The 144,179-nt window shown below is 31.6% G+C and overlaps 2 protein-coding genes across 3 annotated transcripts; both read left to right on the top strand.

The window, feature by feature from the left end:
- The first annotated feature begins 81,224 nt into the window (after positions 1–81,224).
- On the top strand, positions 81,225–83,228 carry LOC141445787 (uncharacterized). The gene is made up of 2 exons (XM_074111815.1): positions 81,225–83,024; positions 83,215–83,228. Exons 1-2 carry the CDS (start codon positions 81,743–81,745, stop codon positions 83,226–83,228), a joined length of 1,296 nt encoding a protein of 431 aa, XP_073967916.1. The 5' UTR covers positions 81,225–81,742.
- Positions 83,229–85,208: 1,980 nt separating this feature from the next.
- On the top strand, positions 85,209–143,408 carry LOC139988062 (uncharacterized). Of its 2 annotated transcripts, none has more exons than XM_072005002.1 (8): positions 85,209–87,211; positions 137,664–137,849; positions 138,152–138,299; positions 138,479–138,755; positions 139,045–139,288; positions 139,819–139,956; positions 140,060–140,347; positions 140,895–143,408. In XM_072005002.1, exons 1-8 carry the CDS (start codon positions 85,960–85,962, stop codon positions 141,275–141,277), a joined length of 2,916 nt encoding a protein of 971 aa, XP_071861103.1. In that variant the 5' UTR covers positions 85,209–85,959; the 3' UTR covers positions 141,278–143,408. The 2 variants fall into 2 exon arrangements, with proteins under 2 accessions (XP_071861103.1, XP_071861102.1); XM_072005001.1 differs by lacking the exon at positions 85,209–87,211 and adding an exon at positions 109,247–111,190.
- Positions 143,409–144,179: the final 771 nt, after the last annotated feature.

The raw sequence follows: 144,179 nt of genomic DNA, 5'->3' as shown, positions 1-144,179 counted from the left end.
TAATACTATATCACGTTATACGTTATTACGTAATAGTATATAGCTATATACGCTATAACGTAATACTATATAACGTTATACGTTATAACGTAATACTATATAACGTTATACGTTACGACGTAATACTATATTACGTTATACGTTATTACGTAATAGTATATAGCGATATACACTATAACGTAATACTATTTAACGCTATACGTTGTAAGGTACTAGTACATAACGTTATAAGTTATAAGGTAATGCTACATAACGTTATACGCTATAACGTAATACTATATAACGTTATACGTTATAACGTAATACTATATTACGTTATACGTTATTACGTAATAGTATATAGCGATACACGCTATAACGTAATACTACATTACGTTATACGCTATAAAGTAGTACTATATAACGTTATACGTTATAACGTAATACAATATAACGTTATACGTTATAACGTAATACCATGTAACGTTATACTATATAACGTTATACCTTATACGGTAATGCTACTTAACGTTATACGTTATAACGTAATACAATATAAAGTTATACGTTATCCGGTAATGCTACATAACATTATACGTTATAAGGTAATGCTACATAACGTTACACCCCATCACGTAATAATATATAACGTTATACGTTACGACGTAATACTATATTACGTTATACGTTATTACGTAATAGTATATAGCGATATACACTATAACGTAATACTATATAATCTTATACGTTATAACGTAATACTATATAACGTTATACGTCATAAGGTAATGCTACATAACGTTATACCCTATAACGTAGTACTATATAGCGTTATACGTTGTAACGTAATACTATATTACGTTATATGATATAAGATAAGGTTATATAACGTTATACCTTATAACGTAATACCATATATCGTTATACTATATAACGCTATACGTTATACGGTATTGTTACATAACGTTATACGTTATAAGGTAATAAAAATAACGTTATACGATATAACGTAATACTATTTAACGCTATACGTTGTAAGATAATAGTATATAGCGTTATACGTTATAACGTAATACTATATTACGTTATACGTTATAACGCAATCGTATATAGCGATATACGCTATAACGTAGTACTATATAACGTTATACGATACAACGTAATACAACTTAACGCTATACGTTGTAAGGTAATAGTATATAACGTTATACGTTATAAGGTAATGCTACATAACGTTATACGTTATAAGGTAATGCTATATTACGTTATACGTTATTACGTAATAGTATATAGCGATATACACTATAACGTAATACTATATAACGTTATACGTTATAACGTAATACTATATAACGTTATACGTTATACGGTAATGTTACATAACGTTATACGTTATAAGATAATACTAAACAACGTTATACGATATAACGTAATACTATTTAACCCTATACGTTGTAAGGTAATAGTATATAACGTTATACTTTATAACGTAATAATATATTACGTTATACGTTATAACGCAATCGTATATAGCGATATACGCTATAACGTAATACTATATAACGTTATACGTTATAACGTAATTCTATATAAAGTTATACCCTATAACGTAGTACTATATAGAGTTATACGTTATAACGTAATACTATATTACGTTATATGATATAAGATAAGGTTATATAACGTTATACCTTATAACGTAATACCATATATCGTTATACTATATAACGCTATACGTTATACGGTATTGTTACATAACGTTATACGTTATAAGGTAATACTAAATAACGTTATACGATATAACGTAATACTATTTAACGCTATACGTTGTAAGGTAATAGTATATAACGTTATACGTTATAACGTAATACTATATTAAGTTATACGTTATAACGCAATCGTATATAGCGATATACGCTATAACGTAGTACTATATAACGTTATACGATACAACGTAATACTATTTAACGCTATACGTTGTAAGGTAATAGTACATAACGTTATAAGGTATAAGGTAATGTTACATAACGTTATACGCTATAACGTAATACTATATAACGTTATACGCTATAACGTAATACTATATAACGTTATACGTTATAACGTAATACTATATTACGTTATACGTTATTACGTAATAGTATATAGCGATACACGCTATAACGTAATACTACATAACGTTATACGCTATAACGTATTACTATATAACGTTATACGTTATAACGTAATACTATATTACGTTATACGTTATTACGTAATAGTATATAGCGATACACGCTATAACGTAATACTACATTACGTTATACGCTATAACGTAGTACTATATAACGTTATACGTTATAACGTAATACAATATAAAGTTATACGTTATGAGGTAATGCTACATAACATTATACGTTATAAGGTAATGGTACATAACGTTATACCCCATATCGTAATACTGTATAACGTTATAGGTTACAACGTAATACTATATTGCGTTATACGTTATTACGTAATAGCATATAGCGATATACGTTATAACGTAATACTATTTAACGCTATACGTTGTAAGGTAATAGTATATAACGTTATACGTTATAACGTAATACTATATAACGTTATACGTTACGACGTAATACTATATTACGTTATACGTTATTACGTAATAGTATATAGCGATATACACTATAACGTAATACTATTTAACGCTATACGTTGTAAGGTACTAGTACATAACGTTATAAGTTATAAGGTAATGCTACATAACGTTATACGCTATAACGTAATACTATATAACGTTATACGTTATAACGTAATACTATATTACGTTATACGTTATTACGTAATAGTATATAGCGATACACGCTATAACGTAATACTACATTACGTTATACGCTATAACGTAGTACTATATAACGTTATACGTTATAACGTAATACAATATAACGTTATACGTTATAACGTAATACTATGCAACGTTATACGTTATAACGTAATACCATATAACGTTATACGCTGTAAGGTAATGTTACATAACGTTATACGCTATAACGTAGTACTATATAACGTTATACGTTCTAACGTAATACTATATAACGTAATACATTATAACGTAATACTATACTACGTTATACGTTAGAAGGTAATGCTACATAGCGTTATACCCTATATCGTAACACTATATAACGTTATACGTTATAACGTAATATTATATTACGTTATATGTTATAAGATAAGGATATATAAGGTTATACGTTATAGCGTAATACCATGTAACGTTATACTATATAACGTTATACGTTATACGGTAATGCTACTTAACGTTATACGTTATAACGTAATACAATATAAAGTTATACGTTATCAGGTAATGCTACATAACGTTACACCCCATCACGTAATACTATATAACGTTATACGTTACGGCGTAATACTATATTACGTTATACGTTATTACGTAATAGTATATAGCGATATACACTATAACGTAATACTATATAATCTTATACGTTATAACGTAATACTATATAACGTTATACGTCATAAGGTAATGCTATATAACGTTATACCCTATAACGTAGTACTATATAGCGTTATACGTTATAACGTAATACTATATTACGTTATATGTTATAAGATAACGTTATATAACGTTATACCTTCTAACGTAATACCATATGTCGTTACACTATATAACGTTATGCGTTAAACGGTAACGTTACATAACGTTATACGTTATAAGGTAATACTAAATAACGTTATACGATATAGCTTAATACTATTTAACGCTATACGTTGTAAGGTAATAGTATATAACGTTATACGTTATAACGTAATACTACATTACGTTATACGTTATAACGCAATCGTATATAGCGATATACGCTATTACGTAGTACTATATAACGTTATACGTTATAACGTAATTCTATATAAAGTTATACGTTATAACGTAATACTATATAACGTTATACGATATTATGGTAATGCTACATAACGTTATACCCTATAACGTAGTACTATATAGCGTTATACGTTATAACGTAATACTATATTACGTTATATGTTATAAGATAAGGTTATATAACGTTATACCTTCTAACGTAATACCATATATCGTTACACTATATAACGTTATTCGTTATACGGTAATGTTACATAACGTTATACGTTATAAGGTAATACTAAATAACGTTATACTATATAACGTAATACTATTTAACGCTATACGTTGTAAGGTAATAGTATATAACGTTATACGTTATAACGTAATACTATATTACGTTATATGTTATAAGATAATGTTATATAACGTTATACCTTCTAACGTAATACCATATATCGTTACACTATATAACGTTATTCGTTAAACGGTAATGTTACTTAACGTTATACGTTATAAGGTAATACTAAATAACGTTATACGATATAGCGTAATACTATTTAACGCTATACGTTGTAAGGTAATAGTATATAACGTTATACGTTATAACGTAATACTATATCACGTTATACGTTATTACGTAATAGTATATAGCTATATACGCTATAACGTAATACTATATAACGTTATACGTTATAACGTAATACTATATAACGTTATACGTTATAACGTAATACTATATAACGTTATACATTATAAGGTAATGCTACATAACGTTATACCCTATAACGTAATACTATATTACGTTATATGTTATAAGATAAGGATATATAACGTTATACGTTATAACGTAACACCATATAAGGTTATACTATATAACGTTATACGTTATACGATAATACTACGTAACGTTATACGTTATAAGGTAATACTATATAACGTTATACGATACAACGTAATACTATTTAACGCTATACGTTGTAAGGTAATAGTATATAACGTTATACGTTATAACGTAATACTATATAACGTTATACGTTATAACGTAATACTATATAACGTTATACATTATAAGGTAATGCTACATAACGTTATACCCTATAACGTAATACTATATTACGTTATATGTTATAAGATAAGGATATATAACGTTATACGTTATAACGTAACACCATATAAGGTTATACTATATAACGTTATACGTTATACGATAATACTACGTAAAGTTATACGTTATAAGGTAATACTATATAACGTTATACGATACAACGTAATACTACTTAACGATATACGTTGTAAGGTAATAGTATATAACGTTATACGTTATAAGGTAATGCTATATAACGTTTACTATATAACGTTATACGTTATAACGTAATTCTATATAAAGTTATACGTTATAACGTAATACTCTATAACGTTATACGATATTAAGGTAATGCTACATAACGTTATACCCTATAACGTAGTACTATATAGCGTTATACGTTAGAACGTAATACTATATTACGTTATATGTTTTAAGATAAGGTTATATAACGTTATACCTTCTAACGTAATACCATATATCGTTACACTATATAACGTTATTCGTTATACGGTAATGTTACATAACGTTATACGTTATAAGGTAATACTAAATAACGTTATACTATATAACGTAATACTATTTAACGCTATACGTTGTAAGGTAATAGTATATAACGTTATACGTTATAACGTAATACTATATTACGTTATATGTTATAAGATAACGTTATATAACGTTATACCTTCTAACGTAATACCATATATCGTTACTCTATATAACGTTATTCGTTAAACGGTAATGTTACATAACGTTATACGTTATAAGGTAATACTAAATAACGTTATACGATATAGCGTAATACTATTTAACGCTATACGTTGTAAGGTAATAGTATATAACGTTATACGTTATAACGTAATACTATATCACGTTATACGTTATTACGTAATAGTATATAGCTATATACGCTATAACGTAATACTATATAACGTTATACGTTATAACGTAATACTATATAACGTTATACATTATAAGGTAATGCTACATAACGTTATACCCTATAACGTAATACTATATTACGTTATATGTTATAAGATAAGGATATATAACGTTATACGTTATAACGTAACACCATATATGGTTATACTATATAACGTTATACGTTATACGATAATACTACGTAACGTTATACGTTATAAGGTAATACTATATAACGTTATACGATACAACGTAATACTACTTAACGCTATACGTTGTAAGGTAATAGTATATAACGTTATACGTTATAACGTAATACTATATCACGTTATACATTATAAGGTAATGCTACATAACGTTATACCCTATAACGTAATACTATATCACGTTATACGTTATTACGTAATAGTATATAGCTATATACGCTATAAGGTAATACTATATAACGTTATACGTTATAACGTAATACTATATAACGTTATACATTATAAGGTAATGCTACATAACGTTATACCCTATAACGTAATACTATATTACGTTATATGTTATAAGATAAGGATATATAACGTTATACGTTATAACGTAACACCATATAAGGTTATACTATATAACGTTATACGTTATACGATAATACTACATAACGTTATACGCTATAACGTAACACTATATAACGTTATACGTTATAACGTAATACTATATTACGTTATACGTTATTACGTAATAGTATATAGCGATACACGCTATAACGTAATACTACATTACGTTATACGCTATAACGTAGTACTATATAACGTTATACGTTATAACGTAATACAATATTACGTTATACGTTATAACGTAATACTATGCAACGTTATACGTTATAACGTAATACCATATAACGTTATACGTTGTAAGGTAATGTTACATAACGTTATACGCTATAACGTAGTACTATATAACGTTATACGTTCTAACGTAATACTATACTACGTTATTCGTTAGTAGGTAATGCTACATAGCGTTATACCCTATATCGTAACACTATATAACGTTATACGTTATAACGTAATATTATATTACGTTATATGTTATAAGATAAGGATATATAAGGTTATACGTTATAGCGTAATGCCATGTAACGTTATACTATATAACGTTATACGTTACGACGTAATACTATATTACGTTATACGTTATTACGTAATAGTATATAGCTATATACGCTATAACGTAATACTATATAACGTTATACGTTATAACGTAATACTATATAACGTTATACATTATAAGGTAATGCTACATAACGTTATACCCTATAACGTAATACTATATTACGTTATATGTTATAAGATAAGGATATATAACGTTATACGTTATAACGTAACACCATATAAGGTTATACTATATAACGTTATACGTTATACGATAATACTACGTAACGTTATACGTTATAAGGTAATACTATATAACGTTATACGATACAACGTAATACTACTTAACGCTATACGTTGTAAGGTAATAGTATATAACGTTATACGTTATAACGTAATACTATATCACGTTATACATTATAAGGTAATGCTACATAACGTTATACCCTATAACGTAATACTATATCACGTTATACGTTATTACGTAATAGTATATAGCTATATACGCTATAACGTAATACTATATAACGTTATACGTTATAACGTAATACTATATAACGTTATACATTATAAGGTAATGCTACATAACGTTATACCCTATAACGTAATACTATATTACGTTATATGTTATAAGATAAGGATATATAACGTTATACGTTATAACGTAACACCATATAAGGTTATACTATATAACGTTATACGTTATACGATAATACTACATAACGTTATACGCTATAACGTAACACTATATAACGTTATACGTTATAACGTAATACTATATTACGTTATACGTTATTACGTAATAGTATATAGCGATACACGCTATAACGTAATACTACATTACGTTATACGCTATAACGTAGTACTATATAACGTTATACGTTATAACGTAATACAATATTACGTTATACGTTATAACGTAATACTATGCAACGTTATACGTTATAACGTAATACCATATAACGTTATACGTTGTAAGGTAATGTTACATAACGTTATACGCTATACCGTAGTACTATATAACGTTATACGTTATAACGTAATACTATATAACGTTATACGTTACGACGTAATACTATATTACGTTATACGTTATTACGTAATAGTATATAGCGATATACACTATAACGTAATACTATTTAACGCTATACGTTGTAAGGTACTAGTACATAACGTTATAAGTTATAAGGTAATGCTACATAACGTTATACGCTATAACGTAATACTATATAACGTTATACGTTATAACGTAATACTATATTACGTTATACGTTATTACGTAATAGTATATAGCGATACACGCTATAACGTAATACTACATTACGTTATACGCTATAACGTAGTACTATATAACGTTATACGTTATAACGTAATACAATATAACGTAATACATTATAACGTAATACTATACTACGTTATACGTTAGAAGGTAATGCTACATAGCGTTATACCCTATATCGTAACACTATATAACGTTATACGTTATAACGTAATATTATATTACGTTATATGTTATAAGATAAGGATATATAAGGTTATACGTTATAGCGTAATACCATGTAACGTTATACTATATAACGTTATACGTTATACGGTAATGCTACTTAACGTTATACGTTATAACGTAATACAATATAAAGTTATACGTTATCAGGTAATGCTACTTAACGTTACACCCCATCACGTAATACTATATAACGTTATACGTTACGACGTAATACTATATTACGTTATACGTTATTACGTAATAGTATATAGCGATATACACTATAACGTAATACTATATAATCTTATACGTTATAACGTAATACTATATAACGTTATACGTCATAAGGTAATGCTATATAACGTTATACCCTATAACGTAGTACTATATAGCGTTATACGTTATAACGTAATACTATATTACGTTATATGATATAAGATAAGGTTATATAACGTTATACCTTATAACGTAATACCATATATCGTTATACTATATAACGCTATACGTTATACGGTATTGTTACATAACGTTATACGTTATAAGGTAATACTAAATAACGTTATACGATATAACGTAATACTATTTAACGCTATACGTTGTAAGGTAATAGTATATAACGTTATTCGTTATAACGTAATACTATATTACGTTATACGTTATAACGCAATCGTATATAGCGATATACGCTATAACGTAGTACTATATAACGTTATACGATACAACGTAATACAACTTAACGCTATACGTTGTAAGGTAATAGTATATAACGTTATACTTTATAACGTAATAATATATTACGTTATACGCTATAACGTAATACTATATAACGTTATACGTTATAAGGTAATACTATATTACGTTATACGTTATTACGTAATAGTATATAGCGATATACACTATAACGTAATACTATATAACGTTATACGTTATAACGTAATACTATATAACGTTTTACGTTATACGGTAATGTTACATAACGTTATACGTTATAAGATAATACTAAACAACGTTATACGATATAACGTAATACTATTTAACCCTATACGTTGTAAGGTAATAGTATATAACGTTATACTTTATAACGTAATAATATATTACGTTATACGTTATAACGCAATCGTATATAGCGATATACGCTATAACGTAATACTATATAACGTTATACGTTATAACGTAATTCTATATAAAGTTATACGTTATAACGTAATACTATATAACGTTATACGATATTAAGGTAATGCTACATAACGTTATACCCTATAACGTAGTACTATATAGAGCTATACGTTATCACGTAATACTATATTACGTTATATGTTATAAGATAAGGTTATATAACTTTATACCTTCTAACGTAATACCATATATCGTTACACTATATAACGTTACTCGTTATACGGTAATGTTACATAACGTTATACGTTATAAGGTAATACTAAATAACGTTGTACTATATAACGTAATACTATTTAACGCTATACGTTGTAAGGTAATAGTTTATAACGTTATACGTTATAACGTAATACTATATTACGTTATATGTTATAAGATAACGTTATATAACGTTATACCTTCTAACGTAATACCATATGTCGTTACACTATATAACGTTATGCGTTAAACGGTAACGTTACATAACGTTATACGTTATAAGGTAATACTAAATAACGTTATACGATATAGCGTAATACTATTTAACGCTATACGTTGTAAGGTAATAGTATATAACGTTATACGTTATAACGTAATACTACATTACGTTATACGTTATAACGCAATCGTATATAGCGATATACGCTATAACGTAGTACTATATAACGTTATACGTTATAACGTAATTCTATATAAAGTTATACGTTATAACGTAATACTATATAACGTTATACGATATTATGGTAATGCTACATAACGTTATACGATATAGCGTAATACTATTTAACGCTATACCTTGTAAGGTACTAGTACATAACGTTATAAGTTATAAGGTAATGCTACATAACGTTATACGCTATAACGTAATACTATATAACGTTATACGTTATAACGTAATACTATATAACGTTATACGTTATACGGTAATGTTACATAACGTTATACGTTATAAGATAATACTAAACAACGTTATACGATATAACGTAATACTATTTAACCCTATACGTTGTAAGGTAATAGTATATAACGTTATACTTTATAACGTAATAATATATTACGTTATACGTTATAACGCAATCGTATATAGCGATATACGCTATAACGTAATACTATATAACGTTATACGTTATAACGTAATTCTATATAAAGTTATACGTTATAACGTAATACTATATAACGTTATACGATATTAAGGTAATGCTACATAACGTTATACCCTATAACGTAGTACTATATAGAGCTATACGTTATAACGTAATACTATATTACGTTATATGTTATAAGATAAGGTTATATAACTTTATACCTTCTAACGTAATACCATATATCGTTACACTATATAACGTTATTCGTTATACGGTAATGTTACATAACGTTATACGTTATAAGGTAATACTAAATAACGTTATACTATATAACGTAATACTATTTAACGCTATACGTTGTAAGGTAATAGTATATAACGTTATACGTTATAACGTAATACTATATTACGTTATATGTTATAAGATAATGTTATATAACGTTATACCTTCTAACGTAATACCATATATCGTTACACTATATAACGTTATTCGTTAAACGGTAATGTTACTTAACGTTATACGTTATAAGGTAATACTAAATAACGTTATACGATATAGCGTAATACTATTTAACGCTATACGTTGTAAGGTAATAGTATATAACGTTATACGTTATAACGTAATACTATATCACGTTATACGTTATTACGTAATAGTATATAGCTATATACGCTATAACGTAATACTATATAACGTTATACGTTATAACGTAATACTATATAACGTTATACGTTACGACGTAATACTATATTACGTTATACGTTATTACGTAATAGTATATAGCGATATACACTATAACGTAATACTATTTAACGCTATACGTTGTAAGGTACTAGTACATAACGTTATAAGTTATAAGGTAATGCTACATAACGTTATACGCTATAACGTAATACTATATAACGTTATACGTTATAACGTAATACTATATTACGTTATACGTTATTACGTAATAGTATATAGCGATACACGCTATAACGTAATACTACATTACGTTATACGCTATAAAGTAGTACTATATAACGTTATACGTTATAACGTAATACAATATAACGTTATACGTTATAACGTAATACCATGTAACGTTATACTATATAACGTTATACCTTATACGGTAATGCTACTTAACGTTATACGTTATAACGTAATACAATATAAAGTTATACGTTATCCGGTAATGCTACATAACATTATACGTTATAAGGTAATGCTACATAACGTTACACCCCATCACGTAATAATATATAACGTTATACGTTACGACGTAATACTATATTACGTTATACGTTATTACGTAATAGTATATAGCGATATACACTATAACGTAATACTATATAATCTTATACGTTATAACGTAATACTATATAACGTTATACGTCATAAGGTAATGCTACATAACGTTATACCCTATAACGTAGTACTATATAGCGTTATACGTTGTAACGTAATACTATATTACGTTATATGATATAAGATAAGGTTATATAACGTTATACCTTATAACGTAATACCATATATCGTTATACTATATAACGCTATACGTTATACGGTATTGTTACATAACGTTATACGTTATAAGGTAATAAAAATAACGTTATACGATATAACGTAATACTATTTAACGCTATACGTTGTAAGATAATAGTATATAGCGTTATACGTTATAACGTAATACTATATTACGTTATACGTTATAACGCAATCGTATATAGCGATATACGCTATAACGTAGTACTATATAACGTTATACGATACAACGTAATACAACTTAACGCTATACGTTGTAAGGTAATAGTATATAACGTTATACGTTATAAGGTAATGCTACATAACGTTATACGTTATAAGGTAATGCTATATTACGTTATACGTTATTACGTAATAGTATATAGCGATATACACTATAACGTAATACTATATAACGTTATACGTTATAACGTAATACTATATAACGTTATACGTTATACGGTAATGTTACATAACGTTATACGTTATAAGATAATACTAAACAACGTTATACGATATAACGTAATACTATTTAACCCTATACGTTGTAAGGTAATAGTATATAACGTTATACTTTATAACGTAATAATATATTACGTTATACGTTATAACGCAATCGTATATAGCGATATACGCTATAACGTAATACTATATAACGTTATACGTTATAACGTAATTCTATATAAAGTTATACCCTATAACGTAGTACTATATAGAGTTATACGTTATAACGTAATACTATATTACGTTATATGATATAAGATAAGGTTATATAACGTTATACCTTATAACGTAATACCATATATCGTTATACTATATAACGCTATACGTTATACGGTATTGTTACATAACGTTATACGTTATAAGGTAATACTAAATAACGTTATACGATATAACGTAATACTATTTAACGCTATACGTTGTAAGGTAATAGTATATAACGTTATACGTTATAACGTAATACTATATTAAGTTATACGTTATAACGCAATCGTATATAGCGATATACGCTATAACGTAGTACTATATAACGTTATACGATACAACGTAATACTATTTAACGCTATACGTTGTAAGGTAATAGTACATAACGTTATAAGGTATAAGGTAATGTTACATAACGTTATACGCTATAACGTAATACTATATAACGTTATACGCTATAACGTAATACTATATAACGTTATACGTTATAACGTAATACTATATTACGTTATACGTTATTACGTAATAGTATATAGCGATACACGCTATAACGTAATACTACATAACGTTATACGCTATAACGTATTACTATATAACGTTATACGTTATAACGTAATACTATATTACGTTATACGTTATTACGTAATAGTATATAGCGATACACGCTATAACGTAATACTACATTACGTTATACGCTATAACGTAGTACTATATAACGTTATACGTTATAACGTAATACAATATAAAGTTATACGTTATGAGGTAATGCTACATAACATTATACGTTATAAGGTAATGGTACATAACGTTATACCCCATATCGTAATACTGTATAACGTTATAGGTTACAACGTAATACTATATTGCGTTATACGTTATTACGTAATAGCATATAGCGATATACGTTATAACGTAATACTATTTAACGCTATACGTTGTAAGGTAATAGTATATAACGTTATACGTTATAACGTAATACTATATAACGTTATACGTTACGACGTAATACTATATTACGTTATACGTTATTACGTAATAGTATATAGCGATATACACTATAACGTAATACTATTTAACGCTATACGTTGTAAGGTACTAGTACATAACGTTATAAGTTATAAGGTAATGCTACATAACGTTATACGCTATAACGTAATACTATATAACGTTATACGTTATAACGTAATACTATATTACGTTATACGTTATTACGTAATAGTATATAGCGATACACGCTATAACGTAATACTACATTACGTTATACGCTATAACGTAGTACTATATAACGTTATACGTTATAACGTAATACAATATAACGTTATACGTTATAACGTAATACTATGCAACGTTATACGTTATAACGTAATACCATATAACGTTATACGCTGTAAGGTAATGTTACATAACGTTATACGCTATAACGTAGTACTATATAACGTTATACGTTCTAACGTAATACTATATAACGTAATACATTATAACGTAATACTATACTACGTTATACGTTAGAAGGTAATGCTACATAGCGTTATACCCTATATCGTAACACTATATAACGTTATACGTTATAACGTAATATTATATTACGTTATATGTTATAAGATAAGGATATATAAGGTTATACGTTATAGCGTAATACCATGTAACGTTATACTATATAACGTTATACGTTATACGGTAATGCTACTTAACGTTATACGTTATAACGTAATACAATATAAAGTTATACGTTATCAGGTAATGCTACATAACGTTACACCCCATCACGTAATACTATATAACGTTATACGTTACGGCGTAATACTATATTACGTTATACGTTATTACGTAATAGTATATAGCGATATACACTATAACGTAATACTATATAATCTTATACGTTATAACGTAATACTATATAACGTTATACGTCATAAGGTAATGCTATATAACGTTATACCCTATAACGTAGTACTATATAGCGTTATACGTTATAACGTAATACTATATTACGTTATATGTTATAAGATAACGTTATATAACGTTATACCTTCTAACGTAATACCATATGTCGTTACACTATATAACGTTATGCGTTAAACGGTAACGTTACATAACGTTATACGTTATAAGGTAATACTAAATAACGTTATACGATATAGCTTAATACTATTTAACGCTATACGTTGTAAGGTAATAGTATATAACGTTATACGTTATAACGTAATACTACATTACGTTATACGTTATAACGCAATCGTATATAGCGATATACGCTATTACGTAGTACTATATAACGTTATACGTTATAACGTAATTCTATATAAAGTTATACGTTATAACGTAATACTATATAACGTTATACGATATTATGGTAATGCTACATAACGTTATACCCTATAACGTAGTACTATATAGCGTTATACGTTATAACGTAATACTATATTACGTTATATGTTATAAGATAAGGTTATATAACGTTATACCTTCTAACGTAATACCATATATCGTTACACTATATAACGTTATTCGTTATACGGTAATGTTACATAACGTTATACGTTATAAGGTAATACTAAATAACGTTATACTATATAACGTAATACTATTTAACGCTATACGTTGTAAGGTAATAGTATATAACGTTATACGTTATAACGTAATACTATATTACGTTATATGTTATAAGATAATGTTATATAACGTTATACCTTCTAACGTAATACCATATATCGTTACACTATATAACGTTATTCGTTAAACGGTAATGTTACTTAACGTTATACGTTATAAGGTAATACTAAATAACGTTATACGATATAGCGTAATACTATTTAACGCTATACGTTGTAAGGTAATAGTATATAACGTTATACGTTATAACGTAATACTATATCACGTTATACGTTATTACGTAATAGTATATAGCTATATACGCTATAACGTAATACTATATAACGTTATACGTTATAACGTAATACTATATAACGTTATACGTTATAACGTAATACTATATAACGTTATACATTATAAGGTAATGCTACATAACGTTATACCCTATAACGTAATACTATATTACGTTATATGTTATAAGATAAGGATATATAACGTTATACGTTATAACGTAACACCATATAAGGTTATACTATATAACGTTATACGTTATACGATAATACTACGTAACGTTATACGTTATAAGGTAATACTATATAACGTTATACGATACAACGTAATACTATTTAACGCTATACGTTGTAAGGTAATAGTATATAACGTTATACGTTATAACGTAATACTATATAACGTTATACGTTATAACGTAATACTATATAACGTTATACATTATAAGGTAATGCTACATAACGTTATACCCTATAACGTAATACTATATTACGTTATATGTTATAAGATAAGGATATATAACGTTATACGTTATAACGTAACACCATATAAGGTTATACTATATAACGTTATACGTTATACGATAATACTACGTAAAGTTATACGTTATAAGGTAATACTATATAACGTTATACGATACAACGTAATACTACTTAACGATATACGTTGTAAGGTAATAGTATATAACGTTATACGTTATAAGGTAATGCTATATAACGTTTACTATATAACGTTATACGTTATAACGTAATTCTATATAAAGTTATACGTTATAACGTAATACTCTATAACGTTATACGATATTAAGGTAATGCTACATAACGTTATACCCTATAACGTAGTACTATATAGCGTTATACGTTAGAACGTAATACTATATTACGTTATATGTTTTAAGATAAGGTTATATAACGTTATACCTTCTAACGTAATACCATATATCGTTACACTATATAACGTTATTCGTTATACGGTAATGTTACATAACGTTATACGTTATAAGGTAATACTAAATAACGTTATACTATATAACGTAATACTATTTAACGCTATACGTTGTAAGGTAATAGTATATAACGTTATACGTTATAACGTAATACTATATTACGTTATATGTTATAAGATAACGTTATATAACGTTATACCTTCTAACGTAATACCATATATCGTTACTCTATATAACGTTATTCGTTAAACGGTAATGTTACATAACGTTATACGTTATAAGGTAATACTAAATAACGTTATACGATATAGCGTAATACTATTTAACGCTATACGTTGTAAGGTAATAGTATATAACGTTATACGTTATAACGTAATACTATATCACGTTATACGTTATTACGTAATAGTATATAGCTATATACGCTATAACGTAATACTATATAACGTTATACGTTATAACGTAATACTATATAACGTTATACATTATAAGGTAATGCTACATAACGTTATACCCTATAACGTAATACTATATTACGTTATATGTTATAAGATAAGGATATATAACGTTATACGTTATAACGTAACACCATATATGGTTATACTATATAACGTTATACGTTATACGATAATACTACGTAACGTTATACGTTATAAGGTAATACTATATAACGTTATACGATACAACGTAATACTACTTAACGCTATACGTTGTAAGGTAATAGTATATAACGTTATACGTTATAACGTAATACTATATCACGTTATACATTATAAGGTAATGCTACATAACGTTATACCCTATAACGTAATACTATATCACGTTATACGTTATTACGTAATAGTATATAGCTATATACGCTATAAGGTAATACTATATAACGTTATACGTTATAACGTAATACTATATAACGTTATACATTATAAGGTAATGCTACATAACGTTATACCCTATAACGTAATACTATATTACGTTATATGTTATAAGATAAGAATATATAACGTTATACGTTATAACGTAACACCATATAAGGTTATACTATATAACGTTATACGTTATACGATAATACTACATAACGTTATACGCTATAACGTAACACTATATAACGTTATACGTTATAACGTAATACTATATTACGTTATACGTTATTACGTAATAGTATATAGCGATACACGCTATAACGTAATACTACATTACGTTATACGCTATAACGTAGTACTATATAACGTTATACGTTATAACGTAATACAATATTACGTTATACGTTATAACGTAATACTATGCAACGTTATACGTTATAACGTAATACCATATAACGTTATACGTTGTAAGGTAATGTTACATAACGTTATACGCTATAACGTAGTACTATATAACGTTATACGTTCTAACGTAATACTATACTACGTTATTCGTTAGTAGGTAATGCTACATAGCGTTATACCCTATATCGTAACACTATATAACGTTATACGTTATAACGTAATATTATATTACGTTATATGTTATAAGATAAGGATATATAAGGTTATACGTTATAGCGTAATGCCATGTAACGTTATACTATATAACGTTATACGTTACGACGTAATACTATATTACGTTATACGTTATTACGTAATAGTATATAGCTATATACGCTATAACGTAATACTATATAACGTTATACGTTATAACGTAATACTATATAACGTTATACATTATAAGGTAATGCTACATAACGTTATACCCTATAACGTAATACTATATTACGTTATATGTTATAAGATAAGGATATATAACGTTATACGTTATAACGTAACACCATATAAGGTTATACTATATAACGTTATACGTTATACGATAATACTACGTAACGTTATACGTTATAAGGTAATACTATATAACGTTATACGATACAACGTAATACTACTTAACGCTATACGTTGTAAGGTAATAGTATATAACGTTATACGTTATAACGTAATACTATATCACGTTATACATTATAAGGTAATGCTACATAACGTTATACCCTATAACGTAATACTATATCACGTTATACGTTATTACGTAATAGTATATAGCTATATACGCTATAACGTAATACTATATAACGTTATACGTTATAACGTAATACTATATAACGTTATACATTATAAGGTAATGCTACATAACGTTATACCCTATAACGTAATACTATATTACGTTATATGTTATAAGATAAGGATATATAACGTTATACGTTATAACGTAACACCATATAAGGTTATACTATATAACGTTATACGTTATACGATAATACTACATAACGTTATACGCTATAACGTAACACTATATAACGTTATACGTTATAACGTAATACTATATTACGTTATACGTTATTACGTAATAGTATATAGCGATACACGCTATAACGTAATACTACATTACGTTATACGCTATAACGTAGTACTATATAACGTTATACGTTATAACGTAATACAATATTACGTTATACGTTATAACGTAATACTATGCAACGTTATACGTTATAACGTAATACCATATAACGTTATACGTTGTAAGGTAATGTTACATAACGTTATACGCTATACCGTAGTACTATATAACGTTATACGTTCTAACGTAATACTATACTACGTTATACGTTAGAAGGTAATGCTACATAGCGTTATACCCTATATCGTAACACTATATAACGTTATACGTTATAACGTAATATTATATTACGTTATATGTTATAAGATAAGGATATATAAGGTTATACGTTATAGCGTAATGCCATGTAACGTTATACTATATAACGTTATACGTTACGACGTAATACTATATTACGTTATACGTTATTACGTAATAGTATATAGCGATATACACTATAACGTAATACTATATAATCTTATACGTTATAACGTAGTACTATATAACGTTATACGTCATAAGGTAATGCTACATAACTTTATACCCTATAACGTAGTACTATATAGCGTTATACGTTATAACGTAATACTATATTACGTTATATGATATAAGATAAGGTTATATAACGTTATACCTTATAACGTAATACCATATATCGTTATACTATATAACGCTATACGTTATACGGTAATGTTACATAACGTTATACGTTATAAGGTAATACTAAATAACGTTATACGATATAACGTAATACTATTTAACGCTATACGTTGTAAGGTAATAGTATATAACGTTATACGTTATAACGTAATACTATATTACGTTATACGTTATAACGCAATCGTATATAGCAATATACGCTATAGCGTAGTACTATATCACGTTATACGATACAACGTAATACAACTTAACTCTATACGTTGTAAGGTAATAGTATATAACGTTATACGTTATAACGTAATACTATATAACGTTATACGTTACGACGTAATACTATATTACGTTATACGTTATTACGTAATAGTATATAGCGATATACACTATAACGTAATACTATTTAACGCTATACGTTGTAACTGTACTAGTACATAACGTTATAAGTTATAAGGTAATGCTACATAACGTTATACGCTATAACGTAACACTATATAACGTTATACGTTATAACGTAATACTATATTACGTTATACGTTATTACGTAATAGTAAATAGCGATACACGCTATAACGTAATACTACATTACGTTATACGCTATAACGTAGTACTATATAACGTTATACGTTATAACGTAATACAATATTACGTTATACGTTATAACGTAATACTATGCAACGTTATACGTTATAACGTAGTTCTATATAAAGTTATACGTTATAACGTAATACTATATAACGTTATACGATATTAAGGTAATGCTACATAACGTTATACCCTATAACGTAGTACTATATAGCGTTATACGTTATAACGTAATACTATATTACGTTATATGTTATAAGATAACGTTATATAACGTTATACCTTCTAACGTAATACCATATATCGTTACACTATATAACGTTATGCGTTAAACGGTAATGTTACATAACGTTATACGTTATAAGGTAATACTAAATAACGTTATACGATATAGCGTAATACAATTTAACGCTATACGTTGTAAGGTAATAGTATATAACGTTATACGTTATAACGTAATACTATATTACGTTATACGTTATAACGCAATCGTATATACCGATATACGCTATAACGTAGTGCTATATAACGTTATACGATACAACGTAATACAACTTAACGCTATACGTTGTAAGGTAATAGTATATAACGTTATACGTTATAAGGTAATGCTACATAACGTTATACGCTGTAACGCAATACTATATAGCTTTATACGTTATAAGCTAATACTATATTACATGATACGTTATAAGGTAATACTATGTAACGTTATACGTTATAGCATAATACCATATGATGTTATACGATATAACGTAATACTATTTAACGCTATACGTTGTAAGGTAATAGTATATAACGTTATACGTTATAAGGTAATGCTACATAACGTTTACTATATAACGTTATACGATATAACATAATACTATTAAACGCTACATGTTGTAAGGTAATAGTACATAATGTTATACGTTAGAAGGTAATGCTACATAACGTTATACGCTGTAACGTAATACTATATAACGTTATACGTTATAACGTAATACTATATTACGCTATATGTTATAAGATAATGTTATATAGCGTTATACGTTATAAGGTAATACTTCGTATCGCTATACGTTATAACGTAATACGATATAACGTTATACTTTGATAGGTAATAGTATATAACGTTATACGTTATAGCGGAATGGTATATAACGTTATATGTTATAAGGCAATGCTACTTAACGTTATACGTTATAACGCAATACGATATAACGTTATACGTTGTAAGGTAATGGTATATAAGGTTATATCTTATAACGTAATGCTATATAACTTTATACGTTACATGGTAACAGTGTATAACGTTATACGTCATAACGTAATACGACATAATGTTATACGTTGTATGGTAATTGTATATAGCGTCATATGTTATAACGTAGTACCATATAAAGTGATGCGTTATAAGGTAAGGCTACATAACACTATGCGTTATAACGTAATGCTACATAACGTTATACGTTACATGGTAACAGTGTATAACGTTATACGTTATAGCGAAATGGTATATAACGTTATACGTTGTAGGGTAATGCTATATAACGGTATACGTTATAACGTTATAGTATATAACGTTATACGTTGTAACGTAATGCTACATAACGTTATACGTTGTAAGTTAATAGTACATAACGTTATACGTTATAACGTTATACTATATAACGTTATACGCTATAACGTAATGCAACATAACGTTATACGTTGTAGGGTAATATTATATAGCGTTATACGTCTTTAGGTAGTACCATATAAAGTGATGCGTTATAAGGTAAGGCTACATAACGCTATACGTTATAACGTACTGCTACATAACGTTATACGTTACATGGTAACAGTGTATAACGTTATACGTTATAACGTAATACGATATAACGTTATACGTTGTAAGGTAATAGTATATAACGTTAGACGTTATAACGTAATACGATATAACGTTATACGTTATAACGTTATAGTATATAACGTTATACGTTATAACGTAATGCAACATAACGTTATACGTTACAGGGTAACAGTGTATAACGGTATACGATATAAGGTAATACCATAAAAAGTTATACGTTATAACGTTATACTATATAACGCTATACGTTATAGGGTAATAGTACATAACGTTATACGATATAAGGTAATGCTACATAATGTTATACGCTATAACGTAATACTATTTAACGCAGTACGTTATAACGTAATACCATATAACGTTATACGTTATAACGTTATACTATATAACGTTATACGTTATAGGGTAATAGTACATAACGTTATACGATATAAGGTAATGCTACATAATGTTATACGCTATAACGTAATACTATATAACGTTATACGTTATAACATAATACTATATTACGGTATATGTTATAACGTAATACCATATATCGTTATACGTTATAACGTAATACCATATCACGTTATACGTTATAACATAATACTATATGACGTTATACGTTATAAGGTAATACTATATTATGTTATACCTGATGAAGTTACATTATATAGCGTTATACGTTATAAAGTAATGCTAAATAACGGTATACGCTATATCGTAATACTATATAACGCTATAAGTTATAGCGTAATACCTTACAACGTTATACGCTATATCGTAATACTGTATAACGTTATATGTTATAAGGTAATGTTATATAACGTTATACGTTATAACGTAATACCATATCACGTTATACGTTATAACATAATACTATATAACGTTATACGTTATAACATAATACTATATTACGGTATATGTTATAACGTAATACCATATAACGTTATACGTTATAAGGTAATGCTACATAACGTTATACGCTATAACGTAATACTATATTACATTATACGTTGTAACGTTATACGATATAACGTTATATGTTATACGGTAATGCTACGTAACGTTATACGTTATAAGGTAATACTATATAACGTTATACGATATAACGTAATACTATATAACGCTATACGGTGTAAGGTAATAGTATATAATGTTATACGTTCGAAGGTAGTGCTACATAACGTTCTACGCTGTAACGTAATACTGTATAGCGTTATACGTTATAAGCTAATTCTATATTACATGATACGTTATAAGGTAATACTATGTAACGTTATACGTTATAGCGTAATACCATATGATGTTATACGATATAACGTAATACCATATAACGTTATACTATATAACGTAATACCATATAACGTTATACTATATAACGTTATACGTTATACGATAATGCTACGTAACGTTATACGTTATAAGGTAATACTATATAACGTTATACGTTATAACGTAATACCACATAACGTTATACTGTATAACGTTATACGTTATACGGTAATGCTACGTAACGTTATACGTTATAAGGTAATACTATATAACGTTATACGATATAACGTAATACTATTTAACGCTATACGTTGTAAGGTAATAGTATATAACGTTATACGTTATAAGGTAATGCTATATAACGTTTACTATATAACGTTATACGATATAACGTAATACTATTAAACGCTACATGTTGTAAGGTAATAGTACATAATGTTATACGTTAGAAGGTAATGCTACATAACGTTATACGCTGTAACGTAATACTATATAACGTTATACGTTATAACGTAATACTATATTACGCTATATGTTATAAGATAATGTTATATAGCGTTATACGTTATAAGGTAATACTTCGTATCGCTATACGTTATAACGTAATACGATATAACGTTATACTTTGATAGGTAATAGTATATAACGTTATACGTTATAGCGGAATGGTATATAACGTTATATGTTATAAGGCAATGCTACTTAACGTTATACGTTATAACGCAATACGATATAACGTTATACGTTGTAAGGTAATGGTATATAACGTTATATCTTATAACGTAATGCTATATAACTTTATACGTTACATGGTAACAGTGTATAACGTTATACGTCATAACGTAATACGACATAATGTTATACGTTGTATGGTAATTGTATATAGCGTCATATGTTATAACGTAGTACCATATAAAGTGATGCGTTATAAGGTAAGGCTACATAACACTATGCGTTATAACGTAATGCTACATAACGTTATACGTTACATGGTAACAGTGTATATCGTTATACGTTATAGCGAAATGGTATATAACGTTATACGTTGTAGGGTAATGCTATATAACGGTATACGTTATAACGTTATAGTATATAACGTTATACGTTGTAACGTAATGCTACATAACGTTATACGTTGTAAGTTAATAGTACATAACGTTATACGTTATAACGTTATACTATATAACGTTATACGCTATAACGTAATGCAACATAACGTTATACGTTGTAGGGTAATATTATATAGCGTTATACGTTTTTAGGTAGTACCATATAAAGTGATGCGTTATAAGGTAAGGCTACATAACGCTATACGTTATAACGTAATACTACATAACGTTATACGTTACATGGTAACAGTGTATAACGTTATACGTTATAACGTAATACGATATAACGTTATACGTTGTAAGGTAATAGTATATAACGTTAGACGTTATAACGTAATACGATATAACGTTATACGTTATAACGTTATAGTATATAACGTTATACGTTATAACGTAATGCAACATAACGTTAGACGTTACAGGGTAACAGTGTATAACGTTATACGTTATAACGTAATACGATATAACGTTATACGTTGTAAGGTAATGTTACATAACGTTATACGCTATAACGTAGTACTATATAACGTTATACGTTCTAACGTAATACTATACTACGTTATACGTTAGAAGGTAATGCTACATAGCGTTATACCCTATATCGTAACACTATATAACGTTATACGTTATAACGTAATATTATATTACGTTATATGTTATAAGATAAGGATATATAAGGTTATACGTTATAGCGTAATGCCATGTAACGTTATACTATATAACGTTATACGTTATACGGTAATGCTACTTAACGTTATACGTTATAACGTAATACAATATAAAGTTATACGTTATCAGGTAATGCTACATAACATTATACGTTATAAGGTAATGCTACATAACGTTACACCCCATCACGTAATACTATATAACGTTATACGTTACGACGTAATACTGTATTACGTTATACGTTATTACGTAATAGTATATAGCGATATACACTATAACGTAATACTATATAATCTTATACGTTATAACGTAGTACTATATAACGTTATACGTCATAAGGTAATGCTACATAACTTTATACCCTATAACGTAGTACTATATAGCGTTATACGTTATAACGTAATACTATATTACGTTATATGATATAAGATAAGGTTATATAACGTTATACCTTATAACGTAATACCATATATCGTTATACTATATAACGCTATACGTTATACGGTAATGTTACATAACGTTATACGTTATAAGGTAATACTAAATAACGTTATACGATATAACGTAATACTATTTAACGCTATACGTTGTAGGGTAATAGTATATAACGTTATACGTTATAACGTAATACTATATTACGTTATACGTTATAACGCAAACGTATATAGCAATATACGCTATAACGTAGTACTATATAACGTTATACGATACAACGTAATACAACTTAACGCTATACGTTGTAAGGTAATAGTATATAACGTTATACGTTATAACGTAATACTATATAACGTTATACGTTACGACGTAATACTATATTACGTTATACGTTATTACGTAATAGTATATAGCGATATACACGATAACGTAATACTATTTAACGCTATACGTTGTAACTGTACTAGTACATAACGTTATAAGTTATAAGGTAATGCTACATAACGTTATACGCTATAACGTAACACTATATAACGTTATACGTTATAACGTAATACTATATTACGTTATACGTTATTACGTAATAGTATATAGCGATACACGCTATAACGTAATACTACATTACGTTATATGTTATAAGATAACGTTATATAACGTTATACCTTCTAACGTAATACCATATATCGTTACACTATATAACGTTATTCGTTATACGGTAACGTTACATAACGTTATACGTTATAAGGTAATACTAAATAACGTTATACTATATAACGTAATACTATTTAACGCTATACGTTGTAAGGTAATAGTATATAACGTTATACGTTATAACGTAATACTATATTACGTTATATGTTATAAGATAACGTTATATAACGTTATACCTTCTAACGTAATACCATATATCGTTACACTATATAACGTTATGCGTTAAACGGTAATGTTACATAACGTTATACGTTATAAGGTAATACTAAATAACGTTATACGATATAGCGTAATACTATTTAACGCTATACGTTGTAAGGTAATAGTATATAACGTTATACGTTATAACGTAATGCAACATAACGTTATACGTTACAGGGTAACAGTGTATAACGGTATACGATATAAGGTAATACCATAAAAAGTTATACGTTATAACGTTATACTATATAACGCTATACGTTATAGGGTAATAGTACATAACGTTATACGATATAAGGTAATGCTACATAATGTTATACGCTATAACGTAATACTATTTAACGCAATACGTTATAACGTAATACCATATAACGTTATACGTTATAACGTTATACTATATAACGTTATACGTTATAGGGTAATAGTACATAACGTTATACGATATAAGGTAATGCTACATAATGTTATACGCTATAACGTAATACTATATAACGTTATACGTTATAACATAATACTATATTACGGTATATGTTATAACGTAATACCATATATGGTTATACGTTATAACGTAATACCATATCACGTTATACGTTATAACATAATACTATATGACGTTATACGTTATACGGTAATACTATATTATGTTATACGTGATGAAGTTACATTATATAGCGTTATACGTTATAAAGTAATGCTAAATAACGGTATACGCTATATCGTAATACTATATAACGCTATATGTTATAGCGTAATACCTTACAACGTTATACGCTATATCGTAATACTGTATAACGTTATATGTTATAAGGTAATGTTATATAACGTTATACGTTATAACGTAATACCATATCACGTTATACGTTATAACATAATACTATATAACGTTATACGTTATAACATAATACTATATTACGGTATATGTTATAACGTAATACCATATAACGTTATACGTTATAAGGTAATGCTACATAACGTTATACGCTATAACGTAATACTATATTACATTATACGTTGTAACGTTATACGATATAACGTTATATGTTATACGGTAATGCTATGTAACGTTATACGTTATAGCGTAATACCATATGATGTTATACGATATAACGTAATACCATATAACGTTATACTATATAACGTAATACCATATAACGTTATACTATATAACGTTATACGTTATACGATAATGCTGCGTAACGTTATACGTTATAAGGTAATACTATATAACGTTATACGTTATAACGTAATACCACATAACGTTGTACTGTATAACGTTATACGTTATACGGTAATGCTACGTAACGTTATACGTTATAAGGTAATACTATATAACGTTATACGATATAACGTAATACTATTTAACACTATACGTTGTAAGGTAATAGTATATAACGTTATACGTTATAAGGTAATGCTATATAACGTTTACTATATAACGTTATACGATATAACGTAATACTATTTAACGCTATACGTTGTAAGGTAATAGTATATAACGTTATACGTTATAAGGTAATGCTACATATCGTCATACGCTAAAACGTAATACTATATATCGTTATACGTTATAACGTAATACTATATTACGTTATACGTTATTACGTAATAGTATATAGCGATATACGCTATAACGTAATAATATATAACGTTATACGTTATAACGTAATACTATATAACGTTATACGTTATAAGCTAATTCTATATTACATGATACGTTATAAGGTAATACTATGTAACGTTATACGTTATAGCGTAATACCATATGATGTTATACGATATAACGTAATACCATATAACGTTATACTATATAACGTTATACGATATAACGTAATACTATTTAACGCTATACGTTATACGGTAATGCTACGTAACATTATACGTTATAACGTAATACTATATAACGTTATACGTTGTAAGGCAATGCTACATAACATTATACGTTATAAGGTAATGGTACATAACATTATACCCCATAACGTAATACTATATAACGTTATACATTATAACGTAATACTATACCACGTTATACGTTATAACGTAATACTATATAACGTTATACGTTGTAAGGTAATGCTATATAACGTTTACTATATAACGTTATACGATATAACGTAATACTATTTAACGCTATACGTTGTAAGGTAATAGTATATAACGTTATACGTTATAAGGTAATACTATATAACGTTATACGATACAACGTAATACTACTTAACGCTATACGTTGTAAGGTAATACTATAGAACGTTATACGTTATAACCTAATACTATATTACGTTATACGTTATTACGTAATAGTATATAGCGATATACGCCATAACGTAATACTACATAACGTTATACGCTATAACGTAGTACTATATAACGTTATACGTTATAACGTAATACAATATTACGTTATACGTTATAACGTAATACTATATAACGTTATACGTTATAACGTCATACCATATAACGATATACGTTGTAAGGTAATGCTACATAACGTTATACGCTATAACGTAGTACTATATAACGTTATACGTTATAACGTAATACAATATAACGTTATACGATACAACGTAATACTACTTAACGCTATACGTTGTAAGGTAATAGTATATAACGTTATACGTTATAAGGTAATGCTATATAACGTTTACTATATAACGTTATACGATATAACGTAATACTATTTAACGCTATACGTTGTAAGGTAATAGTATATAACGTTATACGTTATAAGGTGATGCTACATATCGTCATACGCTATAACAGAATACTATATATCGTTATACGTTATAACGTAATACTATACTACGTTATACGTTATTACGTAATAGTATATAGCGATATACGCTATAGCGTCATACTATATAACGTTATACGTTATAACGTAATACTATATAACGTTATACGTTATAAGGTAATGCTACATAGCATTATACGTTATAAGGTAATGGTACATATCGTTATACCCCATAACGTAATACTATATAACGCTATACATTATAACGTAATACTATACTACGTTATACGTTTTAACGTAATACTATATAACGTTATACGTTGTAAGGTAATGCTACTTAACGTTATACGCTATAACGTAGTACTATATAACGTTATACGTTATTACGTAATAGTATATTGCTATATACGCTATAACGTAATACTATATAACGTTATACGTTATAACGTAATACTATATAACGTTATACGTTATACGGTAATGCTACGTAACGTTATACGTTATAAGGTAATACTATATAACGTTATACGATACATCGTAATACTACTTAACGCTATACGTTGTAAGGTAAGAGTATATAACGTTATACGTTATAAGGTAATGCTATATAACGTTTACTATATAACGTTATACGATATAACGTAATACTATTTAACGCTATACGTTATACGGTAATGCTACGTAACGTTATACGTTATAACGTAATACTATATAACGTTATACGTTGTAAGGTAATGCTACATAACATTATACGTTATAAGGTAATGGTACATATCGCTATACCCCATAACGTAATACTATATAACGCTATACATTATAACGTAATACTATACTACGTTATACGTTATAACGTAATACTATATAATGTTATACGTTGTAAGGTAATGCTACATAACGTTATACGCTATAACGTAGTACTATATAACGTTACACGTTATAACGTAATACAATATTTCGTTATACGTTATAAGGTAATGCTACATAACATTATTCGTTATAAGGTAATGGTACAAAACGTTATACCCCATAACGTAATACTATATAACGTTATACATTACAACGTAATACTATTTAACGCTATACGTTGTAAGGTAATAGTATATAACGTTATACGTTATAAGGTAATGCTACATATCGTCATACGCTAAAACGTAATACTATATATCGTTATACGTTATAACGTAATACTATATTACGTTATACGTTATTACGTAATAGTATATAGCGATATACGCTATAACGTAATACTATATAACGTTATACGTTATAACGTAATACTATATAACGTTATACGTTATAAGGTAATGCTACATAACATTATACTTTATAAGGTAATGGTACATATCGCTATACCCCATAACGTAATACTACATAACGCTATACATTATAACGTAATACTATACTACGTTATACGCTATAACGTAATACTATATAACGTTATACGTTGTAAGGTAATGCTACTTAACGTTATACGCTATAACGTAGTACTATATAACGTTATACGTTATTACGTAATAGTATATTGCTATATACGCTATAACGTAATACTATATAACGTTATACGATATAACGTAATACTATTTAACGCTATACGTTATACGGTAATGCTACGTAACGTTATACGTTATAACGTAATACTATATAACGTTATACGTTGTAAGGTAATGCTACATAACATTATACGTTATAAGGTAATGGGACATAACGTTATACCCCATAACGTAATACTATATAACGTTATACATTATAACGTAATACTATACTACGTTATACGTTATAACGTAATACTATATAATGTTATACGTTGTAAAGTAATGCTACATAACGTTATACACTATAACGTAGTAGTATATAACGTTATACGTTATAACGTAATACAATATTTCGTTATAGGTTATAAGGTAATGCTACATAACATTATTCGTTATAAGGTAATGGTACAAAACGTTATACCCCATAACGTAATACTATATAACGTTATACATTATAACGTAATACTATATTACGTTATACGTTATTACGTAATAGTATACAGCGATATACGCTATAACGTAATACTATATAACGTTATACGTTATAACGTCATACTATATAACGTTATACGTTATAAGGTAATGCTACATAACATTATTCGTTATAAGGTAATGGTACAAAACGTTATACCCCATAACGTAATACTATATAACGTTATACATTATAACGTAATACTATACTACGTTATACGTTATAACGTAATACTATATAACGTTATACGTTGTAAGGTAATGCTACTTAACGTTATACGCTATAACGTAGTACTATATAACGTTATACGATACAACGTAATACTACATAACGTTATACGTTGTAGGGTAATAGTATATAACGTTATACGTTAGAGGGTAATGCTATATAACGTTTACTATATAACGGTATACGATATAACGTAATACTATTTAACGCTATACGTTGAAAGGTAATAGTACATAACGTTATAAGTTATAAGGTAATGCTACATAACGTTATACGCTATAACGTAATACTATATAACGTTATACGTTATAACGTAATACTGTATTACGTTATACGTTATTACGTAATAGTATATAGCGATATACGCTATAACGTAATACTACATAACGTTATACGCTATAACGTAGTACTACATAACGTTACACGCTATAACGTAATACTATATAACGTTATACGTTATAACGTAATACTATATAACATTATACGTTATAAGGTAATGGTACATATCGTTATACCCCATAAAGTAATACTATATAACGCTATACATTATAACGTAATACTATACTACGTTATACGTTATAACGTAATACTATATAACGTTATACGTTGTAAGGTAATGCTACTTAACGTTATACGCTATAACGTAATACTACATAACGTTATACGTTATAACGTCATACCATATAACGTTATTCGTTATAACGTAATACTATATAACGTAATACATTATAACGTAATACTATACTACGTTATACGTTATAAGGTAATGCTACATAACGTTATACCCTATATCGTAATACTATATAACGTTATACGTTATAACGTAATACTATATAACGTTATACGTTATAAGGTAATACTATATAACGTTATAGGTTATAAGGTAATGCTACATAACGTTATACCCTATAACGTAATACTATATAACGTTATACGTTATAACGTAATACTATATTACGTTATATGTAATAGGATTAGGATATATAACGTTATACGTTATAACGTAATACCATATAACGTTATACTATATTACGTTATATGTTTTAAGATAGGGATATATAACGTTATACGTTACAACGTAATACCATATAACGTTATACGGTATAACGTAATACTATATTACGTTATATGTAATAGGATAAGGATATATAACGTTATACGTTATAACGTAATACCATATAACGTTATACTATATAACGTTATACGTTATACGGTAATGCTACGTAACGTTATACGATACAACGTAATACTACTTAACGCTATACGTTGTAAGGTAACAGTATATAACGTTATACGTTATAAAGTAATACTTTATTACGTTATACGTTATAACGCAATCGTATATAGCGGTATACGCTATAACGTAATACTATATAACGTTATACGTTATAACGTAATACTATATAACGTTATACGTTATTACGTAATAGTATATTGCTATATACGCTATAACGTAATAGTATATAGCGATATACGCTATAGCGTAATACTATATAACGTTATACGTTATAACGCAATACTATATAACGTTATACGTTATTACGTAATAGTATATTGCTATATACGCTATAACGTAATACTATATAACGTTATACGTTATAATGTAATAGTATATAACGTTATACGTTATACGGTAATGCTACGTAACGTTATACGTTATGAGGTAATACTATATAACGTTATACGATACCACGTAATACTACTTAACGCTATACGTTGTAAGGTAATAGTATATAACGTTATACGTTATAAGGTAATGCTATATAACGTTTACTATATAACGTTATACGATATAACGTAATACTATTTAACGCTATACGTTGTAAGGTAATAGTATACAACGTTATACGTTATAAGGTAATGCTACCTATCGTCATACGCTATAACGTAATACTATATGTCGTTATACGCTATAACGTAATACTATACTACGTTATACGTTATTACGTAATAGTATATAGCGATATACGCTATAGCGTAATACTATATAACGTTATACGTTATAACGCAATACTATATAACGTTACACTTTATAAGGTAATGCTACATAACACTATACGTTATAAGGTAATGGTACATATCGTTATACCAAATAACGTAATACTATATAACGCTATACATTATAACGTAATACTATACTACGTTATACGTTATAACGTAATACTATATAACGTTATACGTTGTAAGGTAATGCTACTTAACGTTATACGCTATAACGTAGTACTATATAACGTTATACGTTATTACGTAATAGTATATTGCTATATACGCCATAACGTAATACTATATAACGTTATACGTTATAACGTAATACTATATAACGTTATACATTATAACGTAATACTATACTACGTTATACGTTATAACGTAATACTATATAATGTTATACGTTGTAAGGTAATGCTACATAACGTTATACGCTATAACGTAGTACTATATAACGTTATACGTTTTAACGTAATACAATATTACGTTATACGTTATAAGGTAATGCTACATAACATTATTCGTTATAAGGTAATGGTACAAAACGTTATACCCCATAACGTAATACTATATAACGTTATACATTATAACGTAATACTATATTACGTTATACGTTATTACGTGATAGTATACAGCGATATACGCTATAACGTAATACTATATAACGTTATACGTTATAAAGTAATACTCTATTACGTTATACGTTATAACGCAATCGTATATAGCGGTATACGCTATAACGTAATACTATATAACGTTATACGTTATAACGTAATACTATATAACGTTATACGTTATTACGTAATAGTATATTGCTATATACGCTATAACGTAATACTATATAACGTTATACGTTATAACGTAATACTATATAACGTTATACGTTATACGGTAATGCTACGTAACGTTATACGTTATAAGGTAATACTATATAACGTTATACGATACAACGTAATACTACTTAACGCTATACGTTGTAAGGTAATAGTATATAACGTTATACGTTATAAGGTAATGCTATATAACGTTTACTATATAACGTTATACGATATAACGTAATACTATTTAACGCTATACGTTGTAAGGTAATAGTATATAACGTTATACGTTATAAGGTAATGCTACCTATCGTCATACGCTATAACGTAATACTATATATCGTTATACGCTATAACGTAATACTATACTACGTTATACGTTATTACGTAATAGTATATAGCGATATACGCTATAGCGTAATACTATATAACGTTATACGTTATAACGCAATACTATATAACGTTATACGTTATAAGGTAATGCTACATAACACTATACGTTATAAGGTAATGGTACATATCGTTATACCCCATAACGTAATACTATATAACGCTATACATTATAACGTAATACTATACTACGTTATACGTTATAACGTAATACTATATAACGTTATACGTTGTAAGGTAATGCTACTTAACGTTATACGCTATAACGTAGTACTATATAACGTTATACATTATTATTACGTAATAGTATATTGCTATATACGCCATAACGTAATACTATATAACGTAATACGTTATAACGTAATACTATATAATGTTATACGTTGTAAGGTAATGCTACATAACGTTATACGCTATAACGTAGTACTATATAACGTTATACGTTTTAACGTAATACAATATTACGTTATACGTTATAAGGTAATGCTACATAACATTATTCGTTATAAGGTAATGGTACAAAACGTTATACCCCATAACGTAATACTATATAACGTTATACATTATAACGTAATACTATATTACGTTATACGTTATTACGTGATAGTATACAGCGATATACGCTATAACGTAATACTATATAACGTTATACGTTATAAAGTAATACTCTATTACGTTATACGTTATAACGCAATCGTATATAGCGGTATACGCTATAACGTAATACTATATAACGTTATACGTTATAACGTAATACTATATAACGTTATACGTTATTACGTAATAGTATATTGCTATATACGCTATAACGTAATACTATATAACGTTATACGTTATAACGTAATACTATATAACGTTATACGTTATACGGTAATGCTACGTAACGTTATACGTTATAAGGTAATACTATATAACGTTATACGATACAACGTAATACTACTTAACGCTATACGTTGTAATGTAATAGTATATAACGTTATACGTTATAAGGTAATGCTATATAACGTTTACTATATAACGTTATACGATTTAACGTAATACTATTTAACGCTATACGTTGTAAGGTAATAGTATATAACGTTATACGTTATAAGGTAATACTATATAACGTTATACGATACAACGTAATACTACTTAACGCTATACGTTGTAACGTAATAGTATATAACGTTATACGTTATAAGGTAATACTATATAACGTTATACGATACAACGTAATACTGTATATCGTTATACGCTATAACGTAATACTATACTACGTTATACGTTATTACGTAATAGTATATAGCGATATACGCTATAGCGTAATACTATATAACGTTATACGTTATAATGTAATAGTATATAACGTTATACGTTATACGGTAATGCTACGTAACGTTATACGTTATAAGGTAATACTATATAACGTTATACGATACAACGTAATACTACTTAACGCTATACGTTGTAAGGTAATAGTATATAACGTTATACGTTATAAGGTAATGCTATATAACGTTTACTATATAACGTTATACGATATAACGTAATACTATTTAACGCTATACGTTGTAAGGTAATAGTATATAACGTTATACGTTATAAGGCAATGCTACATATCGTCATACGCTATAACGTAATACTATATATCGTTATACGCTATAACGCAATACTATACTACGTTATACGTTATTACGTAATAGTATATAGCGATATACGCTATAGCGTAATACTATATAACGTTATACGTTATAACGCAATACTATATAACGTTATACGTTATAAGGTAATGCTACATAACACTATACGTTATAAGGTAATGGTACATATCGTTATACCCCATAACGTAATACTATATAACGCTATACATTATAACGTAATACTATACTACGTTATACGTTATAACGTAATACTATATAACGTTATACGTTGTAAGGTAATGCTACTTAACGTTATACGCTATAACGTAGTACTATATAACGTTATACGTTATTACGTAATAGTATATTGCTATATACGCCATAACGTAATACTATATAACGTTATACGTTATAACGTAATACTATATAACGTTATACGTTAGACGGTAATGCTACGTAACGTTATACGTTATAAGGTAATACTATATAACGTTATACGATACATCGTAATACTACTTAACGCTATACGTTGTAAGGTAAGAGTATATAACGTTATACGTTATAAGGTAATGCTATATTACGTTTACTATATAACGTTATACGATATAACGTAATACTATTTAACGCTATACGTTATACGGTAATGCTACGTAACGTTATACGTTATCACGTAATACTATATAACGTTATACGTTGTAAGGTAATGCTACATAACATTATACGTTATAAGGTAATGGTACATAACGTTATACCCCATAACGTAATACTATATAACGTTATACATTATAACGTAATACTATACTACGTTATACGTTATAACGTAATACTATATAATGTTATACGTTGTAAGGTAATGCTACATAACGTTATACGCTATAACGTAGTACTATATAACGTTATACGTTATAACGTAATACAATATTACGTTATACGTTATAAGGTAATGCTACATAACATTATTCGTTATAAGGTAATGGTACAAAACGTTATACCCCATAACGTAATACTATATAACGTTATACATTACAACGTAATACTATTTAACGCTATACGTTGTAAGGTAATAGTATATAACGTTATACGTTATAAGGTAATGCTACATATCGTCATACGCTAAAACGTAATACTATATATCGTTATACGTTATAACGTAATACTATATTACGTTATACGTTATTACGTAATAGTATATTGCTATATACGCTATAACGTAATACTATATAACGTTATACGTTATAACGTAATACTATATAACGTTATACGTTATACGGTAATGCTACGTAACGTTATACGTTATAAGGTAATACTATATAACGTTATACGATACATCGTAATACTACTTAACGCTATACGTTGTGAGGTAATAGTATATAACGTTATACGTTATAAGGTAATGCTATATAACGTTGACTATATAACGTTATACGATATAACGTAATACTATTTAACGCTATACGTTATACGGTAATGCTACGTAACGTTATACGTTTTAACGTAATACTATATAACGTTATACATTGTAAGGCAATGCTACATAACATTATACGTTATAAGGTAATGGTACATAACGTTATACCCCATAACGTAATACTATATAACGTTATACATTATAACGTAATACTATACCACGTTATACGTTATAACGTAATACTATATAACGTTATACGTTGTAAGGAAATGCTATATAACGTTTACTATATAACGTTATACGATATAACGTAATACTATTTAACGCTATACGTTGTATGGTAATAGCATATAACGTTATACGTTATAAGGTAATACTATATAACGTTATACGATACAACGTAATACTACTTAACGCTATACGTTGTAAGGTAATACTATAGAACGTTATACGTTTAACCTAATACTATATTACGTTATACGTTATTACGTAATAGTATATAGCGATATACGCCATAACGTAATACTACATAACGTTATACGCTATAACGTAGTACTATATAACGTTATACGTTATAACGTAATACAATATAACGTTATACGATACAACGTAATACTACTTAACGCTATACGTTGTAAGGTAATAGTATATAACGTTATACGTTATAAGGTAATGCTATATAACGTTTACTATATAACGTTATACGATATAACGTAATACTATTTAACGCTATACGTTGTAAGGTATTAGTATATAACGTTATACGTTATAAGGTGATGCTACATATCGTCATACGCTATAACGTAATACTATATATCGTTATACGTTATAACGTAATACTATACTACGTTAAACGTTATTACGTAATAGTATATAGCGATATACGCTATAGCGTAATACTATATAACGTTATACGTTATAACGTAATACTATATAACGTTATACGTTATAAGGTAATGCTACATAACATTATACGTTATAAGGTAATGGTACATATCGTTATACCCCACAACGTAATACTATATAACGCTATACATTATAACGTAATACTATACTACGTTATACGTTATAACGTAATACTATATAACGTTATACGTTGTAAGGTAATGCTACTTAACGTTATACGCTATAACGTAGTACTATATAACGTTATACGTTATTACGTAATAGTATATTGCTATATACGCTATAACGTAATACTATATAACGTTATACGTTATTACGTAATACTATATAACGTTATACGTTATAACGTAATACTATATTACGTTATATGTTATAAGAGAAGGATATATAACGTTATACGTTATAGCGTAATACCATATAACGTTATACTATATAACGTTATACGGTAATGCTACGTAACGTTATACGTTATAACGTAATACAATATAAAGTTATACGTTATAAGGTAATGCTACATAACTTTATACCCCAATACATAAGATTATATAACGTTATACGTTATAACGTAATACTATATTACGTTATATGTAATAGGATTAGGATATATAACGTTATACGTTATAACGTAATACCATATAACGTTATACTATATTACGTTATATGTTTTAAGATAAGGATATATAACGTTATACGTTACAACGTAATACCATATAACGTTATACGGTATAACGTAATACTATATTACGTTATATGTAATAGGATAAGGATATATAACGTTATACGTTATAAAGTAATACTTTATTACGTTATACGTTATAACGCAATCGTATATAGCGGTATACGCTATAACGTAATACTATATAACGTTATACGTTATAACGTAATACTATATACCGTTATACGTTATTACGTAATAGTATATTGCTATATACGCTATAACGTAATAGTATATAGCGATATACGCTATAGCGTAATACTATATAACGTTATACGATACAACGTAATACTACTTAACGCTATACGTTGTAAGGTAATAGTATATAACGTTATACGTTATAAGGTAATGCTATATAACGTTTACTATATAACGTTATACGATATAACGTAATACTATTTAACGCTATACGTTGTAAGGTAATAGTATATAACGTTATACGTTATAAGGTAATGCTACCTATCGTCATACGCTATAACGTAATACTATATATCGTTATACGCTATAACGTAATACTATACTACGTTATACGTTATTACGTAATAGTATATAGCGATATACGCTATAGCGTAATACTATATAACGTTATACATTATAACGCAATACTATATAACGTTATACATTATAACGTAATACTATACTACGTTATACGTTATAACGTAATACTATATAATGTTATACGTTGTAAGGTAATGCTACATAACGTTATACGCTATAACGTAATACTATATAATGTTATACGTTGTAAGGTAATGCTACATAACGTTATACGCTATAACGTAGTACTATATAACGTTATACGTTTTAACGTAATACAATATTACGTTATACGTTATAAGGTAATGCTACATAACATTATTCGTTATAAGGTAATGGTACAAAACGTTATACCCCATAACGTAATACTATATAACGTTATACATTATAACGTAATACTATATTACGTTATACGTTATTACGTGATAGTATACAGCGATATACGCTATAACGTAATACTATATAACGTTATACGTTATAAAGTAATACTCTATTACGTTATACGTTATAACGCAATCGTATATAGCGGTATACGCTATAACGTAATACTATATAACGTTATACGTTATAACGTAATACTATATAACGTTATACGTTATTACGTAATAGTATATTGCTATATACGCTATCTCGTAATACTATATAACGTTATACGTTATAACGTAATACTATATAACGTTATACGTTATACGGTAATGCTACGTAACGTTATACGTTATAAGGTAATACTATATAACGTTATACGATACAACGTAATACTACTTAACGCTATACGTTGTAATGTAATAGTATATAACGTTATACGTTATAAGGTAATGCTATATAACGTTTACTATATAACGTTATACGATTTAACGTAATACTATTTAACGCTATACGTTGTAAGGTAATAGTATATAACGTTATACGTTATAAGGTAATACTATATAACGTTATACGATACAACGTAATACTACTTAACGCTATACGTTGTAACGTAATAGTATATAACGTTATACGTTATAAGGTAATACTATATAACGTTATACGATACAACGTAATACTGTATATCGTTATACGCTATAACGTAATACTATACTACGTTATACGTTATTACGTAATAGTATATAGCGATATACGCTATAGCGTAATACTATATAACGTTATACGTTATAACGCAAAACTATATAACGTTATACGTTATTACGTAATAGTATATTGCTATATACGCCATAACGTAATACTATATAACGTTATACGTTATAACGTAATACTATATAACGTTATACGTTATACGGTAATGCTACGTAACGTTATACGTTATACGGTAATACTATATAACGTTATACGATACATCGTAATACTACTTAACGCTATACGTTGTAAGGTAAGAGTATATAACGTTATACGTTATAAGGTAATGCTATATAACGTTTACTATATAACGTTATACGATATAACGTAATACTATTTAACGCTATACGTTATACGGTAATGCTACGTAACGTTATACGTTATCACGTAATACTATATAACGTTATACGTTGTAAGGTAATGCTACATAACATTATACGTTATAAGGTAATGGTACATAACGTTATACCCCATAACGTAATACTATATAACGTTATACATTATAACGTAATACTATACTACGTTATACGTTATAACGTAATACTATATAATGTTATACGTTGTAAGGTAATGCTACATAACGTTATACGCTATAACGTAGTACTATATAACGTTATACGTTATAACGTAATACAATATTACGTTATACGTTATAAGGTAATGCTACATAACATTATTCGTTATAAGGTAATGGTACAAAACGTTATACCCCATAACGTAATACTATATAACGTTATACGATACAACGTAATACTGTATATCGTTATACGCTATAACGTAATACTATACTACGTTATACGTTATTACGTAATAGTATATAGCGATATACGCTATAGCGTAATACTATATAACGTTATACGTTATAATGTAATAGTATATAACGTTATACGTTATACGGTAATGCTACGTAACGTTATACGTTATAAGGTAATACTATATAACGTTATACGATACAACGTAATACTACTTAACGCTATACGTTGTAAGGTAATAGTATATAACGTTATACGTTATAAGGTAATGCTATATAACGTTTACTATATAACGTTATACGATATAACGTAATACTATTTAACGCTATACGTTGTAAGGTAATAGTATATAACGTTATACGTTATAAGGTAATGCTACATATCGTCATACGCTATAACGTAATACTATATATCGTTATACGCTATAACGTAATACTATACTACGTTATACGTTATTACGTAATAGTATATAGCGATATACGCTATAGCGTAATACTATATAACGTTATACGTTGTCACGTAATACTATATAACGTTATACGTTGTAAGGTAATGCTACATAACATTATACGTTATAAGGTAATGGTACATAACGTTATACCCCATAACGTAATACTATATAACGTTATACATTATAACGTAATACTATACTACGTTATACGTTATAACGTAATACTATATAATGTTATACGTTGTAAGGTAATGCTACATAACGTTATACGCTATAACGTAGTACTATATAACGTTATACGTTATAACGTAATACAATATTACGTTATACGTTATAAGGTAATGCTACATAACATTATTCGTTATAAGGTAATGGTACAAAACGTTATACCCCATAAAGTAATACTATATAACGTTATACATTATAACGTAATACTATATTACGTTATACGTTATTACGTAATAGTATACAGCCATATACGCTATAACGTAATACTATATAACGTTATACGTTATAACGTCATACTATATAACGTTATACGTTATAAGGTAATGCTACATAACATTATTCGTTATAAGGTAATGGTACATAACGTTATACCCCATAACGTAATACTATATAACGTTATACATTATAACGTAATACTATACTACGTTATACGTTATATCGTAATACTATATAATGTTATACGTTGTAAGGTAATGCTACATAACGTTATACGCTATAACGTAGTACTATATAACGTTATACGTTATAACGTAATACAATATTACGTTATACGTTATAAGGTAATGCTACATAACATTATTCGTTATAAGGTAATGGTACAAAACGTTATACCCCATAACGTAATACTATATAACGTTATACATTATAACGTAATACTATATTACGTTATACGTTATTACGTAATAGTATACAGCGATATACGCTATAACGTAATACTATATAACGTTATACGTTATAACGTCATACTATATAACGTTATACGTTATAAGATAATGCTACATAACATTATTCGTTATAAGGTAATGGTACAAAACGTTATACCCCATAACGTAATACTATATAACGTTATACATTATAATGTAATACTATACTACGTTATACGTTATAACGTAATACTATATAACGTTATACGTTGTAAGGTAATGCTACTTAACGTTATACGCTATAACGTAGTACTATATAACGTTATACGTTAATACGTAATAGTATAATGCTATATACGCTATAACGTAATACTATATAACCTTATACATTATAACGTAATACTATATAACGTTATACGTTATGCGGTAATGCTACGTAACGTTATACGTTATAAGGTAATACTATATAACGTTATACGATACAACGTAATACTACTTAACGTTATACGTTGTAGGGTAATAGTATATAACGTTATACGTTATAATGTAATGCTATATAACGTTTACTATATAACGTTATACGATGTAACGTAATACTATTTAACGCTATACGTTGAAAGGTAATAGTACATAACGTTATAAGTTATAAGGTAATGCTACATAACGTTATACGCTATAACGTAATACTATATAACGTTATACGTTATAACGTAATACTATATAACATTATACGTTATAAGGTAATGGTACATATCGTTATACCCCATAACGTAATACTATATAACGCTATACATTATAACGTAATACTATACTACGTTATACGTTATAACGTAATACTATATAACGTTATACGTTGTAAGGTAATGCTACTTAACGTTATACGCTATAACGTAATACTACATAACGTTATACGCTGTAACGTAGTACTATATAACGATATACATTATAACGTCATACAATATTACGTTATACGTTATAACGTAATACTATATAACGTTATACGTTATAACGTCATACCATATAACGATATACGTTGTAAGGTAATGCTACATAACGTTATACGCTATAACGTAGTACTATATAACGTTATTCGTTATAACGTAATACTATATAACGTAATACATTATAACGTAATACTATACTACGTTATACGTTATAAGGTAATGCTACATAACGGTATACCCTATATCGTAATACTATATAACGTTATACGTTATAACATAATACTACTTAACGCTATACGTTGTAACGTAATAGTATATAACGTTATACGTTATAAGGTAATACTATATAACGTTATACGATACAACGTAATACTGTATATCGTTATACGCTATAGCGTAATACTATACTACGTTATACGTTATTACGTAATAGTATATAGCGATATACGCTATAGCGTAATACTATATAACGTTATACGTTATAACGCAATACTATATAACGTTATACATTATAACGTATTACTATACTACGTTATACGTTATAACGTAATACTATATAATGTTATACGTTGTAAGGTAATGCTACATAACGTTATACGCTATAACGTAATACTATATAATGTTATACGTTGTAAGGTAATGCTACATAACGTTATACGCTATAACGTAGTACTATATAACGTTATACGTTTTAACGTAATACAATATTACGTTATACGTTATAAGGTAATGCTACATAACATTATTCGTTATAAGGTAATGGTACAAAACGTTATACCCCATAACGTAATACTATATAACGTTATACATTATAACGTAATACTATATTACGTTATACGTTATTACGTGATAGTATACAGCGATATACGCTATAACGTAATACTATATAACGTTATACGTTATAAAGTAATACTCTATTACGTTATACGTTATAACGCAATCGTATATAGCGGTATACGCTATAACGTAATACTATATAACGTTATACGTTATAACGTAATACTATATAACGTTATACGTTATTACGTAATAGTATATTGCTATATACGCTATAACGTAATACTATATAACGTTATACGTTATAACGTAATACTATATAACGTTATACGTTATACGGTAATGCTACGTAACGTTATACGTTATAAGGTAATACTATATAACGTTATACGATACAACGTAATACTACTTAACGCTATACGTTGTAATGTAATAGTATATAACGTTATACGTTATAAGGTAATGCTATATAACGTTTACTATATAACGTTATACGATTTAACGTAATACTATTTAACGCTATACGTTGTAAGGTAATAGTATATAACGTTATACGTTATAAGGTAATACTATATAACGTTATACGATACAACGTAATACTACTTAACGCTATACGTTGTAACGTAATAGTATATAACGTTATACGTTATAAGGTAATACTATATAACGTTATACGATACAACGTAATACTGTATATCGTTATACGCTATAACGTAATACTATACTACGTTATACGTTATTACGTAATAGTATATAGCGATATACGCTATAGCGTAATACTATATAACGTTATACGTTATAACGCAAAACTATATAACGTTATACGTTATTACGTAATAGTATATTGCTATATACGCCATAACGTAATACTATATAACGTTATACGTTATAACGTAATACTATATAACGTTATACGTTATACGGTAATGCTACGTAACGTTATACGTTATACGGTAATACTATATAACGTTATACGATACATCGTAATACTACTTAACGCTATACGTTGTAAGGTAAGAGTATATAACGTTATACGTTATAAGGTAATGCTATATAACGTTTACTATATAACGTTATACGATATAACGTAATACTATTTAACGCTATACGTTATACGGTAATGCTACGTAACGTTATACGTTATCACGTAATACTATATAACGTTATACGTTGTAAGGTAATGCTACATAACATTATACGTTATAAGGTAATGGTACATAACGTTATACCCCATAACGTAATACTATATAACGTTATACATTATAACGTAATACTATACTACGTTATACGTTATAACGTAATACTATATAATGTTATACGTTGTAAGGTAATGCTACATAACGTTATACGCTATAACGTAGTACTATATAACGTTATACGTTATAACGTAATACAATATTACGTTATACGTTATAAGGTAATGCTACATAACATTATTCGTTATAAGGTAATGGTACAAAACGTTATACCCCATAACGTAATACTATATAACGTTATACGATACAACGTAATACTGTATATCGTTATACGCTATAACGTAATACTATACTACGTTATACGTTATTACGTAATAGTATATAGCGATATACGCTATAGCGTAATACTATATAACGTTATACGTTATAATGTAATAGTATATAACGTTATACGTTATAAGGTAATGCTACATATCGTCATACGCTATAACGTAATACTATATATCGTTATACGCTATAACGTAATACTATACTACGTTATACGTTATTACGTAATAGTATATAGCGATATACGCTATAGCGTAATACTATATAACGTTATACGTTATCACGTAATACTATATAACGTTATACGTTGTAAGGTAATGCTACATAACATTATACGTTATAAGGTAATGGTACATAACGTTATACCCCATAACGTAATACTATATAACGTTATACATTATAACGTAATACTATACTACGTTATACGTTATAACGTAATACTATATAATGTTATACGTTGTAAGGTAATGCTACATAACGTTATACGCTATAACGTAGTACTATATAACGTTATACGTTATAACGTAATACAATATTACGTTATACGTTATAAGGTAATGCTACATAACATTATTCGTTATAAGGTAATGGTACAAAACGTTATACCCCATAAAGTAATACTATATAACGTTATACATTATAACGTAATACTATATTACGTTATACGTTATTACGTAATAGTATACAGCGATATACGCTATAACGTAATACTATATAACGTTATACGTTATAACGTCATACTATATAACGTTATACGTTATAAGGTAATGCTACATAACATTATTCGTTATAAGGTAATGGTACATAACGTTATACCCCATAACGTAATACTATATAACGTTATACATTATAACGTAATACTATACTACGTTATACGTTATAACGTAATACTATATAATGTTATACGTTGTAAGGTAATGCTACATAACGTTATACGCTATAACGTAGTACTATATAACGTTATACGTTATAACGTAATACAATATTACGTTATACGTTATAAGGTAATGCTACATAACATTATTCGTTATAAGGTAATGGTACAAAACGTTATACCCCATAACGTAATACTATATAACGTTATACATTATAACGTAATACTATATTACGTTATACGTTATTACGTAATAGTATACAGCGGTATACGCTATAACGTAATACTATATAACGTTATACGTTATAACGTCATACTATATAACGTTATACGTTATAAGATAATGCTACATAACATTATTCGTTATAAGGTAATGGTACAAAACGTTATACCCCATAACGTAATACTATATAACGTTATACATTATAATGTAATACTATACTACGTTATACGTTATAACGTAATACTATATAACGTTATACGTTGTAAGGTAATGCTACTTAACGTTATACGCTATAACGTAGTACTATATAACGTTATACGTTAATACGTAATAGTATAATGCTATATACGCTATAACGTAATACTATATAACCTTATACATTATAACGTAATACTATATAACGTTATACGTTATGCGGTAATGCTACGTAACGTTATACGTTATAAGGTAATACTATATAACGTTATACGATACAACGTAATACTACTTAACGTTATACGTTGTAGGGTAATAGTATATAACGTTATACGTTATAATGTAATGCTATATAACGTTTACTATATAACGTTATACGATGTAACGTAATACTATATAACGTAATACATTATAACGTAATACTATACTACGTTATACGTTATAAGGTAATGCTACATAACGGTATACCCTATATCGTAATACTATATAACGTTATACGTTATAACGTAATACTATATTACGTTATATGTTATAAGAGAAGGATATATAACGTTATACGTTATAGCGTAATACCATATAACGTTATACTATATAACGTTATACGTTATACGGTAATGCTACGTAACGTTATACGTTATAACGTAATACAATATAAAGTTATACGTTATAAGGTAATGCTACATAACGTTATACCCCAATACGTAATACTATATAACGTTATACGTTACGACGTAATACTATATTACGTTATACGTTATTACGTAATAGTATATAGCGATATACACTATAACGTAATACTATACTACGTTATACGTTATAACGTAATACTATATAATGTTATACGTTGTAAGGTAATACCATATAACGTTATACGTTGTAAGGTAATGCTACATAACGTTATACGTTATAACGTAATACAATATTACGTTATACGTTATAAGGTAATGCTACATAACGTTATACGCTATAACGTAGTACTATATAACGTTATACGTTATAACGTAATACAATATTACGTTATACGTTATAACGTAGTACTATACAACGTTATACGTTATAATGTAATACCATATAACGTTATACGTTGTAAGGTAATGCTACATAACGTTATACGTTATAACGTAATACAATATTACGTTATACGTTATAAGGTAATGCTACATAACGTTATACGCTATAACGTAGTACTATATAACGTTATACGTTATAACGTCATACTATATAACGTTATACGTTATAAGGTAATGCTACATAACATTATTCGTTATAAGGTAATGGTACATAACGTTATACCCCATAACGTAATACTATATAACGTTATACATTATAACGTAATACTATACTACGTTATACGTTATAACGTAATACTATATAATGTTATACGTTGTAAGGTAATGCTACATAACGTTATACGCTATAACGTAGTACTATATAACGTTATACGTTATAACGTAATACAATATTACGTTATACGTTATAAGGTAATGCTACATAACATTATTCGTTATAAGGTAATGGTACAAAACGTTATACCCCATAACGTAATACTATATAACGTTATACATTATAACGTAATACTATATTACGTTATACGTTATTACGTAATAGTATACAGCGATATACGCTATAACGTAATACTATATAACGTTATACGTTATAACGTCATACTATATAACGTTATACGTTATAAGATAATGCTACATAACATTATTCGTTATAAGGTAATGGTACAAAACGTTATACCCCATAACGTAATACTATATAACGTTATACATTATAATGTAATACTATACTACGTTATACGTTATAACGTAATACTATATAACGTTATACGTTGTAAGGTAATGCTACTTAACGTTATACGCTATAACGTAGTACTATATAACGTTATACGTTAATACGTAATAGTATAATGCTATATACGCTATAACGTAATACTATATAACCTTATACATTATAACGTAATACTATATAACGTTATACGTTATGCGGTAATGCTACGTAACGTTATACGTTATAAGGTAATACTATATAACGTTATACGATACAACGTAATACTACTTAACGTTATACGTTGTAGGGTAATAGTATATAACGTTATACGTTATAATGTAATGCTATATAACGTTTACTATATAACGTTATACGATGTAACGTAATACTATATAACGTAATACATTATAACGTAATACTATACTACGTTATACGTTATAAGGTAATGCTACATAACGGTATACCCTATATCGTAATACTATATAACGTTATACGTTATAACGTAATACTATATTACGTTATATGTTATAAGAGAAGGATATATAACGTTATACGTTATAGCGTAATACCATATAACGTTATACTATATAACGTTATACGTTATACGGTAATGCTACGTAACGTTATACGTTATAACGTAATACAATATAAAGTTATACGTTATAAGGTAATGCTACATAACGTTATACCCCAATACGTAATACTATATAACGTTATACGTTACGACGTAATACTATATTACGTTATACGTTATTACGTAATAGTATATAGCGATATACACTATAACGTAATACTATACTACGTTATACGTTATAACGTAATACTATATAATGTTATACGTTGTAAGGTAATACCATATAACGTTATACGTTGTAAGGTAATGCTACATAACGTTATACGTTATAACGTAATACAATATTACGTTATACGTTATAAGGTAATGCTACATAACGTTATACCCTATATCGTAATACTATATAACGTTATACGTTATAACGTAATACTATATTACGTTATATGTTATAAGAGAAGGATATATAACGTTATACGTTATAGCGTAATACCATATAACGTTATACTATATAACGATATACATTATACGGTAATGCTAATGTAACGTTATACGCTATAACGTAATACTATACTACGTTATACGTTATTACGTAATAGTATATAGCGATATACGCTATAGCGTAATACTATATAACGTTATACGTTATACGGTAATGCTACGTAACGTTATACGTTATAAGGTAATACTATATAACGTTATACGATACAACGTAATACTACTTAACGCTATACGTTGTAAGGTAATAGTATATAACGTTATACGTTATACGGTAATGCTACGTAACGTTATACGTTATAAGGTAATACTATATAACGTTATACGATACATCGTAATACTACTTAACGCTATACGTTGTAAGGTAAGAGTATATAACGTTATACGTTATAAGGTAATGCTATATAACGTTTACTATATAACGTTATACGATATAACGTAATACTATTTAACGCTATACGTTATACGGTAATGCTACGTAACGTTATACGTTATCACGTAATACTATATAACGTTATACGTTGTAAGGTAATGCTACATAACATTATACGTTATAAGGTAATGGTACATAACGTTATACCCAATAACGTAATACTATATAATGTTATACATTATAACGTAATACTATATTACGTTATACGTTATAACGTAATACTATATAACGTTATACGTTGTAAGGTAATGCTACTTAACGTTATACGCTATAACGTAGTACTATATAACGTTATACGTTAATACGTAATAGTATAATGCTATATACGCTATAACGTAATACTATATAACCTTATACATTATAACGTAATACTATATAACGTTATACGTTATGCGGTAATGCTACGTAACGTTATACGTTATAAGGTAATACTATATAACGTTATACGATACAACGTAATACTACCTAACGTTATACGTTGTAGGGTAATAGTATATAACGTTATACGTTATAATGTAATGCTATATAACGTTTACTATATAACGTTATACGATGTAACGTAATACTATTTAACGCTATACGTTGAAAGGTAATAGTACATAACGTTATAAGTTATAAGGTAATGCTACATAACGTTATACGCTATAACGTAATACTATATAACGTTATACGTTATAACGTAATACTGCATTACGTTATACGTTATTACGTAATAGTATATAGCGATATACGCTATCACGTAATACTACATAACGTTATACGCTATAACGTAGTACTATACAACGTTATACGTTATAATGTAATACCATATAACGTTATACGTTGTAAGGTAATGCTACATAACGTTATACGTTATAACGTAATACAATATTACGTTATACGTTATAAGGTAATGCTACATAACGTTATACCCTATATCGTAATACTATATAACGTTATACGTTATAACGTAATACTATATTACGTTATATGTTAGAAGAGAAGGATATATAACGTTATACGTTATAGCGTAATACCATATAACGTTATACTATATAACGATATACATTGTACGGTAATGCTAATGTAACGTTATACGTTATAACGTAATACTATATAAAGTTATACGTTATAAGGTAATGCTACATAACGTTACACGCTATAACGTAATACTATATAACGTTATACGTTATAACGTAATACTATATAACATTATACGTTATAAGGTAATGGTACATATCGTTATACCCCATAACGTAATACTATATAACGCTATACATTATAACGTAATACTATACTACGTTATACGTTATAACGTAATACTATATAACGTTATACGTTGTAAGGTAATGCTACTTAACGTTATACGCTATAACGTAATACCTCATAACGTTATACGCTATAACGTAGTACTATATAACGTTATACGTTATAACGTCATACAATATTACGTTATACGTTATAACGTAATACTATATAACGTTATACGTTATAACGTCATACCATATAACGATATACGTTGTAAGGTAATGCTACATAACGTTATACGCTATAACGTAGTACTATATAACGTTATTCGTTATAACGTAATACTATATAACGTAATACATTATAACGTAATACTATACTACGTTATACGTTATAAGGTAATGCTACATAACGGTATACCCTATATCGTAATACTATATAACGTTATACGTTATAACGTAATACTATATTACGTTATATGTTATAAGAGAAGGATATATAACGTTATACGTTATAGCGTAATACCATATAACTTTATACTATATAACGTTATACGTTATAACGTCATACCATATAACGATATACGTTGTAAGGTAATGCTACATAACGTTATACGCTATAACGTAGTACTATATAACGTTATTCGTTATAACGTAATACTATATAACGTAATACATTATAACGTAATACTATACTACGTTATACGTTATAAGGTAATGCTACATAACGGTATACCCTATATCGTAATACTATATAACGTTATACGTTATAACGTAATACTATATTACGTTATATGTTATAAGAGAAGGATATATAACGTTATACGTTATAGCGTAATACCATATAACTTTATACTATATAACGTTATACGTTATACGGTAATGCTACGTGACGTTATACGTTATAACGTAATACGATATAAAGTTATACGTTATAAGGTAATGCTACATAACGTTATACCCCAATACGTAATACTATATAACGTTATACGTTACGACGTAATACTATATTACGTTATACGTTATAACGCAATACTATATAACGTTATACGTTATAAGGTAATGCTACATAACGTTATACGCAATAACGTAATACTTTATTACGTTATACGTTATAATGTAATACTATATAACGTTATACGTTATTACGTAATAGTATATAGAGATATACGCTATAACGTAGTACTATATAACGTAATATGTTATAACGTAATACTATATAACGTTATACGTTATAAGGTAATGCTACATAACGTTATACCCTATAACGTAATACTATATAACGTTATACGTTATAACGTAATACTATATTACGTTATATGTAATAGGATAAGGATATATAACGTTATACGTTATAACGTAATACCATATACCGTTATACTATATTAGGTTATATGTTTTAAGATAAGGATATATAACGTTATACGTTATAACGTAATACCATATAACGTTATACGTTATAACGTAATACTATATTACGTTATATGTAATAGGATAAGGATATATAACGTTATACGTTATAACGTAATACCATATAACGTTATACTATATAACGTTATACGTTATACGGTAATGCTACGTAACGTTATACGATACAACGTAATACTACTTAACGCTATACGTTGTAAGGTAACAGTATATAACGTTATACGTTATAAAGTAATACTTTATTACGTTATACGTTATAACGCAACCGTATATAGCGGTATACGCTATAACGTAATACTATATAACGTTATACGTTATAACGTAATACTATATAACGTTATACGTTATTACGTAATAGTATATTGCTATATACGCTATAACGTAATACTATATATCGTTATACGTTATAACGTAATACTATACTACGTTATACGTTATTACGTAATAGTATATAGCGATATACGCTATAGCGTAATACTATATAACGTTATACGTTATAACGTAATACTATATAACGTTATACGTTATAAGGTAATGCTACATAACATTATACGTTATAAGGTAATGGTACATATCGTTATACCCCATAACGTAATACTATATAACGCTATACATTATAACGTAATACTATACTACGTTATACGTTATAACGTAATACTATATAACGTTATACGTTGTAAGGTAATGCTACTTAAAGTTATACGCTATAACGTAGTACTATATAACGTTATACGTTATTACGTAATAGTATATTGCTATATACGCTATAACGTAATACTATATAACTTTATACGTTATAACGTAATACTATATAACGTTATACGTTATACGGTAATGCTACGTAACGTTATACGTTATAAGGTAATACTATATAACGTTATACGATACATCGTAATACTACTTAACGCTATACGTTGTAAGGTAAGAGTATATAACGTTATACGTTATAAGGTAATGCCATATAACGTTTACTATATAACGTTATACGATATAACGTAATACTATTTAACGCTATACGTTATACGGTAATGCTACGTAACGTTATACGTTATAACGTAATACTATATAACGTTATACGTTGTAAGGTAATGCTACATAACATTATACGTTATAAGGTAATGGTACATAACGTTATACCCCAGAACGTAATACTATATAACGTTATACATTATAACGTAATACTATACTACGTTATACGTTATAACGTAATACTATATAATGTTATACGTTGTAAGGTAATACCATATAACGTTATACGTTGTAAGGTAATGCTACATAACGTTATACGTTATAACGTAATACAATATTACGTTATACGTTATAAGGTTATGCTACATAACGTTATACCCTATATCGTAATACTATATAACGTTATACATTATAACGTAATACTATACTACGTTATACGTTATAACGTAATACTATATAATGTTATACGTTGTAAGGTAATACCATATAACGTTATACGTTGTAAGGTAATGCTACATAACGTTATACGTTATAACGTAATACAATATTACGTTATACGTTATAAGGTAATGCTACATAACGTTATACGCTATAACGTAGTACTATATAACGTTATACGTTATAACGTAATACAATATTACGTTATACGTTATAACGTAGTACTATACAACGTTATACGTTATAATGTAATACCATATAACGTTATACGTTGTAAGGTAATGCTTCATAACGTTATACGTTATAACGTAATACAATATTACGTTATACGTTATAAGGTAATGCTACATAACGTTATACCCTATATCGTAATACTATATAACGTTATACGTTATAACGTAATACTATATTACGTTATATGTTATAAGAGAAGGATATATAACGTTATACGTTATAGCGTAATACCATATAACGTTATACTATATAACGATATACATTATACGGTAATGCTAATGTAACGTTATACGTTATAACGTAATACTATATAAAGTTATACGTTATAAGGTAATGGTACATATCGTTATACCCCATAACGTAATACTATATAACGCTATACATTATAACGTAATACTATACTACGTTATACGTTATAACGTAATACTATATAACGTTATACGTTGTAAGGTAATGCTACTTAACGTTATACGCTATAACGTAATACTACATAACGTTATACGTTATAACGTCATACCATATAACGATATACGTTGTAAGGTAATGCTACATAACGTTATACGCTATAACGTAGTACTATATAACGTTATTCGTTATAACGTAATACTATATAACGTAATACATTATAACGTAATACTATACTTCGTTATACGTTATAAGGTAATGCTACATAACGTTATACCCTATATCGTAATACTATATAACGTTATACGTTATAACGTAATACTATATTACGTTATATGTTATAAGAGAAGGATATATAACGTTATACGTTATAGCGTAATACCATATAACGTTATACTATATAACGTTATACGTTATACGGTAATGCTACGTAACGTTATACGTTATAACGTAATACAATATAAAGTTATACGTTATAAGGTAATGCTACATAACGTTATACGCTATAACGTAGTACTATATAACGTTATACGTTATAACGTAATACAATATTACGTTATACGTTATAAGGTAATGCTACATAACATTATTCGTTATAAGGTAATGGTACAAAACGTTATACCCCATAACGTAATACTATATAACGTTATACATTATAACGTAATACTATATTACGTTATACGTTATTACGTAATAGTATACAGCGATATACGCTATAACGTAATACTATATAACGTTATACGTTGTAAGGTAATGCTACTTAACGTTATACGCTATAACGTAGTACTATATAACGTTATACGTTAATACGTAATAGTATATTGCTATATACGCTATAACGTAATACTATATAACGTTATACATTATAACGTAATACTATATAACGTTATACGTTATGCGGTAATGCTACGTAACGTTACACGTTATAAGGTAATACTATATAACGTTATACGATACAACGTAAAACTACTTAACGTTATACGTTGTAGGGTAATAGTATATAACGTTATACGTTATAAGGTAATGCTATATAAAGTTTACTATATAACGTTATACGATATAACGTAATACTATTTAACGCTATACGTTGAAAGGTAATAGTACATAACGTTATAAGTTATAAGGTAATGCTACATAACGTTATACGCTATAACGTAATAGTATATAACGTTATACTTTATAACGTAATACTGTATTACGTTATACGTTATAACGTAATACAATATTACGTTATACGTTATAACGTAGTACTATACAACGTTATACGTTATAATGTAATACCATATAACGTTATACCTTGTAAGGTAATACTACATAACGTTATACGCTATAACGTAGTACTATATAACGTTATACGTTATAACGTCATACAATATTACGTTATACGTTATAACGTAATACTATATAACGTTATACGTTATAACGTCATACCATATAACGATATACGTTGTAAGGTAATGCTACATAATGTTATACGCTATAACGTAGTACTATATAACGTTATTCGTTATAACGTAATACTATATAACGTAATACATTATAACGTAATACTATACTACGTTATACGTTATAAGGTAATGCTACATAACGTTATACCCTATATCGTAATACTATATAACGTTATACGTTATAACGTAATACTATATTACGTTATATGTTATAAGAGAAGGATATATAACGTTATACGTTATAGCGTAATACCATATAACGTTATACTATATAACGTTATACGTTATACGGTAATGCTACATAACGTTATAGGTTATAACGTAATACAATATAAAGTTATACGTTATAAGGTAATGCTACATAACGTTATACCCCAATACGTAATACCATATAACGTTATACGTTACGACGTAATACTATATTACTTTATACGTTATTACGTAATAGTATATAGCGATATACACTATAACGTAATACTATATAACGTTATACGATATAACGTAATACTATATAACGTTATACGTTATAACGTAATACTATATAACGTTATACGTTATAAGGTAATGCTACATAACGTTATACGCAATAACGTAATACTATATTACGTTATACGTTATAATGTAATACTATATAACGTTATACGTTATTACGTAATAGTATATAGAGATATACGCTATAACGTAGTACTATATAACGTAATATGTTATAACGTAATACTATATAACGTTATACGTTATAAGGTAATGCTACATAACGTTATACCCTATAACGTAATACTATATAACGTTATACGTTACGACGTAATACTATATTACTTTATACGTTATTACGTAATAGTATATAGCGATATACACTATAACGTAATACTATATAACGTTATACGTTGTAAGGTAATGCTACATAACGTTATACGCTATAACGTAATACTACATAACGTTATACGCTATAACGTAGTACTATATAACGTTATACGTTATAACGTCATACAATATTACGTTATACGTTATAACGTAATACCATATAACGTTATACGTTATAACGTAATACCATATAACGTTATACGTTATAACGTAATACTATATTACGTTATATGTAATAGGATAAGGATATATAACGTTATACGTTATAACGTAATACCATATAACGTTATACTATATAACGTTATACGTTATACGGTAATGCTACGTAACGTTATACGATACAACGTAATACTACTTAACGCTATACGTTGTAAGGTAACAGTATATAACGTTATACGTTATAAAGTAATACTTTATTACGTTATACGTTATAACGCAATCTTATATAACGTAATATGTTATAACGTAATACTATATAACGTTATACGTTATAACGTAATACTATATAACGTTATACGTTATACGCTAATGCTACGTAACGTTATACGTTATAAGGTAATACTATATAACGTTATACGATACAACGTAATACTACTTGACGCTATACGTTGTAAGGTAATAGTATATAACGTTATACGTTATAAGGTAATGCTATATAACGTTTACTATATAACGTTATACGATATAACGTAATACTATTTAACGCTATACGTTGTAAGGTAATAGTATATAACGTTATACGTTATAAGGTAATACTATATAACGTTATACGATACAACGTAATACTACTTAACGCTATACGTTGTAATGTAATACTATATAACGTTATACGTTATAACGTAATACAATATTACGTTATACGTTATGACGTAATACTATAAAACGTAATACATTATAACGTAATGCTATACTACGTTATACGTTATAAGGTAATGCTACATAACGTTATACCCTATATCGTAATACCATATAACGTTATACGTTATAACGTAATACTATATTACGTTATATGTTATAAGATAAGGATATATAACGTTATACGTTATAGCGTAATACCATATAACGTTATACGATACAACGTAATACTACTTAACGCTATACGTTGTAATGTAATACTATATAACGTTATACGCTATAACGTAGTACTATATAACGTTATACGTTATGACGTAATACTATAAAACGTAATACATTATAACGTAATGCTATACTACGTTATACGTTATAAGGTAATGCTACATAACGTTATACCCTATATCGTAATACCATATAACGTTATACGTTATAACTTAATACTATATTACGTTATATGTTATAAGATAAGGATATATAACGTTATACGTTATAGCGTAATACCATATAACGTTATACTATATAACGTTATACGTTATACAGTAATGCTACGTAACGTTATACGTTATAACGTAATACAATATAAAGTTATACGTTATAAGGTAATGCTACATAACATTATACGTTATAAGGTAATGCTACTTAACGTTATACCCCATAACGTAATACTATATAACGTTATACGTTACGACGTAATACTATATAACGTTATACGTTATTACGTAATAGTATATAGCGATATACACTATAACGTAATACTATATAACGTTATACGTTATAACGTAATACTTTATTACGTTATACGTTATAACGCAATCGTATATAGCGGTATACGCTATAACGTAATACTATATAACGTTATACGTTATAACGTAATACTACATAAAGTTATACGTTATAAGGTAATGCTACATAACATTATACTATATAAGGTAATGGTACATAACGTTATACCCCAGAACGTAATACTATATAACGTTATAGGTTACAACGTAATACTATATAACGTTATACGTTATTACGTAGTAGTATATAGCGATATACGCTATAACGTAATACTATTTAACGCTATACGTTGTAAGGTAATAGTATATAACGTTATACGTTATTACGTAATAGTATATTGCTATATACGCTATAACGTAATACTATTTAACGCTATACGTTATAACGTAATACTATATAACGTTATACGTTATAAGGTAATGCTAGATAACGTTATACCCTATAACGTAATACTATATAACGTTATACGTTATAACGTAATACTATATTACGTTATATGTTATAAGGTAATGTTGCACAACGTTATACATTATAAGGTAATACTTCGTATCGTTATACATTATAGTGTAATACTATACTACGTTATACGTTATAAGGTAATGCTACATAACGTTATACCCTATAGCGTAATACTATATGACGTTATACGTTATAACGTAATACTATATTACGTTATATGTTATAAGGTAATGTTGCATAACGTTCTACGTTATAGGGTAATACTTCGTATCGTTATACGTTATATCGTAATACTATATGACTGTTACGACCGTTCGCGGAGAGACGCGGTCGCGAGGAGAACGCATCAGCGAGAGGCGTAAATTCTCGCTACAATTCGGCTAATCGACGCCGCGAAATAGTCGTTCCCCGTGTTTCGGTTAGGATAACAGGGGTGGTTAATTGAAATTAACACTGTGTTAACAGGTTAATATGATGTATATATTCAACAATGGGTTACACAATATTATGAGCGTCACAAGTATTTGCCGATGAGTACAGCTTATGCGTTACAGAAAATGTGACCCGATTTGACGATATCTCTCGATGAGATAGTTAGAATTTACAAACGGATTGATTTGAAGGTCGAACCGTGGTAAACTTATTGACTGTTCGGACGACGAAAATGGACTCCTCGGTTACAGATTTCGAATGAGACTGATCGGTTAGAGTGTTCGATTGAGACTGACTTCCTTAGACCGATTCTTTGTCTTTCGGGGAGAAGATCCCTCATATGCTCTGATCACGCCATCGCACGCGCCGATGATCACGTAGGCCGACTTCTTCGTTAGAAAATAACGGTCCGAGATCGACGGTTCCAGAACTCGTTATTTGGTGACAAATATGCGCTCATCGATACAATGTATATTTTTCGGCGGGCAGATAAAAGGATGTATCTGCGACGCTGGAGGACCGCGAGCGACGGTTGGAAATACGATCTCTGCAGAGCATCGTGGCGTAACAATGACGTTATATGTTATAAGGTAATACTATATAACGTTATACGATACAACGTAACACTATATAACGTTATACGATATAACGAAATACTATTTAACGCTATACGTTGCAAGGTAACAGTATATAACGTTATACGTTATAAGGTAATGCTACATAACGTTATGCGCTATAACGTAGTACTATATAACGTTATATGCATTAACGTAATGCTATATTACGTTATACGTTATAACGTAATACTATATAAAGTTATACGTTATAACGTAATATTACATAACTTTATACGTTGTAGGGTAATGCTACATAACGTTATATGATCGAAAGTAATGTTATATAACGTTGTACGTTATAACGTAATACCATATAACGTTATACGTTATGACATAATACTATTTAACGCTATACGTTATAAGGTAATACTATGTTACGTTATACGTTATAACGTAATGCCATATAATGTTATACGTTATAACGTTATACTATATAACGTTATACGTTATACGGTAATGCTACGTAATGATATACGTTATAAGGTATTACTATATAACGGTATGCGTTAAACGGTAATGCTACGTAATCTTATACGATCTAAAGTAATATTATATAACGTTGTACGTTATAACGTAATACCATATAACGTTATACGTTATAACGTAATACCATATCAGGTTTTACGTTATATCGTATTACTATATATCGTTATATGTTATAAAGTAATATTATATACCTTTATACGTTATGAAGTAATATTATATAACGTTATACCTTATAACGTAATACCACATAACGTTATACGTTATGAGGTAGTGCTACAAAACGTTATACGTTACAACGTAATACCATGACACGTTATACGTTATAACGTATTCCTATGTAACGTTATACGTTATAAAGTAATACTATATAACGTTATACGCTATGACGAAATACTATATGACGTTATACGTTATAACGTAATACCATATAGCGTTATACTATATAACGTTATACGTTATACGGTAATGCTACATAACGTTATGCGCTATTACGTAATACTATATAACGTTATACGTTATAACGTAATACTATATTACTTTATACGTTATAACGTAATACTATATTACGTTATACGTTATAACGTAGTAGTATATAGCGATATACGCTATAACGTAATACTATATTACGTTATATGTTATAAGGCAATGTTGCATAACGTTATGCGTTATAAGGTAATACTTCGTATCGTTATACGTTATAACGTAATACTATATGACGTTTTACGATATAACGTAATACTATATAACGTTATACGATATAACGTAATACTATTTAACGCTATACGTTATAACGGAATACTATATAACGTTATACGTTATAACGTAATACTATATAACGTTATACGACATAACGTAATACTATTTAACGCTATACGTTATAACGTAATACTATATAACATTATACGTTATAAGGTAATGCTGCATAACGTTATACCCTCTAACGAAATACTATATAACGTTATACGTTATAACGTAATACTATATAACGTTATACGTTATAAGGTAATACTATGTTACGTTATACGTTATAACGTAATGCCATATAATGTTATACGTTATAACGTTATACTATATAACGTTATACTTTATACGGTAATGCTACGTAACGATATACGTTATAAGGTATTACTATATAACGGTATGCGTTAAACGGTAATGCTACGTAATCTTATACGATCTAAAGTAATATTATATAACGTTGTACGTTATAACGTAATACCATATAACGTTATACGTTATAACGTAATACCATATCAGGTTTTACGTTATATCGTATTACTATATATCGTTATATGTTATAAAGTAATATTGTATACCTTTATACGTTATGAAGTAATATTATATAACGTTATACCTTATAACGTAATACCACATAACGTTATACGTTATGAGGTAGTGCTACATAACGTTATACGTTACAACGTAATACTATGACACGTTATACGTTATAACCTAATACTATATAACGTTATACGTTATAACGTAATACCATATGACGTTATACGGTATAACGTAATACTGTATAACGTTATACGTTATAACCTAATACTATATAACGTTATACGTTATAACGTAATACTATATAACGTTATACGTTGTAAGGTAATGCTACATAACGTTATATGATCGGAAGTAATGTTACATAACGTTGTACGTCATAATGTAATACCATATAACGTTATACGTTATGCCATAATACTATATATCGTTATACGTTATAAGGTAATACTATGTTACGTTATACGTTATAACGTAATACCATATAATTTTATACGTTATAACGTTATTCTATATAACGTTATACGTTATACGGTAATGCTACTTAACGTTATACGTTATAAGGTATTACTATATAACGGTATGTGTTAAACGGTAATGCTACGTAATCTTATACGATCTAAAGTAATATTATATAACGTTGTACGTTATAACGTAATACCATATAAGGTTATACGTTACGACATAATACTATATAACGTTATACTTTGTAAGGTGATACTATAAGACGTTATACGATATAACGTAATACTATTTAACGCTATACGTTATAACGGAATACTATATAACGTTATACGTTATAACGTAATACTATATAACGTTATACGACATAACGTAATACTATTTAACGCTATACGTTATAACGTAATACTATATAACGTTATACGTTATAAGGTAATGCTGCATAACGTTATACCCTCTAACGAAATACTATATAACGTTATACGTTATAACGTAATACTATATAACGTTATACGTTATAACGTAATACTATATAACGTTATACGTTATAACGTAATACTATATAACGTTATACGTTATAAGGTAATACTATGTTACCTTATACGTTATAACGTAATGCCATATAATGTTATACGTTATAACGTTATACTATATAACGTTATACTTTATACGGTAATGCTACGTAACGATATACGTTATAAGGTATTACTATATAACGGTATGCGTTAAACGGTAATGCTACGTAATCTTATACGATCTAAAGTAATATTATATAACGTTGTACGTTATAACGTAATACCATATAACGTTATACGTTATAACGTAATACCATATCAGGTTTTACGTTATATCGTATTACTATATATCGTTATATGTTATAAAGTAATATTGTATACCTTTATACGTTATGAAGTAATATTATATAACGTTATACCTTATAACGTAATACCACATAACGTTATACGTTATGAGGTAGTGCTACATAACGTTATACGTTACAACGTAATACCATGACACGTTATACGTTATAACCTAATACTATATAACGTTATACGTTATAACGTAATACCATATGACGTTATACGGTACAACGTAATACTGTATAACGTTATACGTTATAACCTAATACTATATAACGTTATACGTTATAACGTAATACTATATAACGTTATACGTTGTAAGGTAATGCTACATAACGTTATATGATCTGAAGTAATGTTACATAACGTTGTACGTCATAATGTAATACCATATAACGTTATACGTTATGCCATAATACTATATATCGTTATACGATATAAGGTAATACTATGTTACGTTATACGTTACAACGTAATACCATGACACGTTATACGTTATAACCTAATACTATATAACGTTATACGTTATAACGTAATACCATATGACGTTATACGGTACAACGTAATACTGTATAACGTTATACGTTATAACCTAATACTATATAACGTTATACGTTATAACGTAATACTATATAACGTTATACGTTGTAAGGTAATGCTACATAACGTTATACGATCTAAAGTAATATTATATAACGTTGTGCGTTATAACCTAATACCATACAACGTTATACGTTATGCCATAATACTATATATCGTTATACGTTATAAGGTAATACTATGTTACGTTATACGTTATAACGTAATACCATATAATTTTATACGTTATAACGTTATTCTATATAACGTTATACGTTATACGGTAATGCTACTTAACGTTATACGTTATAAGGTATTACTATATAACGGTATGTGTTAAACGGTAATGCTACGTAATCTTATACGATCTAAAGTAATATTATATAACGTTGTACGTTATAACGTAACACCATATAACGTTATACGTAATAACGTAATACCATATCAGGTTTTATGTTATAACGTATTACTATATATCGTTATATGTTGTAAAGTAATATTATATACCTTTATACGTTATGAAGTAATATTGTATAACCTTATACGTTATAACGTAATACCATATAACGTTATACGTTATAAGGTAGTGCTACATAACGTTATACGTGACAACGTAATACCATAAAACGTTATACGTTATAACGAATTCCTATGTAACGTTATACGCTATAAAGTAACATTATATAACGTAGTTCGTTATAAGCTAATACTATATAACGTTATACGTTATAAGGTAATACCATATTACGTTATCCGTTATAACGTAATACCATATAATGTTATTGGTTATAACGTTATACCATATAACGTTATACGTTATACGGTAAAGCTACGTAACGTTATACGTTATAAGGTAATACTATATAACGTTATACGTTATAAAGTAATACTATATAACGTTATACGACATAACGTAATACTATTGAACGCTATACGTTGTAAGGTAATAGTATATTACGTTATACGTTATAAGGTAATCCTACATAACGTTATACGCTATAACGTAATACTATATAACGTTATACGTTATAACGTAATACTATATTACGTTATACGTTGTAACGTCGTAGTATATAGCGCCATAGGCTATAACGTAACACTATATAACGTTATACGTTATAACGTAATACTATATTACATTATATGTTATAAGGTAATGTTGCATAACGTTATACGTTATAAGGTAATACTATATAACGTTATACGTTATAAAGTAATACTATATAACGTTGTACGACATAACGTAATACTGTTTAACGCTATACGTTGCAAGGTAATAGTATATAACGCTATACGTTATAGTTTAATGCTACATAACGTTATACCCTATAACGTAATACTATATACCTTTATACGTTATAACGTAATACTGTATTACGTTATATGTTATAAGGTAATGTTGCATAACGTTATACGATAAAACGCAATACTATTTAAGGCTATACGTTGCAAGGTAATAGTATATAACGCTATACGTTATAAGGTAATGCTACATAACGTTATACGTTACAATGTAATACCATAACACGTTATACGTTATAACGAATTCCTATGTAACGTTATACGTTATAAAGTAACATTATATAACGTAGTTCGATATAAGCTAATACTATATAACGTTATACGTTATAAGGTAATACCTTATTACGTTATACGTTAAAACGTAACACCATATAATGTTATTCGTTATAGCGTTATACCATATAACGTTATACGTTACACGGTAAATCTACGTAACGTTATACGTTATAAGGTAATACTACATAACGTTATAAGATATAACGTAATACTATATGACGGTATATGTTATAAGGTAATACTATATTACGTTGGACGTTATAACGTAATACTATATAACGTTATACGTTATAAGGTAATACTGTAAAACGTTATACGCTATAACGTAATACTTCGTATCGTTATACGTTATAACGTAGTACTATATAACGTTATACGTTATAACGTAATACCATATAACGTTATACGTTATAAGGTGGTGCTACATAACGTTATACGTTACAATGTAATACCATAACACGTTATACGTTATAACGAATTCCTATGTAACGTTATACGTTATAAAGTAATATTATATAACGTAGTTCGATATGAGCTAATACTATATAACGTTATACGTTATAAGGTAATACTATATAACGTTCTACGTCATAACGTAATACCATATAACGTTATTCTATATAACGTTATACGTTATGCGGTAATGCTACGTAACGTTATACGTTATATGGTAATACTATATAACGTTATACGATATAACGTAATACTATTTAACGCTATACGTTGTAAGGTAATAGTATATAATGTTATACGATAGAAGGTAGTGCTACATAACGTTCTACGCTGTAACGTAATACTGTATAACGTTATACGTTATACGATAATGCTACGTAACGTTATACGTTATAAGGTAATACTATATAACGTTATACGTTATAACGTAATACCACGTAACGTTATACCATATAACGTTATACGTTATACGGTCCTGCTACGTAACGTTATACGTTATAAGGTAATACTATATAACGTTATACGATATAACGTAATACTATTTAACGCTATATGTTGTAAGGTAATAGTACATAATGTTATACGTTAGAAGGTAATGCTACATAACGTTATACGCTGTAACGTAATACTATATAACGTTATACGTTATACGATAATGCTACGTAACGTTATACGTTATAAGGTAATACTATATAACGTTATACGTTATAACGTAATACCACGTAACGTTATACCATATAACGTTATACGTTATACGGTCCTGCTACGTAACGTTATACGTTATAAGGTAATACTATATAACGTTATACGATATAACGTAATACTATTTAACGCTATACGTTGTAAGGTAATGGTATATAATGTTATACGTTAGAAGGTAGTGCTACATAACGTTCTACGCTGTAACGTAATACTGTATAGCGTTATACGTTATAAGCTAATACGATATTACATGATACGTTATAAGGTAATACTATGTAACGTTATACGTTATAGCGAAATACCATATGATGTTATACGATATAACGTAATACCATATAACGTTATACTATATAACGTTATACGTTATACGATAATGCTACGTAACGTTATACGTTATAAGGTAATACTATATTACTTTATACGTTATAACGTAATACTATATTACGTTATACGTTATAAAGTAATAGTATATAACGTTAAACGTTATAACGTAATACTATATTACGCTACATGTTATAAGATAATGTTATATAGCGTTATACGTTATTAGGTAATACTTCGTATCGTTATACGTTATAACGTAATACTATATAACGTTATACGTTATAGCGTAATACCATATGATGTTATACGATATAACGTAATACTATTTAACGCTATACGTTGTAAGGTAATAGTATATAACGTTATACGTTATAAGGTAATGCTACATAACGTTTACTATATAACGTAATACGATATAACATAATTCTATTTAACGCTACATGTTGTAAGGTAATAGTACATAATGTGATACGTTAGAAGGTAATGCTACATAACGTTATACGCTGTAACGTAATACTATATAACGTTAAACGTTATAACGTAATACTATATTACGCTACATGTTATAAGATAATGTTATATAGCGTTATACGTTATTAGGTAATACTTCGTATCGTTATACGTTATAACGTAATACTATATAACGTTATACGTTATAGCGTAATACCATATGATGTTATACGATATAACGTAATACTATTTAACGCTATATGTTGTAAGGTAATAGTACATAATGTTATACGTTAGAAGGTAATGCTACATAACGTTATACGCTGTAACGTAATACTATATAACGTTATACGTTATACGATAATGCTACGTAACGTTATACGTTATAAGGTAATACTATATAACGTTATACGTTATAACGTAATACCACGTAACGTTATACCATATAACGTTATACGTTATACGGTCCTGCTACGTAACGTTATACGTTATAAGGTAATACTATATAACGTTATACGATATAACGTAATACTATTTAACGCTATACGTTGTAAGGTAATGGTATATAATGTTATACGTTAGAAGGTAGTGCTACATAACGTTCTACGCTGTAACGTAATACTGTATAGCGTTATACGTTATAAGCTAATACGATATTACATGATACGTTATAAGGTAATACTATGTAACGTTATACGTTATAGCGAAATACCATATGATGTTATACGATATAACGTAATACCATATAACGTTATACTATATAACGTTATACGTTATACGATAATGCTACGTAACGTTATACGTTATAAGGTAATACTATATAACGTTATACGTTATAACGTAATACCACATAACGTTATACTATATAACGTTATACGTTATACGGTAATGCTACGTAACGTTATACGTTATAAGGCAATACTATATAACGTTATACGATATAACGTAATACTATTTAACGCTATACGTTGTAAGGTAATAGTATATAACTTTTTACGTTATAAGGTAATCCTACATAACGTTATACGCCATAACGTATTACTATATAACGTTATACGTTATAACGTAATACTATATTACTTTATACGTTATAACGTAATACTATATTACGTTATATGTTATAAGGTAATGTTGCATAACGTTATACGTTATACGGTAATACTTCGTATAGTTACACATTATAACGTAATACTATACTACGTTATACGTTATAGCGTAATACCATATGATGTTATACGATATAACGTAATACTATTTAACGCTATACGTTGTAAGGTAATAGTATATAACGTTATACGTTATAAGGTAATGCTACATAACGTTTACTATATAACGTTATACGATATAACATAATACTATTTAACGCTATACGTTGTAAGGTAATAGTATATAACTTTTTACGTTATAAGGTAATCCTACATAACGTTATACGCCATAACGTAATACTATATAACGTTATACGTTATAACGTAATACTATATTACTTTATACGTTATAACGTAATACTATATTACGTTATACGTTATAAAGTAATAGTATATAACGTTAAACGTTATAACGTAATACTATATTACGCTACATGTTATAAGATAATGTTATATAGCGTTATACGTTATTAGGTAATACTTCGTATCGTTATACGTTATAACGTAATACTATATAACGTTATACGTTATAGCGTAATACCATATGATGTTATACGATATAACGTAATACTATTTAACGCTATACGTTGTAAGGTAATAGTATATAACGTTATACGTTATAAGGTAATGCTACATAACGTTTACTATATAACGTTATACGATATAACATAATTCTATTTAACGCTACATGTTGTAAGGTAATAGTACATAATGTGATACGTTAGAAGGTAATGCTACATAACGTTATACGCTGTAACGTAATACTATATAACGTTATACGTTATAACGTAATACTATATTACGCTATATGTTATAAGATAATGTTATATAGCGTTATACGTTATAAGGTAATACTTCGTATCGTTATACATTATAACGTAATACGATATAACGTTATACGTTGATAGGTAATAGTATATAACGTTATACGTTATAGCGGAATGGTATATAACGTTATATGTTATAAGGCAATGCTACTTAACGTTATACGTTATAACGCAATACGATATAACGTTATACGTTGTAAGGTATGGTATATAACGTTATATCTTATAACGTAATGCTACATAACTTTATACGTTACATGGTAACAGTGTATAACGTTATACGTCATAACGTAATACGACATAATGTTATACGTTGTATGGTAATTGTATATAGCGTCATATGTTATAACGTAGTACCATATAAAGTGATGCGTTATAAGGTAAGGTTACATAACACTATGCGTTATAACGTAATGCTACATAACGTTATACGTTACATGGTAACAGTGTATAACGTTATACGTTATAGCGAAATGGTATATAACGTTATACGTTGTAAGGTAATGCTATATAACGGTATACGTTATAACGTTATAGTATATAACGTTATACGTTATAACGTTATAGTATATAACGTTATACGTTATAACGTAATGCTACATAACGTTATACGTTGTAAGTTAATTGTACATAACGTTATACGTTATAACGTTATACTATATAACGTTATACGCTATAACGTAATAGGATATAACGTTATACGTTGTAAGGTAATAGTATATAACGTTAGACGTTATAACGTAATACGATATAACGTTATACGTTATAACGTTATAGTATATAACGTTATACGTTATAACGTAATGCAACATAACGTTATACGTTACAGGATAACAGTGTATAACGGTATACGATATAAGGTAATACCATAAAAAGTTATACGTTATAACGTTATACTATATAACGCTATACGATATAAGGTAATGCTACATAATGTTATACGCTATAACGTAATACTATATTACATTATACGTTGTAACGTTATACGATATAACGTTATATGTTATAAGGTAATGCTACAGAATGTTATACGCTATAACGTAATACTATATAACGTTATACGTTATAACATAATACTATATTACGGTATATGTTATAACGTAATACCATATAACGTTATACGTTATAAGGTAATGCTACATAACGTTATACGCTATACCGTAATACTATATTACTTTATCCGTTGTAACGTTATACTATATAACGTTAGATGTTATAAGGTAATGCTACATAATGTTATACGCTATAACGTAATACTATATAACGTTATACGTTATAACGCAATACTATATTACGGTATATGTTATAAGGTAATGTTGCATAACATTATACGTTATAAGGTAATACTTCGTATCGTTATACGTTATAACGTAATACTATACGACGTTATATGATATAAGGTAATACTATATAACGTTATACGATATAGCGTAATACTATATAACGTTATACGTTATAAGGTAATACTATATTACGTTATACGTTATAACGTAATACCACATAACGTTATACTATATAACGTTATACGTTATACGGTAATGCTACGTAACGTTATACGATATAACGTAATACTATTTAACGCTATACGATATAACGTAATACTATTTAACGCTATACGATATAACGTAATACTATTTAAGGCTATATGTTGTAAGGTAATAGTACATAATGTTATACGTTAGAAGGTAATGCTACATAACGTTATACGCTGTAACGTAATACTAAAGAACGTTATACGTTATAACGTAATACTATATTACGCTATATGCTATAAGATAATGTTATATAGCGTTATACGTTATTAGGTAATACTTCTTATCGTTATACGTTATAAGGTAATACTATATAACCTTATACGTTATAACGTAATACCACATAACGTTATACTATATAACGTTATACGTTATACGGTAATGCTACGTAACGTTATACGTTATAAGGTAATACTATATAACGTTATACGATATAACGTAATACTATTTAACGCTGTACGGTGTAAGGTAATAGTATATAATGTTATACGTTAGAAGGTAGTGCTACATAACGTTCTACGCTGTAACGTAATACTGTATAGCGTTATACGTTATAAGCTAATACTATATTACATGATACGTTATAAGGTAATACTATGTAACGTTATACGTTATAGCGTAATACCATATGATGTTATACGATATAACGTAATACCATATAACGTTATACTATATAACGTTATACGTTATACGATAATGCTACGTAACGTTATACGTTATAAGGTAATACTATATAACGTTATACGTTATAACGTAATACCACATAACGTTATACTATATAACGTTATACGTTATACGGTAATGCTACGTAACGTTATACGTTATAAGGTAATACTATATAACGTTATACGATATAACGTAATACTATTTAACGCTATACGTTGTAAGGTGATAGTATATTACTTTATTCGTTATAACGTAATACTATATTACGTTATACGTTATAAAGTAATAGTATATAGCGATATACGCTATAACGTAATACTATATTACGTTATATGTTATAAGGTAATGTTGCATAACGTTATACGTTATACGGTAATACTTCGTATCGTTACACATTATAACGTAATACTATACTACGTTATAAGTCATAAGGTAATGCCTCACTACGTTGTACCCTATCACGTAATAATATATATCGTTATACGTCATAACGTAATACTATATCACGTTATATGTTATAAGGTAATGTTGCATAACATTATACGTTATAAGGTAATACTTCGTATCGTTATACGTTATAACGTAATACTATACGACGTTATATGATATAAGGTAATACTATATAACGTTATATGATAAAACGTAATACTATTAAACGCTATACGTTGTAAGGTAATAGTATATAATGTTATTCGTTAGAAGGTAATGCTACATAACGTTATACGCTGTAACGTAATACTATATAGCTTTATACGTTATAAGGTAATACTATATTACATGATACGTTATAAGGTAATACTATGTAACGTTATACGTTATATGGTAATACTATATAACGTTATACGCTATGACGTAATACTATATAACGTTAAACGTTATAACGTAATACTATTTAACGCTATACGTTGTAAGGTAATAGTATATAACGTTATACGTTATAAGGTAATGCTACATAACGTTTACTACATATCGTTATACAATATAACGTAATACTATTTAACGCTATATGTTGTAAGGTAATAGTACATAATATACGTTAGAAGGTAATGCTACATAACGTTATACGCTGTAACGTAATACTATATAACGTTATACGTTATAACGTAATACTATATTACGCTACATGTTATAAGATAATGTTATATAACGTTATACGTTATTAGGTAATACTTCGTATCGTTGTACGTTATAACTTAATACTATATAACGTTATACGTTATAGCGTAATACCATACGATGTTATACGATATAACGTAATACTATTTAACGCTATACGTTGTAAGGTAATAGTATATAACGTTATACGTTATAAGGTAATGCTACATAACGTTTACTATATAACGTTATACGATATAACATAATACTATTTAACGCTACATGTTGTAAGGTAATAGTACATAATGTTATACGTTAGAAGGTAATGCTACATAACGTTATACGCTGTAACGTAATACTATATAACGTTATACGTTATAACGTAATACTATATTACGCTATATGTTATAAGATAATGTTATATAGCGTTATACGTTATAAGGTAATACTTCGTATCGTTATACGTTATAACGTAATACGATATAACGTTATACTTTGATAGGTAATAGTATATAACGTTATACGTTATAGCGGAATGGTATATAACGTTATATGTTATAAGGTAATGCTACTTAACGTTATACGTTATAACGCAATACGATATAACGTTATACGTTGTATGGTAATGGTATATAACGTTATATCTTATAACGTAATGCTACATAACTTTATACGTTACATGGTAACAGTGTATAACGTTATACGTCATAACGTAATACGACATAATGTTATACGTTGTATGGTAATTGTATATAACGTCATATGTTATAACGTAGTACCATATAAAGTGATGCGTTATAAGGTAAGGCTACATAACACTATGCGTTATAACGTAATGCTACATAACGTTATACGTTACATGGTAACAGTGTATAACGTTATACATTATAGCGAAATGGTATATAACGTTATACGTTGTAAGGTAATGCTATATAACGGTATACGTTATAACGTAATGCTACATAACGTTATACGTTGTAAGTTAATAGTACATAACGTTATACGTTATAACGTTATACGTTATAACGTAATGCAACATAACGTTATACGTTGTAGGGTAATATTATATAGCGTTATACGTTTTTAGGTAGTACCATATAAAGTGATGCGTTATAAGGTAAGGCTACATAACGCTATACGTTATAACGTAATGCTACATAACGTTATACGTTACATGGTAACAGTGTATAACGTTATACGTTATAACGTAATACGATATAACGTTATACGTTGTAAGGTAATAGTATATAACGTTAGACGTTATAACGTAATACGATATAACGTTATACGTTATAACGTTATAGTATATAACGTTATACGTTATAACGTAATGCAACATAACGTTATACGTTACAGGGTAACAATGTATAACGGTATACGATATAAGGTAATACCATAAAAAGTTATACGTTATAAGGTAAGGCTACAAAGCGATATATGTTATAACGTAATGGTATATAACGTAACACAGTATAACGTAATGCAGTTATGAGGTCAGGATATGCGATTCGTTGAAAATATGCGTTATGAGGTTTAGTGTGTAACAAAAAAAAATTGTTTTATTTTAAGGACGAAATGATAACACATGTACAATAAGAAAATAATAATTAACATAAATTGTAACTAACAATAATTACTTATCAAACATTTATACTTATTTAATAATGGGTACGTCCCCCTTTATTTTCTATTGCTTCTATCATATGACTTGGTATCGATTTATATATTTTCTGGATATAATTTTGACTTAATGTATCCCATTCGCGTACAATTGCATTTTTTAATTCTTTGTTGATACGGCTTTCCATTCACATTTACGCCGTGAACAAGTTCTGCCCAGCAATTTTCAATAATATTAAGTTCCTGAGAGCGTGCAGGCTACGGCAAAATAGATATATTATTTTCATTAAAACGTGATTGGACCAACCTTGATGTGTGAACATGTGCCTTATCTTGTTGAAAGATTTATTCAGGTCCAGAAATGCGTTGTACGTGATTATTTATGCGTTCTTTGATTAAATTTATGTATCAGACACTATTCATTCTCCCAACGATGAACTTGATACTTGTCTTGCCGAAATAACCGATGCCGGCCCAAACCATCTGCTGCCCCCTCCCATTTGCCGGCGAATTTCTAACATTGTCTCTTTCTTTATGTCATGAAAATAATATTTTAACTCATCAGGACCATCCAAATTGAATCCGTCTCATCTGAAAGTAGTACCCTTCTCCTTTTCTTTTTCCAATGCATTCTTTCTTTTGCAAAGCGAAAACCTCCTACTTTGTGTTTCGTTGTTTACGAAGGTTCCTTTTTCAATTTTAGCTTCTTAATATCTTTGCATGATAGTAGAACTCGATGAACACTTGAAACACTGGCACTAACACTAGATTTTTCCATTATTTGCTTCGTTGTTAACTGCGAGTTGAAAGCTACACGCAAAATTGCTCACTTGTCACGATCGGATAACGATGACGGCCGACCAGTACTTTTCTTTTTGCCATAATCTTCAACATTTGTTAAGAAATTTTGTATTACTCTACGCCTTCATCTTATTACTTTCGATATTTTTGCTACTGATAACTGTTGCTGTTTTAGTTCAAGAATTGGTTTTTTTAAGACTCGTTTAATTTTTTCTGCGTCCCACATAGTTACAAATTTATATAATATTGTACTATAACCTTTACTCGTTGATAGAACATGAACTACTGAGCAATTTCTAAATATATTAACAGAATGTGTTATCATTTCGACCTTAGTATGGAATAGTTTTTCTTTGCTACACACTAAACCCCATAATATTTTTAATTATTTTCAACGTACCGCAAATTCTGATAATGCTTTGATATTATAGGTTACAGACGAAAAGCTTTACATGCGTCATTGAGAAATTAAAGATAACACACCTGGGTTATATTTTTGATGAAGAGTGTAATACATATATAACGTAATATAATATAACGTTACATAATATAACGTAGTAAAATATAACAAAATATACAATAATATAACGTAATATAGTATAACGTGATAGGATATAACGTAATACTATATAACGTGATACATTATGACGTAATGCTATGTAACGTAATACATTATGGCGTAATATTGTATAATGTAATACTATATAGCGTAATACATTATAAAATAATATAATATAACGCAATACAATATAACATGAAACATTATAAAGTAATATAATATAACGTAATATAATATAAGGTGATAGGTCATAACGTAATGTAATATAACGTAGTAATATAAAAGAAATACAGAAGAAGCTTAATCACTATATTGTGAACAATAGTATTCCACAGTTGACAGAAATATATTTTATTCGTAAAGTTACTGCATAAAGAAGAAAACCAAATCCGGAAAGATGGCCAACAGATTAGACGAGCAAACAAAAGGACCTAAGATATTGCTATGAGGATCGTAATAAATCCCTGTGTGGGTGAATGCTCTGAAATTTATCACGCAAGAATAGATTACTAAAACATGTTTTCAATTTGGTAACGGAGATTTTTACACGTCTGTGATTTTCCTCAATTTCACATGCAGTAGCTCACGAAAGTATTTAAATATAATCGTAATAATTAGGTCTCATTTAAGTGCTAACGAGATTTTAAATGTTTCGTGTAATATAGACAATATGTTCATTAAAAAACTGTCATAAATTAAATTGTCTACTAAGAATTCCATAAATCGTCTGTGTAATCTTTTTCTTAAAACTGCTTCCCACTTTATGCATAAGTTTCCGTCTCGCGAAATCCGTCGTCGAACCGCAGTTCGCTTCAAACGAAGCCATTTAACCAGGATGAACGAGGCCGCCACACTGGTCGAATGAATCATTTTCAATTTAATAGGTATTCCTTTGAGATACGCACATTTCGTCGCCGATGCGGACAGTCCTAAATTAATACGGATATAAATCATTCGGTGTGTATAAAGCAGGAAGCGAGATTCCTTCTTTTTCCTTTCCTCCTTTTCTCTCTGGGTTCACGTGTCACGTTAGTTACGAGCATTTAGATGGCATAGCGCACGCGAATTTACGACAAGCAACACTGGCGACAGACTCGTCTGTTCTTTTCCCCGCGGCTGACACACTCGTTTCAGATTCGTTTCTTCGACCCCTGCTTCACGTGGCTTCGTCGCACGTGGAATTCGTATGCATCAACTCCAGTAATGTCTTCTCGGTGGACCGTCCGCTCGTCGTTTCGAGCGCTCGTAATTTTGAGGCCAATTTCAATTTAAACGCCATGAGAATTTTTTCTAGGAAGACCATCTTGGTATTTTGTGAAATGTAATTGAGAAATTAAAACGTTAGATAAATGATGTAAGTAATGACACATGAAGATATGATTTTTTTAGTGGGATAAATGTTATTAAGTTCTGCAATAATTTATCTTAATTTGTGTAAGATAGAGATCGCAAGATAGAGGTATGATCGAAAGTGTTAATTAGAAGTGATTGAAGAAAATGAAAGTATAATGTAAGAATAAATACATTGACGTGATCCTGTACATTTTTTACCACTTATTTTAACTTTAACTCTGTGAAAATGATAGATATTGGAAGTTTATAGCACTTAAACAAATAATGATATGGTTGATATATAAATGATGTAGATTAAGCGGGAGAATTACATAACAAAGATTGATTCCTTTGATGAAGCTTCTTATTGGAAGCCTGAAATTTCAACTTTGTAATTATTGGAAACAGTGAAAGAGAAAAACGAAAATTAAATAGATCAAAACTTTTATAAGGAAGGAAATAAATAGATTTTCCATTCTTGCTTCTTTTGTGATAATTGTAGTTATAATTTTCATTTCCTCTTCTTAAACTCAATGTGGATGAAACGGTGATTTATGGGAAGAAGGAAAAGTAAAAGGTATGGCCTGTGGTATTATATTATAGAATGTTACAGGAAGCACACTGATCTACGACCTTAGAAGGTTACAATGCAAGTCTTATTACATATAATTACGTTTTAACGGGTTTAAAGAGAATATAGGACGTGTTGGAATATGAAATACGTGCTACGTTAAAGAAAAAGACGTGTTAAAGCAGAACGAGTCACGCAATTTATTAAACTACCGTACTTAATCACTATCTCTTGCGTTAAATAGGAATAGTATTATATGTTATAATCATCTAAGTACTTTTACATTACTGCTCTGAGATATTATTTCCTACTTTGTTATTTTGTTTCTCACCAAGCCGTGTCACCACAGTCTTTAAAATTTAAACATAGAGCCAGTGAACTAATAAGATATATTGAAACTTGGAAAATCATTGCCAATCAACCGTTTCTTATTACTTCTTTGCTTTTGCAAAATATTTGAGGAAATCTTTGACTTCAAATAAAATAGTGATTTTATTATAATATATACCACTTTCCATAAGTTTAGTTATATTAATTATTACAAATAAATACAATATAAATGAATACGATTGAAAATAAGCAAATAAAAAATTCTCCATCGAAAGAAATGCAATATCCTAGAACTGGTAATTTATACAAATCAGAGATAACGAGTCTACTTGATCGTTGAGAAAATACTTTGAATTATATGAAGATTACTTTAATTAATCATATGACGTTACGAAGGAATTACGATTAAAATTTTATTTGACGAAACGACATTTCATATGCAGGAACCTAATAGCTTCCTCTCGGATCGTTAAGAATTCCAGTTATGAACCCGATTCGACGAAGTCATAGAGTTCGTACCACCCGTGAACGGACGTCTCATCAGAATCGAGGAACGCATCAAACGCAAATCATTGACAAACTTTACAGCCGATTTCTTGAGCGATAACATCATCGCGACCAATCTTCTCTCGAGCGACTTCATTTTTATGACTTTTCTCCCTTCCCCAAAAAATCCAGGTCGCTCGATGTCGAGGGCGAGTCATGTGTCTTTTCGACACCTTCACCCTTTTTCGCATCATTTACCAACGAATGCTCTTCCCCCATCCGTAACTTATTGTCCTCGCCTCGTGCCCTGTCGTTTTCTCGATTTGGCGTGCGCTGAACAAGGCGCTCGAACAAGCCACGCGTCCTCGCGGTAGGTCAGTACATCGGAACTGCTCGCGCAAACTTCCATTGATCATTTGTCTTTGCCACGAATTGATTTCCGGCGACTTACCGTTCGGTTTCGACCCTCTTTTCTTTCTTTCCGCTTGATCGATGCTCGTTGTGCCCGTCTAGTTTTGGTTTTCGGTCGATTCATTCAAGGATATACAGTCGGAGACAAAAATAAGTGAACAGGTAGTAGAAATAAGTATCGATGAAGTTTTATTAAATACGGCTTGCTTAGACATAAATGTAAATGTTAAGTTATATGTATTTAAATGTTAATTATTATGTATATATATGTATATGGTATTATATTATATTATATTAATAGTATATATACTACTATGTGTATGTGTATGTATCTATCATCTATATTCTCTATATATATTACTATATACTATATACATAACAGTATAGTATATATAACATTATACTACTATTATGATATAATACTGTATCTACTATACTACTATATACATACATATAGATAGATAGATAGTAGATATCAATTACTTTGTGTATATATATATACATAATTTAAGTACATAACACTAATACTATTTCGATCAAACTTCGTTGATATCTACTTTCACTACCTGTCCACTTATTTTTGTTCCTGACTGTAGTATAGTTTTGGATTATTCAAGGGGAACACGTGGCTATATTCTTACCACAACTTTTCAATAAGGCATTTATATATAATATTATTTTCGTTTTTGTTTACCTATGGAACATCTTAACAAAAATTATATGAAGATTTGTGTTCAATATCAAGTTCAAATAAAAGTATTTCAGAATAAACAACCTCAAACACTTATTCTAATTAATTCTTATTGTATGTTTGTACAGAAATAGATTAGAGATTTATATTCCTTATACACAATCCACGGGACAATTTACTGTATTTAATTTTCCAGTCATTAACCATTGGCACTAAAGCTTTCACAGCACCTTCCTTAACAACATGAAATCAATCAGCCCAAACCCTTACACCCCTCACACAAATCGTAAAGATCGCAAATCGCAAACCTACATGCGAATTTTATACCTTCCATTAAGCACTTCGACACGCTTCAGCGGTTCGTCAAACCCAGAAATATGTAGAAACCTCCGTAAGCGGTATAAAGATGCTAAATAACGATCGTCGAAAGTCTACCGAACATCGTCGCGTAACAAAACCCATCGAAGCAAGCAAATTTTATGGACGATCGTTTTACGATCGCGATATCACTCGGTTTCGCGAGTTAAATATCGAAATCATGGATGTCGAATTCGACACGTGATTCAACGATACGCGACAAAAGGGAACAAAATAAAACAAAATGGAAACCAAGCTCATTGTCGTTCGAACTGAACAGGAAGCATAAAGTCTTATTGTCGCTTTTTGTTAGCACGCGATCGTTTGAAATTCGTAGCTAACTGCACGGGAAAAGAACCCTCTGCAACAGTGGCTTCGCGAATCGTCGAATATCACAGACATGCGCCCGCCGTTGACAAGAGGGAAACAGCAAGCAAAGTGGAGGGAAAAAGATGGTGCAAAGAGGGAGAGAGAGGAGAGGGTTGCTCGCAAGTGAGCAGCACGTGCGTAGCAGTCATCCTGGCGCACTCGCCAGGACCGGTTCTTCCTTTTCAAACAATCTTTCTCATCCATTGACAATCGATTGCTCGTGTCTTTCATGTTCCATTAGTGATCCCTCGTAATTTATTTCTCCAAAGCTCGATTACCGTCCAGCGCTCAGATAACGAGTCGCGTCTACGTGCGTGTTTCGACTCTGACTGCCGATAAATTCTTCAGTGGAAGGTTGAAGTACAGCGCGAATTCCGTAAAATCGCGTTGGACCATTGAAAAATGCAGTCGTCTTGCGAGGATCATCAGTGCTGTTACAATCGAGATCTCGGAAACAATAGTGGCTCGCGGAGGAAACTTATACTCGACGAGGAAATTCTTTTATCAATCTTCTCGTGGATTAAATCAGTGATTAGTCAAGGGAAAGCTCGATTTTTTATAGTTAGACCAAGTGAGAATCTCGATTATCATAAAACAAAAGCCTCCATATGTGTCTTCGTCGTGTCATTGATCGGTGCACTCGATTCGTAGATGCTCGATTCGATGAAGAACCGTTCGAGAGATGACAGTGCGAGAGGAGGACCGGAAGAACATGAGACACAGCAGCTCTTGGCCGGACTGGGCGCTACAGACGGTGAAAGTGCGCGTGGATCCGTTGTCGCGCGCCTTCACGATTATCCCGACGATTCGCGAAGGTTTGCACCCGTTGTTGAAGAGCAACTGGATCGACGAGATCGTTTTCCTCGATCATGACGGCTCGACATCCGTCGAGACGAAACGACGATTCGTATGCAGCACCAAGACGGTCGCACAGAATGGCCATGGTGAATTAGAGGAAACTTTCGAACTACGCACCCTGGTACCTGACGTTATGAATAAAAGTTCCGGAAAAGCTACTAGCGAGGATGGAAGAAGTGGCGAATGTCATAAAAACAAGCCAAAATTGCCTTCGGGACTCTGGTCCAACAAAACTGCCAAAGATTCTCGCGAAGATAACACAGATATGTCTGAGAGAAGAAAGTCAGACTTCTATCTAGTTGACGAAAAACGTACGTCGATACCATACCACCAGGAAGACAATACGAATAAACCAAACTTCAGATTGAAATCCACCGATGAGCCTTCCAAATGTTCCACTGCACAAAACAAATACACAGGAGAATCACCCGAGGTGAGGACCGAATTGAAACACGAAGATCCACTACCTTTAGAAATCATCGTAAAAATCGAAACATCCAAGCATTTGCAAACAGTTCCAATTGGAACGGAAGACAGAAAAGGCGCTCAAGGTTTGACCCAAAACTCCAACCCAAAAAAGACACCAACTCCTCAAATTGAAATAGTAGATTACGACGATATAACAAGCTTCTCCCTTATAACGGAAAGACAAATGCAACATGCTTGCCCGAAATGCACTTCGGAAGGCCAGCTGCTTGAACGCGTAGACCCATTTCGTTCGCCGGTTTTAAGCAGGAAAAAAACCGTTGGTCGGTGTCAGGATGGGAAGCCGGAAATGGTTCGTAAATATTCCGCGACGGAGGGTAAAATGAGGAACAGCTGGCGTAGAATAGGAGCGAGCGGTCTAATTGGAGGCGTCAGGAATAGGGAGAAGGAGAAGTACGCGCGAAAGAGGAACGGCAATCCGCTGTGCAGGCCGACGAACGACGTGAAGAAAGAGGCCACCCTGAGGAGGCATTACTATCCGGAGGGAGGCTGGGGCTACGTGATCGTGACCTGTTCTGCGCTCGTCCATTTCCTCGGGATCGGTTTGCAGCTCGCGGCACCTGGCAGCTGGCATCTCACCGCCGAGCTGAAGTTCCATCAGCCCGCCCTTCACAGCGCAGGTAAGATATCTCTCGTCTTATAGAAAGTGGAAAAAACGTGATGAGGTAGAAAAATTAGTCAGTAATTAGGAGAATAGAATAATTAGAAATTCCTAAATTCTATGTTAAAGCGACTTATCTATCTATATCCTTTCAGTTTGTAGTAAATTTGATGTTTATAACATTAGTTACTTAATTACTAATTAATTAGCACCTACAAATTAAACCTCAAGTCATACACGTGAAGATCAAGTTTTAACAGACTATTGCATTATGCAGAGCTTCCTATTTGTACGATCTGCGACCCTCAGTTATTTTATCAGGTTATTTAAACCTTTTAAATAACAATCCATCCCAATCAAAAATTAGGTTAATATGGTAGAATGGCTATTACGCAAAATATGTCTTATCTTGTCGAATAAATATTGACCAGTTCTAGGAAAGCTTTCATTACGAGATTCATAACTTTATGATTTAATCAGATATAATTCTTCTGTGATACAATTAAAAAGTCAGACTCACAGAAATTATGTAACATGATGAATGTTCTGCTTAAAAGAGTCATTCTTGTTACAAACTCTCCGATTGGTAATCCTACTTTACGCTTCATTTTACAACTTCGCTACACAACTTCCAGCAAGTATACTTTTGCTGGAGAAATGTGTCAAGTTTAATTGGACGTTACTTAATTGAACCAGACAGTCGTTTATCTTAATCGGAAGTTTGACTGTTCGAATCGACGATAATCGCAGAATGGCGGTCGAAAAGAGTTTTAGCCGCGTGAATTCGGGAGCCGAGCAATCGGTTGATTGCGCTAAGTGAAAACCTTGTTCGAAGATACGATCGAGCGACGTTCATAAATCAAATGGTTTTTACGCGGTCGTTTTTTTCTCACGGTTCGAGCCGGCGCCAATGATCGTCGCTGATCGTTATGTACATGCGGGTATAGGCTCCCGAGAGACTGTTCGCTCCGAGATGCGAAATTACCCTTTGAGGTTTCGCGATAAGGAATGCCGACAGGTGCTTGGTCTCAAACTGGTGGATAGGTTGCTTTTGGGATTGGGCAATTTGAGATACGTTGAGTCATGTTTTCGTTAGGGTGATTTTGTCGAAGTATCGATGCGAGGAATGTTCGTCGAGGAAGCTTTGAAGTTAAAATTTGAAAGCATCCAATCATGTTTTCAATGGTGCGATCTTCTCGAAGTACTCATTGGTAAGTTTCGACTTGAAATTTGAAATCATTCAGATGGAAAGATTACAACTTTTCAGTTAAAAATTGTATTGGACGCCCGTGCATTTAAATACGCTTAAGCGAAATAAAATGGCAACTTGGTTCTTACTTTAAAACGAAGAGGACTCGAGTTAAGAGACAAATAGTGGCATAAAGAACTCGTTGGTCCAATCAACGGTTCTCGAAACCCCGTTTTAATAACCACAAATCAACTATTACGAACGATTGTTTGTTTCCATACAAACTTTTTACTCCCCTGGTCAATTTAAATACCAACTCGCTGGCTCAGCAAGTCACTTGTCCCGTTATCGGAGATTCGCGCAATGAATTGCCGTGAGTGGTCAATAATTCCACTGGTAATCGACTTATCTCGACACTCTTTTCCAAAACGGAGATACGGAACGCGTCGTATCAGTTTGTTCAAGGTGATTCTTATATCGCATGAAAAAAATACTGTGACTTCGTTTTTCAGGTTTCTCGATTTTGCTGCATGCAAATAAAACGTCTCACTTCGTTAACGATGTTGTGTACAATATTTCAGACGGTGAGATTAAATGTTTGATTCCATGAGTACTGGTTAGGAATAAAAGAAATAAAAAAAAGCGAACAAGAATAAGGAAGAACAAAAAACAAATTCTTATAGTATTTTTTGAAAACGTAATCGTTACTCAACGACCGTAAAAAGCAGGATCAACTGTTTGTTTCGATCGGCGCATAACCGCAATGGTCAGCTCTTCAATTTATCCGATACGAAATCGTGTAGCAAGACCAAAGTCAGAGAAAAGGAGAATCGTTGTATCGACAGTCTGGCCGCGTCGCGAAAGCCTCACGTACTTGTTTCACGCGTGCAAAGCATCGCGATGCATTTACGAAGGACCGATGAGCCTTCTTACGAGGGACGAGCATTAATTTGCTTGCTCTCGACAGGTAAAACGTAACCTTTCGTGCGGACATGTGGGCCAGTTCAAAATGGCCCGTGTTCGAAGAACGATCGTGAAATGTAAAACACGTGTAGAGGAAGAATATTGTGGTTTCGTTTCTTGCTGTGATATTCAATCGAATTCGTAACTTGAGATACAGTTTTTCACGCGACGAATTACCGAGCTTTATATTTGTTATTGAGTTTAGTTTAACTAAATAATATAAATTTTAAATCTCTTTGAGGTAATGGTTAACAAAATCGCTAGTAGATTAATTTCAGATTAATTCGCGACTAACTTGAATTTAATTTTGAACTACGAATATATTCTCAAGAAACTAGTGTTAAGTGTAAAAGTACCAATCTCAGACAGTTATTGTTTACAGTAAAATATATTCTATAAAAATGAAACAAACAGACACGAACTGCGATGAACGTTTTGTTCCGATTTACTATGGTAACAAACATGTTAAGTTCAACAATGACGAAGAGACTCTAGTGTGTGTAATATAAAACATCTGACACGGAGTGAAGTATTTATTTAAAATAATTCAAAAATAAGTAATCCAGGAATAAATAAACCATCTATCAGACAGATATTAATTTCCTCACCATCGATTTCGCTCCAAGATTATCATCAGCGTCCATAAAAATCATGAAATAAAACCGTACAAACTATTTCACCCGAGGTAATGCCCATTGAACGGGGTAATACCTGCTGCAACAAGTACCTGCATGCTGTGTAGCACGCTATTTATCGATCGCCACCTAATTATTATTTTCATCGCAAAACATCAGCCCTCAAAATGGACGTAGGGTGTAGTTCATCAATTCCCTCGAACAGTGATACATATCGAAAACGTCGTGACTCTTATAGCGCCGCGATGATTAACGAGAATGCGACTGCTGACGTATCGTCTGGAAGTAGTCGTCACGCAGAAGCTCCAATAAAATCTCAGCAATTTATCACTCAAAAGATACCAAAATTACCAGACAATGCCAGTTTAGAATCGGAGAGTTGGTCCATGGAAAGCTCTGTATTAAAACGGGACCTAACTAGAACTCCGTCTACAGACACCAGCCGGTCTTGGAACGAGAGCATCGAAATACCAGAAATATTTTTGTCCCATCCCGAACTATGGAACCGGCTAGCAAAGTGTCGTTGCCTGTGCCGATGCAGCCAGTGTCAATACTATCGTCGCAAGATCTCCAGTTGTTCGAGCAGAGATCACACGTTCCTAGCCGGTTTTAAGAGGAAGGATTCTAGTTATTCGGTGTCTACCTGCCAGAGCATCCTGCCACCCTCTTCCGGCAGGAACTCGATCGTCAGTCTGTTCCATGAAATCAAGGAGGACGGTCGTGAGGCTCAACTCGTCGACGAGGTGATCCAGCGTCGGCACTCGGATCAAACGCAGTCGCCATGCGGCTGCAAGATCGGCCGTGTAGATAATCGCCGATTCTCCGAACAAGCGTTCGCTAGAGGTGCAATTGAATGCGCTAGAAGAAACAGTGACGAGGTTGATACAACCAAACCAATCATCGCAAGAACCTATCCTCGCTTCTTCCCGGAGAAAATCTCCAGAATCAACGAGTCTTGGACGCCTTTGCATAATGAGAGTCACGAGACCGGTCCATTGAAAGAAACTCCCGAAAGAAACATAGACAAGCGCGGTCCCGCCGCGCGGCAGAAAAAGGAGAAAAGGGATGAAGGTTCAAGAGACGTTTCGAACGAACGTCGAAGGAGTAGCGTAAGTATAACGCCAAAAATGATGAGGAGACGATTCTCCGAGCAGCTGATCCTCGAAGGGGGGTTGGGTAGTATTCCTGGTTATGAGGATCTGCTTGATGAACAAGAGGAAGGGGAGGAATCTCTCACTGCGGTGAATGCTCGCAAGAAAATCACCCTCAAGAGGCATTATTACCCAGAGGGTGGCTGGGGTCATGTGATCGTGTTACTTGCAATTCTAATGCAACTGATCTGTCATGGGGTCCAACTTGGATCCGGTGTATTGCTGTCTTCGATGGTCGAACAATTTCGATGTAACGTGGGACATACAGGTATGAATTATTTAAGAATTGATAGCTTGTTTTTGCAGGTGTAACAATGGTTTAATAAAACGTTTAAAAATAACGTATTGCTGCTTGTTAATGATGTATTTTTGAAATTGAAGTCGATAGTATATCTAGCGCTTATTGCATTGAGATTTTAACAATTTTATAGAAAAATGTATTATAGATACTCTTTTGCTTCGTATTTTTAAAATTGTGAATATACGATGATTTCTTTTCTCGTTCCTACTTCTTTATTATTCTTATCTATAATATTTTTTCTTGTTTATTAAGCTTAGATCATTGTTGTATATCATTTGTGTCTGTATCAACGGACATAGAAACAAACTGAAACGTTTTACGTTGAAATCTGGTCCATACAAATTTCGATCCATTTGGAGATTTATTTCACAGAATATCTTATATATATATAATACTCGGCAAAAAAACATTAAAAAATAAAGCATATCAAAGTAATAAGCGATGAGCTCCATTCTCGTTCAACAAAAAGAAGGAAAAATAAAAACATTAAACTTGAAAAAGAAAACACTTGGAAAACATTAAAAAATAAAATTACATAACGCAACATCTTAAACGCAACTATAAAAGACACAAAAATTCATAATTATGTTTCACTTAAAACGACATTAAATTCACTCGAAAGTAACAGAAAACAAATTCTCACTTTTCAATTCAGCCCACACGCAATTCAACCACCAGTGTTCCTCAAGTAATTATAAACACGTGAATTGCTCGTATAGATACAAACGCGTGTATCTGCTCCGCACGGTAATGGCCAAATCAACTCGATAAGAAGCGAAACTTTTCACTTGGACGAGAAAATGCAGAAGCAAGATACGCGCAATGTGTACGCGATTTCATATACCTGCACGGTAACTGTCGTCCCGGCAAACGGTACTTACCTACCGTAACTCGCACTCGTGGCTTGTACGAGTCCTGTTCTACGTTGGGCACGACTGTGCACTCTTAACCTACATGAATTTACACAAATCGATACACGTGCTTCGTAGAACGAATCGTAGAACGTTTGTCGGATCAGCTATGTAGACTTCGATGCTCAATCTCCCTCGAGAAAAATTGTCTCCATCGATGTCGATCTTAGGATCGCTACGATATTCTACTCATTTATTTACTTCTCTCTTTTCATTTCAAATGGAACCTCGTTAAAATTACAAGGTGAGCCGTTTACATCATACCTACTTATTTGTTAAGACATCGTGTTGCGCGGCGAACGGAATGTTAAAGCAAGATATCATTAGGCAACGAGCAAAAAGCCACACTGGTATTCTAGCTAAAGTGGATGTCACAATTACGAGAGTATTCTGGAAAATCGATGATTTTTTCGCTTCCCTAGGATGTCTTCTATTAAACTTGCTTAAATTGGAATTATGGATTGTTTTAGTTTAATTGTATGGGGATCAATTTGTTAACCTGGGGAGGTAAGTTAATTCGTTCCTGGATGTAATATATAATATCTTTATTTAGAGATCCTCTGTGTTTACATATCATTTCACATTCTCGTTAAGACTGAACTATGTTATATTTACATTTGTAAATAAGTCAAATTGTACTAACCGAAATTGATTTGTCTTCATTATGTACGGGTAAATTATTTTATAAGTTGTTTAAGGAAAATTGGAAAACGATGCTGTTTTTCCTTTTAGTGATAATTTGAAGTTTTATGGAGTTTTATGGCTGCGATAAATGTTCGTGACCCTTTATACGAAAATGTAAAATTCTGAACAGGTTATCACAGTTGTTGAGACGCTTGAAGAAAATTGAACGTATTTTACGACAGTTATATGCGTTGCTGTAAAAACTGAGATCTCGAGGCATCAAACTTGGAGAGTTTTAAAGAATATATCAAACGAAATAAGGAATTGTTCCTATTTTTTGCATATACATTTTTTTTACTAATTGTGAATTATGTAGAAATAATGTATATTTAGTTATTAATTAATATAAAGAGCTAAATAAACTCTATTTTCTATTAGCTGTTTATTCTGTTTTTTTACTAGTTTTGTTTGTGATACGTTACTAATGATTCTTTGATATAACTTCTGGGAAGACTTTAAGCTAATGCAACCAAAATATTTGCATAAAACGAAATAACTAGCCTTATCGAGACTGAAATACCGACATGTATAATATTATAGAGGTAACATAGCGCACTCTACCCTGCAAATGAGAACATTCTCTGGACAAATATGGCAAATCTCATGTATAATTGTGCAAGAATATCAAATCGGGGAGAAATTAAATATTAATTAAGGTTAAACGAATAAAATTACTGTAGAAGACACATGACATAACAAAAACAATATAAAAAGGACATGTATAAAGATTCTTCCCGAATGAATCTAACACACAGAAAGGATATTTCATTGTATCATTTTAAACTATATAAATTATAACACGTTCCACATTGTGCATCGTAAATTTTGATTCGAATTTATCAAGTTACTGGTTTGGTAAACTTCTACCTTACCAACCATCGACATGTTATCGATTCTGGAAAGAAACTGTGACATTTGAAATCTCTAGGCAATGCCAGTTATTCGAACTTCATAAATGAATAGAACAAAGTTAAATTTTGAAGAAAATTTGAAATTATTACATGAAAAGCATTTCATAACGCTTCCGCAATCTCCCCACCCTTCACCTTAATAAATTAAAGTGAAACTAAATTAAAAATAATTAAAATGAAAAGGATATCAATAAATCGTAACATTAAAGTAACTTTTTACTTTCTGAGAATGTAACGCAATCTTAGAAAATAAAAGAACTAATAAAATGAATATAAAAATATTCCTTTTACCTAGTTCTACATATTTATGTACAAATTAATTCATTCCAAATTAATTAAAGAATCATAATCTTTGACACATCATATCTATAAAATATCGCAATCAATAACACTATTTCATCTAATATCTTAATCAATATCTATACATGAATCTATGGAACATAAAAATTCCAAACTTTATGTAACGAAGTCATAAAGATCTCGATGAATAGTGAGCTATGTAATATAAAAAATTGTGATAACCCAGGTGAAAGATAATGTTGTCCTTCAAAAAATCGAGAAGAAATTATTAAAATAGGAAGTCCTATATTACCAATGTCTTCTGGCAAGTCTCGTCGAGAAAAGCGACAGGAAGATACGGATTATTTCAGTGCGACGTCAGCCACAAGGAAATCCGTAAGAAGCGATTGTCAGTGGAAGCGAGGGACCACTATCAGCTAGGAGGAAAGGATAATTCCACGTAGCAATGAAATCCTCCGACCACCGGAATGCTTTTGTTCTATCCTTTTTGGGGCCGTTACATTGACCCTCGTTTCCAGACCAAACTGCAATTCTCCGGACGCTGACATTCATGCATTCAAATTCGCGAAACCTATCCTTGCTTCGATCTCGATCGCTGAACGAACACTTTGGCTTTCGCGAGAAGTTGAAACTCCCCGAGAGTCGATTCAAACGATCTTATTCGTTGTTCGTGATCGTAGATGGTTTCTCTTGGTTCCTTTTTAAAACAATATTGCTGATCGTAGAAGAAAAGGACGAAGGATAGATCATTGCTAAAATTTCTGAATAAAATTTTGTTTTTTCACTGATTTTGTTACTTTCAAAAATACAAGAGTGAAAATTACTGATTCCATAAAACGTTATACTTTTTTAAATATTTACATGCTTTATATTTTTCTTTGAATTTGAAGAATGCTAAAAATAAGATTCAGGAAATAGGATTCAGTTTCCTTCAATAGGATAACTACAGTAACTTTTCTATGTTTCTGATTTTTATGCATTAATTAAAGAGACACGTTCAATTTAAAATGAAACAATGGCGTAATTTTGCTAATTTTTCGAAATTTAGAAATTGTTCGCTGATTAGTTATAACCAGTATAGTAAACAAAAAGAAAATTTAATAAAACCCCATTTTTATTTTTAAATTAAATTGTTGCGAGAACCTGAGTCATACAAACTGTGTAGCTATTGTCTTACATATACCTTATAGAAGAAAACAACAAAGAAGGGAAAAAGTTAGAAATGAAATAAGTCAAAGGGAAACAAAATCAATTTAAATTCGTGATGAGTAACAGATTTTAAGTTGGGACTATCCAATAATTCGTGAAAACTTTATTGCGTACGTGACTAATATTCTCGCGTACTAAACTGTTCGTTCAACAGATCGATAAGTCGTTCAACTTCACCGTATCACGGGGGTGACAAATGTGTTTTAGTTGGCATGAATGCAGAACAGCCGGACTAGGGAATAGACTACTTTACTTCTATTCGTGAAAACGCCTCTTCGCAATCACGATGACTACAAAACGGATGTGAAAATCCGCTAAAACGAGAAACGTTCTCGCTTCGATATTTTCTAAACGCAATCTCAATGTAAATCTATAGGAACCAGTTGGAGAATGGAATTTTCCGCGACTGATGTACATGATGTACATGATACTGTAATATTCAAAATTTCAAAAAATCTCAAAAAATAACCATTATAAAAGATATGCACAGGAATGAGTATAAAAATCAGTGTAACACGGGAAACGATCCTCTGATAGAGCAGCGTATTTTTCATGTAAGTTCAAAAGAAGATAAAAATATTAGATATATATAACTCAATTTTGATTATTCTCCAATTAAATACTATCACTATTTTTCAACTGTTGCATTAAAGAAATTCTCTCAAAACCCTCGCTTTCCATGAATCGACGAAATGTTTTATAAACTGAAGTAAACATAATTCACATAAAAATGACAACTACGTAATCAACCTACGTATTTTAAAATTTCAACAGAAATTTTCTTCGAAGTTAGAGGCATTTGTATCGATTTTTACAATATTAAACTTATCCAAAGAAGCCTAGAACTAGATCAGTGAAACGTCAGGTGATACCACGTCAGTAGGAGAATCGGGCTCTTCCTCGCAGCATCCGGCGTGTGAACCATAAAGATAGGTTTTACGGTCCTGAAGCGACCGTACGTCACGGGATATCCGAGACGTCAGGAGACGTCCTCGGAACAGTGAGCCACAAGGCTGCAACTTGACGCGTATCGTTGCTTCCAGCAGCTGGGTGGTTGGAAAAGATTCGATGGTCGCTGAAAAAGAATAGAAACATGGCTGCATGTCGGTGAAACTGCATTTACAACGCCCGGGGGCATAGTTGCTCCGTTCGCAAAATTTGCGGGGAAAACAGAACCCATTGTCTGTGAAAAATTTTTCAGAAGAATCTTCTATTGGAATTTTGGATGCGAGAACGTCTTGACCGTTAAAAGACAGAAAGGCGAAATACATGGAGTGAGATTGTAATAACTAGATTGATGGTGTTTGTTTATGGATTTGTGAGAAAATTGAGTTTGCAAAAATATACAATATGCGCGTAGTATGCAAATACATACGAAATATCTAAAGCGTCAATTTCATTTATAAACAGTTTAAGATGTTTCCTGTACGGTTGTGTGTTTTCTCATTGTTATCTCACTGTATCAAACAAATAAGTCTTTATTAGCGATATTAGGAGTTTATATCAAGTAACTGGTGAATAATGTATTATTATTTGCAAAGACGATAAGGTAAGCCACTGATAATCTAGTCTATCGTGTCACTAAAGTTTTAATATATTTCTATTAATCTCTGTCATGTCCGATAATAAGAAGTCACTCGTAATCTACTCTTCTCTTCAACATTTCCACTATAATTTCTATTTTCGTTCGTTAACCTGTCAGAACATAGCGGTTGATTATATCAGCAGATGTCGGAATAACCCGGTATCGTAACCAGAAATGAGGGAACTTCTGAAGGAGCAATAATGGACGACACATAGCGGCGAAAGATATCGTTCCTTTATGCCCCTTAAGAACTTTTCCAATCAAGAAGAGCAGGAAAATTCAAATTCTATGACTAACACCCTATCCTCGTTTGTGTGCCACCTATTAAGAAAGAATGTTTATGCAAGGCATCAGGAGGATGCATGGCGATCGACTCACGCGAAACGAGCAACTTCCGCGACTATATAGGCGATTCCATGTCGGTAATTCCCTTATATTTTCCGTGCCCTCGGGCAATGATACGACTAGAAATAACATGCATCCGCTGATTGTTAGTATACGATATGTCTGCTTTCAATGTATACATTTGCTTCCTTGCTGGAAAACACAGAACTGTTTATTCGAAAACTATTTAATTTAGGAGCAAACACGTGATTGTGGAATTGAACTTTTTTGCAATTATGTGTTTTACGAACATAAATTGAGAGAAGGTAATTCTTGAGAATTATCCCATGACCCACAAAATCCATACATATCAGATTTATAACACGATAGTAGCATAATAATATTTACAACATTCTATCTAAGAAATGAGATTCATCTCGGTCACAACGACAGCTATCCAACGCTACAACGCCCAAAGAGCTCATAGTACTCGAACACGAATGCATCTAATCGTTTGATAGTCTCATCTCTCTCGATGTTCTCTTTCAACCATTAATAAAACCAATCCATAAACAATGTCCCCTATGCCCATTACACAATCAATGAGACATAGAACGAACGTCAATTCGTAGCAACGTCGACGACCCATCGTGACCTGTAAAACTTTATTAGGGTGCTCCGGTCTAGATACACAGAGGTTTATTGTACGCGGCTCCATCGCGAAGCTGGCTAGTTGGAAGATGAAATGGAAGTCGAGGCGAGGTCGGTTAATGACATTCCATGGGGCACGCGCCGCGCTCGCCAGAAAAAGTTTACGTTCTTGGAGCGGTGTTGTTCGAGCGGGTCGTGCACGCCGAATCGAGTTTTACTTTCATTTGGTGAAAGTGGTGGCCCCACCGGTTCTCCACTGGCCGCCGCCGCCGCTGCCGCCGCCACCGCCACGAGCTTATCAGACGTACGCCGTTTTTCTTATTCTTATTCTCTCCCCCTACACTCCTCTCAGACGTCGTTTCTACAGGGCATTTTGTTCTGGTGGAACCTTTTGCCTCGAGACTCGTCTCGTTCCTCCTCTCGTCTTTTCCTTATTGGTCCACCGACCAAGTAATCTGTACTTGGTACGATCCCTTCCCCTTTCAATTCTTTCTCTCTTCCCTTCTCATCGTTTATTTTCTTTTCTTCCTTTTTCTTTCATCCTGTACACCCTACTGCTTCTTTCGTTTTCCTTCGTTTTCGTTTACGAGTCTGGCAGGTTATGTATCAAGTGCACAGGATACGCTCGTAATAAAGCCTTGTTTTTTATTATGGTCCATCGAGTTCTTTATCAAGTCGTGCACATAAATTCGTATTCGCCCCGCGCCTCATAAACGCCCGTTGGGTTAAATATTAAAGCGAAGGATTAGATCGCGACGTGACGCTGCTAAATTGGTCTCATTGAGGTGTACATCGAAGAAAATTAGAATGGCCACGACGGTCGGGAAATGAGCCGCGGATTAACGAAACTGCGAACTGGTCTCGCTATCTCGATCCGAAAACCCAGCGGCTTTGCAGAAGATCGTTATCGCGACGATGACATTGGCGGCTGATATTCTCATCTCAACAAGACCGCGTCCATTATTTAACACGAAACAACCAAAACTGTAATACCAGGTAAAATTTTTCCAAGGAAGAAAACACATAAGAGCCTTCTGCTTAAATCTCGCATTTTTAATTATGATTAAATGTATAATCGTGTGTCCTGTATTTCTAATGTCATGTCTATGATTTTATGAAAAGTAATATTTATCATTCAATGAACTGGTGATTCAATGGACTTTAAATACTATAAAAGAAGGTTTACGTTTATGTTTATTTAGAGAACTGTACTTTTCTACATAGAAGAACATTTTCGCTGCATTTCAGTAATCAATATTTTTATAGTAGTTCGGATGCTTTATGACACTTCCTCTGTCATAAAAATTAAGATTGAGAATCATAACCGTAATTTTTCCAATCGAAAAAATCACCGATGTGTACATATGTTTATGTTTGCGTTTGTTTTCAAGTTCTCACCATCATTTTGTATATTAATTTTATATTTTATATATTTTATCATATTAATATTATATATTAATCTATATTGTATATTATTTTATATTTGTACTGTATATTGTATTGTATAGTGTATATTATAATTTGTATTGTATATTGTATTATACATTGTATATTAATTTCATATTTTTGCTATAATTTCGTATATTAATTTTACATTTTCTATAATTTTGTACATTAGTTTCATATTAAACAAAAATATTTAATGCATATTCGGAGTCTCCAATTATAATACGATCAACATCGAATCGCAAATGGAGCAAACTCTAATCAGTGAAGCCCCGAAAAAGTTGATACTCAGCTAAACCTTCTCATCTGCCTAATCAAGGCCAATATCACTGAATGCAAACCGCGAGCAAGACGTAAGAAACGTACAATGCAACACCACTAACGCCAGAGTACTCAATCTGGTTCTCATTTGATTTTAGATGAAGCTCAACGAATTCTTCGAAAATGAAATCTTTCTTCCAACCATGTACATTCTGCTTCCCCATCGTCAAGTTTAAGGAACTTTCATAGCGATCAAAGTTTACAAGTTTATTGTTTAAACATACGGATGCTTAAAAATCTCAGTGAAATGGAATTTTATTATTTCGTTTTTCAATAGAAATTTGCATAGAGATTTGCATAGAAATTCGAAAAGAATAATGAAAATTGAGTGAACAAAGATAGTAGTGGATTGATGGAGTTGCAAGTTTAGGAGTTGATTGTGTGATTCTCAATAGGGAGATGTTAGAGATGGAAGATTGAGTTACAAGGCTTTCGCGGATACGATTAACCCTCGATAGAAAGGGTGGAGTTAAAATGAGTTAGAGTGTTTTCAGAAGTAGTGTGTTTAGCTGGTAGTCCTTTGTTAAAAATTTGTGTAGCGATCATCGTAGAACGTTGAACTTAAGATGTAATTTAAGGTACTTGAATTGTTAACCATTCTTTGTCCCTTAATATCAAATGGATACTATAAGAAAGCGATATAACAAGAAGATAAATTTGCATATTCTTCTATCGCAAATGCAAAATTAAATACCGTTTGCCTAAATGTTCTTATAAAATTTTAGTTTTCTGTTTAAAAATTGAACTAACATCGTAACTAGGTATTTTAGTTTGCATTAAATATTTTCACCCACTGAGAATTCTGCTTTTAAATAATACAATGAAAGTTTGGGAATTTTCGCGTGTCCAATAACAGCTTGACATTCTGTGAGAACGAAGTCCACCATTCTGTAAGAAACTATATCCATCAGCTACTCGAACTCTTGTTTCTCGGAAATGGATCTGTTAAAACACAGGCGGCCGCGTACAGACGAATCTACAGACTCCAATTTATTACGCACAGCAAACAATTAATGATTTGCCTTTTGAAATCGGATTTAATGTATCCGTTAAAAATAATCAGAAAATATTTATTAACCGAACATCGCTCAAATAAACAAAATTTAGAACTCTAAAAAGTTGTATAAAGCATATACAAATTCAAGAAAATTGAAATGTATCTATACTAATTTCAAATCGCATCATGTTTCCAAAAAATGATAATTTTTACATAACTAACATTAATGTATCCAATTAATATTCCCACTTTTGTTGGTATGTTATGTTGTCATAATTGAACTCGTTTAATTACTTACTCGGCATTCAGCAGGATGCTAAGTTTAAACTATTACGAATACGAATATCCAGACTTCTTTTCTCACCTACGACGTGCGTTATTTCCAAACCGGCGACGATCTACCTTAATCGAGAGAACCGCGATCGCACGTGCGATTTCGTCACCCATGATTCAGAGCAACGATGTAAGCAGTCACTTTAAAACGATCAAGTATCTTTACGAGAGACATTGATAGTCGTGAGATACCTTTATATCGAAAAGTGATAGCGACGATGTTAAAATCGGACCGACGTACACAGCCGCATGATCATCCAGAGAATGAAATACAATTTTCCTGTTGAATTTATACAGGATGCCTTTGGAATGGTGTCGGAAAATTTATAGGAATATTTCCCAATTTGTAACTGACACAGAAATCTTGATAAATAGCAGACCACGAGAGCTCGTTACTTTGACTATTATCGTTAACAATCCGTGATTAATTGCCTCACACTTTACGCAATCAGCGGTATTAAAAATATCTTACACAGCGACTTCTCTTGATTGCGTAATCTCTATACCTCATTTTTCTCTCAATTCGTATTTTCTGTTTTAAATACGGTGACTCGTAAGAGTATTTTATGGATATACTATGTGTGTTGTACAAAATACATCGAGACTTTATTGATACTGTAGTAAGGCCGACTGTCATGATTATATTGGAAAAATTTGAGATCCATCTAATAAATATATCTATCTAATAATTATAGGAACTAGAAAATATTTATGTACTACGTTTGTACAGAATATCTTGCAATTTCTATATGCATATTCAAATTTGGTTTAATCTTTATCAATATGGTCATATACCATTATAGAGGTAGTGAAATTTCAAAATGTTTGATACAACACATATAATATCTTCGTAAAAGTTTATCATTATGAGTATTACAGCACTTTTGTAGATCATTAAACAGTAGTCGAATTTATCTTTGTAAAGAAAATTTTCTTCTTATTCACTGCTAATGCATCGAAGGTTCCACAAACATATTTTTAAGAATTTCCTAATGAAACTTCCATGCATTAAGCCTTCCTTACCCTCGTCAAACTCTGGCTGAAACTGTCTAAAAAGTTCCACGTTGTTCGTAGAACATCCTGTACGCAATTTCCGGTTCGTTTCACCATCGAGCAACCTGCGCTTGATTCCTGGACCATTTTAGGATCCCCGTGCATGGAGATCGTCAGCCGGCACACATATGTGTCTTGCTACGAAAAGGAAACGCGCGTCGAAAGGAGAGCACGCGTTAACCATACCGAAAACTAACGGTGACTGTTGCATGACGTATCTCTCGCGTTCTTCGTTCTTTCCCAATGCTGATTTGCCGGTACCATAAACATCATTAATACAGGACTATAGAAAATTACGCATCCGCCTGTTCTAATTCTTACACGCTCGATTTTACGTATGCGGAACATTGTACTTATTTGAACAATTGAGTAATTATCTTGATGATTGTGTGATCAGAAAATGATATATGACATCATATACTTGCTTTCATCAACTTTTCTTTTTAATTTGAAATGTATTTCCTCCTTCAATATTTCTTAAATTTCATTTAGTAATTTACATAAGTGTTGCTAGACTAAGTCTTGCTGAAGTGGTTTCTTTAACTCAAATAATACTTATTAATAACTTATTAGTAATATATATATATATATTTATAAAAATGTGAAAAATTTACGCTTCATAATGAACAGTAAATATATTTTAAAACAATATAAGGAAGACAATGAAGATTAAAGTAAAGTAAAGTGAAGATTATTCAGTAAGAAAGTAGTATCACCTTTAAGAATTTACATGCGACATTTATATTCTTCATTCGCCTTTTCTCATTGTCCTTCTAAACTCTTTGTTTCATTTTTCCACGATACCTTACAAACGGTCAACAAGGCAACAAAGATATAATATACGGCGTGTAGGTCGCGAGTCTTTCCTCGGTACGCACAGGCCACGATACACCACGAACACGGCTATGTCAGGATATTTTTCGAATTCCCTACTCGTGATATGATTAAAAAAGTGGAATTAGGCCGCTTGTGCGTTCACCTCGTCGCGATCCTGGCGATCTATTAATTGTACCCTCGAAATCCGCTCGATGATGGACTTTCCTTCTCGCGCGACGATGCTCACAATTTAAGAGTGTCACGCCGCGCCGTCTGGAAGAATGCGTAATGGAATCCACGGGAAACTGGGACGGATGAAAGTGATTTTAGGAATCACTTGTGTGACACAGAGAATTTTGAATGAGAAGGAAATGTGAAATGGAAATGATAAGCGACTCTGTAAATAGAGGGAGTTATTTTTGGATTCTGAAATAACATTTTAAACAATTTTGTGATATTTGAAGTTATTGTAAAAATTATAACAATTGGAGAATCTTTGAATTTCATCTGAATTGTTACTTTAAACTTTCAACTTTCTGAATCTGAAGTTTCCAAAATTTGTATCTTTTAAATCTTGGGGGTTTTGATACAGATTTATATTAATTGTCTATTTTAATTGCTAAATTACTGTAAAAGAGATAATATTAGTTGTACGACACGTTTGAAATCTTGACATTCTACGAGATTGAATGTCAGTCTCCGAGATATCAGAAAGTTGTTTCGAGAATCCTTTGCAATGCTATTACACACTATCTGATGTGACTAAACTCTCGAATACTGAAAACTCCGAAAAATCTAGAAAACATTGAATTGCTATTAAAAATATCACATAAGTGTTATATTACACATTCTAAATCTCCAGATTTAGTACTTTGAAAACATTAATTTTATCAAAAGTACCATGGTGTTAAAATTATCAAAATAAATAATCTCTCTCTATCCCATATTTGAATAAATTTTATACTTCTACTCTTAAAGCATATGATTCTAAAATACTTCTGCATCCTTCCAATTATCAAATTATCAAATTTTTGATCTTGTAAATCTCCCATCTCAAAATTTAAGCTTCACGGTCTCAGCTAATTCTCCCACGATTCTAAATTCCACACCTCTTAATTAGAAAAATCATGTCAATTATAGATCCTCCATTTATTAGAAATAAATTATATTACATTTACATTTGCAATAACTCAAATCCACCTACCTAAAATTAATTTGCTCCATTAGTTATTATTTCTACGACTATATAGTTAACAAGTTAAAATAACTGTTGCATTTATAAGGAAAAATTCTCATAAATCCATAACTCCACGTTCTCCAAGAAGTATTTATACTACTATCCACCTTTACAACGACCATTAACCAGTGCAAAAATCGCTGGAGGCAGCAGCCTGTACACCCGCGATCGACGAAAGGTCTGCAAAAACGTGCATAGTTGGCCGATAGTCGATTGCAGATCTTGGAACACGAGCACAGGTGCAAAATCGGCAAACGATACCTGCGGCCACGCAATGATCCGCTCTTGGAGGCGGCACACGAGCGGCGGTGGTGCTCGTGCAAAGTCGGGACAAGAAGGGGCAAAAGTGGAAACAGAGAGAGGGAGAGAGGCCGGCTTCCATCGCAGTAGCATCAGTCGCCGACACCGCGCGATACACTGCGCTTTGCACATCTTCGAGTCTCGTTTTGCCTTGTTCGAACGATCGTTCGCTGACGAGAAAAAGATTCTAATGCGAACCTAAGTCGCGATCACGTGTATCTAATCGTAATTCAGGGAATATTTACTGTGAATTTTCTGCCTGAGGGAGTTTGAGATCAACGAATGGTATTTGAGAAGTCGGCGGTATAGCAACAAGTTGGGAACAGCAAGTAATTATTTTTATCGTTGTTAGTTTGGGAAATTGAGAATGTCAATGTGATGCGTTGAGGTTGTGGTTTATGTAAGAATAATTTACTGACTGCAGTTTTTAAACCGCGAGATTGAAGTTTAGATGTGGTTATAGTAGCCGTTAGCTACCGCCGTAGCTGCGGTTTCGTTTGGATAGTTCGAATCGTAGCACGTGTATGTGATTTTGGTAAAATTGAGAATCAGCGAGTGATCCTATTTAGTTTGATTTATTTTCTGGAAATTAATTACTTTTGCATTTGTTTCTAAATAGAACTGTACTATCGTTCCAAGTTTAATTTTTCAAAATTGGTACATATATATATGATAAATTTAGGTTTGAGAAATGAAACTCAAATGAAAAGATTCAGAATGATAGGTGGTTACTTTATATTATTAATATAAGGTTTATTAAGACCTTTCTCGCTGAAAAATGCCAGCCGTGCGCAGGCAATAGATTTTCACAATGATATAGATCCTCGTGGGCGTGCGAGTTCATAACACACAAACTTCAATATTCTCTCAACGTACACACATAGTTCATAAACTTAAAAGCCTGGAAAGTGCAACTGGCCAGAGGCGCTCAATTACGTGTTTATAAAACCTGAGAGATCCCGGTCATAATACTTCCTTCAGAATCCTTCCTACCAATCAAGGAATTCTACCAAAAACATCAACCGTTTTCAATGTAGCAAATAAATTAAGTTTCTCCGAATAACATTTCATAATCAAGCGTTTTAAACAAATGTAACTTCCAAATTCGACCACAGGTTTCCAGTTTATACATTGAATAAAGTTACCAAACAGGGAGAACCAAATGAAAGATCGGATAACAAATTAAAAGATTAACAAATTTTCAATCCGACAAATAAATTAAATTTCTCCGAATTGCGATTAATTAAGCATTTTAAAACAAACGATATTCCCAAATTCCACACGGGTTTCGTACGTTGCATAAAATTGCCAAACAGGGAGAAAAATCCGTTAATTACGATTTTAATTATCGTCGAAATTTTTTATGGTAGTTACGCGCGCATGGTATCAATTTGTTATGATTATGAAAATTATTCGGTTCGATTTCACACTCGAAAACTCGTTTTGCGACTCTTCATACAGTTACCATTTGCGCTTTGCCTCGTAATAACTATTGTCAAAGTTTCCTATTGTAATGTAATAACTCATATGAGGGTACAATGAATCGAAAATTTATTAAAAATCGAGCATTAGGCCAAGGTACATTAAAATGATAAAAGTTTATGATCGATCGATGATACGATATAAAAGATTCGTCACGAATCGAAGTAATTTACAACTGCTCATTTTGAGGCCTCGATTAATTCATCTTTACAACTTTCCCGAAAGATTTCTTCTCGAATATTGCATAAACTATTAAGTTGCCCTTCTTCGATCGTTTTATTCGTTCGGTCACTGATACATTCGAGAGCGCGCAATCGAATCGAGCAACCGTTATCATAATTTATGCTAATGAATTTGGTCCGGGAGCTGGAATGAATTTAATTATAGTAGAATTCTGTATTGAATTGATAATCGTGGAGTGCATATAGCTTCTTGGATATAATAGAAATTTTTAGATGAGATATAATTAGGCAATCAATACCTTTGTTGCGAGTTATAGAATTTTAAACTATATGATCATTCTTTTCTGATATTTCCAATAAAACTTCTATTTAATGTGTACATTTGTATAAGAAAATGTGTATATGTATTTCGAAGGAAAAGAATTTCGCCTATATGTTCCTAAAAAAATAACGGAAATTAATAAAAAAAATAACTTTCTATCGTGAATGATACGAAATTTCCAAATAAAATACTACAGTATTTGACAAAAATTCATCGCAACAAAATTCAATACAATTCAAGCATAATAAAACTCCTCGAGCTGACGTTCTTGGATAAAATATTATTAATCACAATGACGCAGTGGATAATTATAACGAACGATGCCTTAGAAGCCAACATTTCATGGCAAGTTTACAATATTTCATTGATTCCTATAAAACTCCTTTTACAATTTCTCCATATCCGATTCAATATAAAGATACCACTCCGTAATACACGTACACACGCACCAAATAAAAACGTTTGCTTTCATACACACAATAAACACACCCCTATTCTCCAATAGCCCGGCAACGAGCGGGTAAAAATCTCGAGAACCCGTGAACGCGCTCGACCGCGAAGATCGTCAGACAGTCGCTCGTAAAAAAAGCTGGGACAAGCGGTTTAAGAGAGTCGAAATCCTCGCAGATAAATCAGCGGAGAGCCGAGGAGTCGTGGCAGGTGGGGAGAACTTTCCGTGCGAGGCATCCGGAGGAATTCGCGGCGCGCGTCCCACGGTTCTCTTCGAGGAACGAAGACACGAAGAACTCGATTATCTGCGCGAGAAAACGAGTGGCTCGCACTACTGTCACCCCAGGAAGAGACGCACGACAAGGACGTACGCTGCCTTCCAGACGATCGACAGCATGCTTCTGACGAAACCGGGCAAGTGGTGGTCCCGCGAGCCAGCGCGAATGCACGCGCGAAGGGTTGCGCGAGCGAGAAAAGCGAGCGTGCACGACACGGGCACGTAGTCTGTCCGAAGGTGAATAGAAGCGTGCGTGTGATGTCGATATCGCGAGCTCGATCCTGGCCGCTTCTGGATCCATGCGCCAAGCAAGAACGCGAGAACGTTCGTTTGGAGAAGGTGGAGCAGAAACAAAAAGTTACAGGAGAGACGGAAGAGAAGAACTGTCATCCGCATAACGGCAGCCCTCAGGTGCAAGCCAGGCGACTTCTGTCGAGGCATTATTATCCAGAAGGAGGCTGGGGATGGGTGGTCACGGTCGTTAGCACGTTGGTACATTTGCTGGGACCAGGTTTGCAACTCTCCATCCCGGCCACTCTCGCGCTACCTGCCACCGTCAAGTTTTATCATCATCCTCTGCATACCGCCGGTGAGTTTGCGAAATGTGTATTTGCAAAAGTAAACATAGTAAAGTTGGCTATTCTGTTTGGAGATTTTGGGGTTGATGGTATATAGCTGATGAGAAGCATAGGTGAATTGTTACTGGTGGGTTGATCTGGACGGTTACATCATATGGAGCAGATGCTCGTTTTGAGTGCGGGTCGAGGGAGTCACATTATCGCGCTGCAATTCAGGGAGAATTCGTGTTAATTTGTGTTTTGTTGGCACGTAGTATGTGGAATGCGTTTTACAGACAATGTAGTAGGATAATTCTTTGTTTATGTATTTATAGGAAATACGGTTACTTTTATTAGAAACGTACGCTATTAAATTTGGATTAGTTGTTACCATTTGGGAAGAATCGTTGACTGTAAATATTTTAAGTTATGATAGTATATTCGGAGAGTGATATACTGTTATTAGTCACATACACCTTTTAACCACGGGAGACGCGAAATTGTGTAGAATGAAATATGAGGTACCCAAACATGGAACGGAGGATTTATTTTCGATGAAGTTTACGGTAACGCTTTTGACGTATAATGCCTGTGATAGTTTTCCTTGTGGCACAAAGATAATAGCAATTTTCATAAATTCTTTTTTATTGCACCATTAGTATCGTTCCAATGTACGACCACACGAAACAAATGTTTAATTAGAGGTTTGCCATGATCTATTTTACAGCCACCACACATTTGATGGAGAAACATGAAAAGAAGACACCTCTTTATAGAAGCTTAGGTTCAATTTAACAATCTTGTCCAAAATTTACGACACGCAAATGGTTTCTCTGGTTATGCGACCGAGTGGCGAACCTCCATCAAGTTACGAATGCAACTTCCTATTGAAATTGTCTTTTAATTGGCAAAGTCCACGCGATTGTTTCTACCTCTTGATAAAATTTAATGGGTAATTGGAAAATGTGATATTTAGTATACGAAACTTACAATCCAACTTATCTGATTGACAAATTGAAGATGGAAATTGCAAAACTGGAAACTATTGACTTCGGTATTTGTAAAATTACGAATTTGCATAATTGCAACAAGTTTAAAGATTTTAAATTCTCCAAGTTCTAGGTTTGTTGAAATAACTTGACGACAATTATTGAAATTAAAAATGTTTGAATTTGTAAAATCATTGCGATACAGGAACAGAATATGTACTTTATAAATATTAAATACGTAATACTTATTGATTACATTAGACAACTCGGTTTTCAAGCTAATAGTAGAAATTTTTCTGTTTCATCCCTAACCATTCTGTTTTCCTCGATTTCTTACGTCTCTCCTTCAGAGTGCTCTTAAAGGCAACATATGAGACGAGAGTTTTTATAGGAGGAACTTGCGGTGGCAGTTATGAAAGGCATTTATCACAGTTTTCAAACTCAATCACTCTTATTAGCACCGATACTATAGTATCAATCAGTACATTCGTCAAAAGGGATAAATGTCTCATACAACTAATGAAATTATAAATACGGAGATATTTCGCGTAAAAGAACTTTCTATACGTTGCAAATACCCTTGTATTATATTCTGAATATTCCAAAATATTCTTCAAATGATATAAAATATTTTAGAAAATTGTTTAGAAAATTTTAGAAAATAAATTAAAATCTATAATATATTACTTTTCACGAAAAAAGTTTAAATCAATACAAGACGATTCCTGTTCATGGATTCAAAAAGATTTAAAGGTTATTGCTTTGATTTAATGTTTTATATTTCCAAGTTTATGTCAATAATAAGGAGAAATATATTTTTCTTAGGAATAAAATGCGTTAGAGACTCGTATAATATTACGATATCACGAATGCAAAGACCGTTTGTTGTTTCTAAAAATAAACGCTGAGTGCTCATACTAAGTTTCATAGCCCGCGGTAACGTTTATATCATATTGCGTTTACGATTAGCGCTCAGGGCACATCATATAGTGACATCTTTTAACGTCGTCAAAAGTCTAGGGAATTTACATGACTTTTAACCTGAATTACCGACTAGGACAGAGTTAACATCATAGCGCACTCTACATTTCAACCGTGTAAGATCAAAAGAAAGCAGTCGATATAAAGTAAACTACTCGTTTTTCATTTACTCCTTTGTCCATCAGTCGAAATTTGCAAAATATGGCGGTTTATTTCAGAAGTTCACAGTTCTGACGAGTTCTATGTAAGTTTCAGCTTAAAAAAACTTCATTAATATACTTTATCTCTTCGCAACTTGAGAAATATCTTTTATCTATGTGCCTATTTCTTAGTGAAACTTTACTTCTAGGAGATAAATCATTGATAATGTTTACAGAAGAAGTGGATGTACTAACTGATCAGAAATATGATTCTCCTTTCAGCAAAATATAAATAATTCATATTTAAAAAATATTATAAACATCTTTAAACTAGCAAACGTTGAAAAATATAAATGTATATGTAAGTTTCATAGATCGTACAATATAATACATACTCCGACTAATTTATTCATTCATTCAAATCAGTTCTATCATTCAAATGAACAGAAAGAAGAGCGATTACAATAAAAAGTAAGCAAGCTTAACTATCTCAATTATCTCAACACCTGCTATACAATGAAGCGCTGAGAGTTATTGAAATCAAAATCATCAGGTTATCTTCATAGCAAAATTGTCCAAACCGTAATGCAATCTTATTGAGCAAACTTGACCTTCACTTTTATTAAAATAAGAAGAACTCAAAACCTACGAACGATATAGTGTGACACAAATGACGGTATCGTTTCATCGCAAACATAATAATCTACAATTCATAACAAAGATCTGGAGCGATTTCTTGCAGACCTGCCGAACACGTCATCCTGACGTGTAATAGCTGGCAGCCGGTTCTTTTCTCAACATAACACAATTTGGCCCTGTCTAACCCTGATATTACATCAACGTTTAATCCTAGATCTGGACATGTATTCGACCATGAAAATGTGAGCCACATTCAAAAGTTGACAGTGCGCAAATTACAAACTGCATTAATTACGTGCTGGAAATATATCTGGAGGCACTATGTTTATCGTTATATCTACATCGACAGATCGCTACTTTCATTGCTACTTTAATCTACCTATTCTTATAAAACTATTCCAATTTGATGCATCAAGGATTCCAATTTTAAATATCTTTTATTATTAATACACAATATTCCTTACAAAACAGTATTTACATAAACTGTCCTAGAATAGGTGGTACAACCAGGCAAAAGCTCTGCTGAGTACACGTGTGCTTGATTCACTTCTGTAATAAAATTACTTTAATTCAGTGCGCGTTGAACGCATCCTATGGAGAATTAATTATTAACAAATTTGCGTATGGCCAATTGATTTTTAAACTCTATCTTCTCATAAGCATAGCTTCAAATAAGAGTTTTTATTTTTATTCGACTTGTTTTCGCGAATAACCTCCTATTTGAGTAATTGTGTCTATTAATTGTTAACCGTAAATTAGTTTACTTTAGACCATTAGTATGTTATTAACGAATTATTGTAGTTATTAATAATTAATTTACGTTAAAATCATCCAATACGTTCGTAATAAATGTAGACAGTCCATCTCATCCACTTCATAAATTTCTAATATCTCATAAAACAAAATAACAGTAAAATTACGCTAACAGCGAGGTTAATAAGGACATGTAAAAGTGTTTAGATTAGTGTCGTGCGGTGCGCTTATTACCACGAACGTGTTAATGTCAATCCATACAGCGAAAATACTTAATTTATGCTGGGTTTATGATCCGAGCCGCGTCACAGTGACGTGTCGTTTAATGTCCGCTGATGATACATATCGGATGATGAAAGATAAATACGGAAGGCCCACAAATTCATATATGTATTTCGCTCGAACAGGGGAGAGTAAAGAAGCGAGTAAAGACGAGCGACTACAATGGGCAGGGATTTTCGGTGTGTAAGGGGTGAAAGCACGCCGCGAAACGAAAGGGCTTTCCGACGCAAATGAAAAAGTTAGGATCATCGCGGCGATTTCGTCTTTTTTTATTCTCGGTCTGACAAAATTACTCGCGATCTCCGAGATTTCTGAGCATAATTCTATGATACTGGAAAGGATGGAGGCTGACGGGGGGTTGCGTCGAATAAAACGCAACTCGAGTAGATTAAAACGGAGACGCTTTTGGGAGTTTGACGAGCGTCTTCTGACGACGTGGGTGGTGTTTCGTTTTAGATTCGCCTGCTCTGTTGCAATAAATGCGGAAAATTATAGAAATTGCCAGGAATATTATAGAAATATATTAAGATCATCACCCATTTAAATATTCCGCCCGAATTTCTTTAGAAAGCGCTGGTTGTTGTACTAATTATGAGAAATATTAGTTGAATGTCCTGCAATTTATAGACAATGGATGTTTATGCAAATTTAAATTTATATAATTTCTATGGTTAATATTCTTTAATTATACATTTAGTTGTTGTGTGTTTTATTGTGCACTTTCTTTTTAAAGGAAAGGAGGTTATTCTTTATTGGGATATTAAACTTCCCTTGGTTTATTAAAAAATGCACATAGAGTAGTGAAAATTGCAACTCATTTTCCTCATCATGAAAATTAAGTTCTGGCTTAATAAAGTGCATTGTGAAGCTAAACATGTTCGGGGCGCATAAAGTGTCTGAAATACGCTTACAAGCTGCATCACGATCTTTTAAAGAAATATACCGCAAGAAAGTATATCAACTAACGAAGTATCTTAATCGAATGGAGCTACGTGGGAAGAATCGACTTGAACAACAAGCTTTTCTGCACGAGATATCTTATCTATGCTTCGGCTATAACTTTAAACACGTTTCTCTCACGAAGAAAGCTTTTTCGCTTACCATGATAACCAATCTCCCTATCAAACGAACCACTATGAACCTTCTCTAATAAAAATTATCATTAAGCAATAACAAATGACCATAAGTTAACCAACAGGAAACAAATAAGTACAATTGAGGAACTTCCACAGTAACTCAAAGGAGTTTGAATATTTTCGTAAGCCACTATAAATCAAAAATCAAAGTAAGCAAGTCAAAAATAAGCAAGTGTTCACATCTTACTTTCAGCAGTAACGTTTACAGCCAGCCATAGGCCAGTCATGTATTAAAAGCTCAATCAATAACTTTTATTTTATTTTACATTAGAATATAAATGAAAGAACAGGTTTATAATAAAATACTTAGGAAATAAAAGCAGGGACTATCATCCAATTTGTACTAAATGTCTGTTGTTGTTCGAATACTTATAGCCTACAGTGGATGTTTACCATAAATCTATAGGCTCTTTTTCTGAAAGCTCCTCAATCACCAACTGGACAAACAATTACTTCAAGTATCGCTCTCACATTCTTCAAACCCTTCGAATACTTTCCCGAAACAATTACATTTCTACCTTCGTTTCAAGTAACAAATTGACGAACGTTACTTACGCAACAAGCTCGTTGGAAGCAGCATTTCTCGCGCACAATTGCTTCGCTTTTGCCATCGAAACAACGGCTACCTGAACATTCTGCGAACATACAAAGTAGCTGAAGCAACCAGCGCGGAGGGGGTTTAGAAAAAGAGAGAGGGATTCCTCCGGCTTCGGTTCCAGAAGCGCAGCTGTCGAGCGTGGCCGCGCGGACAGCCGCACGATTCTTGGCCGACGCGGTTCTCCGGCCAGTTTGCGTGCTGAGCGTGGCGCGCTCGGTTGCTTACTTCTCGTATCTTCGATAGCCTTCAGATCGCCGAGATATCTGTATTCAAGCCGTATAAAATCGGGTCCTGTATACGTTGCCACCAAAATCGCGAACCGGTTGAATTTGTTTTAAGCCAGAGAATTTCTCCGAACGAGACTCTAATTACTGTTATAATATTGAAATGTAACAGAATCGTGTAGTTGCAATTGTCAAGTATGCATCGTAATTTTTCTCTCCTAAAATGACGTTTAGAAGTCGCATTTAAAAACGGAAGAAAAGAAAATGACTAGAAATGAAAATTAATGACTGGAGATTGTTTTGTAAAATAGAAAAAAGTAGATTATATAAAATGTGTATTAGCTCAAGGGTTGAATATCATCATTCTGCAAGTCCAAATTGCAAAATCTTCAACCGGATGATTCATGAAACGCAATTGAACACGTAATTTGACTGTCGCGACATAATCTCGCATTTTCGCTCTGGTGGACAGTAAGTAAGGAATCGGGGATCCTTTGGTGGAGGGGAAATGGAAGAGGCAGAGGAGACAGAGAATCGACGACGAAAACGGCGAAGACGACGAAGACGCGAATGGGAAGAGGCTTGAGAACACCGGATAATGGCTGCCTCTCGCGTCGATTTGGAAATTGGCGATGATCGAACGACAGCCAATAAGTCATCGCTCTCTTGTGAATTTCTGACTTCGGAAGATTCAAGTGTCACCAGCGATATCGAGAGAAAGCGAAGGATCGCGAATAAAAATGATGGAATGAGAGGACTCGTCGTCGTGGAGAACCATCGCAGGACATCCAGCGAGGACGTCCAAGGACAAAATTTGACGGTTCACGAACGTCCAGCTAAAAACAGATCGCTTTTCGTTCAAGATGGAAGGAGCAAAAGTACGAGAACCACAGAACTTGCTGACAAACCGAAAAGTTCACGGCAGCATGACGCATACAAGTTTCCCACTGAGCACAAACGGCTCAGCGCAAACTTCAGGCCTGATAACTCAATACAGATTAAGAAACAGAGGGTCGCGAAATCTAAGAAGAAGCCGGAGAACACGCAGACATCGATCTCTGGGGTCATCTATAAATTAGTAGGTTCGACCAGGCAACGTGGATCGAAAGAGAACGTTGGTAAAAAGAATCGACGCGAACTTTCACCTCGATATAGACCACGGAATCACGCGAATTTGATCGTTGATACAGCGGAAGGTACAATTGAGAGAAGGCCTCGAGCAGAAGTGCCTCGTAAACTCGCCGATTCTCCGAGAGACAGACCGACAGTAAAAGGGCGCGAGGACATCGAGAGGAGGGTAACTCGATCATACACGAGCCAGGAAAGTCCTTGTGTCAGTGAACCTCGATCCTCCAACGACGTGACGCCTGTTCGTAAAGTCGGAAAATACATTGGCCAAACTAAGTGTCCAAATTGTGATGAATCGCATCTTTCTTACGAGAAGTCTTATCTGCCTAAATATTCCGGATTTTTAGAGTGTGAAGGACTAGCGTATGAAGAGAACTACGTAAAGGAGGCGAATGGAAAGAAATCAAAGCACGAAACCCCTGTTGCGTCGTTGCTATATCACAGCAGGTCTTTGCCACGATTATCTATACACGACAGCGGTGTCGCGTGCAGTGGAAACGAACAATCGCCTGCCGCCGGCCACGCGCACAATTCCAAACAATTGCTGACTGATTTAAAGCAACTGCATACATTGAAACAACATTATTATCCGGAAGGAGGCTGGGGATGGGTCGTGATGTTTGTTGGCATGCTGGTGCAGATGCTGTCCTATGGAGTACATGGGGCCAGTGGTATCTTCCTGCAGCAGGTGGCTGACAAGTTTGCCCACACTGTGTACTGGGAGTCAGGTTAGTCTGGAGAATTGTTCCGAAGATTTGGTTGAGGGGATAAAAATATTATTTAGTACGATTTATAGATAGACGATTTATATACAATGGTCCGTGTGGATATTTGTACACTTACAAAACTTCTCTCGCGTGTCGTATGAAAGATTACATATATATATATATAAGTTATATAAAAAATTTGAAAGCATATATACAGTATCTACAAGAAGTATATGCGCACTATTTTATTTATTATAACATTTACGTAGTAATTAATTATGTCCAAACATATTAAAATTACACGTTCGTAACACGTGTATTTCCGTGTATAGTCTTCAACCCGCTTTTAATTTACTATTCAAACTTTATGATAAATTCGCTATTCAAACACCACACGTATCAGTACCTCGTGTTGCAACAGGACGATGTACAAGTACCAATTTAACGTTCAGTTTCAAACAATTTATTCACGTGTATGTAGCCATTTGCTCGCCCAATTCGATCATCTACTCATTTGCATAACAAATCGATTGACGAATCGTTGAAACCGTAGTAATGCCGATTTTTCTTATGTTTCATTCAGCATTAGACTTACGCGAAGCCTGCATGTTTTTAACATATTCGATATCATAGTAAGCTGGAGCAGCATGTTTCTTTCATTTTTATTCATTTAATACTATAATATTTTTATGAGGTTTGGGTTAGATACTAACCACAGCAGGTACATATATTTTGTCAAGAGTATCTCCGTCTCTCTAATTAATTACGAAGGAAATAATTTAGAATGTGTCATTTCACTTGGTTTAGTAATTCTTTAGTAAATCAATCAGTAATAAAATCCAAATATATTAACTAACATAAATAATCGAGAAGCAAGAAAAAGGAGCAGAAGAAGGAAATGAGTAATAAAATTGGAACATTAACTACCGATAGAGTTTCAGTCTGTTCCAATTCGGCCATAAAACGGCGCAGAACGTTATCGCGATTGAAAGGGGCAGAAAGTTGCAACGTTGTGGGAATAGTCGGTGAAATTAAAGAGCGTCAGCTGGCTGGGCCGTGTGAAACAAGGCTGAAATCACGATGCATCTTTCACCTTGTTGCCCGTCCACTAGCGCTTTGTCTGCGCGCGACTGTTTCTCTCGTTTCCGTGGTCACGAAACGTGCATGGTTGGGCACGTATATCGCTCTTTGGCGAACGTCCAAGCGGCACGAGTGTCGCCGAGTATTCTTACATCTGCCGCCTAATAAACGAGATATGAATCGCGCTAATTATACATCACACCTTCTCGCCGTTCATTTACTTCGGTTCGTGGCTACGCTTGGAGAAAAAGACGCGGATGAATGCCACTTGGCAAACATTCCACTCCTTGTCGTTGGCAAACTTTACGAGTCTTCGATGAGTTATCAAGAACATTGTAAGATTATAAAAGTAGCTTTCGTCGCAATATGATTTTCTACACATCTTTGATTCCTATCTCTGTAGTTGATGCTATGAAATAATCGAGCTTTTTACAATTACAAGCCAAACTGGTCAACTCCATCCTTTACGTCCTATCTTATATAACATACAATTATTCATACACATTACCTAGTAATTTAAATATATGAAACTCATCAGTATTCTACATGATTCGATTGTGACTGATAAGAAAAGATTCTAATGATATCGATTTATTAGGAACTTAGTAATGAATGTAATATTTGGGTTTATTGAGTTTATTCTATTACGAATCAAAATCTATTTTTAATTGTTTTATGTAAGAAGAAAGATCAGAGTTAATTGTAAATTCTAAATGATTTCAAGGGACATAGCAATTTCTGATGAATTCAAGTAACATGGAAAGGCAAATATGGATATGTATTTCAATATATTCTAGTTGAATCAACAAACATAAGTTTCTCAATACACTTTGCGCACCATAAGCGACATCTTGGCGAAACCACAGGGAAAATCTACACAGGCCCACCATGGTGCCGGCCGGTCTAATAATCCTTAGAAAATATTCGCAATTCTAAGGAGATGGCGCGTTGTCCTCTACTGTTTCTCACACGTGGCCCAGTTATCTCTCGAAACGGAAGCAGGCGTTCCCTTATCGAAATAGTAATAGCTAAACTGAATTGGAAAGCAGACGGCTATTCAATTATCATAAAACACACGAATGAAACCTGGAAACAATATATTTTTGCTCGCTTTCCTTTCATAAAATATCCATAACGATTTCCAATTTAATGATATTTTACTGATATTGCCTACGATCAGATTAAATAAAGAATCCCCGATTTCAAGTGTTATAAAATTAAATTTATAGGTAGACACAACTTTATCAAGAGGTCTCGACAAATGTATTTACTACACAAAATTCTATAAATCTGCACATTAGAACTACATTTATTTGAATTCCATTTATTGAATTGAAATTTTAGTTATTACCCAGTTAATTGAGCTACTGACTGATCTTTTACCCTCAGGAATTTATTATGATACAATCGATCAGCAGTTAGACCAGAAAATTTTGAGAAACTCTTTAAAGCAACATTTTCTCCAAAATTCCTACAGACAACGGTAATTTCTCAAAATTTCACCCACGGCTTCTTTCGAACTCGTTCCACTAATGAAGCTGCAGTAATGGTTTATGAATCGGCCAATAAAGACGAATTGCTCTCTCGCCTTTACGTCATCTTTGGGTGCTCGATGTCAGTGAAACGATTCGAAGACTTACCGTCTAGGAATGACGTCATGATAGAACGTTGATCCTGTTCTCGTTTGAGAAAGCGTCGTTCATGAGTGCGTGCACACTTGAGAGCAGGTGAGGGACTCGATTATTCAGGTGGGCGTAGTTCCTATTCGAAGACGACCAGAACGCTCCAAATCACACAATCGAGAGCAGAATTCCAGCTGACTCGGTGACTGCTCTTTGCTTGAAATCCATGAGAGACTGTTCCTTTAATTATGTTTATTGTAATTTTATATTAAATATTAAATTTAGAAAGGTCGATCGTACGAATTATGACGCGTTCGCTCAAGTTTCCCTATTTCCGGCTATTTTCGTCGGTGTCGTGACCTCGTTATGAAAACGGAAGGTAGCGGTTGATAAATTGCTGGCGTTTATGTAAAATAGTTGAGCCACGTGATTTTCATATTTAAGTAGCATGAGATAAAATGGGGACCAGGTAATTAGAAATTGAATAGACAACAAAATTTGGAGGTTTTATCTGTTCAGGAGAAACGTGCAGAAAATTCTAAATTGTTGTTTACAGCGTCTAGTTATACGAGGTTGGTTTATAATATTTATAATATTAAATCCTAACATTTGCCATATGTGTTACATGCCAGTCGATAGCTTTTATTCTCTTTTTTAATATTAATGGAATATAAAATATATAATTTTATGTTTCCTCTTTTAAAGACATTTGTATTGATATCAAATACCGCTTCGTAACGAAAATACTAGTATGATAATGTCATAATAAAGATAATTCTTTAGAAAGAACCTTCCTTGAATGGAGAAAGATCTTTAGTATCTACTTCGCCAGACCTCGCTTCGATCCCTTACCATCTTTTTTTATTTACCGTGAAACTACTATCGGATCTACTTATTCTATAACAACGTGAAACAGTGAAAATGTTTCGAACATTGCTTTGCATCAAAAACAATTGATTTCTTCGAACAACAAATTCACAAATTATCGGAACATTAGGTAGAAATTATAAATAATAGTGGAAAATATTTAATTAATCAAGTCATCTTAAATAATTATGAAAAAATTATAGCCTTCAATCGCAAAAACCACAGAAATTTATAGATCAGCGTAACTTTTTTTTAACGGAAGTACAGGTAAGACAAAGCGTTTGATAACCTTTCGAAATACAATTCTCCAATGAATAATTATTTTTACAGTATCAGGTCAGGGATCTGTCAGATGAATTTACACAGTTTCCTATTCATGGCCGAATCAATTCGACATTATAATTCCATCACTGTCACTGTCGAAAACTTTCACGATAGATAGACAGATCGCCACCCACATGCGTTCGCGGCGCAAAGCTATCGATCAAATCGCGTAGAACGGAAATCTCGAGTGCCGACTTTATAATCGTTGCTGGTATGAATTCCAGTTAACAAGAACACTCTTAGAAAAAGAACAGAGAGTAACCATGTGCACGTTTAAAAAGCATGACACAGGCTTTAACAAGGCTGTCGCATTCTTAGCTGCGCTATTAACCACATACGGACCGCGTAAATAGCCACACTCGCTTTAGGTGGGCCAGACGATTACAAGAAAAACATCGATCATGAATTCGATTAATTACTGAATCCACAGAAACTTCATTCGTCTTTGATTCCTGTGAATTCTTTTCTTTTTACCCTAAGATGAAGAAAATAAACGAATTAATAGCTCAGCAAACGTTCTCCCTTTTAGAAGCTTAGATTTCTAAACTTATACGAAAAAATATGTTGCAGGGCATAATTCTAAATAAATTAAATATATTATTAATGCTCGTGCAAATGTATATTTTCTTAGGATGAAAGTAGACCATTTAAAGTAATACTCGATATATTATATCGTACATTTCTTATACATTTTGCTCATTATACATGCATATCGCGAACTAGTTATAAAAGTCCTAAGTTTCACTAAATTATTGCAATTAGAACAGTTTGATAATTCCCCAATTATTTCTTTTGTTACTATTTCGGAGTCACAAATATTATAGAATTGTTCTCGACACAATGGCAAGAGAGTTTTTCGAGTACGAAGTTGCGATTGCGTTATTTAGAAAGTTAGATTCAAGGAAATGCGTGCGTGCGTCAAAGTGGTTGACTGACAGGTATAAGTATGTGAGCGTGGGGGGATGAGTGTTCTTAAGCGTGGATAGTGCGTTGTGAGAGGGAAGTTTTAGACAGAGTAACAAGCTAAGGCGGAACTTTGTGCGAAACTTCGAGAGCAGAACGAGTTTTAAGAACTTACAATCAGCGTTTAAGAGGAGCTTGCCTGAACGAGACCCAGCCTGACATTCTCATTTATTCCATTGCAATTATACTGTTTTAAGGTTCATGCAAACTTTTAATTTTCCTCGCTCGAACTACACACTATAGTGATACACGCGGAAGAGTTTATTTCAAGAGTATTTCAGTCGGAACAATTGGTAATTCCTTTTATGGATTTGATTTTATAAGTACTTTGTTCGCAGACACATCAATCAACTAACACATACAATGTTCGACTTTTGACGAATGCTGAAAGACATACGTTAGTATATGTAAAAGTTCACAAGTTGAAATTATATATGAAAGAAAAATTCGCATTGCCAGTTTAAAAACGATACATAAAATGATCTTCAGGAAGATGAAACTATTCGTTGAAAAAGAGAATGAAATAGAATTTTGTTTCGCTTGACTTGATCACAGTCAATTGAACGAAAAAATAATTCAGTCCTTGGCCTATCACAATCGAAGTTATTATTTCACTCACACAAGAATGACAGTACACGCAAACCAAGCCCTTCTAAAATTCTATCAGATTAAAAATCCCCCTCTGAATTCCCCTGTGTCTCTTACAACATATTCCTCCGTCTGATCAGGAACCCTCTTCCAATAAGGCGCGAAACACGCACGCTGTCAGATAGAATTCGTCGCTTACAACACAAGTATAAAACGCGAAATACGAGGAACAAACAGAGAAACCTGCAAAGTGGAGAGATGGAAGGAACGCGATAAAAGTGTTCTTGAAATCGTCCCCTACCGCGAATATGTAGATGCGCTATTTTTCATACAGCCTGTTACGCGATACCTTCACGTTAGAATTCTTTGAAATTCCCGCCTGTTAGGGGGCGAGCTCTGCTAAGTTCAAATTCCTCCTGGGTAGGTTTTCGTTCGGGGACGCGGATTATTGTAACGGCGTAGATAAAGAAAAGTGGCCTTCGCGGGAGAAAAGAGAATCCCAGCTAAGAGGATTCTGGTATCAACGACGATGGGACGAAGCTCGTTCCACGGACGTTAACAATCAAACGGAAATGCCTTGGATCTCGTGAAATCTACCGGCTTGCGTTGCTCGCAGATTTTTCTTCATTTCTTGCGAAGATTCGTCTCGCAGTATTGCTTCTTCGTCGCAGTGGTTACAGAGAAAAAGCGAAATTACTTACGCTGGGAAGTAGAAAATGCCCGATAACTACTGTTAGATAAGTTCACAAGGGAAACAGTTGCAATAATTGCATCTTCTTATCTGAAGGTGAAATTGATAGAGAAACTTGGGAACCACAAAATAGAATCACTGAAGATTAGAAAACAATTGGACCTTGCTTAGAAACCAGTTAAGTTTAATGCGATCAGTACGAGTGTAAATTAAACCTTTTGTATTGTAATTGGCGATTACTCGTAGGTAAATTTCGGAGTTTTAAATGGTATCTTGTTGGAATTTAAATTTATTGTGTAGGTATTATTAGGTGTCAAATATTAATGTACACAAAAATATGTCTAAAATTCAGTTATTGTTTCTATTAGAAGGTAAGGAATACTTTGAAGACATAAGGATTAAGTTATAAAGCTGTAACCAGTTAACAGTAAGAAAATAATAAATGATCTGACATATTATTCTTCGTATTATTGGGCTTATTTGCGCAATAATTTACTAGCTACTATTAGTAAATTGATAATTTTACATACTTAGAACAACTTAGTTCTCAGAACAACGTGGAATTCCAAAAGAACCAAAAGATACTAGCTCCAGTTCCGCAAACAGTTGGCCACGATCGAGCCAAACGTCAAACAAGTCTCGGTTCCCCGACCGGTCTAACTTATTTTCGTTGCGAGCTACTTTCACGGTCGGAGCGATTGCCCCATTTTATCCACATGTAATTTCTGACGTCACAACACGACGTTCCATGTACGGTGTATCACGACGACGTTACTGTCAACCGCGAATATGAACAGCGACGAGAGGAAGAAGCTGTGTGACGCGTGTTGGAATGAAGTTTGCAAGATGTAATTCGCGGACGGGTCTTTTGCTCGTCAGCCGTTACACGCGTCACAGAGCAACGATGCACGCGCGCTGTTCGCGACGCAAATTGCCCGACATAAAGTAATGAGAGATGCGAGGCGCGTAAAAATACCAGGACGAGAATCGAGGCTGTGAACGAACGAGGAAAAAATTGTCGTTTGAGGAAAAGATAGAGAGCAGATTTATTGGGGAACGAGCACGAATACGTCGAGAAAACTTGACGTTTTGTGTCACAGAACACGAAAGAGCGCGCTATACAAGTCGGGGGAAACGTTTAAAATGCCTGAAACGCAAGACGACGCGACGTCGCGATTATTTGAATTTGTCTTGAAATGAGGAAAATGCTCGAGATGCTTGGATACAAGGGGTTGTGGAAACTGAAAGAGCTTGATGTTTGATGGGGGAACTGTTTTGCTAGTTCTGCTTCATTTCAATTTCATTTTTTAAGTAATATCCTTTTCTGTTCTTTAAAAAATGAGTCAACTATTCACGTTCTAAATTTTATAATAACAAAAATCAATATATATAAAAATGAAATTTAAATATCAAGAATTACTTAGTGACATTTTATGATTTTTTAATGTTCATATAATAGATCTAGGCTTCCTTGCCTTATGATTTATTAACTGATAATAATTGAAAAACAAATGATAAGACGTAAATTATAGGCTTATCTTACATAGTTCTTACGATTTTAAGTAGAATAAGACGATCAGTATATAACGTGACTTCTTTTGGACAGATTCTTGTAATTTTAAGTAGAGACAATCGCTTGTACAACTTTACTTGTTCAGAAGAAAAAGAATATGTTATACAAAAGAAGGTATTACTGCTTATAATTTACGGTTAACTGAATTTGACTCAATTGTACTTCACAATTCAGCTTTATCATTCAAACGAGATAAATCAGGAATTGCAGGAACCTTCTCAACGTAAACTTCCTGTGCTTAGACATCTTGATATTAATCCAAAAATACAATCCAAGAACGTTTTCCAGAAATCATCGACTGACATTTCGAAATAAAATTCTATGGAAGACTCGTAAAAAGAAACATGAAGTTTCATCGTGTCATAGGAGACATCCTGTCCAGATGCGCTCAGTTCTGAAACGCATTCGTAAATTCTTCAAATTTCGACGAACGAAACGACTTACAGGCTGCCGTCAAATCCTTTTTCTCTTTTTCCAGACATAACATTTACCCGCGAACTTTCCTGTTCTTTCGTCAAATTTACATCGCCGGCACTCTCCCTCTAGTTTTCTTCTCTTTACGAAGAAACATACAGACGCGAGCATGTTAAGCAGCAACAATCTTTAATTGGGCCTTCATCTAATGGCAATTGCAGCAATTGTGACCGTGTAATTGATTTTAAGGTAATTGTAACTGGATCTCGTGACTTCTCATCGTACTCTTAAACTAATAAACGTGCTTCGTTGGCAAAGTAAGCGTGATGTGTTTTAAAGTAGTCGAAAATAAAGCCCTCGCTGTGGAAATGGCCGTTGTTCGCATAGTTACGTTAAAGAAAGTATAAAGAGAAATAAGTGACGAAAATTGTAATTTACGTTTAAAGTACTGTTTGTTCTAATTAGAAGAACATGAAGGGCTTTTAAACCAATTCTACAACTATCAATTTAGAAGATCCATGGTTTCACTACTTGTTTGGTTAGAAACTAATAACAACTTGTAGTTCACAAACTTTTCTTCTAATGCTGCTATCAATAAAATAGCATTTAACAAATATTCATTTCAATTCGAAATATTACTAATAAACTACTATGTGTCTGTTCCAATTCTGAAATCATTTACAAAAACACAAGTAGAATATTACATACTTAAAACACCAGTTATCTGGCCGAATTTCGCAATTGGGGCAAAAGGGAGCGGGTATAGATTTCAGGAGCGCAGAAACAGAGTTTATTTCTCAGCGTACGGAGGAATTACGTTGATTTACATCGAACGAGAATAAAACTGGACTAAAATGCTCAGGAGAAGCGGCGTAAAAAAGACGCTTAAGAGACAGTGACGTTGTTCGAGACTCGTGTATCACCGTGCGCGACTCGCGTGTCCGTTTTTAAACGCTATAAAAATGACCGTCGAACCTCGTGATAAACCGAATTCTTATTCTCTTTGACAGTTATACTTTTTCCAGTGGTCGTGCTCAATTTACTTTCGCCGACTATATTGCGCGTGGTCGCTCGTAAATAATTTTTAATATAGTTTTCCACGGTTGGTATATTATGTCTGTCCTCCCGGGCGTAGTTAAGTTCATTTCGGTGAAATACTGGGAATTTCCCTCTCGATGCGCCCAGGTGCTCGTATCTTTAAATAAATTAGAGCGCATTACAAAAATTACCGACAATGCTTTCTGTATTATTTCCGGTTATCGTAGTTATTTCCTGACCGTACGCTTAGGACCCTTACCTCGAAGGGGTAAAGCAACGTGTCGTTAATATTAGTAAGAATATTAACGAACCAATGCTCTCACGGATATCCTCCGACTTCCAGTTCATTGTGAATCATTTTCACTCATTTTCACGATGTCCTACAGCGACTTGCGAATAAAGGAAGTAAACCGTGACGTTGTTCCAGTACTCGTAGATAAGTAAAGTAAAATAAATGTAAGTTTGGAGTAAAGAGAGTTTGAAGTTTCAGTACTCTTTTTTACATTGGAAACTTTAAATTAAATGTAACAATTAGAGAGAGAAAATTCAGAATTCTTAATTTGATTTCTTTTACCGAATCGCTTCTTTAATCTCCGACTGATATCATTAGATTTGAATGCTTGAGTTAAATTAGACTAATTTTCTTCTGTGTTCTATATTTTATGTAGTAATGTTATACAGTCTACGTATACCAATATCGTCATGTTCAACCCAATGGTGCCAATTAATGGTTAAAAATATTCCTTTCACTCCTGAAGTGCATACAAAAAGTCATAAAGAACCAAACAAAGATTACTTGAATGAAGGCACAATCTTCAAGGTGCAAGTACTTCGACGTCATTGCCCCAATTGAGTAACCTCGGAATAGAAATTCTATTTTTCACTGGGTTAATTCCATTCGAAGTGCCAAACATATTCGTAAACCAAAAAATATAGTGGCAGACATTTTGTTAAATTAATTAAAACGTTCGTATGAAAATGTAAAGATAAATCATAAAGAAAATTTTGTTATTCTTTCTACATGTATCATGTATTTTTAACGATATTCAAACTACATATATATTAAATAAACAAATAATGACTATAATAAACAAATAGTATCTTTTGTGGAATAATGACAAAATTGACAGCTTCTATCTAGATCTACAGAATGATATTATTATATACAATAATATACAGTTGATCCAGATTTCTTGTCCAGATGATACAAGTGTCTCCATTCAACGACGTTTCACCATTCCGTTACTCGTACCAACGAAAGTGAACGCGAGTTTCGTTTCGAGCGGCGATCTATAAAGGTTCTGAGATAACTGACATTGGAAGGTGAGGTTCTCGTTTTTCGTCGACGTTTCTCTGGTAGATTGTGTGAAAAGAAGCAGGTCGATCTGACGAAGACTGACATGTTAAACTGGGTAGAAATTCGACGATTACGAATGCGTGTCCTCATGAATGAAAGATGTCGCAGCATGTAATTATAGGAGCTTGGGTCGCTATGTTTTGAACGGCGTTTACAATTTTAGATCGGTGTTTGGAACGTGGAAATATACCCGTTGACAGTGATTCATTTACCGCGATCGTCAGCATGAAGGATTTATTTTATGATACTTCGTGTTGACAAGTATATTAAAACTACCGGCTATTCTTGTAATATATATAGTCGATTTCTTCTAAATAGACATTTTGATATATTTTTCATGTGAAAAAAATATTAAAGATGTTAAAAGCCAGAAATTTATTACTAGCAGATTAGTAAATGTTTAGTCAAAACATATCGAATTAGAAACTTGAATTTAGAATTCGTGTTTCAGTCCCGTTGAATAAACTTGTTTTAGTGAAAGTTATTACAATCGCAGCAAATGGAGCCGTCAAGTGTATCCAATATTTAAGTCGTGTAAATTGTTTTAATATCTGATGTCATGCCTCATTAATCTTTTAATGCGTGCAAGTTATAAAAACGAGAGAAAGTAACCTTTCTGTTTTCGGAATAATCAATTAAGTATTCAATGTCGAGAAAAGGTGATAGCAAATCTTGAAAATAAAATTCGCATTCTCCTTAAACGAAAAAAAGAAGGAAAATTAAGTTACTAGAGTTTCAGCAATTAAAATCTCATTTATATGGTTCAAATAGGCAAAAAGCACTATTCAGCCAGTTCCAAAATTCATATTCCGTAAATTCCCAAACACGAGGCGACCCTCCGATTTCCATTGTCAGATAAACGACATTAAAATTAGAAAGAAATTTTGTCCTTCCCCATCGTCGATATATCATACAACGGAGCATTTTCTTCTGGCGAAATTGAAGGGGATGCCCGTATCTTGCAGACGCTCCCTTTGACCACTTCGTCATCAAGTGTACATAACGCCAACGCCTTCTGTCAAAAGCATTGCATCGTCCCCTAGCGAGAGCCAACAGAAGCCGAGTGCAAAAAGTGCTGGGTGTAACCCTCTATACGGAAAGATATTTGACGTAAAAAAGAGGGGCCAGGATCCTTTTCCTCGCTGTCACCGACAGAGATTATAACCGTTCCTATATATCTGCGTTAACGTTCAATCAGACTCACCACGTATAAACGCGGCGCGTAAGCGCAACGAACTGTTCTGGAGTCATTGCTTTCGCGAAAGATTCGACCGCCTTCCATGGGATAAACGAGTTGCATCGTCAGATCAGGAAAGTTTCCTTCTGTGAAAACTGGTTGCCTCGTGGAAACCGTAGCTTGAGTCATCCTAGTTTACTATGTGGAAAAGCGTTCGTGCGTTGGAAATTCGATGGGATACGTCGACCAACTTCTAGTTCATGTCTCTTCTTTAATGCGTGAATTTTGTGAAACGAGAATAGTTTCGATACTATTTTTTGAAGATATATGTATTCTTGAATTCGCCAGAAGTTTGTATGAAAATTTCGATGTAAAAATATAAAATTAGAAAGAATGTGGAATACAAACTTGGAAATTTCTACTCAAGTGATTTAAGAAAGCGAAATATAAAAAAATGAAGAGGAAATTTTGATAATGACGACTGAAATCTTAAATCACTGATGACAAATGCATGAAAGAGAAGATGAGATTGATGTGGTAATGTTATACTCCAGAGTAGAATATCATTTAAAGAGTGCTGACTTGTATTGGAGAAGGAAAGTGCCAGCTTCCGGTAAAATATCTGTCCCTCGAGTTTATCCGGTTTAGATAAGTTGAAAAGCAGAGATCAGAATAAGAAACCTTCTTTATTGGCTCTGAAAGCTTGCAAGCTCAGTATTCAAATGTAGACGTGGATGATGTACAAGCTAACAATACATTTTTGTGTAGCCAGACTTGGCAGCTGCTGTCTCCACTTTAGTATCGTATCCACTGTTACCGATTCGGTATGAGATACAATTACAATATCCCTGATATATACAAGTTTGCTTTTTTAGTGACAGTATATCTAAAAAAGATGAAATAGAATAGATAGTAACATTAAAAGTTACTAAAACAATTTAGATATTATATTAGATTTTGATACCAAAGTTTTGGTTTTTTATATGCAAAAATTTTGGAGAATGAGAATAGTAACTTGATTGCTGTGAAAATACCCAGTCATTATATTAATTGTCATAATAATGGTTATTAAAAATAATTTTTTGAAATGATCATGTAATATCATAAGTGTAAATTATAAAAATTTCTACTTTACTTTAAATGTGTGAATAGAATAGTCAAAATCTAGTAGCCAGCACCCTCAGCTAGTTGATAGCTCATGTCGATCCTATTCACATCTCAGAGTCACCCTAATTAATTTCACGATCTGTCTGATACGAAGCTTGAACAGTAAATGAGCTCGTACCACGATTTCACGGTCCTTATATAGACAGTGGCCACTACCTTCAAGACGTGACGCAATAATATATACTGCTGCCACAATAAATAATTGTTATAGCTACATCAACACATTATTTATTAAGTTTCATGCTTTTATTGTTATTTTCTTTCGACAATTTTTTCTCAACAATTTATGACAGGTATGATACTTTACACATTCCTTCGTTAATTAAAGTTACCTTTACATTTCCATGTTATTAATTATGGAAATGTGAATGAAATGTAAATGAATGTAAATGAACTATGGAAATGTAAATGGCATATGGCTACGTCAAAATATTCTTTTATCTTTTTAAGGTACAAGTAGGTACAACAAACAAAAACCATTAAATTTAAATATTACAATTGCAAAAATTCAGTCATCATAAAAAATCAGGGCTGTTAATTATCGTTTTTGATTAGTGATTAATTACAAGTTTCTTTTAAGTATAAGTGGTCAGATTTACTGTCTCGGGAAGAATATTTTTATGTATTTACAGTATTAGCTTACGATGCCAGAAAGCAAAGTCACGCGTTAATGCACAAAGTAGCATTTCAGTCAAATCGATAGTCCCGCAACAAAGGAAATCCTCACGCTAGACTGAAAGCTATACAGTAGTTGAACAAACATCGACAAAAAGCTTTCTTCCACGTATGGTAAATACAAATATTCGGGAAAAACCTTTAGCTATCTCTTAGCAAATTAAGAACATGATTCTTCCCCTGTAAATATGAATCTTGGTAGTGAAATGATCAGACACATTTTCTTTTACCTCTATCGACTACTTGCTGATTTATCATAATACTTAGTCTTTACTTATCTAATTAAGCGCTCTTTCTTAAAATTTACTTAGTTATTTAATTAAATTTTTGGCTTCTCAAAGACCACATTTGTCTTTTACTTTACTTATATATTTAACTTTTATTTATGTATGTGAACGTTGAGTTTGTAGAAACAATTAATTTAATAAATTAAGCTGCGTACTATTTTGAAAGTCCGTGACAGTTTGCATAGAAATCAGCCAAAATTTGAAATTAGAAAATTGGAACCCAGAGATTTCTTCAAAGGATAAGGTCCTTCTGGCAATCTACGTGAGTAACTCGCGTCTATCCTCAAGAATCATTGTGCTTCTTACTTTCCTTCTATCTCTACCTACTCTTTTCACTCGCTGACGACGCAATTTTTCGTTTTTCCTCTTTTTTCCATCTCTGCCTCGATTGAATTTCTTTTTTCTATTGTACGAAAAAGCAAAAACGAAAAGTCAAATTTTATACCGTTGTCCACTACATAATAAAAAATTCGAATATTCGTGCTTAAAATTTAATTTGCTCTATTTTTATAGAATTACTCGAATTAGTAATAGAATTCTTGAAGAACAACAAACGATATCATCAAACAAATATACAATTAAATTCTGAATTTTCAAAGTCTACGAAAAGTTCGAAAGAGGAGAATTAAAAGTTGGTCAAAGTATCTTATAATAAATGTATGCGAAGAACATAAAAAAGATTATTTAAAATGGACTAAACAGATAAGTCTACCGCTTGCCACTGCGCAGTAGCTTGATATTGTAAATTTTCAGCCATACCGGTACTCCAATTGCCAATCTCGTGATTGTAGATCACTGTTAATACCCATTGCTGGACGAATTCGACAAGATTGGTTAGACGAAGTAGAAGAGCAGCCCACTAACCAGAACCATTTGTTAAGAAGAATGGTGACCTCGGGCAATTTGGGTGCCAATGTATCTGCCGTTATATATTTCGTTCTTGGCGACATAGCACCGATTTTGTTGAACATATATCTTCTTTTATTCCTCGGCGATTAAATAGATTTCAAGACAACTACGCGAATAAACTGAAATTTTACTTTTACTACTTTACTAAATTTATACGGAGAATGCTTACTATTACATTATTTCCGAAATCTCATTTTAATAATTGATAATTACTTAATCCTTTCATCTTAGGTAAACATGACATTTTACTTTTACGAACTAACTTGTACTTCTGTTTACTAAATTAGTTTACTATAATCTAATTAAGTAAACGAGTAATGTATTTGTCTTCGATAAAATTGACCTCAGATTTCAATATATTACGTCGTCTTTGCAAAACCATTAAAACAAGATATTTCTATTGATAAATGCTATATCTCATAAATAAAACAACAATTCTATCACGAAGCAGTGCATAACAAAATTTAGAAATATACTTATTCCAATCATTTCTACAATTTCCAAAACTCGCGTACCACCTTATCAAAGGTAAAGCTTATTATCTGCCTGGCAATTACACATAAGGTACGACGTCGTTTAGCGTTCTCCCCTTTAACATTATGAATACTTCTTTATTTGTCCTGATCGTTGGGACGTGTCTCTGATCTTGTGATCAAAGTGATCTTGATTTTGGAACACGTTCAAAAAGAAAAGGAGAGGCGAGAAAGTAGTTACATGCAGCGCTCATGGTAGTTAATCGTTAACGTGGTCAAAGAGAATGTAAAGAAACCACGGCGTTAATGTAAAGATGGTGCACGTCGCACGCAGAATTTATAACATTTGACGATTAGACAGCTGCAATATGCAGAGCAGGATAAAAATAGGGTTGAGCAGCAGGTATACGACATGACGGACTGTGAAACTTCATGAGATATTCGCGTGTTCCCCGAAGCCAACTCAATATAATAACCACGTTCAGAGGACTTAAATATTCTAAGAGTTTGCACGTGTAGTAGATTTGGAAGTTTATCGTCTTCTGGAATCATCGAAACAGAGATTTCGATAAATTTCCTTCATTCTCTGTGACGTACCGCTTGATTTGCAGATTTTACGAACGTCATCTAAGAGTTTTACAGATTGAGATATCGATTAAGATATAACCACGAATTTTTAGTGGAAACGTCTTAAAATAGAAAATTTGTTGAATTATAAAAATATATGTATAAACTTATGTGTGATTGAATTATTTAAAAGTAATTACATGAAATATGTAGGAGCGTCATGTTTCTTGGATTCACGCGTAAGATTTGGCTACATTGCTCGGTATATTGAAGAAAATAGAAGGTTTCCTTCCGGAACGTTCGCGGTGACTACGATATGCGGTAGATTTATTTCAGACGTCTACTTGCGCATTCAGCCGACGATTTGAAAGCGGTTCGCGCGTCGTACCTTAGAGGAGCTTTGCAAAGATACTAATTCCTCGTCTGCATAAATTGCGGCAGTGGCGTGATTCTTTTTAACATCTGTATTTCTGGAGGGATTTGCGGCCGAAAATTGAAACTCAATTTTATTTCAGGACTCTATCGTATCGAGAAACTTCCTCAAAAAAAGGCAGTAGAAATATATTTTCTAAACAAATCTAATCAAATATTTTATAAAATTTGTGTTTATTATGTAGATATAAAAAAGTCAAAATCCTTTAAGAATGAAGATTAATTAAAATTAGAGACACTGTTTTTCCAGAAAGCTTCTCAATTATATAACTCAACACGCGATTTATGATAAATACCATTTATCACGAGTGTATCGAGCAATCAAAAAATGAATGTTTTCAAATGATTTATGTATAATATTCTATTCGATTAGTACGATGAAATTCGTACTCGGAATTAATTAAGTGTATCGTCGATAAGACAGTCTGTAGGAAGTGACTATTTTTATGAAGTTAAATAGAGAAACAGGTTTTCTTGTTGATTCCTGTTTCCTTTAACTTAGTGTATATAGGTAAAGTAACTAGCAGAGTTGTCAAAAGAAATCGGAATTCAATTAAGATTTTTCTCGCATCGATCTCTTTCTCTCTCTCTCTCTCTCTCTCTCTCTCTCTCTTTCTCTCATGATTGATTTCTTCCTTTACTGCTAATTTGCCGCGAAAGCTATGCGTGCAAAATGTTCGTAGCTAACTATCGTTCGTGTCACGCGACGATATGTAAATTGTTGTAGAATAATCGGATAGAGATACGAAGTATCGTTAATTCAAGAGTGATGTTAAATAACGATAAATTATGTTAGAACTCGTAATCCAGCAATTATTATAGTACACGCTTCGGCAGTTAAATTTTTAGAGTTTATCTCCGTTACTATCTTTTGTAACGATCGATCGACTTTTCCTGTTGACATTGATTTATCGTTACTCGACAGATCGGGTAAACCGTTTTATCGATCTGCTCAGCGGGCTGAATGCATTGGAACACTGAATTTAATTCAATTCTTGGTCGAAAATTACGGTTTTGTGCCACTTCAATTATTTACATTAATTAAAAAGGGTTTTTGCTTTTTTTTCAAAAGCCTATAATTAGTGGGGATAATAAATCGATACTGAATTTTTAAGTAACGAAATGATATAGCAAACATATAATTGTTAAATATATATGTTTTATTAGATGATTTTGTACAATGTTCCTTAAATGATTAAACTTTACTAACACAATTTTTTGAATTAATACTATTTGATATTTTTTCTTATTCAATCTCTTAGTTTTTATCTTTTATTCCCAGAATAAGTCCATCAATTAATAAAGAAATAATATTAATAAAACCAATATAACCATTCTATAATACATAATTTATGCAAAAGTTAATTTTAAAACAATTTTCTATTGTAACTATGTTCCAAGATAAACCAAATATTGCAACCCAAAAGCTGTCTATTAAATAATTTAATCTCGTTTGCTCCTTCATAACTGATCAAAAAACCAGAGACAAACAATTGGGAAAATATACCTAATCGTTCTCGCCTAAAACTAAAATATCGATTTTTCATCCCTTAATTCTCCCCATATGCAAAACTGATAAGCTTGACCAGCGTAGATATTTGAATCGAACCCGATTTATCGCGGGCCACCGCGAATCCAGACGCAAACTGTATGGCCATGAAAGCACGTGGCTAGGTTGGAAAACGAAGGGATTGGCCCACTGGTTTCCCCTACGCAAGCCCAGCTTGCGACGGTCCTCTTCTGTGAACCACCTAACCGAATCCAGTCCGTGTTCGACAACGCGCCCCTCGTCTAGCGTGTTACGTCTCTTTTCTACTGAAATCCCGTGATTTTTTGTCACAAAGTGTCAGTTGGATTTTACTCCAGACAGGAAATAAAGTGCAGTCGATCTGGCTCGAGGGAATAGGTAGTTTCAAATACGAAACAGTGCACGTGGCTTCAAGTGATTATGGTGGTTTGAAACACGGAGACGTTGAAAATATTATTATCATCGTTTCATAAATTTTTCATTTTGTATTTTAATTAGAAGCGATAAAAGAAATTTTTTAATTTTTCTATGATATTTTGATGAATTTTAAAAGTGATCAGAGTGGGAATGATTTTTGCTGAAAAAGCTAATTCCAAAAAGATGAAAATTGAAAAAGATGAGAAAGAGAAGAAAAAGAATGCTACGTGATACTTTTTGGTATGGCATGTTGTTTTAGGTATTTTTATTTCGATCGAACAACACGTAGCATCGTTGACCCCTTTCAGCTGGAAACTGATTATTTTAGAAAATTTTTACCGCGATCCAAGCATAATGTAGTGGACAAAACTTTATTGAATTTTCCACAGGAGGCACTTTTTTATAGATACTTATAATACTAAGGGAAAAATTGAATAAAAAATTTCCTAAATGAAATGCATTAAAAAATCTTTCCATTGTAATAGGGAAATTAAATTTCGATCAAACCATTTTTCTCTTCCTTTTCGCTCGACTGAGCTGAAATAGCGTAACGAATTTGCAATAAATTTGACCAAAAATCATCCGGTATTGAACATGAAATACGAGCGAAGGGCCGAACCGCTTCAGATTATATGAATCGTCGCATCGTTACGAATCGTTTACCTTTCAAAATCGCGCGCTCCGCATTAGGATTCTGTTGCTGGTATATTCACGAACTTTTACTTTCGTTTACTTACCTGCTCCAGTTTGACTCAATTACAATGGATCAGGAATATGTCTACACATTCAGCTCTTTAGTTAACGCACCCCCTTTGTTCTTGTTTGCCGAGCTTTTAGTGTAATTCAACGGAGAACACTGCTACTTGTGACCTGGATACGCACATGTTAGATTTAAACGAGTGAGTTAGATGAGTCTTTGGTTTGTCTCGTGATCGTATCGATACTCTTCTTTTATATATGGTATCTTTTGTCATTTTTCGTACAGATTACATAAGATGATTTGGTATTACGAATAGAGAAATATGTTAATTCAAGCTTCTGATTCAAAGATACAGTTGCTTATATTCAGTCATCCACATGTGAGTCATTCTGAGTCATTTAGAACATTTTATTTGTCACGTTCTGTATTTATAAATATAAGTTCAGGAGAGAATTTCTTAAAGTGCACATAGGTTTTAATCAGTCGACTCTCGATTTAATTATTTTGCTAATTGCAAAGTAAACTTTACACGCACTGTTAGGTAACGAAAATAAAATATAACTGTCTTTATACAAATAACATGGGCTAATAACGCGAGACATTTTTACATTAAACTTCCTGCATCCTTCGTTATAAAAATCCATGCAATATCTATGCGATCAACTCAATTCAATCGATATCCACCTGGTGACTTCTAGGAATGCCAACCCTACTTAGTTGCTCATTATCAACAGAATTCGAAATAATTGTCTTCTTCCGATTTCAATAAATTTATACCTAAAGAAATTACTATAGTATATCTTTCTAAATATTCAAAATTTTATTCGTTTTTAACAATTCCGATATTACAAGTTTTTTGGCAATTCAATAACGTTAGGTTTCTAATTTCGATGTATCGGTAATCGAATGTTTTACATTCTTTATCTGAAAAGAAAGAAATGAAATGAGCGAGAGGAAACAATATTACTTTTTCTCTTCTATTTCATTTAACAAGTAGAAAGATAGTAGGTTGCTGGAGTCGAGGCATTAGTCTCGAATTCAGTTTTGTTCTGAAGTGGAACTTCCGACTCGGTTTAAAACTTCTCCCGCGAAACTTTCCGAGTAAAAGAATAGAAAGGACACTCGGTTTACCAACTTTATCTGCGTGGCTATCTTCCATCTGCCACAAGGTATGGGATTTAATCTCCACCATGGCCGGAATAAAGTTTCCAACATATTTTTACTGCTAATATAGTCGATACTTTGACCCTACGAGCTTATCATGAAATTGAAACCCAATGACTTTTGTAGAATTTTATTAACAATATTTCTAAACCTGTTTACTATAGAATATTCCAGATCCGATTCTAAACATAAATCTATTGTATCATAATTTCTCTCTATGTGGTAGTTTTAAAACTAGTTTTGAAACGATGAATCCTCCCTGAGGATGATTTTCGGAATAAACTTATTTATAGGGTAATCTTCGAACAGCGAATATTCGACCGTTGCTTCTTTATCATCTTTCTCATCTGTCCCTCGGGTATTAAGAGTGGCAAATTTATTTTGAAACATATGCTTTGTGGACCTTCTAATATAAAGGAAGGAAACAGAAGACAGCCGTAAAATATAGATACCAATAAAAGATCAAAATACGATAAAATATTTTTAACATAGAAATCTCTAACACTGGAAATTCAACCTAAACATTAAAATTTTAATCTCATTTTTTTATAATACGAAAATCTTTAATTTAATAAACTACAGCGACCAAAATAATTAAATAGACAGAGATAGTATTCCATAATGAGAAACAAAAGATAGTAAATATGGACAGCGTGCCTTGGTGAAAATAGTCAAGGGATGAAGAATCGAAACCGCAACGAAAGGAATGTCGTACTTTGTCCCGCTCGCGAGGACAGCGGTGTAGCGACTTCCGGAGAAATAGGTGAACTTTCCTTCTCAGGAGAGTGCGAAGGAGTCGTTTGTCTGCAAGAACGAAGAGGTCCAAAGGAGATCGAAGAAGATGAAAATCAGGATCCTAGGTCTGACCTTGCGGATACAATTTACGTGGTCCTTTTAGTCAATAATTTGACCATCCATTCTTTTCTATGGTGCATATTTTTTTACTGAAATTTTATTAACTTCTAGATTCTATTTTCGCAAATTTACTAACAAAATATAATTTGGCCATTTATTTTAATAACTGTAAATTTTAGGCAGCTGATTAAATATTCAATACAATGAATGTTAACTTCTATAAATCGAGTTGTCATTTTCTGTAAGAAAATTTGAAACGTTCTTTGAAATATTCTACAGTGATTATAAAATATACTATAATGTTCATAACGATCTTATAGACACGTTATAGCGATAAGTATACACTACATATTCCTTCGCTAATAATAATTAAGTTAAAGTGGAAATTTTTAAATGACCATAAGTAAATCGTATAAGCCTTCAAGGCAAGCGTTCAGTGCTCTTATTGTAGTTGTTTTTCGTGCGGTGTAGATACATCGCACGATGTACCATAAGACAGCATTACTACCCGGAGAGTGGTTGGGGTTGGGTAGTCGTAGTAACCGGCGTTATGGTACAAATTCTTGCCACGGGAATTCACGGGGCTGTCGGAGCATGGTTGCTGTTGGAAGGAATGAAACGATACCGTCAACCTGTTTTCAACGTAGGTACGATATGCAAGGATCAACGATCCTATTTTCTAATCTCAATGTTTAACTGTGCGCTCACAGCCTCTCCATGGCTAAATTACTTAATAAAACGCGCACGCTCTTGTGTAGGAAAATATCCACTAGGAAGATATCAGTTTTGATGTAGAATATATCTATTTTAAAATTCGTAAAATATAAAAAATTTCGGAATAGAAATGAAAACTTATATGAAGATGTTAAAATTATACGTTATATACAATAATAAAATATACTTTAATAAAGCATATGTTATAACTATGATTATGGTTAAAAGAATTTTAGAGAAAACGCAATATATGATATTAATCTTTCGCAAAAGTTACTTTTTTAATAAACCAAAATAAAGTGACAAGTAGGAATAGGTCTAGAAATAGAACCAAAAAATTTTATGACTTTCAAACAACAAAAATTAAAAGAAAATGGCACGACATAAGTGTATAAATATAAAAACCAGCACATGTCGTCATAAAAGCTTACACCAGCTACTTTGCAAACTCTACACATTCAATGTTTCTAAAAGAGCCATCTGTCCAATTTCATCGCACGTTCCTAAATCATTAGCCCCGCACACATAACATATTGATATCAAGTTATATTTAAATTTGCCAAAGGAATACAAATCTAACCAGTGTTTCCCTACGATCCACATGTTCTCGAACAGGACTTTAAAATTTATCGCGCGCAGTCAGTGCCAAACAGAGAAACTCACGAAGTTGAACTCTGAGCAGGACCTTGACAACGAGAAGGAAGCATCGAGTATACTATATCGTATGAATATTTCATGCGGTTGGGAAAAAAGGAACGATTGTATTTGAGAAACTATAATTATGACCATTTCAGAAATGTTTTACGTATCGAGTGTTGTTAGACTGAGAGTTGAAAGCGATTCTTTATTATTATTTACAAATGGTCCCGGAAACTGATATTAAGATCACTTCATGTTAATGTCGTTGTCGTAAAACTCTAACTCTTGTATCGTCTGACTTATTTTTTTTTTTTTTTTTTTTTTTTCTTTTTTTTGGAGCCCTGCCGCCTCTTTAACGAGCACTACTTTCCCTTTTTGCTGTCCGTTTACGAGCGTCGTTGTTTAAGAACCAAGCACATTTCGACGACACGCGAAATTTTTTGTGCAACCTGTAAGGTCTTTTACGATGACGATGAAGAAAAGATAAATAGTATTTTTAAGAGAATATCTGGATTGTGAATTTTAAATAATATCGAGCAAACGATGATACAATCTATGGTAAATTTGAATTAAATAAAAGATTAACACAAACACACATATAAAGATATTCCTAAATTTTTCGCGCGAAATTTCACTCGTACTTGTTCAAAGCGAATTTTTATTCTTCTTGGAAAATTATTTAAAGATTTCACTTAAAAACGAATCATATAATATAATTAAGGTTAAGGAAGATTCTTTGAAAAACTAAAACAATACAAAAATGTAAACGTTGACACAAATGACCCAGTTTTTTTGCGATGTGTCAAAAAAGAAAAGGAGCAATGAATCCTTAAAGACATTTATCGCGTGAGATTAAGGAAACAGACCGCATTATGGAATTTTTGTAATTATTGTAATGAACGAATGATCATTGTATAGAACTTCGGTTATACTTTTTATACTTTACCGAAATTCCTTCGAGGTAAGATACAGTTGCTATGAAAGCGAGCTTAGAATCTTGCAGGGTCATTGACCTTCTCTTTCGCCAATTCACTCTCCCTCTCGTTCGTTTTCTGGCTTCAAAAGAAATTCAAGGGTGAAACCGTGGGCCAGACACTGGTGGGATTTTCGATAGAGGATCCTGATCCTGACCGATGACAGGGGTAGCAAGGGATCAAGGAAAGAGAATCGGTATATAATAGAGGCAGCATTATACAGTGGATATCTTGTTTGAAATCTACAAGTTCGGAATGAACCTTTTTGCTTTCACTTCCTACATTATTGTAGTACTACATCATGTACGTTATGGCAATACATTACTAGTACATGGTATACAATGTTCTTTTAAATGTTTTATGTTTATGAAGAATTACTTATAAATTATATTCTTTAGTACCATGATTACCAGAGTTTTGTCTAGTTCTATTAAATATATCTTTCCTATATTTTCGAAACGATCATCAAATACTTGTCTGTATTAAAAGTAATTTCCTATTATCAGTAAATGTAGGAAAATATCTATGTTTCGTTTTAATGAAAAAACTGCAAACAATTGTATTTATGAAAAAGATATTTTCTAATCTTTTTATGAAGCATTTTAATTCGGCTTTTCTTGCTAATGTTATCAAATAGCAATTATAATTAACTGGATAATAGTATAATTGTGATCGAAACACTGCAAATATGTCTTTATACTATTATTTAAGTTCATTATTTAAGTTCCTTGCAAAATGTATTCAAAAACACACGTCAAAAAAATTATTTTCCTTATTTCAAATCTTATTTCTAATTTATTTATTTTATGTCCACCTTTTTTTCGTACCACCAAAATACCGAAAAGAACTGTGGCTGTCATAGAACAAAAAAGATGAGGTATTAAAGGGGAAAGAAAAGACCGAGAGTAAAAAAGCGAGCCATGCCTTACGAATAGGTTATTTCCCACAAACGTGGAATCGTTTAACACGGAGCCTATCATGTCCCAACCTTTCTGCCGAGATTAATAAGTGGTCCTTTTTGTCATCCAGATAACTTGGTGTCTTTGTAACTAAGTCGTAAAAAGAACTGCTCGGTCAGGTGATCGATAAATTCGTCCCAAACAGTTGTTTCTTACTTAAGGGAAACATCCCTTAGTCTTCATACTTTGTATCTTTCGTTTGGGAAGAATAAATCTAATACATGGTAACAATCAGATTCTATGAAATTTCTACACATTCTACACAGTTTATACCACGAATTTTTCTCTTCGAATTAAACGAAAAGAAAGTAATTCTTCAAAAGAAAAATACAAGAACGCTTTCACACTTAAAGAATCTTTCAAGTACAAGTATCGCAAGAAAGTGTTTCAAAAATCGCAATTCACTTACTCGAAAGACTCCATTCGAATTCATCGTGTTGATCCGACGACAAAGCTATTGAATCAAAGTAGATGCAGCAACACGCCAGCCCACTTTCTCAATAAAGACTGCATCTGTGACCGTCAAAAGCAAGTTGCAAGATTAATAACCTCTCGTTTCATCCTCCGGAGTACCCTTTTGTCTACGAGAGCCGGCTCTATCTTTTACGATAGACGGCATTCTTCGAACGATTGATCGATGAGCCGACTCGACAAACGCGGCTTCGGCAAACAGTGAAAATTAATTAAATGACCGAGCGGAGCGCTGCTAATCGTTCAGGCTATTCGTTGTGGCCGTAATTAAAACAGTCTTAACCTCGATCGCGAGTCAACTTCTGTTTAGCAAGGTAGTCGACATTTAATAAGCGGTTTTAAGAAGACCGATCGCTGCGGTTGTGGTAAAAGAAAACGCGTAAGCAAGAAAGAACGATTACTGGTACGATCGTTTGTGGTCGTTTCAAAATGGATTAGAACCGACGACGAAAGTGATAATGGTTCTGTCTCGGAACGGAATCGATTTATCATATTCGATCTCTTAACGGTGAATCAATTGAACAAAGGCGAGAATCGTGGTGAAAATACGGTGTCTAGCACGAAATGGCGAGTCAGAAATATCGATCATACCACTATACGGTTCTAATTGAGAGAAACTCTGGGTACGTAAAGCGTTTATTATGATTACAAACCGCGAAGGTGAAATATGGACGGTCGGGATCGAACGTCAAGGGGCGAAACTCGAGTCCATAACAGCATGCGAACCGCATAAATCATATATCGAACGGTGCAAATGAAGCTTGAGAGAATTTGAATATCAATGGATGATAAGGCGCGTGAAGCGTTTGATCGTGGTGTTTACTCAAATGAATCAATATCACTTTGTTTTTCTTCGAATTTGTATATACAAAAAATTATCGAGGTACAGTATGGTTCATAATTATTCGTACGATACACCTCTTATAGTATTTTATACACTTTATATAATATTTCATATACTTTAATATTTTATGAAGTATCAAGTTTCTAATAAATTAGATCCGTTACTTCAGTAGCTGTTTTTCGTGAAATATCAGATTAATATCTACTTATTGATATCTCAATCACTAGCTACTCTCATCAATCAAAGGAAGACAGTTCCTTTAAGAAAATCTGTCGATCAATATGAAAAAGGAACGGATCTAAAAGGTACAAGCGCTATCCATTAACGTACAGTGATGGAAGAGAATCATTTTATCTACATATATATGGTTTGAAAAAGTAATAACTTCATTTAAGATATAAAAGTAGAATTATGCAATGAGAAAAATATAATAAGCTACAAACGTCGCATAAGGAAAGAACAATAAAATGACAAAAAGTATGCTAGGCGAAATGAAGAACGAGCGTTATTTAAGCCTGAACCATAATATAAAAACTCATGATTATTTTCAAAATTCCATTATTAAGAAATTCTAATTTGTAGAAAACATTGCAGACTTTTAAAAACTACGTAACTATTTCAATTCTATGAATCAGAAACAAAACTTCAGCCTGATGTAAAATTTGATCCAAATAAAATACAAAATATTTCTCAAAAATATATAACTATGTATATCGTTAACAAAAGTAAAATTTTCATCAAAAATACTAAAAAATTCGCGTTTTAATTCATACCTGTAATAAATGAAAAGTTTATATAATAGATCCCAGATTTTGTAAAGCTATTTTATCTGTTTCAAACTCCGAAACATTTCTATTATGCGGTCATAAAGTTACTAAAAGAAGAACATGTATAGAGATACAGCTATTTAATGAACTTGCACGGTGTTACGTATATCATATAGAGTCTTTTTACTGGAAACAATATAGACCAAACAACGATGTTCAACGATCAAAAAGCGATTAAGAAAGTTTTATCTTTTATAGGGTGGCTGGGAGCAATGTCTACGGGAGTGGCTCTACTAGTTTCACCCGTAACAATAGCGTTCTGTCGGAGGAAAAGTACAAGACTCACCGCGGTTTTAGGTGGCCTCGTTACAGCACTCGGTTGCCTTTTCACTTCTTTTGCTTCGCAGTTCCACCAGTTGTTCTTCAGCTACGGTACAGTTGTCGGTGAGTCACTGTAAAAATACAACGATTTCTTCTACTGCTGTTTCTTCTCATAGAAGAAAGAAAAATGACAGAACTTATATAATATAACGATTCTTCTTCATCGATTAAACATCATCCATCTTCCTTCTTAAGCAATTGTGACTCGACTTTTACAAGTTTTCGTACGTCACTTTTACCCTCAACAGTTTCAACACAAACGATTCCCTTGAATAATTCCTTAGATAAAACTTCACTTTGGGAAAAAATACTGAGGGATCGAGATAATGGCAAGTTCATGGACTGTGTTTAATTACTTTACGCAGGTATAGGGGTTGGCATGACGAGGGACTGTAGCACGCTGATGGTGGCGCAATATTTTAAAAGGAGAAGAGAACTGGTTGAGATTTTCATCGTATCCGGAAGTGGCCTTGGTATCGCTGTAATGTCGGCTTTCATAAAGGGAATGATTAGGTAACAAAAGAAATATTCTTATCCGAGCTATTACATAAAGCTCTAATTCATATTCATTGATATTTGTTAAGTCAAGCGTGATGTAACATAAAAATACTTGATTGAAAATGAAAAAAGGGAAAACAATTTCCTAAATAAAAAAAAGCAAAATTATAAAAAATCCTGTATTTCGATTTTAGCAAAATTGGTTGGCGTTTAGGACTTCAGGCAGTAACGGGTGTCGTTTTCCTGACATTCATCCTGGGTACCTTTTATCGAAGCGCATCCCTGTATCATCCACAACGTAGAGCCATTTTACATTTGAAAAATCAAAAACGTAAAATTAAAGATAAAAACAAGACAGACGACGGACCACCGTTCTTTGACTTCAGTACGCTGAAGAGCAAAACAGTAAGAATATTGCTGGTGTCCACTGGAATATCTGCCTTCGGGATCAACACCCCGATATTTTACTTGGTAAAATGCGTAATAAATTTCTTTAAATAATTAAATGCTATATGTTTGGAATATTTAAAAGTACAAAATTAATAAAATGCATATAATATGCAATAGAATTATAAAATATTCACAGCAAAATGCTTGTTATAATGTTCAATACGAGAAACAAATTTCTACATAAATTCCATTTTATTGGTGGTGTCTATAAAAATATAAAATTGCATAAACATCCGCAATCTAATAACTGCAAGAGTGGGGGAATATTTTGAACTAAATTTTATCGCTTAAATATTTTATTTCATTGTAGGCACATCAGGCCGAGGAAGAAGGTCTTGGTGACACGGTGATCCTACTTCAGGCTTACCTCGGTTTGGCCTGGACCCTCGGCTGTGTCGCCTTTGGCCTTTTAGTTGTGCATCGCAGCGTCGAATGTAGGATAGCGCGTCAGTATCTTACGCAAGCGGCGATATTTGTATGCGGATTGTGCATTTTGGCCCTCACTGCCGTTCAAGGAAATTATCATGGATATGTGCTGTTCGCCTGGATTTACGGTACAGTATCCTCGCCTGCAAACATGCGTGAATACTTCAGAAAAAATATGTTTCCTTTCAGGATATACATCTAATTCCTTCTTAAGTTTTCGACTCTTTTGGATTATCTATAACTATATATATAATATATTATATAATAAATATTAAATAATAAACTATATATATAGTTTATTATTATGTATTATTATTTATTATTTATTATTATTATTATTACTATATATAATATTTTTATCATTTCATCTCCTTTCTTTTTCATTAATATATTATTCTTGATTTATTCTTCTACAAAGAATGTTTCATTGCAGATAGAGCTTTGCTTATATAAGATTAAATAAAATAGGTAAAGCTATGTTGAATAATGACAGTGACCTCGTTCAAAAAGATTCTTAAAAACTCTTCCTTTCTTAACTTTGACTTTGATTAACTCACCAATGTCTCACATTCACCCCGAAATTCGAATTTTACCACTTCTTTATTATAAATTCAAGTTAATTCCGGTTTTAATTAAGATGAAACACTGAATTTTGCAGGCATCTTCTGTGGTGGTTACCACTACAGTCTCAAAATGTACACCTATGAGAGAGTCAGAGCAAGAAATTTCGCAAGAACGTGGGGTTTCGTGCAATGTTCCCAAGCTATACCAATAGCAATTGGAGTTCCAATTTCAGGTAAAAGTGAAATATTTAATTTGTTTGAAGAATGTTCTCAATGTTACTACATTTTCAATGACGCAATATAACAAGAAAATATTAAGAGTATGAGATTTTTCAGGATACATGAACATTAACTACGGTGGGAAGGCTGGTTACTACTTCAGCTCGACCTGTGTTCTAGTAGGCAGTTTCACTCTTTTCTTCATAGACCTTCACAGAAGAAATTTATCGAGGCATAAACACATAAGGTCTAACGGAACCAAGCACCTCTGCGTTTCGGATAATTGTCCACAACGCCGAAAATTGTCGTTCAGCCAGGAACCAGACAATGATGGTCCACATGTGGCTGCTGCAGGAGCTGCTGCGGCTGCTCTTGTGCTTGGAACTGAGATTGCACCAAATCCAGGTAAATTTATTCACTTATGTTATTTTTTATATTAATTCTGTCTAACTTGTTTTGCCTTTATAATTAAAATCTTCGACATACAATTTTTAATATCTACTTTAAATCTCTTTTACATATCCTCGGGCCGTAAGCAAGCCACAAGAGTTTAGGTTAACCCTACTGTTTCCCTCATTTATTCCTCACATTTGTATCCATCATAGGATCTCTTCTTCAAATAAAAAAAAAAAAAAACATTAAATTTAAGTACATTGAACACTAAAATCAAATATTTAAGAAATCAAATATTTAATGAATTATAATGTTCTTATTTTGGTAAATACTAATGACATTTATCGTGCAAGATATAAGATATAAATTAAGATTGAATATCCTGAAATGAAGTAACCCAATTCAAATATAATCCATATTGTTATGATCACTTATAATCCAACTGAGGGTTACGATACTAAAACCACGAATTTTTATATTATATCTCAAGGGTCAATCAACTCTAGGAAATCAAAGAAAAAATCAAAACGAGATAGCAAACGATGGAATCTCATTGCAGGCGAATTGATCGACGGCCTTGCCCCGGAGAAGCCCGAATTGACGTGCATCTCCGAGGAGGGAATTGCGGACATGGACCTTCCTGATAACATGCTCGAGGACCTTGATTACATCGGAGACTGTATAACCTCGTGCAACAAGGTCGAGAATTATCTAATGCTGTCAGAATTTGAGAACAATCTGATAGCTGAAATGCCGATTATCACGGATCGTCGAGGTCGCAGATGGTCCCTGGCTCGTTCAAAGGGTGGTCAATCGAATTTGGATCGATCCCCAGGGCCTCAACCGACTAACGAAGAGACCGATCCCAAGCCCAAATGGCACGTGACGAATGTGCCTCCTGCTAATAGGGTGATCACAGTGATTGACGAGGCAAGCACGTAACTCGATCACCAAAATCCAGGAAACTGTTAATACTCTCTGAGGATGCTTCTGAATGAAATTTTACGACTTTTTCAATGTAAATGGTTACTTAAATTACTTTTTTTTGAAATTTATAATGTAATTTTTGTATGTACACTGTTTTAATTACGTAAAAGAAATTTTGATTTACTTGCATAAGTGAATGTGAATTGGAATTGCAAACACTGAAAATCAGTATTTTACGAATTTTATACAAATTGAATTTTGGAATAATTCATTAATTGCAATAATACAAAAAAAGGATAGATGTTATTACGTAATTATTGTTATGCGATGAGAATGAAGGTTCGAGAATCAAAAGCACGAATAAAGTTAAAAAAGTTAAAAAAAAAATGATGGGAATTATCCAAGAGGCTGACATTTCTCGTTATCGCGCTGCCTTCGATCGTTTCTCTCATTTGTTCCTCGTTGATTTAAGGTGCTGTTAGAGATCATATTAGCGATAGTTTTGCGAACGAAACACGTTAATCTGCGTTAAACGTCCCTACAGAGCTATAGGAAATTCCAGTAAGGGTCACTTAATTCGCGGTGTAATTAAGGACAATAACGTCGGCTTTCGACGAGAGGAACCACGGAAACGTTCCGTCCACATGGAGATAACCTCGACTCCCGTCGACGCCTTTGTTTAAAGCTTCGTATTAGTTCACTGCCACGCGTAGGTGTGCGCATCGAACGATCTTTCGTCAATTTAACAAGAAAGAAAGACAGGACACATTCAAACAAACAGCTCAAGTTTCTTTATTTTAATGTAATTTTTATTTTAGAAATTGTGAATCATAGAAAATTAAGATCTTTTATTTAAAAATGTTGAAAAATTGAAACTAAAATTTTGAATAATTCTGTTAAACACAAGAAAAGATCGTTCGATTCATGTCTATGTAAAAGTTGTGACCCAGAGTCTTTTTCGAAGGAATCTGCTTGCACGTAAGCAATGCTAGCTAAAGATATTGAAACTAGTCCAAAACGAAATTCGTATGCAGCGATAAATGGTATAATATAACGATACGAATAAATATGTAGCCAGATACAAGAGTTTATGGTTGTACCGTTGTATCGTTCGAGGCATTTTAAGAGAATATTCATGCGTGTACCGTTTCTCTTTCTGTGATCGAGCGAACCGCGATCGGTACAAACGCAAAGAGACAACAACACTATTTATTTATCAAACTATTTATATTAGAACCATACATACGCATGTTATGTACATATATATAAATACTTATATACGTGATAATGAGCGTATGCACATGCGTGTGGTATTATAACGTAGATTACAGTTAAGGAGCCTCGAAATAGTCGATTAAGAACAATTTGAAGCCAACAGTATATCAAGGATTTGTACAGAGAAATGAAACTGGTATTACAATTCTAATATTTTGTGCGATCGAGCGAAAAACACTATAATTTTATTTAAAGACCCCATCAAATTAATTCATTAAGGATCAACGTTGCCTTGATAGAACATTCCATTTGCAACTTTTTTCAGTCAATTCACGTCAGTATATTCTATTTCAAGAAAGTTTTAAATATTTTTTTCATCTTTATTTCTTCCTCTATTTAGATTCTAAAGTTTTTATAGTACAATGGTAAACTGCACAGTTTTTAAATTATGTAAATTTTGTATGCATTACAAATTTGTTCTGTAATTTGTATAATTAATTCCTATATATACCGAGAATTATTTTTCTAATCCGTAAAGTATCTATTATCCGAATAATATTGCGTTTTGCAGTTTTCACATATTATTTTATTGCTTGATCCTTAACGAGTTAAAAATATCATTAAACTAATAGCCTGATGAATATCTAATATAATAATGAGAACCAGTCGGAGAATATTTTTAATGAAACATTATTTTAATGACTCAGCACCTGTCTACGTGATGTCGCGTTTAAGTTACGTTTATCATATTATTGTTATCACGATGATAACGCAAGGCTACTAGTCTAACGCGTTGTATAAGCGACGCAAAGAACAATAATTTACGAATTACTGTTTATTACACGCTGCAGCAAAAGAAACAACACCGAATAAACTGCCTATATTGTAATATTGTAACGTTGTTAATACAGAAACGTGATTTTATCAAGTACCTCGTTGTTTCTGCCTTTTTTAATTACAAATTTATTCCCGACATAAAAATAACAGTAAATGCGAAAACAGTGAAATACTCAAAGTAACAAAAAATTAAAAAATATAGTGCGCACGTAAAGCGATTCTGCCAATATTTTCCTTCGTTAACCTACTTTATGCATACACGTCTCTCTGCAATTAACTTCTTAAAGCTGAGATAACATTATATATAATTTGACTTGCAATTTTCCTCGAGATACGAAATGTAGCTTCCTTATTCTTCAAACTTTTAAACATAAAATCATTTTGTCCGGTAAAATAACTTAAAAAATGGAACGTTCATTTAGGAAGAAATAAAAGCATTTCACTTATTCAACGAGAAGAAATCATGGAGGAATTTCTTTCCAATTACGACTAGAGAGCTGTGTGGAAGGAAATCAATTATGCAATTGGAACAGTATCCCCAAATGTTCCATTACGACATCGGTGTACGTAAGGCCGATAATGCGGCGTTAATTACGAATTCTTGGTAGCCGACAGTTAAACATTTGTTACGTACATTGGCATGCGAGGATTATCGAACGCGACTCAGCGTGTACCAGCAACACTTTATCGATAAATTCTAATTCTCTTTAGTCACGTTCTGGTCATGTTAAATGTAAGCTTCGTTGACTAACAAACCTACAAATCATATTTAAGAAAAATTCTTCTGTTTATCTAATTACCTCTGCATCATTATTTATCTTCAGAGGCACGCTTTGAGATTCGGATCTCTAAAATTACGCCCGTC

Source organism: Bombus fervidus, chromosome 6 (assembly GCF_041682495.2).
Source record: "Bombus fervidus isolate BK054 chromosome 6, iyBomFerv1, whole genome shotgun sequence".
Classification (NCBI taxonomy): Eukaryota; Metazoa; Arthropoda; class Insecta; order Hymenoptera; family Apidae; genus Bombus; species Bombus fervidus.
Note: the sequence above shows the minus strand (reverse complement) of the source record. Positions and strands in the feature narration are given on the sequence as shown.

What these genes read in the sequence shown, in the direction of transcription:
- LOC141445787 (XM_074111815.1), top strand. Translation starts at nt 81,743, where the DNA reads ATGACAGTGCGAGAGGAGGACCGGAAGAACATGAGACACAGCAGCTCT.
- LOC139988062 (XM_072005001.1), top strand. Translation starts at nt 109,933, where the DNA reads ATGGCTGCCTCTCGCGTCGATTTGGAAATTGGCGATGATCGAACGACA. An exon ending in TTCATAAAGGGAATGATTAG is followed by an intron (nt 138,300 to 138,478) that starts GTAACAAAAGAA and finishes TTTCGATTTTAG; the next exon opens with CAAAATTGGTTGGCGTTTAG. An exon ending in AATTGGAGTTCCAATTTCAG is followed by an intron (nt 139,957 to 140,059) that starts GTAAAAGTGAAA and finishes GAGATTTTTCAG; the next exon opens with GATACATGAACATTAACTAC.